General features: G+C 40.1%; 6 protein-coding genes across 11 annotated transcripts; 4 read left to right on the top strand and 2 right to left on the bottom strand.

Annotated features, from left to right (window-relative positions):
* Positions 1-2,557: 2,557 nt before the first annotated feature.
* On the top strand, positions 2,558-12,588 carry SCNN1G (sodium channel epithelial 1 subunit gamma). Of its 2 annotated transcripts, none has more exons than XM_053472302.1 (13): positions 2,558-2,714; positions 4,455-4,804; positions 7,045-7,345; positions 7,518-7,711; positions 8,629-8,732; positions 9,186-9,349; positions 9,712-9,810; positions 10,134-10,251; positions 10,692-10,770; positions 10,949-11,006; positions 11,356-11,417; positions 11,732-11,807; positions 12,076-12,588. In XM_053472302.1, exons 2-13 carry the CDS (start codon positions 4,476-4,478, stop codon positions 12,472-12,474), a joined length of 1,983 nt encoding a protein of 660 aa, XP_053328277.1. In that variant the 5' UTR covers positions 2,558-2,714; positions 4,455-4,475; the 3' UTR covers positions 12,475-12,588. The 2 variants fall into 2 exon arrangements, with proteins under 2 accessions (XP_053328277.1, XP_053328278.1); XM_053472303.1 differs by lacking the exon at positions 2,558-2,714 and adding an exon at positions 3,288-3,404.
* Positions 12,589-33,843: 21,255 nt separating this feature from the next.
* SCNN1B (sodium channel epithelial 1 subunit beta) lies at positions 33,844-58,611 on the top strand. 3 transcript variants are annotated; one of them, XM_053472304.1, is made up of 13 exons: positions 33,844-34,116; positions 41,210-41,529; positions 42,742-43,060; positions 46,229-46,419; positions 47,180-47,286; positions 48,914-49,077; positions 49,864-49,971; positions 53,895-54,012; positions 54,536-54,611; positions 55,202-55,259; positions 55,895-55,956; positions 56,882-56,957; positions 57,857-58,611. In XM_053472304.1, exons 2-13 carry the CDS (start codon positions 41,216-41,218, stop codon positions 58,205-58,207), a joined length of 1,944 nt encoding a protein of 647 aa, XP_053328279.1. In that variant the 5' UTR covers positions 33,844-34,116; positions 41,210-41,215; the 3' UTR covers positions 58,208-58,611. The 3 variants fall into 3 exon arrangements, with proteins under 3 accessions (XP_053328279.1, XP_053328281.1, XP_053328280.1); XM_053472306.1 differs by lacking the exon at positions 33,844-34,116 and adding an exon at positions 34,303-34,374; XM_053472305.1 differs by lacking the exon at positions 33,844-34,116 and adding an exon at positions 34,763-34,894.
* Positions 58,612-60,256: 1,645 nt separating this feature from the next.
* COG7 (component of oligomeric golgi complex 7) lies at positions 60,257-78,533 on the bottom strand. The gene is made up of 18 exons (XM_053472301.1): positions 78,483-78,533; positions 77,593-77,780; positions 77,361-77,509; positions 77,061-77,177; positions 76,444-76,612; positions 75,415-75,497; positions 72,686-72,808; positions 69,833-70,031; positions 67,680-67,807; positions 67,443-67,597; positions 66,758-66,874; positions 65,875-65,940; positions 65,486-65,669; positions 62,721-62,861; positions 62,507-62,587; positions 62,309-62,423; positions 61,419-61,562; positions 60,257-61,015 (listed from the first exon to the last, which is right to left on the bottom strand). Exons 2-18 carry the CDS (start codon positions 77,756-77,758, stop codon positions 60,849-60,851), a joined length of 2,304 nt encoding a protein of 767 aa, XP_053328276.1. The 5' UTR covers positions 77,759-77,780; positions 78,483-78,533; the 3' UTR covers positions 60,257-60,848.
* Positions 78,534-79,610: 1,077 nt separating this feature from the next.
* EARS2 (glutamyl-tRNA synthetase 2, mitochondrial) lies at positions 79,611-85,259 on the bottom strand. The gene is made up of 9 exons (XM_053472307.1): positions 84,777-85,259; positions 83,897-84,052; positions 83,614-83,803; positions 82,716-83,188; positions 81,551-81,659; positions 81,140-81,278; positions 80,625-80,755; positions 80,266-80,401; positions 79,611-79,861 (listed from the first exon to the last, which is right to left on the bottom strand). The coding sequence occupies exons 1-9, from the start codon at positions 84,904-84,906 to the stop codon at positions 79,778-79,780; spliced, it is 1,548 nt and encodes a 515-aa protein (XP_053328282.1). The 5' UTR covers positions 84,907-85,259; the 3' UTR covers positions 79,611-79,777.
* A 96-nt stretch (positions 85,260-85,355) lies between these two features.
* Positions 85,356-91,800, top strand: UBFD1 (ubiquitin family domain containing 1). The gene is made up of 7 exons (XM_053472308.1): positions 85,356-85,685; positions 87,816-88,076; positions 88,278-88,486; positions 88,830-88,895; positions 89,243-89,348; positions 90,775-90,857; positions 91,616-91,800. The coding sequence occupies exons 1-7, from the start codon at positions 85,670-85,672 to the stop codon at positions 91,724-91,726; spliced, it is 852 nt and encodes a 283-aa protein (XP_053328283.1). The 5' UTR covers positions 85,356-85,669; the 3' UTR covers positions 91,727-91,800.
* Positions 91,801-94,263: 2,463 nt separating this feature from the next.
* Positions 94,264-103,216, top strand: RAB40C (RAB40C, member RAS oncogene family). Of its 3 annotated transcripts, none has more exons than XM_053471335.1 (7): positions 94,264-94,532; positions 97,648-98,009; positions 100,814-100,874; positions 101,305-101,365; positions 101,674-101,751; positions 101,946-102,168; positions 102,302-103,216. In XM_053471335.1, the coding sequence occupies exons 2-7, from the start codon at positions 97,868-97,870 to the stop codon at positions 102,595-102,597; spliced, it is 861 nt and encodes a 286-aa protein (XP_053327310.1). In that variant the 5' UTR covers positions 94,264-94,532; positions 97,648-97,867; the 3' UTR covers positions 102,598-103,216. The 3 variants fall into 3 exon arrangements, with proteins under 3 accessions (XP_053327310.1, XP_053327312.1, XP_053327311.1); XM_053471337.1 differs by having other exon boundaries at positions 94,264-94,407; XM_053471336.1 differs by lacking the exon at positions 94,264-94,532 and adding an exon at positions 97,306-97,384.
* The last annotated feature ends 3,521 nt before the right edge of the window (positions 103,217-106,737 follow it).

Genomic DNA, 106,737 nt, shown 5'->3' on the forward strand with positions numbered 1-106,737 from the left:
GGGGAAAGTCTGTAGGCTTGCCTGGAGGATGTGAGTTAGTGTTTGGCAATGCTTCAGTAGAAGTGAAGTGGCCTTTCTTGTCCGCTCCATAACATGTTTTGAGTGTAAAATGTTACTGGTGTGAATTGTAGTCATGTAGGGCCACAGAGAATACGTGGTCCTAATTTTATTGTTTTGGGGACAATCTTTTGGGTAAGGTCAAGTGAGTACCTGTGAGAGAGAGGTAAGACTTGGTCCTCTGGCCTTAAGGCTGAGAAGCTACACCATTAGTTCTCACTTGGTTTGGTCTGATTTGTGCACTCACTGTGTACTTCTCTGGTGATGTTGACAAGAGTGCCTTCTGCAGTTTTTATGTCTCATCCCAATCTTAAAAAGACTTGGTGTTTTGGCTGATGGTGATGGGTAGCTACTCTTCATTTATAGCTGTGACCTGGGCCAGCATATGATGTTTGCACTGTTCACCTAATGGCCATGGTTTTGATAACGTGAATTTCAGTCCAAATTAATGGGCACTCGTGCAAAAGTGAGTGATTAATAAGTAAGTAAGGGCCAGCCGTTACTGGCCTGGCCAGTTTCAAAAAAATTTGGCTCAACCCCTAGCCCATAAGGCTCAGGGGGAAAGCGCACAAATCAGTAAAGGAAAGAAAAACTTCAGTGAGATTGTGCACTCATGATTCACAGTGGCACACAAGACCAAAGGATTAAGTATTTTTCCCTTTTCCCATAGGGTACTACACTCAATCTTTGCCAAAAAGGCCAACAAACCAAGCCCACTAAAATCTAACTTGCATTCAGCTGAACATAGGGTGTTTATGTGAGCAAGGATGGCCACATTTGAACTCACTGCTACACTTGGGGTGACCCCCAAGAGCCTTTTTTCAAAGCAATAAATTGCATGCAAAGAAGTAGGAGATGAACGTAAATGAGAACAGGCAGTGGTTTATTACACTGTCCTCCTGTGCACCACTGCTCAGAAATGGTTTCGGTTTTTGTTCATTTGTGTCCTTCTCAAGAATAATTTTTTTTATTAACATATCAGCCTAATCCCACCCATAAGGGCTGGCCAAAAATGAAAATGAGATGCAAAGTTCCTATGTACAAGGGAACCAACAAAAATGTCTTTTGGCTTTCATGGGCCCCATAAGAAGGTTTCCAGTTGGTCACCATCTAGAAACAAGTGATCAAGGAGGTCTATGTCTGGACTCTCTGTTACATGTGGTATTGGTCTCTTTCTTTTGTATTTCTCCCTCTGGTATCTCATGGGTTCACCCCAAGTGTAAAAGTAGGTCCAGTCATGGACCATCTGCACATGTTGCTAAGATACGTGTGATATATTGAGTTGTGGTGAAGGTTCTGAGACCCTGCTTCTGCAACTTGGTTCATCCAGCGATCTCTGGGCATACCTGGAGAGTTCCAAGGTATGGTTATATACAAACAGAAAGCCAATAGCCTTTTTAAGGTCTCTCTTAAGTCATAATGCACCTTATTTATAAAGATGTGACTCTGTGTACCTGATATGCTTTATACCCCCTAGAAATGCCACCTCCAGACTCGCTGGTGTCTAGCAGGGCTGATCAGTGGATGTCTGTGCAATGCGCACAGGCGACCTCCGCTGCCGGTATTTCTATTACGGCAAAGCACCAGAGGTCGTCTGCGCGATACGCGTAGACAACCTCTGCTACCGGCACTTCCGTGCGTGCACACACACACCAAAAGGTATGGTGGGTAAAGGTGATGGAAAACCCTTCCACTTAAAATGATTAAGGGGGTAGTAGAAACATTGCTAAACACTAACATACAAACATCAGACAAGCCAGGGGGCTTGTTTTTTCCTTCAGAAATCTCATGGTGCTGCCGCAACCACAAGGGATTCTGGTTAGGTGCATGCAAATAAGGTCGATGATGAGCACCATGGGTTTTCTGGGGAGAAAACAAGCCTTCTGGCTTGTCTGGTATGTAGATGAGTGTTTAATAATGCTTCTACCACCCCTTAAAATTAGTAGGAAGGGGTTTCCATTACCTTTACCCACCATCACTATTGTTATTGGTATATTAATATTGTTATTGAATTTTTTTCTCCAACTTTGGTGTTTTATCCGCACTTTTATTAAAAATACATTTTGTTTTGGTTTGGTTTTTTTTAAAGGGGGGTTCATTTTCGCTTTCGGTTTCGGCCAAGTGAATGCTGAATTTTCGGTTTCGGGCCAGAATTTTCATTTTGGTGCAATATACAATTACACACTGGCTCTGACACTATAGTGCACACACACTCACATACACTACTAAAGCATTCAAATGTTCATCTAAAGTTTCCCACCTATTCTGTTCCGCCTTATGATACATATCGTACACCGTGTTAAAAATACATGTATCATTATTATTGGTCTGCATTCTGACTCGTGTCCACCAGGTGGCGCTGCAGTACTTAACATAATGAGAGCAGACTTACTTTGCCTGGGGCAAAGAGAGGCAGTCAAGAGGCAGAGTTGGTAGGCAGTACTATCAGCTATTGCAGCCAACAAAGTATCCCTGTGATGCAGGGACTCACAATGATCAGATGGAATTTTCCCAGCACAGACCTACACAGTTCAAGGATTAAAACCACCAAAGCAGCCTTTCTTTTTGATTAGGTGTCTCTGGAGCTACCTGCATGCACATCTTTCAACCACACTCACTTTGCACAACCATAAACCTTGTGAATTGAGACTACACAGGTGAGGCACAAAACAAATTCAATATCCAACAATTGTATTCCTATTATTATACATTTTATTTTCCAAGAATAAACACTTGACTTTAGATTTGGCGTTGCATGTTTTTGGTCCTAGAATATTCATTCAATTTTTTTTTGTATTGGTAGTGCAGGATAACCCTATGCCACCAGCTGCTTAGGACTACAATCCCCACAATGCTCAATAAGACAAAGCAAATTGCACCAGAGAGAGACAATATTTTTGGTCTCTCTAAGCATCCACAAGGACAAATTTGAAATGATTTCAGGACTTCCTCAAAGCCATGTGGGCATGTTGGGAATTATAGTTCTTAGCAGGCGAGTGCCAGATACAGAGTGTGCGGCAAATACATGGAATCTATAAACCATCTTGTTATCTCAGGATCTCTTAATATTTATTGTATTCACTTCCCTGGAGTGATAAACTAAGACCAATATTGGCAGTATTGCCAGTGTTGCCTCCCTCTCTAATGGGCGCATCTAGTTTAATAGCAGAATAAAAAAATTGCTAGACCTGATCTACCTGTCAAGGTATATTCACTAGTTTGGGACGGTTCTGTCTGCTCAAGACCAGACCGAACAGGTGTATAATGAACAGATTCCTTGCATATTTCGCAATCTAAGTGAATGATCACAATCCAGCTTGGATAGTGCAGTAACATCTCTACAACAGGTGAGACCTCTACTTTTTGTTAGAGATTAATAAATAAATAGATAGGCAAAGACCACCCTACCGCCACCAACCTATCAAATGCCGATAATCAATATTTTTATTTTTTTAATTGTTTATAAAACATCATATGATTTTTTTTAAAAATGTTGTACTATTGTTATATTTAATATCCAGAATGTAATTATTTCCAAAAGCCCAACTTTTTTGTCTAAAGTTGCATTATTTTTTATGATTTTATAAACATTGCTTTTTCTGACTTACAAACTTTGTTTTGGGGTTGTTTAATAATTTCCATCAATAAATATTTATTACATTCATTCACCTTTTTCTATTGTAAATTCTCATATTGTTTTTTTTTTAATTTAGACAATTTAATGTCACTTACTTTTTTTTACTTAATCCTGTATTTGCAATAAGGGGGATCTCTTGGCAAACCACTATTTATTTAATGTTTGTTTTTTTTTAGGCTTTTTATGATTCTAGGTATGATATATTTCAATTTAGGTTTATTTACTCAAGTTGTTGGATCACACCATACATTTGCTTATCATCTAGATTTAAGATGTGTTATTAAAGGAAATGAAACAAACATTTCTTAACAAAATGAAGAAAAAGGTCCAGGGCGGAATTATTAGTTTTTTATTTTTATTATCTTTAATAAAAAAAAAATAAAAAAAATGACATAATAAAAAATCACTATTGTTTTCCACTTACAAGTTTTATCAATTTACTGAATTAAACTATGCTTTTTTTAATTGTTATATAACATAATTTTAATATTTACTTTGATACCTAGCTCTAGATACCAATGTATCAAAGTACAGACATTAGGATAAATAATTCATTGATAACTAACTGATAAATACCTATAGGGTTTAGCTGATTAATAATGCATGAATTATAATCCTATTTATTTGATGAATGCATTCCTGAATATTGACCAATTTCATGTGACTTCACAGATTGCCCGTGCACAATCTATGATTGTGGTTAATAAATATCCTTAGTTTGTCTATGAAATGACCCAATTTTTCTTGTTTTTATTGATAGACCTACATCTGTCTAGTCACCATGTCTAGTCACCACGGTGGGACAAAGAAACTTACTCAGAAATTGAAGAAGACCCTTCCAGTGACAGGTCCTCAAGCACCCACTCTTTATGAGTTGATGCAATGGTACTGCCTGACCACCAACACCCATGGTTGTCGTAGGATTGTGGTATCCAAGGGTCGCCTGCGCAAATGGATCTGGATAATATTGACCCTGATTGCAGTGGCTCTTATCTTCTGGCAGTGTGCTCTGCTGCTAATGTCCTACTACGGTGTCAGCGTGTCCATCACGGTCACCTACCAGAAGCTGGTGTTCCCTGCAGTGACCATCTGTAACATGAACCCTTACAGGTAAGAGTCCTAGATTTGTATCGGGGTTATTCTTTTAGCTCTTTGTTGACTTAGCCCAATGAGAACATCTCACAGTACCTTCTAGGAAATAACTATTGGACTGGGGTGGGGGGGTTGCGAAATGTACCTCTAAATGTCCATCTGTGGTGGGCTACAATTTCCATGAACTTTGATCATGAGGCCACCTATGAAATTTCAAGTGAGCTAATGACAAAAATATATTGGGGTAATGTACCTCTTCAAAATCTGATTCCTGAAGAACATATTTGAGTGTTAAAACAGCATCCTGGAGGTAGATATAATTGTTTGTGATATTAAGAAGATTAAATTGTAGCGTGCAAAATGTTATGGGGAACAACGGGAAACACAAGGACCCAAAATCTTCTCAATACATTACAGTGATTGTGCCAACAGAGCATTTGAGTATCTACTACTAGTTATCTACTACTAGTTATCTACTACTAGTTATCTACTACTAGTTATCTACTACTATTCAAACCAAGGTCTAGAAAAGGAAATGATTCCTTTTAATTATGTACATTTCACAGGTATAACCACTTTTTTGGCAGACCAAGTTCAGCACTAAGGTGATATAACACGAGCGAATATCATCAGGGAGGGAATACTTTTATTTGTTCGTTTCAAAGCTGGTATATTTTTCATTTATCATGTTTTATTTCATATGATGGTTTTTATGGCTTTAATGGAAAGGGTGTGATTTCAAAATTAAATGCAATTATCAGATTACTGCATCAAGCTTTAAAATGGCACCGTAGTCATTTCATTTTTATAATACCGGTGTAATCGCTTTATAGTGCAATGCTTTAAAAGGTAGCCCAGTAAGTTCAACTGATGCAACGGAATCTCTTTTATTAAACGTAAGCCACATTACTTCCTATTCAACTTAAGAGGGGATAAGAGGAGGTTTCCCATTGCAAATAATATCTTGCGTCTGCCCCTTGGAAATGGGGACACGTGGTCACCCCACCCAATGTCCCAGGTCCATTTATGATTAAGAACCCTAAAGGCAAGGGCTAGAAGCTGAACACGTTTTCTTTGTTCACGATTTCTATGTCCTGGAGACAAAATACTTGTAGAATAATTCATTGTCTAGTTTATGTGACCTAAAAACACAGTTCCAGGGAGATTTATAGATAACAAATATAAAACTTGTTTATATAGTGCGTTAAATAGGGCATTGGAAGAATTAAGGTTCAATTGAGTTTGCTTCATACCCTCTCCTTTTGACCATCTCATGCATATTTCAAGGCACACAATTATTGTACCCTGTGTTTCTGTTTAAACTGACGCTCGTTACGTAATATTAAGAAACAGTCCCTTACGGATTGCCCAATGTACTATTTATTATTGCAGCGAGGTTATAAAATATTACGCTCATAACATTAAATCAGAGTATTTTTTTTATTTCGTTGCACCTTTTATTTGATTATTTGTGATGTCATTGTGTACAAAAATGGGGACATTTTTAATAAGTCATATTTTATGTCATAATATTGACAGTTTGGCCTATAGTTCCGAATTAGATTTAACATTACATTTGTGGCGTTACAATTTAATGAGAATTTCAGTTATAGCCAGAAAATTATTTATTATAATGTTTTTAAGCCCTGTATGTCCTGCCGTAATCATTTCTTTATATACCTGTGTAAAATTAAGATATAATATTGCCCCTTCCATCACCAAAACAATGCCCACAAAAACCACACCCACATCCATTAATTAATTAATAAATTGACTCTCTCATGCTCTCACGCAATGTCTTCCTACATTCTCCCCCGACTACTTCTGTTTCCCTGTCTCAGCAGCCCCACTTCTTCTCTTGCCTCTTCCTGTTCCTCTGTCTTCTTTCTTCCTCCTCTTCTCCCTGTGCCTTCTTTCTTCTTCCACTTCTCCTGGTGCACTTCCGCAAAAAAGGCAGAGCCTCCAGGCACACCCTCTCCCTGATTGGAGGAACGAGGAAGAGGCTGTCTCCGTGGCTCCGCCCTTTAGCGGAAGCGCACCGAGAGACCAGAATACAGAAGATTTGCGGAGAGCAGTACAGAAACGCTACTCTTTCTCCACAGATCTATCCCGAAAGAACATGCTTTGTAAAAGTGACGCCCGGGTGCCATGTAAGGGCCGCCTCGGCCTGTATGAGTAACACAGTAGTCTTTAACACTAAGACCAATTTGAATTGGTCAAAGTGTTCCAATAAAACCCTGGCAATTCTTTTTCTTCAGATACAGTTCAATGAAAAAATACTTGGGCACTCTTGAAGCTGAGACTGTCGAGGCGTTGGAGGACATTTACGGTTACAACAAGATTTTAAACCGCAGGAGGCGGGACACCGACACGCCTTTAAAAGGACCGGACGAAAAGATATTTTTAAAAAAAATACCTCTGCTTAGAATGGAGAGTATCATTGACAACGAGTTGATCGTAACGGAGATCCCAAGCCGGAAGAGGAGTATAATGAAATCAAGAGTCATGCACAGCGGTACCGACAAAAAAGGAGTTGGAAATATGGTGGGATACAAGCTGGTAAGGGACTTTATCCGTTCATCGTACATACACCAGAGCTAAGTTGTTTTGTAGCCATAGTTACGCAGGAAATTTCCTACCAGAGTCCTACTGACCCACTAGGGCTGACAGATCGGTCTTAAAATCTAGGTTCTCACTCTTCTCCTCCGTGTGTCCAATTTCTTCCACACAGTGCGACCCCAAAAATTCAACAGACTGCACAGTTTTCACCTTCAGCTCAGGCGTCAACGCAATCCAGGAGTGGTATCGCCTCCACTACATGAACATCCTGGCGGAGATTCCAATGGAAGAGAAGGTCGCTATGGGATATTCTGCGGATGAACTGCTGGTCACCTGCTTTTTCGATGGCCGATCGTGTGACTCAAGGTTAGAGAACTCAGTATTCTCATTCCTACTTTATTACTTCTATGGATCACTTTAATTAGAGTCAAGGGTACAATGGCTTTATTAATCAATGAACACCTTGCAAATAACAGTTCTACCAACTGGGGTACTAACTTTGAGGTTTACTCTTTGAAGAGTGGGTCAACGAACAGGGTCCAGTTGGCAAACAACATTCAGACATACCCTATACCCTAAGAGAAATGGGTGGTGTGTCCCGTGAACCAAACTTTCCCACCTATCTAACATGGCATCTCTGTAGGCCGGGTTTGTTTATTTTTTTAATTTGTCATAAACACCCAACAAGGAAGAAAAAGCCAGGCCAATCCCGAGTCTAGAAGCACATGAGATACGATGACGCAACTGCAAAAATGATCAAATCATCTTCAAAACTGCCCGGATTTATGAAAGGTTACATTTCCTTTCCTTTGGATCAACTTATTATCGAATAGTTATTTTATGGGGCATAATTCACAAATATCACCATTATACCCATCACATTATTGGATGGCCCAGAGAAATTTACCTCCATGATCTTGACTCTTCTGAAACATTGACATCGTTCGTTCTAAATTATAATTGAAGGTTAAATATGCTCCTTAAGGAAGGGAATGATTTTCGCAGTTTCAGAGGAAGTAATTATTGGTGCTTTTTCCCCAATTAAATTAAAAAAAGAAAAGCTTCAACCCGTTTATTATGATTGGCAGCAGGAATCAAATTTGAAAATGACTCATTAAGAAAAGGAATTAATTATTTTGGGGCCGTGTATAATCTATGAACACAATTATCAGCTCTGAATTACTCCTGTATGACCATATTTCCTTAATTCGTAGGAAAAGTAGGAGACATAGACGTAAAGCATGGAAGCCTACGTGACTCACACTGTTTTTTCCCCCCCATAGAAACTTCTCCCTCTTCCATCATCCCCTGTATGGAAATTGTTATACATTTAATGGAGCCAATAGGGAAGAGTTATTGGTATCGTCAATGGGTGGCATGGAATACGGTAAGAGATATTTCTTTCTTTATAGACGACCTGATTTTACTTTCTTACATTCTTTTTGACATTTCATCCTGTTCCCCGCAGCATGTATAGATTCTGTATAGTTATGTACAGACAGTAGGGATGTGGTGGAAGCGCCTTCTTCCTCCGCCTGATGGTTGAATTATTTCTATGAAGATTCTCTTCTTCTACTTTGTCTTTGTTCTTTTTCAAATGCGCAACCAGAAGTTTATGTTTGGAAACTGAATTATGCTTGCAGGCACTGAAAAATACATAAAGCACATATTGTATTCTATGTCCGTCCCAACCAGGACTTCCACATTCATACCTATCTGATTAAGCAATGACTGTGCCTTTCATTGCTTGAGGGAGAGTTCTTATGTCTCTTATGTACTAACATACACTTAAAAAAACACAACGTTCTTCTACGATGACCTAGAATCTCTCTGCTTCCAGGACTAAAGGTTGTCCTGTATATCGATGAAGATGAATACAATCCTTACCTTGTGACAGCAGCGGGAGCCAAGATAATGGTCCATGACCAAAATGCTTACCCTTTCATTGAAGACTCGGGGACCGAACTCCAGACCGGTGTGGAAACCTCAATTGGGATGCAGCTGGTGAGTTACTAAATGAAAATGTAATGTCTTGATTGGATATAAGAGAAGAAGGAGAGCTTAAAAATCCTGGTGGCTAGCCATTGTATGAAGAAAACTACAGAAAATGGCTGAAATGTATCTTTAAATAAAAAGTGTCCTCCATACCATGTCTGGACCTAATATGGCCAGGCCAACCCCACACGCTTGCTTTGCTACCACGTGAGCAGTGAATATGGAAAAGGAAAAAGGGTAAAAATAGGTGAAAAGGGTGGTCTTGTCTACTGTGTAATTTGCCCTATGAGAAATCCAAGGATAAAGTCGTGGGGTAATCTGATGGGGAAAATATTTGAATTTATTCTAAGATTATTTCATTCTGCTTTCAGACAGAGTCTACAAAGCTAAACGAACCGTATAGTGACTGCACTCTGGATGGGACGGATGTCGGTGTCCAAAATCTATTTAACAAGAAATATACGTACCAGGTACTTGAGTGCTGTTACCCTTATTCCGCCAACAAAGAATAGCACGAACATCGCACGTACACCTTAACCGAGGGCCGTATTTTTCTCTCCTTTTTGTACCCTATAAAAGTGTTTTATTTTAAATCCAGGTAGACATTTATTTATTATGATAAATTGTATTGTATTTAATTTTTTTTTTTAAAGCCACCAACCCTATTTTTCATTCAGGGACCAGTGGCGAGCGAAGTGGTGACCGACCACAAATGTGGGGTTACGTGCAAACATTTAAATATAGGAAATGTGTTTATTTTCCCTATTAACATTGGATTTCTTTTACCCGCTAGATCTGCTTGCACTCCTGCTTTCAGCTGGAGATGGTGCGTACTTGCGGCTGCGCACATTATGACCGACCTCTACCGGAAGGAGCCAAGTACTGTAACTACAAAGAATTCCCCAGCTGGAGTACGTTTATTCGTGTTTACTGTTTTGTTATTGCATAATGCGTTTATGAATACCTTAATTTGTTCATCCAACGGCTGACTGCAGGAATATGTTTTTACGCCTAACGCACCGCCAGGAGTGCAGTAATTATAGGGGTGGCAACTAAGTCTGGGTAAAACACCTAGGGGTCTGCACTCCTTGCAAGTCCATTATTGGCCAAATGGGGGTATAAATCCAGCCTTGCCACCGTCCCCATATGGAAAAAGTGAAATTGTTAGCCAGATACCAATCTTGTTGTTTGTTGAATTCATAATTTTACATACATTACCTAGTGAGTACTTATTGGGATGATGGGAAATGCAGTCCAATGCAGCCGGATTGCCAAATGTTGCCTTTCAAGTAAAACCTCTGCATTCACAATGCGCCTAATAAATCTCTTTCTGTTGTCTTCTCTGTTACAGTTTATTGTTACTTCAAGCTACATCAGAAATTTATTCAGGAGGAGCTGGGATGTCAGAACACATGTCGTGAATCCTGCGAGTAAGAATATTTTCAGGCATTTATTTCTATCTTGCCCATAGAAATAAAAAAAATATATATATATATCGATAATGTGCCATTGTGTAATTTAAAGGGATGTTCATTCATCCGCATAGTTACAGGGTTTTCATTCTTAGTTCCAAAACTTGCGTCCTAAACCAACCTTTTTTTATTTCAGTTTTAAAGAATGGACGTTAACAAGAAGCGTGGCAAAGTGGCCGTCAGTAAACTCTGAGGTATGATCCATACGACACCCCTCACGTATACTGATATTAACCCCTTAATGACAAATCCCGTACATGTAAGGGCTCAAAATGCATTGTTTTAAATGGGTTTAGGGACTGCCCATTGTCCTTAAGGGGTTAAGAAACCGTTGTGATTGTGATACAAAGTTTGGAACATATTCTTAGCACCATAGTATTGACTGGGCCATTCCACTGATTGCTACAGACTTTCCAAATTTTGCAGCAAAAGCAATCGTATAAATGACACCGATGTTACAGAACAGTCCCTCTTCCTTCTTAATATGTACAGAAAAATACGTTTCACCCATTTAATCTAATTTTCTGTGTTTTTGTCCCTAAGGAGTGGATACTTCGAGTCCTTTCCTGGGAAATGGGAAAAAAATTAGAGAAAAATCTTACGAAGTAAGTACCTGACCTCGTAGAATTTCCCACCAGTCAATCGTGAAACCCAACTCTTTTGTAAATGTATGCGCTATTGGTTAATGTCAAGTTGTTTCATCATCAGCCGGATAACGTATCAAAATGTTTGCAATTTGTTTCACTTGGTGCCTTACTCTACGCAAAAGCTGAACCAACCAGTTTGGTGGCCATTTTTAGGATTCCTGTAATTAACGCCTCATCAATCATTTGAGGCTTAGAGGCATGCACTGTATAGCTTGATTATTTAATTATGTTTGCAAGATGTTTACATTATCATGTATATGCTTTCTTTACAGATATGACCTGGCGAACCTAGATATATTCTACCATGACCTGAATTTAAGATCTATATCTGAAAGTCCAGCTACTAGCGTAAGTCATACCGTTCATCCGTCCTACCAACGATCTTGTGTCTTACGGACAGTAATAGACCCAGTCTTCTGATCCGCAGTAGATTTTCTAGTATGGGTTGAAAACATAGTAACTACGTTGTTTGAACAGAAGCAGGGTGATGTGATTTAAATCAAGACATTGTAACCAATTATTTAATTTCTCAAGAACCCCAAAAATGTATATTAACTGTACTTGCTCGCCAGATATGCGGTGTCCATTTAAACCTTAATTATCTTTCTTTCCGCAGATTGTTACACTGCTGTCAAACTTTGGGGGGCAGCTCGGTTTGTGGATGAGTTGCTCTATGGTCTGCGTGCTTGAGATCATAGAAATATTCCTGATCGACTCCTTCTGGGTCGTCCTTCGTCAGCGCTGGCACAAGCTTTGCAAGTGGTGGAAAAAGCGAAAAGAAGATCAGCCTGAGCAAACTACCGACGTTCCTGTACCATCCATGACCGGGCACGACAACCCCGTCTGTATAGATGAAGAAGATCCACCGACATTCAATACTGCTCTTCAACTGCCTCAAGCTCACAACTGTGAGGTCCCAAGGACACCACCCCCGAGATACAACACCCTGCGGATTAGGCCTCCTTTAAGTGAGGAACAAATAGATATGGAATACGATATAGTAGAACGTCTCTAATCTTTCATTTCAAGAGGTTGGTTTTTTGGGGGGATTTTCCAAAGAGAGCTTGAGTTCAAATATTACTCCCTCTACAGGAACAAATACTGTTGTCTAGACTCTAATAATAAAAGAATGGTGCTGAGAATTACAAAAAGTGCTTGAATTTGACGCGCTCACGAAAGCCAGATCGACTTGTTCATAGGCCTATATCTGTTTAGACTGAAAAGGGTCTTTGGCTAATTGTGGTCAGAGGGGCATTAGCCATTAGACACCTACAGGTCTTGGCAATGGGAAATGAGAGTAGAGCTGTGTGGTTGTATAGGGCTGTGCGTACTCACTGCAGACGTTGCTACTGTGAATTGATTGCATGCGTAGGCATGGGGAATAACGGAAGCTAATTTGTTACACTGCCTAGGTCCCCGTGGACGTTTAATGTAATTTGTAGCTATTGTAGCAAGGTCATCTGGCCACTTGCTCATATACTCTATGTAAATTATAACGCACTGCTCTCGAGAGCCGTGTACCGTCTTCCCTGGACCGTATAAACGTTTGCAAACTCTGTGGCTAGCCAAAAAGCTTCCAAATTTTGCACTTGAGTTCGTCCGTACCTCCGTGTTTTTGCACAAACCTTCACTTGATGCTGCTACAGTGAATTACTGAACAATGTAATATTTTCAAGAAGGGGTCAGTGTCAATACCTTGTCTGTTTTCCGATCGCGGCGCTTGGAATTATTTGAATTCCTGATCCCCCGCAATCCACTTATTTTTGGGGAGCAGAATTGCCGGTTTACGGCCAACGTAAAGCTAATGCTACAAAACCCAGGGGTTTTCTTGTAAAGACCGTGTTGGGCGTTGATCAGTCACCGGAAGCATTATATTGGTTGCCATGGTTTTTGCTCTACTTTGAGTCCCGGAATTGAAACCAGTGGTGCATTCAGCTTTTCAGCTTAACTGCACTTTAATTTTATTAAAAAAAAAGCCAAATGGAGCCCTCCTGTGATCAGTACATGAAAAGCTGAAATGGTGTGTTTTTTTATGCTAGTCACACTACTTATCTTTTTAATTATCCTTTAAAAAAATGTACATAACTTTGATTGTATATAAAAATCATTAAAATATGTATTTATACATCGAGAGAAAGAGCAAAGTATTTGTACGCTTGTATGTGTAGATAATTTGTTATGTTATAACCATGAGATATTTAAAATTGTTAACGTGAATAAACTCTTTTTGTAACAAAATATTCAAAGAGCCATGTTTTTATAATGATTTGGTTAAGGTGTAAGTGCACTCACTCATTCTAACACCATATGATTTGGTTAACGTGTAAACGCACTCACTCGTTCTAACACCATACGCTTACACACTGACTCTAACACCATGCACTTACCCATTCTTACACACACACACACTCACTCTAACACCATGCACTTAACCATTCATACACACACACTCGCTCTCTTCTCTCCCTGTCCTTCCTCCCCTCCCTCTTACATCATGCAGGGCGCTGTCTTCACTGCTTCTACCACCACCCTACTACTGCAGGGTCGTGTAAAGCATGTTATTTTACCCTGCTTTTTGTTGCCATGCTCTTCTGGCACCTGCATTAGCGTGGAAATGTGGAGATCCCCTACAAAGACTCAAAAAGACACATATTGGTGACCTCTGTCTAGGTTCTGGATTTCATGTCTATTGTTCTTGGATAATGAATGTTAAATGTCAAAAGATGAAGGTACATTAAACAGAACCTCTCTCTTCCTCTATCCCCTCCCCCTTCTCCATCTCTTCCTTTCTCATTCCTGATCTCTCTTTTTGCATATAGCTATGATCTCATAAGCCCGATTCCCCTGCCATAATCTACTCTACCACAGTCATCCTAACCCAGCCTCATCTCCTTTGGAAGATGGTTTGGAATGATGCCATCTAGAAACATTGTAGTCTATACAATTACCAAACTGGTGATTTAAAAACAATCAGCGATGTCCATAGGAGTTATGATGTAACTGTTCAGTGAATCTGGGACCTTCACCTCTAACACCCCTTAATTTAGTAGGTGGTGTTATAAATTCCACTCATTATATTCTATACTAGACTGGAATAAGCAAAACGTGGAATGAAAATAACTGGTTTCATCGCAACTCTGAACTGCGACCAAGTAGACAGATCCCATTATTACATGTTCCTCAAAAAACAAAGTAGTATTTAGACATAATTGGGGTGTGTTACATAACATACCTGTGTTGAGGACAATCCTCCATGTTTTTTTTTATATAATGTTATTTCAGGGTCCAGCTCCCTCCATAGCACATCTGTTTTTGCAAATGGAGATCCTTTTCAAAGACTGGTAACGTCTATGGTTCCAGGTTCCCATACCTACAGCTATATGTAATATGTAATATGTGTTTTCTATATAATGAATATAGAATATAGTATTTTTCTACTACTTTGGGACAAAAGAATAACAAAAGCAGAGTGCATGTAAATTCCTTATACTGAACTTTTAACGATGAAACATGAAATGAATGAAGAAGTTTATATTTTTTATGATATTTTGTTCCAATTGTCAACAAGGTTACATTCACATCAGGGCAGCTCAAGAGTAACTGTAACCATTTTCTTTGTCTGCCACCCCTGATATCGTAGGACTTTTCGATTGTAAATAAATGTTTATGTGGATCTCTTGCACAATTATCATGAATGTTCTTGCATGGGATGAATAAACAGTTCAAGTCTTACTTTGGAATGTTACCATCTTGAAATATTGACCTGCAAAATACGGTAATATTTATATACACAATTACCAAACTGGTGATTTAAATGCAATTAATGCAATGCCAATAGGCGCTATGATGTAAGTGTTCAGTGACTCTGGGACCTTCACATGTGACAACCCTTAATTTAGTAGGTGTTGATAACTCCTTTGTAACCATTATGGTAATATCAATTCTCCTCGTCATATATTCTCGTGGTCATAAATCAGCAAAAATGCGGAATGAAAATAACCAGGTTTGTCAGATCTCTGAACTGAGACCAAGCAGCAGGAACGCATTATTACATGGTCTGAGGATCATCCGAAACCGAAATTGTACTCAGACACTGCCGGGGTGTATGTTACACAACACACACAAAAGTTATAATCTATAGCATTATAATGTTCTGTACACAACTCATAGGACTTGACATTGGAATGGCGGTTTAGTTCATAAAATTGTACTTTTATTTTTAAAGTGTCTAAAAAATAGAATTGTAGTGGTGCACCTATAGATATATAGATATAGTTATATAAAAGCAATATATATATATATATATATATATATGGTGCACAAAGCTCCCACCTGTGCCCAACAGGTACACTAAATGTGCCATCTGGCCATCCAAATAGCATTTACATTTTACGATACATTACAAACTGGACGTGCATTTGAATTTGGGTTGCCCGGCTCATGATATAAAAAATTAGATATCATTGAGATATAAAAACATGAAAAAAGATACATCTGAGAGTGTAAGCTCTTTGAGCAGGGCCATCCTCACCTGTTGTCTCTGTAAGTCAAATTGTTATATTACATGCTACTTGTTATGTCCTGTCTACCCATTGTACAGCGCTATGGATATATATATATATATATATATATATATATATATATATATATAAAACAATAAATAATAATAATAATATTGGAAGAAAAGGGGGAGTGGTAACAATTGAGGACAATGTGCCGGCGGAATATTACTTGATTCACAAGCATTTGATTTAATGTATGAGTGTACACAAAATGAAGACTTAGCGCAAATGACACCAGACCTCATGTCTCTGCATGACGCACCACGTTTCTCTATAAAGCATGATGAAACAAATCTCATGTCACTCAACCCAATGGAGATAAAAGATAATCCTTCTCTTTTGTAGATCAACAGCCTCAGTCTAATGTAGACTCCATAAGGGATTTTTCTTAGTAAACGTAACATACCGTAATAGTTAAGGTGCCATTCACTGATATTTACATATTAGGACGCCACTGGGGGACCCATTTTACCTTTGCACAGTCCATTTCCTGTTGTTTTTAACAGCAACTTCCTCTTTAAGAAGTGCTCTCAAAGTATTTCAATCCTGGTAAACTTGATGTCAACTGAGAAATGGTGCTTTTGTTTGGAAATGAAATTCAGTACAAAATTCGTTTTCTCTCCCTCTCTACAGCAAGGGGAAGCCTGTTAAAACAGACAAATGAATAAACGCATTTCTAACGAAAATTGGAGGTTCCGCATTGGTTTTCGTTTATTTCATTGGGTGTCCCTCCTCATTAAAACTGTAGGAATCCAGTTAAATCTCATCTAAAGTGTCCCCTGTCTTTTTTTATAACCCAAAATCCTTTTACAACAAAAAAAACATTACGTCATAAACAATACATTTTATTAATGACAAAGCCCGTACATGTACGGGCTCAAATTGCATTGTTTTCAATGGGTTTAGGGACCGCCCACTGTCCTTAAGGGGTTAAATGTCCACACAAGGTGCAGCATTAATCAGTTGGGAAAGCCACTGTTTATTGTAAAGTACAAGATGAAACTTTAGATTAAAAAAACACAGTTTTGTCAGTTGATTGTTTTCATGAGAAAGATTCGTTGCGGATAACATTCCAGAATCTGAATAAGTCAAATAAGCGCACCGGCCACGTTTGCTTTAAAGATTGTAGATTCCGAAACACTCTTCGTTTCCTATAAGTGGGGGGGGGGTTGAGAAACGCCAGAAATATAATGGACTTTCATATAAACAGCAGAGGAATAGTTTAGCAGCACCTCTAGGATATAAAAAACTTATGGGATAATAAAAGTATCAAATATATAGAAAAATATATATTAGATAAAATCTTCTAATTTGTTTATGGACCCTTTGGGTGGCTGTTATTACTTCCTTCCAACAGTGGATCCAATGAAACAAAAGATAAAAAAAACAATTAAAAAGTAATATTTTTATATAATATTAAAAATTCTTACATAAAATCCTGAATTATCAGTCTCTTCCGCATCTAGAGGTGTCTCGATCCAATCAAATCCTCGAGTCACAATGGGTTTCACCCACATACCGCATAACAGAGCTGTTTTGGTTTGCCCTTGCACGGCGCGGACCCCCAGCTCCTGTTTTAAAAGATTGAAGGACAAGGAATGAGCCTATAGACCTTCCTATGTGTCAAAGACTCAAAGCAGGCCAAAGAGATAAATAACATACCTGGAGACATAGTCACTGACATCTTAACCCCTCGATGACAAAGTACGGGCTCAAAAGGCATTGTTTTCATGGGGACCGCCCATTGTCCTTAAGGGGTTAAAAAAAACTCAGTAAAACTTGACTCTCAAATCCAAGGGTTTACCTTCTTAAAAATACCTAAAATCACATTTTATGCTGTTTGGCAACACAGATCTTCCTATATGTGCACGGAATCCAAAATATAACTCAAAATTCTAAACAGGAGCTGGCACTCCATTCTATTGGTTTAATCATTGCCACATTCCCCGGGACATTATTTAGTACAACTCTATTGGAAAGCATTTCACAATAAGAATACCTACATACGTGTAAATTGATATCTCTCAAGGCGTATACCCTAACCATTTATAAAGTTGACCCAAGCAAGCTAGGGATTTTATTTTTAGAATAGGATATACCGTTTAAAACATCAGTCTGCTGTTAAAAAAAACGGATTTCTGCTAATGTTAGCACTTCTGCAACGTAATATTATGCGTCATAAAACTCTGTTTAAATTGTTTGGAGACGGGCAAACCTACCAATGTGATTTCAGTAAAAATGGAACCGAAGCTGGTGTCAGTCAATACATTTTGTGTGTCACCATTGGTAGGGAGCATGTGATGGCCACCAGTGCTTCTTGCCACTACGGTGTGTCACCAGGAAATAGTGGGAGGCCAATGTGTGTGATATATAATAGTCCTACCTATTTAAATAACGCCTGTCATCTATGTCTCTCCTAAAAGTTTTATCTCATATGTTAATTCTATGCTGGGAATTTCATGACCCAGAATAATATCTGCTACGTTGATTTTACATCCGTGGCAATGAGCAACGACCATGGAACGCCAAAAGGTCCACAATAGAGGTCGAGTGACTTCTTCTGTTGGCTATTCATGACTCTCGAAGAGTAATGTGTTACTACGATCAAGTTCTGGACAAAGAGTTGGTGGCACATTTGCCTTGAAATACCAAAAGCAGAAGTAGGGAAGCCATGAACCACCAGAACCAACTACCGGAACCCAATTCAGCAACTGCAGCAATGTGGTCTATCCTGTGGTCCAAGAACCTGCCCAAGCAGCAATATCAGCCATTGCATTCGTCCAAAGAAATATGACCATTTGCCTTTTACAGCCAAATCATATGATGATGCTTCTTGTCCATTTATCATGTTCCAACAGCATAAAACATTAACAGGGGGAGATCAGACATAAAAAGTAACTTTTTTCAGATATGTTATTTTAATCTTCCTCCATTTATTTAAACATACAGATATTTATTTTCACAGATTATAACGCTGCTATGTCAACCAACCATTTCAACCTATCAGCGTCTTCTATGAGCGTCTCAACACAAGCAGCCTCTGAAAAGATATGAATGAAAGAATAGTGAGTTATTTCTGAGCAGGGAATGAATATTTAATAATAAAAAGGCTTATTTTACAAGTATTATACTTATAAAAGCTGTGGCCAATCGTGGCTTACGATTACCATTAACAAAACACAAGATGGCGTGGACGTAATCTTTACTTTCCCTGCAGGGAATGAAGTATGGCTGTTTACAATGCAGGATTAAAAAAGGTGCTCATGCGTATGAATACTTTAAGACTAAACTCAGACATTTCCTTTCCTAATTCATACGTCAATATCTACAAAAGGGTACTTTACAATTCAAAGGATTAGAATTGTTTCGCCATTTGAACAGATGACTTAGACAGTGTTTACCTTTTATGCAATTAGAAGACAAGTCCAGTACATCTGATTATATTATATTGCCTAATAAACAATTTAATAATTACGTAGGAATGAATGCTAGGCTGGATTCCATTTAAGCCTAAAATACTCCCCGGTTAGCAACTTTTGTTTGCTGATTGCATAGGAATGAAAATCCTCCAATCCCAATAGAATAATTTTCTGGAACCCGTCACAAAATCATCCATCAAAGGCTTGGCGTTGGCACGCCCGGTCTATATATGTCTGTATGCAACCCAACCAGAAGAATTGTACCCCGATATCTGCCTTCTATAATATGTTTAGACCCAGTAATATGTTTATAAAAAGAGTGGATGTTTTGAGACTGCCTTATGTCCAATATATTATTTTATTAATATCAATGACTTAAGACCAGTAAGGCACCTACAAGGTCATTACAAGACCACAGGAAGGATCTGCAAGACCAGATCATAATCTGAAACATGCAGGTTGGCCCTCTGGAGTGGAAAAAACCAACTTACTCAATATAACTTAAAGAAAGATTCCAGACAGCCTCCTAAACAAACAAAGAATGCATATTAAAGTACTTTAGGTCTCATAAGACCCACGCTGGAATGCTCCCCCCTGTAAGTACTACATGTCAAGTGTCTGGAAATCCCGCACAGCAAATAGCTGGGTGGCAGGACAGAGGGCAAATGCATATGGAGGGGGATTCTGCTGAATCCCCCATGCATTTGCAAGAGGGGAACACCACGAAAAGTCAAAGGGACCACGCAGCTATAATATGCATGAGCTTTAAAGGCCAGTGCTATGGCTGTCCTAACATGAAGAATAAACTCATCACAGAAAATAATACATATAGACTGTGTGTACAAATTCTTGGAAAGTGTCACTGCCTACATTTCCAAATGAAAAAATCATATATTTATGGCGTTCTTGCATAGAACTTGTTCAGGATCGCTTATCACGAGGGCTTGCCTGGGCTTGCAATGAAGCTAATGTAATTATTGAAATGAGAAATTATGAATTTCTAAATTTATTTTTGAGAAACGTTTTTTTTTCTCTTTCAGTAGCCTACTTAAATTATTTTATGATCTAAATATCAGTGTGAAAAAAATCCAAAAGAATAGCTGATATGTTTCACTATTGTACAATTTAGTTGTATTCTAAAAGTTGGATCAGAGCTAATAATCTCCATGCCTTGGGCTGTTATGTAATGACACGAGAGTATCGTTTTTTTGTTGGCTGGGTGACATCTCTGGAGATGTCAGGTGTGGCGTTTTCCACCCACAAGCCAGGAAAATGCTGATCTAATGTGGAGGTTTCACAAGGTCTGGATGAACAGAATGGATGATTAAAAAAGTTTTCTGCAAGTGTGCACATAATTTGTGTATTGACGTGGATATTCTAAAGAAATCCCTGCCTAATTCAGAACATTCATTGGCAGCTACTGCTCTTGGAAGGATCTCACCATAAACCTGGTCACGATGTGTGTCCATAGGCAGGTCAAGTTGGGATCATAGATGAGAGCCCTAATACTATGAACATAACCATGGTGCCTTTCCTGGTCATGGTGTGTGTCCATAGGCAGGTCCAGTTGGGATCACAATGCCAAAATGGCACCATGGTTGTTGTGATGCTGATGCTGTTTATTATTTGATGACATGGGAATATCCACTCATATCTCTCACCTATCACATAGCTAAGAATATGTCCAGGGTGCCAATCTGTCCCCCCAGATAACTAAGAGTTTGAGTACAGATTTATGTTTGCTGGAGTCCAAAGCAAGACCTCACCATACCAGTAGGCCTAGTAAAGTAGTGGTCTGGATGCATTAGTTGTTAATGAAATAAAAACAAGGAAAAGGCCCACATATGTCATTTTTTCCTGACACGTCTTGAGTAGGCGGTGGCTCCTCCACCCAACAGTAAATCCATCTGGGACCATAGCCACGAGGAAAGACTCGCTGAATCTAATGATGTCAACATTCCAAATATATCATGTTTGCGTCACCATGTACAGAGATAATGACACACTCCCTCTGATAAATATCCCACATATTCCCCGTCCATAACCTCCATGTTTTTTTTTTTTCAAACTGAGAAAGTGAGTAAGACTTCCACGCCAGACTTTTTCAGTCCCACATGAAATGTCGGAAGCCCAGAGTCTAATTATACACGGTAACGTGCAAATAAAAGAGTTAATGGTACGTCTATCTATTCACATCAGGTGATCTAAAGGAACATTCTTGTTATTTGAACTCCCAAGTGGTTTTGCCAAATTGACTCTTGACTCAAGTAATTGCAGAGAATGGGTTATTATTCCAGTTATTATAAAGTTTCATTTAACATCCACTCTTTGTAGTGTGGGAAACCATAGGATCTTAAGAGGATTGTTTACTAAAATGCCGTCTTATGTCCGGATGCAGTGTTTTAGTGAATAGCTTTCCTGACTCCTTCACATACTGCCTTGGGTTAAACAACAAAAAGGCTCAGTCTTAATCACCCAGTGTGGCACTCAGACTAATGAAAGTCTATGGAGGAACTGACTTCATTAGCATTATCATAAAGCATCAGTTCAGTGTGGCGTTTGAACGGAGAAAGTCACCCAAAATATCATGAGCGACACATCTCCGGCATGGAAAATACCTTGGGGTTGGGAAATGTAAAGGGGGATACCACAGAAATCGGGCTATTATATGCGTTAAAGGGCTTTTACGCTAGACGTATCAACACCATTTTGTTAAATGTAGGCATGGCAAAAAAGTTTCGGTGATATTCTAAAAATTTGAATTCTGTCATGTGCGTCATGCGCTTACATCATGCCACACCCCTCAAAACAGGAAGTAAACAGAATCTATGTGTCTTCGATGTCAATATTTACATTTTCAGAACAATTTTCCCAGGTGCCGGCCTTGCTCCAGGAAGTTTGGCATAAAGTCAAAATGGAATGTTATCCTGTCTCGGTAAAGTTATACATGACAGATACCTTTACATATTATTAATAGTAGGGTATTATTTAATATTATTAGCATAGGTGATTGCCACATATAGAAATATTCATATAGACTATTTACATTCCTAATAGGAAAACGACTACTTTCCATATGCACTCAACCGATGAAGTAAATCCCCTGCAGGCTTAAAGTAATAAAAAAAAAAAAAAAAATCCATCTGATAAAATCAAAAAACAATTATTTTTATGGCTTTTCTTGTAGTCGGAGGTTCAACCGCCTCCACCCAGGACTGTTATCAAGGCCAAGCCATCTTTCTCCCTTCAATGATAATGGAATTACAACTACTGATTATACCCACCAAGCCGAACCTGAATTCACATATCTTATTTAGTTACATATGATTAGTATATAATAATAGTATATACATAATATTAGTTACAATTGTAACATTACTAAGCCTACCGTAAATGACATTTTTACAGAAAAAAAAACCATTATAGCTCATATGACAGCTAAATTAATTTAGTGATATATTTTTTTTATAATACAGTTAAATCTACTTGCTATGAAACTAGTATTCCGCCCAAAAGATGTTTCATCTACCTCTCTATATACACTGTGCCCAATTCGCCCGCTAAGCACATACCGGTACCAGTACTTCCAATAAACCGGGCATTTTGCCGGGACATGTGATAAACCCAATTGTTGGTACAGCTCTAGAATATTCCGAAGCAACATTGATATTAAGGGAATGAGAGGGTAGAACTTAAAATGAAATGTGGATGACATCATCATGGCTCCCCCCATCAAAAGGGGGTCCACATTTTGTTTGGAAAACCCCAACAGTAGTGTATGTCATAATTGGTTTTAACTAATTAGTCAACCCATCACCCTCCTAATATGGCTAAAGCTTGTGTCCACCGGTTACCAACAGAAGTGGCCAAAAGCTTTTAGCCATTTTAAAAATGGAGGAAAAATAAAATTTTCCGCCTGCACAATATTCATGGGAAAAATAGCACTTCCACCCTGTGACATCACAACACGATGTTTATGTCACCGAGCAAGCAATGCCACATTAAGCAAACAGAGTATTCGCCTGCATTGTGATGTAAGTACGAATGCTCCCATAGGGCTATTTACCCCACTGACATTGGAGGAACCACTGAGCAGTCAACTTTATTAGGGCCACGTTAAAGTCTATAACTGAAACGAGAAACATGCGCAGGCAGAGCTGTATCTGGAAGTTTAACGCGTGGTTGAAGGGTTTTAGATGCCAATGATTAAAGTTGATGCATAATAATGATAAACTCTTCGGAGGTCAATCAAGTTTTTTTTTTTGAGCAATGCAAGAACAGCCCTAACGAGCGAGCAAGCGCAGCCAGTTTTTCTGCATTGAAGTCAGACCCTACGTCGGGTTACACACAACGTCACCTTTCCAAAAATCAGAGGGCCTTTCTGACCTCACGGTATACGGTGCGGGCGCCAGAAAAATGGTTTGCGTAGGAACCGGGTCCATTTGTGCCAGCTAAGCATTATGAAAGTCAACAAACCCAACCTATAAGTGCAATTAATCCAATGAACTAACAGTAAACATCTAAACTAGGGTGTAGCTACGTTACATTCATAAAAAAGGACAACTGCAGTAGATGTAACGTGTGGGAGATTTACCCTAGTGAGAGGGTGGTAGATAAGTGGAGCTGCCCTCCAGCAGAAGTGATAGAGGTCATTTCAACATGCATTGGATAGGCGTATGGCTCCTAAATCTAAGACGAGACCAACAACTGATTAAAGTTTAAGTCTTTACAGCAGGATAATGGGCAGACTAGTTGGGGGGGCTGAATGGGTCTAATTTGCCATCAAATTCTATGTTTCTGTAATTTTTAATTACAGTTGTAGCAGAAATTATCTCTAAAGGAAGCATTTCCCTCAAAAAATAATTAGAAAAAGTAGCAATTAAACTAATAAAGCAGGCCACGTCCTCCTCTTCTATGTGCATAATGCCGTGTTTTAATGACACAGCCAGTTTATGAACGGGCTGCGGCATACAAAGAGGCGTGTGAGCGTAATATAAAAGGACTTTAATAGTTCCTCGGTGAGAGATGGGATGTTTTATTCCAAGCCGTTAAAGAGATGAAACAGCACAAAACCAGTGTTTTTCCCAAACAAGAACAAAGGGAAAAATACTGTTAGGGTGGAGTATAAATAAGCCGTAGTTAATTATAATAAGCAGAGTTGAGTATTTATTTAATACCAGATAATTATTTTGTATCAAAGTAAGACAATCATCGTTTATTTGGATCTGGGCCCCAAAACATCAATTCAGGGGAAGCTCTTAAGGAATTATCTGGAGTTGTCCTGAAATATTCTGTGATATAGATTAGTCTAGAAATAATTATTTTTTTCTTTCTTAAGAAAAATGCAAGTTATTTTACTTCCTTTCCTTTCGGCGACCTATGAGGTGGTTCTAATTCCTACATTTTGGCACAGGAGGAGAAACAGGCCCTGGACTAAGCTTACAATGTATCGTGTAAATAAAATACACGAGTCTTCTTCTAAATGCCTTAATCGGTTACATAAACAACACCTGGGCTCCTCAAAACAGGGTTGTCACTTCTGTGGGGCAAGAGGGGCAGCTGCCCCAGGTGTGCAAGGTAAGGGGGGTCCCTGCCCCTCCGTGTCGTTCCCTTTTGCACCTGGAAGTAGATCTGTTGTTAGCGCTAGGCATGACCTCTGACCCTGCCCCAGGCACCAAGATCCCTAGTTATGGCTCTGCTTCAAACTACATTTTGAAACAAAATTCCTAGTTGGCAAGAGGGCCATTTTTAGAAGGCATGGGGCCAGTAATGGCACTTTGTATTTTGGCGTCTTTTCACTGATTTTATTTTTTCTAATATCAAAAAAAGTATACAATTAACGAATGGCATTTTCAAAAGTTCCCCACTTGTGAATGGGACCAAGAAAGTCTTGCCCTCCTGCTCACCTTTTGGCCGGGTAGGAAAAGGAAAGGGTCATTCTGTAGAATGCAAATGCAGAAGAAGCCTGGCGACTTGGTTATCTATTGTAACTCTTCGAGGAATATTCGGGGGCATTCCATCACACCTTCTTCACCGAAAGGACTGGACCTCATGATTTGAGTCATAAAAAACGAATTGGCAAAGTTCCTCCCTGGCCATGATGCTAACAACACCCCCAAAAACAAAAGTTTGGCCATTTAAAATGTGGGGAGGTGTGCAAATTGGCACTTCGGAGGGGGGGTCTTCAACGCATGATCCTTTATAATAACAGTGAGCTTTAATGTGTATTTCATAGCTTGTAAGCTCTCTCATGACATAAAAGCTGCATTTCTTGGCACATGCAGTGATGAGTTCGCACAGGAGCCATGGAAGTCTTCTAGATAGGCCATGAAAGGACGTCCCTAGAGGACCAGTAACGTACTTGGTAGGGTGACCTCATGTCCCGGATTGCCCAGGACAGTCGCACAATGGAGCCTCTCCTGATAGGCCGAGTCTTTCCTTTACACCGAGGTCAATGGAAGCTGCAAACAGCACCAGGTATGTGCGTGTGACTGTGTGTATGTGACGGTGTTTGTCTGTGTGTGACTGTGTGTATGTGACTGTGTTTGTCTGTTTGTGTGACTGTGCGTATGTGACTCTGTTTGTCTGTTTGTGTGACTGTGTGTATGTGACTGTGTTTGTCTGTTTGTGTGACTGTGCGTATGTGACTGTGTTTGTGTGACTGTGTGTATGTGACTGTGTTTGTGTGGGACTGTGTGTATGTGACTGTGTTTGTCTGTTTGTGTGACTGTGTGTGTGATATCAGGGAATAGAGGGGTTAATTCTCTGAATCTGCTCATGTCTGATAATAGAGATCTCCTTCTGGAGCAGTGGCCTCTTCACTTATGGTCTCTGTATGTGAGAGACAAGGTCTGTCAAAAATTCTGTTCCTTTATGGTAAACAAAACACCATCAGAGCAGAGATGCGAGACTCCCGAGGAGTCCTTTCCTGGAGATCTCACACCCAAATCTCACGCCCAGAGAAAAAATATGTTTGTTCGAGGAAAATAAAGCACTAACCTGCTTTACTTTATGTTACACAACATTTACACGCATATAGAAAACGGTTTTATTGTAATAATAGGGTCCCTTTAACTATACCTCGATTATTAAGCGTTCACCAGATTCCCCAGAATACACGCAGAATTCCGCAAATATTATTAATATTCAACTGATTATTACGCTTCTATTTTCCTGATGTCCGGGCATCCATGGATTAGCGTATGTTGTTTCACTCACCGCCTTCATTTCTGTGACCAAATACAATGACTAAATGACAATCTATTTTACTTTACATAGGCACGGTAATCATCTCTTGCCATGCCAGCTACAACCGGATCAATCAGAAGCTAATTGAGATTGTAACATGCGACATGTTAAGCAATGCTATATAACAATATACCATACAATTACAGTGACATCTATTATTGTGTTGCCAGATGTCTCCTTTAAGCGTAAATTATCCAAAAGCATCCATGGTAAAAGAAGATACATAACAATAATAATGTTATAAGGACTTTGCAAAATGGTCTAACGGGCCCCCTAAACCTTTGGGGCCCGAGCAGATCCTTCTTCTACATAGCACCACACCTGAAAATAGTAATTAACTTTTTTTATTATTATTATTTTTTTTTATTATTATTATTTTTTTTATTGTAAAAATGAAATGAATGAGAATGAATATGTTCTCGGTTTCTAAGCAGCAGTAATAAGCTCTACTCACCTGTGGTTATTTACCTGTCTCAGGTTGTATGCCACCTAGCCCTGCTCCTAGCTGTCCAGATCCTGCCATCGGAGACCAGTGACATTTCAATTTTTCAGAACTTCAAAGAATCATCTATTTTAAATCACTGCTTTCAGCAAACCCGTCACCTAAAACAGCTTTACATTTTTTTTCAACAGGAGTTGTTTATTTGGTGCGTTAGCATTTTTACAACCACTTACTAAGCTATTTATATTTAAGAAATTCCACCCCCCCCCCACCCCCTCGGAGCTCTTTATATAGCTTAACATTTTCCCCGTCCTACCATGTTAAACAGCATGCATACCTCCCAAGTGTACCTCCTAAAGTTGGCCAGTCCCTCTTTCAAATCCTTTTTTCCCTGTTGTGCCTCTAAAAAATAATAATAATAATAATTACTAAAATAATAAATAATGCATTACTTAATGCTGTTAATGTATATATTTAATATATAATATATAATAATAATATATAATAATATATAATATTATTATAATATTGCAACATATATATATATATTTACATTCTTATTGTGGTTCTCGGGGAGGTCTCGAATATATTGAGAAATTTCAATAATAACGTGTCTTTCAATGAGTTTCCAGAAATGAGAAAAGTAGAGGGTGTATTATTGCATTCCCCTGGAGCACTGGGGTGGGCAAAATTACACGTCTCCTCCCGTGGTTCATTAAATATAATAATTGACATTAACCAAGAAAAATATCTAGAAAATGACATCATTACTTATGAATAGATCACTGCAAAATCTAGATCTTATATTACTCTCTGCTGTCTTTAATAACCTATAGGAATCCTATATTGACATTTTATGAATACATTTTTAATGTACATTATTTGATGGAATGAAAAAAAAAATGTACCTATAATATAGGATAATTGTTCAGAAATAAACTAGTTTTGTTCAATATCAATGATATTTTTAAGGGTAGCAATTAATAATTTCAAAATATATTTAATAAAAATATAATAAAATAATAAATTCAAATATAAATAAATTAAATTGGGTGATGATAATATTTCAACTCATCAAATATATTTGATGGGATTTATAGATGGTGCCAGTAAAAAAAAGTTCCATAAAAATGATGTTTTTTTGGAGCTCCAACTTTGCCAATCATTTACAGCGGAGTTGTGTTTTAGCTCCTTAACTTTACATTATGAAGAGAAGATCATTTACATAGAAGAAAGGGAGCTCTGTAATTACCAGGTAGAATGTGTGCCTCTGTGATCCCTCAGGAATAAATTGTTCCAAAAAGAGATAATTATTATGTTGGAAGGAAATTAGGTCACAGTTTCACTGTTATGAAATAAAACATAAACTTGCAACAATAATTAGCCAGATTGTTACATCTCTGGCCCACGAGCGTTGCTTGTGATTATTCCTAATTCTTTAGTTTTTTTATAACTAGATTTACTGGTTTTGATACTGTAGCTTTCTGATACAAAGTGTTTTATTTTTTTTATAATACAACTGTATTGAAAAAATGCCAACCATTGAGAAAATAAAGAGTTAATATTAAGAACCCATTTAACCCCAACTTGTCACACTGCAGTCTATATATTCACCGAGCCAGTTCCCACAATGTTCAGTCATTTTACCAATATATTATTAGTATAATATTTTTTTCTTATTTTGTTGTAATTTGTTTTTTTTTTTGTAAATAAAAGTTTATTGTGTAGTTTTACAGAATTGGTGTTTGAAGAGTAACTGGCAAAAAAAAAAAAAAAAAGTAAAATAACTAAATATATCAATGAATCCGTAGGCCAACCCACCTTTAGAATGAGATTAGACCAGGTCCGAACTGGCCACCTGGCACACCAGGTACATATAACAATCAATAAACAATCAATAAATCCCAATATCATCTAGTTTGTTAAATGGGGGGGCCCTTGGGGAAAAAAATAAGAGGGGGGGTGCGGGTAAGTGAGATGGAAACTGGTTTGGGGAGGGAGGGAACAGAGGTGATAGAGAAGAAAATAATGCGGATAAGGAAAGGATAAAAGAGAAGAAGGAAGCAGCTCTTATGGAGCACCCAGCCTAATTTATTCAATATTATGTCATTAATGTGTCTTTACTTGTTGGTTTTCTCTTAATTGTTGCCTTGGTGACAGCTGTTGATAGTTTAGTGTTTTCTTCTGATTCTGTATCTTTATTTCACAGTTTACCTTTCTCCGTTACTGTACTTTCAGCTCCCCTGCTTTGTTTCTGTTGACTGCACTCCTGTTGATCGTCCTCATTTGTTCTCCGCTAAATCATTGGCGCTTGGCATCTCACACATGCGCGGTAGCCACAATTAATGCGTTTCTGTCTTCTTCTGACCTTCCTCACACGCTTGCCCAAAGTTCCACTCAACTGTATCATCTCATAGGTGACAAATCAACCATGGGAGAAGCCATTATCCTCAGTCGTTAAGATCATGGGTTACCTACCATCAAAAACGCATCTCATCGAACTCGTTTTCAGTTTCAATGCAAAGTAAAGACCTGGTTCACATGGCTTCGTTTCAGCCATTCTTTGGCACCTTGGTGTTTTACAAAACGTATGAACTCAGTTGGTTCACTTCAAAGGAGAAGAAGTAGACTGATAATATACCATACAACGTCAACAACTGGCAAGTTTTTAAACATCAATTGAGCTATACATTTCTTGGCCAAATTCCTAATAAATTGGAAGAATTCCATCAGCGTTCCTGTTCAGAAGATCGAGTTCTTAGGATTTGAGGTGGATTCAGTAAATACCGTCACCGTACCAAATTCCATATTGAAGGAAATTCACCTCTTTGAGAAAACTGGCATGTTTAGGAAGTTCTATACAAAACGTAGAACTGTGAAACCGATATTTGGCCAACCCCTATTTTTTCTATCAGAACCTCAGCGTTGTAACTACATGAGGGACGGCTATGGGTTGTCAAAATGGATTCTCATACATACCAGATTTCAATTAAAAATATATATATAAAGTCGAGCAAATTTTAACATGTACAGTGGCGGTTTGGCCAGCGATGTTCCTTTCGGCCGAGTGAAATGCCATGCGCAGATTAGTCACCCGGTAAACAGCTCTTTGTCACTGATGAAAGGGTAGATATTAACTGGAAACATTATGTACTTTATAGAGCCACAGATTCAGCTGATGACTTCTCACCTGGCGAGAGTGAGAATCCCGCACCTGATCCAACCCCAGCCGGTTTGAAGCGGATAAGAAGGCAAAGCTGAATGTTTAAATTTAGGTACAGGTCAGAATAAAAGGGAACATTGGATTGACTCCATTATTATGAATCAGAGACCTATAAAGCAGTAAAGAGACACTCAGTACAGACTGTCCTCTCTCTAACCTACTTTCACTATATGTTACATGTGGAGACTTCAGAAGGACGTTTTTGGTTTTCCAATGATATATTTCCAACCACGTAGATCACTGATGCCATCAAAAGCAGCATTGTCCAATTATTCATTTAGTGCTAAGCAATACAAGGGAACAGCAATGTCAATGGGACCCAACCAAAGGACTATAGTTACCCGTTGTCACTTATGGCTTTCGCCTTATAACTGAACTGGATCAGTTGACTGTTGCCATAAAGTTGGAAGAATACAATAGTCTAAAATGCCTTTGTATGCTGTAGAATTAACCCTTCACTGGAACTTTCAAGGTCCATAAAGACGTGGTTGGATGGGTTTGGGGTGGAGGAACTTGACCGGCCGCACACAGCCCTGACCTCAACCCCATCGAACACCTTTGGGATGAACTGGAACAGAGATTACCAGCCCATGGTTTTGGAATGGGATGGCCAACAAGCTCTTATAGGTGTGATGGTCAGGTTTCCACATACTTTTGGGTATATAATACATACTGTATATAATGTATCATACTTACAGCAATGGACCTTGTCACCCCCAGTTTTTAGGATGACAGGTCGCTTTAACTTAATTCAAGATTAAATATTTGTTTCCAAGTGGCATGGCCAGTATTATCAAATCCCATATCCACGTTTTCTGTTATCAAAGCCAGTCCTGTTCCAAGCTTGTCAGCTGTAATTCATCCTCAACAAAAGAAGGATCTGGACCAAACCTCATGACTCAGCTCAGCTCATAAAACGGACCATGTTTTAATTATGTGGGGACGACACTGGCAAGCGCTAATCTGGTATGCCTGGTATATGCATATACATCAACAATGTAATGCATGCACACGTTGACAGGCGATTTGCATCTGTCACTAAGTAATGACATCATGGAAAAAAACAGATTCTTTAAAGAATACATCAAAATGGTAATCTAAATCTCAATTATATGGATAATATAATTATAGTTCTATAGTTCATAATAAAAGCTATTCACTCCCAAAGTCGTAAGGACTCATATGGGAAGAGTAACAAACTACTTAAAAAGTAGACTGCCCATCGACAAAGGGAATGGATAAAATCAAAAACTTTTGCTTTCCCTCAGGTGACTGTTCACTTGTTGACAACAACCAAAGTTACAATTAAGGCTTCAAGATGAGCCCTAAATATTTTGGCATTCATATATTTTTTTAATGATAGTTATTATTATTATTATTATTATTATAATTATTATTATATAATTTGTTATATAATTTGATGACAGAAAAGACCTTATATGGCCCCTCTAGTCTGCCTTCTAGTGAAGACTCAAACCCTAATCAGACCTTGATTCAGCCATATGCCTATCCCATGCATGTGTAAATTCCAATATTGCATCGGCCACCTCTGCTGGGAAGCTGTTCGGCGTCTCCACTACCCTCTCAGTGAAGTAAAAGGACAATATAACTGGGAAGCTTTTTAAGGCTATAAATATTTTACTACTTATAGTATTTAAATTCTATAAGAGATGATGTCTCATTTAAATGTTCTATGACAGAATAAGCTGAGGGTCATTAGGTCAATAAAAAAGATGACCTCATCAGCAAAGCGTAAATACCAAATTGTCATTATGTATCACTAGATAAAATTAGCTATTTTTTTCTGTTTGTCAACTTTATTTAAAGAACAATATTAATTGATGCAACATGACAGCTATGGTTGCAGAAAGATAATAAACACAATGGGAATTTGATCAGCTGGCTATTAATTTGTTTTAAGCATTGCTCCCCCTAGTGTTCAATTTGTAAAGTAAAGTATGTGTTTGATTATTATTATTATTATTATTATTATTATTATTATATATCCCCAATAATGTATGCAATGCTTCTTGCAATATATTCATTGAAAGGGTATGATAAATTTACAGATAGACCAAGACAAACCCATCCATTAGTTAAAGGGTCTCCGCTGTACAATCAGAACAGTTTTTTGTGTATTATTCGGGAAGCCAGCATTTTGTAGAACTCATTTTGTATAATCAATTCTAATTTCCAATTTCTTCTTGAATTATTAGGGGTAGAACTTGTATTTTTATGCATTAATTAATATATTAATTGAGCCCTGAGTAAGTAAGCTAAATATGAAAAAAAAACTTTTTATCCAGCCAACTTTTCATCAACATCAAAGGATCAAAAGTGATCAAAAGTGATCAGATGGACTCCCTGTCATCTTAGCAGGAAAGATACAAGAACGTTTTTTTTTTTTTTTTACCAAGAACATTATTGCTTATGAGTGGTAAAAAAAAATAGCCCACAATTTAATAAAGCATAGTATTTTTTTCTTGTGTTAAAAACATGTGTACACCGCTGCATTGTGCAGAGACCATGATATTTATTTTCATGCCTTATCCAATGAGCCAAAATTATGCTTTTCATATACAGAACCATTTAAATATTAGACACACTATTTTTTTATCTCTAATTTGTTTTGTTTTATTTTTTAATGTATTTTGTTTTTTTTTTATGGTCAAAGCCTTTCTTTTTTTGCTGGTCACACAATAGAACATTTCCAAAAAGTACCTGCAACCATTTGGAATATCTGTCTATTTACACTGGAAATTAAATTAAAATAAATGTAAAAAGAATCAGATATAGTTTTTCCCCTTAGTAAACCATAACCTAGCTTTATAAGAGTTTAAAATATGCAAAAATCACCTTTTGAAAAAAGTGGAAACAAATCAGGCAGGTAAATTGGATATTTCTCTTCAAAACAGATTTTCTGAATTAATATGATAGAATGGTGGCAGGGAATGCAAAGTGATCGTTTTAAATTTGCTGTGGATAAGTATTGGAGGACAAAAAAGACATTTTATTGTTTTTTCAGAAAAAAAATGTGTAGTAAAAAGAACTTTTGGTCATTTCTGATTTTAATGCCCTGTTCAGGGTCCTATAAAAATCTAAATTGGGCTGCTAGGTTATGGACCTTTTATTATCAAAGTTCTTGAGTTATATCAGTAATAAAAATAATAATAATGTTACAATGAGGTTTGTTACAAAGAGTGAACTTGGTCTGCGCAGAATAAATGCCCTGCATGATGGAGAGGGGGGATTCCTTTTAAATCTCTGCATTTCTATTAAAGGAGAGGAGGGTCTTTTTTTGTTTTGTTTGCCTTTGGGGGTTACATGGAGAATTAGGGGGCATTTTGTGATTTGGATTCTGATGATGTGTGAGTGTGGGGGGGTACAGTGTGAGTCTGATAAATGGGATGTGGAGTAGTGGAAGAGTGTGAGTGAACATTCATATAGAGCAAAGAGCACTCCCCAGAGGGTCCAAGGGCTGAGTGGGGCAGAAGAGCATCCGTGGGATGCGGGGAGCAGATTAATAGATCGGGGAGAGAGCTGCTCAGGGAGATGGGCGGGACTGCATCCTGCACCTGCCGGCAGCCGGGGAGCAGAGACTGCCTGGGAACCGACTGCACCGGAGATCACAGCATCAAGATCACCGAGACCACTCAACACTCACTGGAATGCGATCACTGAGACCACTCCATACACTGGACAGAGATCACCGAGACCACCGCACGCACTGGACTGCGATCACTGAGACCACTGCACACACTGGGTGAGATCACTGAGACCACTGCACACACTGGGTGAGATCACTGAGACCACTGCACACACTGGGTGAGATCACTGAGACCACTGGATTGCGATCCCTGAGAACACTGCACACACTGGGTGAGACCACTAAACACACACTGTGTGAGATCACTGAGACCACTGCATACACGGGGCTGAGATCACCGCACACACTGGACTGCGATCACTGAGACCACTGCACACACTGGACTGCGATCACTGAGACCACTGCACACACTGGGTGAGATCACTGAGACCACTGCATACACTGGACTGCGATCACTGAGACCACTGCATACACTGGGTGAGATCACTGAGACCACTGGATTGCGATCCCTGAGAACACTGCACACACTGGGTGAGACCACTAAACACACACTGGGTGAGATCACTGAGACCACTGCATACACGGGGCTGAGATCACTGAGACCACTGCATACACTGGGTGAGACCACTGAACACTCACTGAACTGAGATACTGTACACTCACTGGATGAGATTACTGAGATCACAGCACACTCATTGGGTGAAATCACGGAGACCACTGAACATTCACGTGCTGAGACCACTGCACACTCACACCACTGCACACTCACGTGCTGAGACCACTGCACACTCACACCACTGCACACACTGCCGAGACCACTGCACACTCATTAAACTGAAACTCATGCCCATTTATTGGTCTAGAAGTCCCTACTCACTGCCAGTCATCAGAGATTTGCACCCCCACTGCCTGATCAGGAGTCCCCAGCCAGGAGGTGAGTGGATCCTACTGTGTGGGTTTTATTACATATGATCTGTATCCAGGATTACAAATGACATGATCTGAGTGAATTTACATGTATGTTGTCTAGCTTCTGTGTATGAACTCTTTAGTGTTTTAGTTGCATCTGCTCATATGTTTGCTCTGGGATGTATGTAAGGTGGGTGATATGTATGCATGATCGTCCCCAATGTACATGTCCCCTTAGTCTGTATTTACTGATGATGATTTGCAATACATATGTGTGCATGTGGGGACTTATTTTAAAATGTGCCCAAATGTACACTGTGAAAAATACTGAGGATGTGGCCAGTGACCTTTAGGATCATTTCTGGTCATCAGGTTATGGAGGGTCAGAGGTTTACATGCAATGTCAGGAAGTTTTACTTTACTGAGATGGTGGTAGAAAAAATGGAACAGCCTCCCAACATAAATGGTAGAGGCTAATACTGTAAGGGAATTTAAACATGCGTGGGATAGACATAGGGCTCCTGAAGACCAGACCGTGCAGAGGTTGGGAGAGACTGACCAAAGGCGCCAACTGTCAACCGGGGCTACCAACAATTTCTAGAGAGTTATCCAGTCCTCCATTATGACTTACATATGTTAATGGGAACAAAGTCCAAAAAACTTTGGCCTGTCCAACCAAGGCCTTTTACATATATGTGCATGTATCTCTACCATGATTAAAACCCAACTCTGTGTATCTACACAATAACGATCAAGAGGACAACAAGGCCAAAAAAATCATTGAAGTAGGCGCGTTTATGGCACAAGTTAGCAGAGCGGTCGGATGGAAATAGAGTCCTTGATGTTATCACGTTGTACTCAGCCTTAGCTAGTTCCACTCTGACCATTGAAGGTCCTTAGATAGTATCATGACTAATGGGAATTATCAAATAGTGCAATTTGGTGGACATCACCTTCCAGTTCTGGTCCTACTGGTTCCCACCAAATTAGGCTGTTGAGTCAAGTGTGTAGCGTAACAAAGATGAACATGGTGAAAGTCAAAGTTGTTTGTTGAATCATGCGTTTAACGAAAACATTAACCTGAGTAGCTTCTGGATGCGACTCCCTTCACATCTTAAGGGTCTAATCTACATTTTGTTTAAAAAAAAAAAGCTTTCAAACAGTAGAGAAGAACTGGTATTCTAGGAACAAAGCGTCTGGATTTCTTTATTCACGGGCAGCTTCAGCTTCTTATTCATAAAAGAACAGAAAGAACAGCTATAGGTGACCGTGCCCCTCACACCAAGTGAGTGTGGAAAATAATATAGATAATACCTACGGAGTATGGTGTCCAAAGAATCCAAATGGTATATCCGGCAAGAACATGTAAAGAAAGAACAATAAAACAGTGTAATATGTCAAACAAATGTATTCTAATGGAAGAAAAGAGTTGGAGCCTTATATTTGGTGGGGCTTTATCAAAAGCTCATAATCATCGCGTAGTTAAATGCGGGTAAGGGGGGTCTTTCGTCTCAAAAATGAGCCTCTCTTTTTGAACCCCAAACACGGATCCGGAGTCGGAGGTGGGAATTTCTTATTGGAGTAATCCTATTCTCACACCTAAAAAAATGTTTTATTTAAGAGTAGAAGGCATTCAACAATTACTGTTCTATCAAGATGTCTGAAACTGGCGGGTGGGAAGGATGGATATTTAGGTGGATTTAGATGTATGTACACAAACAACGTTAGAAGTAGGATATATTTGCATTGTATCAAGTACACTTTTGCGTAATATGCATAAACAGTACAGATCACAGACATGAGGGATAGATACATGATGTCCTATGCACTTTGATAACACGTGTTCTGAGATTTGAATTGTGGGACTTGTCCTTAAAGCAAAGACGTGTTTACGACAGCCCTGACCCAGCCGACCCTCCATGGCCGCCGTCCTCGCTGCGGAGCGCTGGGGTATGACCTCATATGCCCGCGCTCCATGACGCACAATCCTTTTGAACCCCTTAATGACAAAGCCCGTACATGTACGAGCTCAAAATGCATTGTCCTTAAGGGGTTAATGCAGTCCATAAGAGGGTGATCCACCCCTTGGTTTTTGGACCTGCCACCCTAGGCCTTGACTAGAATTGGTCACTGCCTAAAAGATCTACATAAACATTTCAACAGGGTAGGGCTGGTGGTTGCCCCCTGCTCTGCTCTAATTTTGAGCTGTGGCTTATAGCTGTATTGTGTGTTTTACATGCAGTTCCACGTACAGCCACTAGGGTGTCTAGCATAACAAGGGCTTTAGGAAGAATTTACTCATTGACTGAATCCTTTCTATGTTCCCTTTATGTAGTTTTATGCATGTCTTTTCTGTAACGTGTTTTGGAACAGGGTGGATAGTTTGCATTTGGCATGTAGTCTTCCAAATGTGCTCTATCCCTCGTAACCGGCCCGTTGTTGTGCGGCACACTGGTGGGAGGGCGATCTGCCCACCGGTTTAGCCTGGGCCTGGCCAGAGATACGTCACGGGGTGTAATAGCACTTGGATACACAGACTTCATCTGTTACTCTACCAAACTCCCACGATCCTCAGCCGGTAGTTATCTAGATACATCGTCATATCATCCAGCATAGTTTCTGGCCAAAGAGGGACATACCTAACCATACTCTTTAAAGGTGCTGTTCCACTTAGACAAAACATTAGTTTTATAATGTATCATTTCATTCTTTCCTCTGAAGGTTTAATCAGTTTCTATGGCAACAACCTATTAATGTCTGCTACTGTGTCACACGACAAATAAGTGTTCCCAGTACAATTATGAACAGTACTAGGAAAGGTAATTGTTGCAAATAAGAGGTTAATTTTTTTTGCGTGTGCGTTACCTTATGTATGTGCTGTACATTTTTATACCGTGTCGTATTCTTTGTCTTTACTAGACTTACAACGTATATAAAAGCTGACCCGCGTTTTATATCTTCCTTATTACCGAGATGTTGCTTTTTTTAAAAGGTTCACATTCTGTGTAAATGTTTTGACAACATATCGTTCGCTTTCGTGGCTTGTGAGAAACGTCCAAATAAATTGACACATAACACAGCACAAAACTTCTGTTTTTTACGGTTTATTGTTTAACAACAGAAAAAGGTGACAATCTTTCCTTAGCCTTGGGAGATAAGGGAAGGTGGTAAATTTGAAAGTTTCCCAAGAAGTCCCAACGATCCAGAAAGTCTGTTTGTGCGCAGAGTGGGAGTGCTGGGGGTCACAAGGTAAAATTCAATTTATTTACTAACAAGAAATACTAGAAATGCCTGCTTTCTCGGAATAAATTACTTTTCCTAATTGATTGATTTTAGACATCCAGTAGAACTTGCGCAGACCTCTTGATTCCTTTAAATGTTATCAGAAATGTCCATAGAGAACTCAATGGCAGCTTAAAGTAGAAGCCCCATGAAAAAAATATTCGCCTTTGGGCATAAAACAAAATGCCGTATCTAGTAGATTAAAACGGAGGAATGTCTGGGTTTTATCCCATTTTGCTCCAATAAACCCCCTTTATCTGCAGACCTGGAGGCCACCGTTGTTGTCAGCCATATGATAGTTTTGGTGACTTTCCCGGCTCAAACACCACACTGAGCTGATGCTTTACGGCAATGCTAATGAAGTCCGTTCCTCCATAGACTTTCATTAGTCAGAGTGTCAGGCTGGGTAACTAAGACCCAACCATTCTATGAGGAGTCAGTGTGCTTCTCAATAGATTGGGCTGTGAAATCTGTGCTAGAACACATTCAGGGCAGACCGTCTGTAGACATGGTATCCTGGAAAAATGCCACGTTTAAATAATAAAACAGCATAATTTATTTTTTTATTTGATACTAGTAATAAAAAAGATTGGGAAAAACACTGAGTAGGCGCTAAATAGCACTAGAAAAAAATGGGAAAAAAAGAAATGTTTGCATTTTTATTATAATTATTATAAATTTTTTATTAAGCGCTTATATTCTGCAAAAAAAAAAAAACATAACAAAGATACATTCACAATACAGATTCAAAAGGGGTTGAGGACCAGGAGCTTGCCCTCTAGCCTTAGGACGCTTTCAAACAAAATTCCTGGCGAGAACGTGAGGTCCCCGCTCTAAAAGAGTTCTCTCTGTCAGCTATTCCAGCCCATAGTTTATCGAGTTCATCTATAATGTTTACAAAATAACTTTGGCTTCTTTTATGGATCCGAGGTAGTTTTAAGAAGCTTTTGTAGTTTTAAGAAAAATACATTTTATTGCTCGACTGGTCTTGACTGCTTCCAATGTAAACAACAGCTTTTCATGGTGTTACGTTGTCATCCGTCTCATCGTGTCTATCTGAGAACGGTCCTGCTGCGGAGTCGCTGAGGAGCCGTTTAGAAATAAAACTTCAACTTTCCGCTGAGGAGCGGATGGAAAAGAATTGTGACATTGCCGAAATCCACAGCGGCTAGACTTAGTTTTGACACCAGGGGTGGGTAAGCAATATTGTGGGTGAAGGACATTTGACTAAATGCCCCATAAGCAACAATGACCTCCACAAGGCTTATCATGGAGACCTGTCCAGGAATGGACCCTTAGCCCACTCCTGGTTGACACATTGTAACTATTCAGAAGTCAAGTCACAAAGACAAGACTCAGGGCCCAAACATAGTTGGCAAGTACACCACAGCCCCCCAAAATATTATTCTTATTTATTAATTTTATTTAGCAAATTAATATTCCGCAGCTCCGTTCAATGGGATAGTGAGGCCTAGTTTGTGATCAGGGTCAGGGCAGCTTTGGCAGCAAAAGGGGGACATGCAAAATATTAGGCAGGTGGTCATAATGTTATGGCTGATCAGCGTGTGTGTGCATGTGTGTATATATATATATATATATAAATGGCCTATATGTTCACCCTACTCTGTTTCCTTCAGTGTTAAAACCCGAAAAGAACCCTCTTCTCTAAGACAAGACATTTTAGTTTTGCAAGGGGTGAAATGTAAAAATATAGTATTCAAAGAATTTGGAATGTTTTCGAACCTCTGCTTGTGAACCGTACTAAAAACGTAACATCTTCATCTTAAAACAGAGGAAACGTTTGTGGTCTGGAGGATCAGGATGTTTGTTGTCTGCGCTATAACTAATGGTTCCTGTTAAAATATAATATATATAATGACATATTTAAACGATATTTATTATACGGTATGTCTCTGTGTCTGTACTTATACTGCGTAGATAGATAATGACGGTTTAGAATTTGTTCTGCACGTGTGCTAGTAAATGACAAGTGATATAGGCAGGGATCGGTTCCCAATCCCTGTGCCGTATATATATTGTGGATTGTGAAAGTAAAAAGTGTTTGGAGAAATCTGAATGTTCCAGTTTGACTGGCCTGAGGAGTATAATGTGCCACGAGTTCTAGGAGGAGTACGGAGCCAATGTTTTTATGGTAATTAATTGTAATTTGGGTGGAGACTGATGAGCCTCTCAAACATTCTGTGCTGTTTTGATCTATACAAAGGCAGGACAACTAATAGCTGACCTGCTGATGTTGGTCCATTGCTTGTGTAGGATAATGGGGGCTTTATTCCAGTGGGTCTCTATCTATCTGAGAAGAAGTGTCCATCTCGTTTTCAAACAATGGATAATCAAAGAAACATTTGTGTAACATAGACACTAGTTAGTGACTTTCCTCTCCAACTCTCTGGCTTTACATTGGAGGCTTAGGGTATGGCAGGTAACTGCTGCTCCTCTAGGGCAGTCTTCTGATTTCTGGGCAGGGGCGGGGACTTAGCCCCTTACGCTGTTTCCACTCTCATGCAGCCCCTCCTCTTTCCTAACTTAGAATGTAATTAAACTGGATGGGCTGGATGCCAGGAATAGGATCTGCTCCATACCAGCTGCCATATATAGAGCGTTGGAAGAAGCTCCACGGGAGTCTCCTGGGAACATCCCATGTACATGCATAGACCATAACAGAAAATTAGTAGGTTGAGCAAGCTTATTTTAACTGCATTATTTATTTATGATCATTAAAAATATACAGATGTAAATGTACATTTCTATGTCCCAGAACCATTGGAGAGAGGGAAATAAGGAAGGAATTTGAAGTCAGATGTGAGAAAAATGGATATAGCTGTAATAGCCCAAGAGAAAATTGAGTCTTGAGTTGAAGTTGACACCTTTTATTGGGTTGACCTACATATATTACATAATTATGTAAAGTTGCATAATCTTTGGTGACCTCAGAGGTCCCTTCTTCAGAAGTAAGATTTTATCTAATAATATAGTGTAACATTGTTTCCATGATGTTATTGTTTGACTATGTAAAAATAACATTTTTGTGTTTCTGTAGGTAAAGATGAAGGGGTTGAATCGATATTTCACTAAGGCTCTGCATAGAATGCAGAAAGGGCCCGGTTATACCTACAAAGAGCTGCTTGTCTGGTTCTGTGATAATACCAACACCCATGGCCCCAAACGCATCATCAAAGAGGGACCAAAGAAGAGAGTCATGTGGTTCATCCTGACGATGGTCTTTGCTGCGCTTGTGTTTTGGCAATGGGGGCTCCTAATCCAAACCTACCTTTCCTATGGTGTAAGCGTGTCGCTCAATATAGGATTTAAAGCCATGGAATTCCCAGCTGTGACGGTGTGCAACGCCAATCCATTCAAGTGAGTCTTATCGGCAGAAGACAACATATTTAACACACATTTTCGTAGACTTTACTGTAAACAAGTAGACTGTAAACATAAAAACAGCCGAACCCACCAACGCAGGTTGGCCATATGAGTGAAACGCGTTGGATCGTCAAAAACAAGGGAATATTTTTATTTGTCTCTTTATATTTGAAAACAGTCATTTCGGATTATTTTTCTTTATTTTATAATAATACTTAAGGGTTTTTAACCCTTTAAATAATAAACCTACTTTAAATTAGGCAGGCAGCGCTTATAACCGCTGACAGCTGTGCTTTTCTGCTTATTCTGTTTTGTAATATCTATCTTTTTTTTTTTTATGTAGTCATCCTGCAGCTTACTAACGCTTAGTCAAAGATAAAAGAAGTGTTTGTAGAAAATAATTAGGAATGTAGAACGTAGGTTGAGTAACTCCAGGGCAATTGCATTTTTTGCCAATTTTTTATGAGTAACTTGTATAATGAAAAGAAAAAGGTGTGAGCTTCAAGTGAGACTCGACTTCGGGGAAACAGTATCCACAATGTACCTTAAGATAAGATAAGATAAGCACATGCGCAGTGGAGTGAACAGCATGTCTCCAGCTATTTCTAAAAAATATATGATTTAATGATTATGTAAAGATTTTTAGGTTAGTCACCGTTTCATTATACTGTGTATTAAATGGTTTATTTTATTGTTATTATATTTTGTAAATACAAATAAAATGTATAAATGTATATATATATATATATATATATATATATATATATATATATATGTATATATATTATTTATATATTATTTATTGTTTTATATATATATATATTATTTATATATTATTTATTGTTTTATATATATATATTACTTATATATTATTTATTGTTTTATATATATATATATATATATATATATTATTTATATATTACTTATTGTTTTATATATATATATATATATATATTTATATATTAGTGTTATGGGATCATAGAATGGGAGAAAACATCTGTATATTTATGGACACTACATAGTAATTATTAATTTATTATTATAAATATAATTTTTTCATTTAGATTATATCTAAATATTAAATTAATTGCTAGCTAATGAAACTTATATTGATTAATTTAATTCCCAATTATTACACTGAGTTATTGAATGTAATATCACTATAAAGGTTGCTCATCTAACTTAATCTCTTCTTTACCATGCTAGGTATTCACGGGTCAAACATCTCCTTAAGGATCTGGATGAATTGGTTGATACTGCATTGGATCGAATCCAGTTTTCTAGCCAAAGCGGCAATGGAATATTCATTCCATCCAGCAATATCAGTGGTAATGTGACCCTGGACCCCAACCTTTGGAATCACATGCCCCTGGTTGTCATAGATGAGAATGATCCAAACAACCCTATTATCCATAATATCTTTGACAGTAGTACGGATTTTTCAAACCCTAGTTCAATGGGAAACGCAAGCTCCTCGGGCAACCGAACATCATACGCTCAAAGATTCAAAATTGCTATAAAGCTGGTAAGTTTTCCTTTAAACTCATTTCCCTGCTGATAATATCCAACGTGACCGCGCGCTTCTAGTGAACCATTGTTACGTTACTAATAAATGAGCAGTTCATTTCCAATTAACAGAGTTTGGGTGCATCCCAATCGACCACAGATCGCCCTTTAATAGGGCCAGATCAGTCTGTTGGGACGTTGGCATCCCTAATGGGACAGTTGGGAAGATCAAAGATCCCCTGTTCATGCCCAAGAATCCCCCTTTTCATTCTGTCTCATCAATATATTTTTTCTACTTCAATCTCCTCTCTTTCTCCATCTACCCCCTTTCTATCTATCTTCTGTATCTTTTCCCCTCTCCCTCCTCCCTTCTCTCTCCTCCTTCCCCCCTTTTCTCTTGCGTTCCATTCTTTCCCCTCTCCCCTTTTCTCTCTCCCTTCTCTCCCCCCCCTCCCCCACATTCTCTGCCCCTCTCGGATTTTAAGGCCTTCTGAACCAGTCCCGGCTACAAAGGCAATAATGCAACATTTCTCAACTTTTGTGATGACGTAACATCCTGTCTAAAGACTTTTATTTAAGCAATAACAAATTTACACCGTTCTGGAAAGAAACAATAAAACATCGTGATGTTATAGAACTGTAGGCGAGGCTGATTGCTTTATCCGCATTTTATTTGCATGTTTTAGACTTGGGCTCTTAGTTATGATATCATAGCAATGCAGCTAGCAAAAATACACATCCATGAAGCAGTTTAGTAGCCCTTCTCTGAACTCTCTCCAAAGTATCCATATCCTTCTGGATCCAGTCCCCAGTACTGTACACAATGCTCCAATTGAGGTCTCAGCAGTACTCTGTACAACGGCATGAGCGCTTCCCTCTCCCTATACAGCCCAGCATTCTGCCAGCATTATCTACCTACCTTTAATACCCTGAAATATTTACCCCTCCGTCCCTTTCCTCAGATGTTGAGGTTAGGACAGTGTTAAATATTCTATACTCTGCTCTTGGGTTTTTATGCCCCAGATGCATTATCTTGCTCTTATCCACGTTAAACGTCAGTTGTCGCAGCTGAGACCATTTTTCCAGTTTACCCAAATAATTTGCCATTTGACTTACTCCTCCAGGAATATCAACCCTATTGCAAATATTTGTGCCATCAGCAAATAGACAACAACATTGGGATCTAAACTCAGAGATTGCAGTTTATTGTTAAGTCTTTTATGCGGGACAGTGTCAAAAGCCCTACTGAAATCTAGATATGCAATGTCTACTGCCTACCTCTACCTGCTGCCTCTGAGGGACACTTGGTTCGGCACAGACATCCATAATGTACCCGGGGAATAGAATAAAACAGTCAGAAGACCTCTTATGGAAACGCATGTGGCTCACCAACTCCCTGTAGGTCAATCCAAATGCATGACTTCCAAAGAGGTTATTCCATACACCAGGTCCACTCATACTCCAGTCAGTAGCATTACCAAACTTAACACCTCAGAACTGTGCCAACCCCCAGTGGAACTGAAGAAAAGTTCATATAACACCTTTCACCCATAGAAATTTGACATATTATTGCTCTATGCACAGAACAAGCAGGTAAAAGGTAGAGCCGGGAAGAGCTCACTTTTACCATTACTTTGTTCATACCATTCATCATTCAGCCAATTAAACAAAGCTCATATCAAGTGCTCAAAAAAAAAAAAAACATAAAAAATTCTGAAATTGGACTTATTTTCTCATTTAGTTGAAAATTCCATACAGTATAATGCACAACGCTGTCCACGGACTCATAACTCTGGAAGCGGCGATTCTTATTTTGTCTTGGGGAGCCATCTTTCTAGGCTGGTCCCTAGAGCCCACACAACTACTAGGTCATGGACACTAAGAAGGACTGTAGGCAGCTTTCAGTTCCATAAGGGAATCTTTACGTGGCTCGTTTAATTGGCCTTCGCTTTCTGTAAATGCGTTTTGGACAGGGATAGATAGTACTGCACGTTGACTGTGTTGCCTGCCAAATGTGCTTTTGGAGTCGCTTGGATGGACTTGCCTCCTGGGCTGAACGTTGCCAGCCCTCATCAGCTGTACACGAGATGTGAGTTCCTCAGCATGTCGTGGTAGACTCAGCATGACAAACGTTATATCCTTGTAAAATTCTGTCTGAGTACTAAAATAGAAGTTGGTAAACAGAAAAGTTGCGCACAATTCTTCTTATACCCAGTGTTACAATGTGTCTCCCTCACAAATCTCCAGCAGGTTCAAGCCGGAGTCCAAGGCTGTGATTTTTTTATAAGGTGTTATTGTGTAACAGGTTAAAAACAGATACATTTTCCTTCCAAGAGTAGGTGGGAGTCACATGGGCAGGCATGTGCATCGGTGAAATATAAATCGAGGGCTGTTTCACAATTTTACTCTTAAAATAACAGCCCTCGTGTGTAGATGTTTTGCGCGGTCTGAACATTTTAGCGGCTGATGTTCAATAGATTATCAGTCTGGTATGGAATTATATATGTACATATCATTTGTAAAAACTTAACACCACCACAGTCTACTGGCTTTGAGCCAGAGCCCTAATATTACATCATATTCCCTTGTTCCTTTGCTATATTAACCAATGGTAGAGCTGATAAGGTGGGCAGGCAGTTGCCCCCTGGGCTAAGTTGATCTGAAGATTTTTGGGCTACTGCTAAAAGTATGTTTTGTACTTGTAATTCCACTTGCAGCCACTGGGGTTTCCAGCCTTACAAGGGCTTTAGACAGAATTTACCCTCAGACTGGATCCTTACTGGCGTCTTTAAGTTTTTTCTATGAAATTCTCCTTGGAGAATGTGTGCTGCACAGACCCAGAGAGTGCACAATAACCAAACGAGTATTGGGCTACATTAGTATTGGGCCATTTAGAGGGACTTGCCCCCCAGACTGTTTATAGAAGGAGTGCAAAAGGAATCTGGTCAGGGGGAAAGTGGCTTAAGCTTACCCATGACACCCCATGTGGCCACATGTAGAACTGCAAGTAAAATAAAGGCGAATGAAATGGCAGAACAATTTATTAAAGGCAGACATAACAGAACACAAAAGCCAAATCTTATAAGACCGTTTTAAAAATGACCAGTATCAACCATTGCCTAAGCCCCAAAAGCCATAATAATTGCATATAATATAATTACTTATAATGCATTTTCTTTTGTTAAAGTGCAGAAACGATGGTACACAGTGTATGTACCGGAACTACACCAGTGGGATTCAAGCCTTAAATGAATGGTACCTCCTGCAGATCTCAAGTCTCTTTTCCAAAGTTCCAGAATCAGAGAGGATTCACATGGGTTTCAAAGCAGAGGAAATGATCCTCACTTGCTTATTTGGCGGTCAGGCCTGCAGCTACAGGTACGTAAACCCATATTAGAAGAGATGGAACAGGTCTTGGTGAGAATGAATGTCCTGAGATACTTTTAGAACGTATAGCGGGCTTTTTTTGCATCTATGGCCAACAATTGGTTGAAATCACAGAGGGTCTTGGTGCAGTCAGAGAAAAAGTACAATTGTGTCTACAAATTCTGAACGGAATACGGAAGAAATGATTGGTAAAGCAGGTAGTTTCAATGTCATAATACCTATTCCTTTTGCCTTAATGAATGAATCCTGCACAGGTAGGATTAAAAACGTTACACTATGGAAAGAGAGACTACCCTGGAAGAGTTAGGAAGAGTTGGGTAATAGTATTGTGGCATTTCCTGCAAAAGAGCCGTTTAAACCAATTTTTATTATCTTCTTATCAACGCATATTTTAAAAAGTAACATGACTTATTTACAGTGACTAGAGAGTACTTCCAACCTAACTCCTACACATTCCGCTGTCTTGGGCAAACCATATAAACTGTGGCTCACGTGTATTGCTTGTTTTTAGCAGGGTCACACCAGTTTGACAAGCCTGTTCTTTTTATGGACTACCAGTTCCTCTTAAGAACAGTCTTAGAAGGGTTGTGTTTGAAGTATATTAGTATCCCTCTCTGCCGCCCAATCCACGAAACAAACACCCACCCAGTAGAGTGACTCAGTCTTAATCACGCAGCAGGACACTCTGACTAGTTAAAGTCTAAGGAGGAACAAGTAGATTTGTATAACTGTTTTTTTTTTTCTGTTTCAGAAATTTTACACATATTTATGATCCTGATTATGGAAACTGTTATATTTTTAATTGGGGACAGGAAGGAGAAGAGCTTATGGTTTCGGCAAGTCCAGGAGCTGACTTTGGTAGGTGTGTAGAAACTAAGCTCCTTCGGTTAATGGAACTATTTAAGTACATAGAGCATCTCAGAAGAGTTATGCTTTATTACTTTCCACTGTAGACAAAGTTTTGGTATCTGATACTTGGACCTCATGGGTGTCCACTATGGATGGTTGTTGGCACAGTGGGTAAAGTGTGAGGGCAGTTGTCTAAAATCTTAAGTTATAAGTTATATGATATCTGGTTTGAATTAATTGCTCTTTAGAGAGTGCCTCTATACATAGAGCAAATATGAGCAGTGAAGAGGACAACCAAGTCTTGTGCCAATGTGCATTGTTATGTTAATTAGAAGGCTAACCATTTAATTTTCCAAATCCTTCCTTTCTGTACAAATAAACTACATACCCTGCAAACATGCTTAGTCCAAATGTTTCCAAGAAATATTAGCACATGCTTCTTATGTCAGACTGCACTGGTTATTTGTCTTATTCTATTAATAATCAAAGACGTATCTATATGAATACAGATACAAAAAAAACTGTAACATCAGCAGGTATTTAGACAGCAATGAACATCCTTTTTCTAAATATGGGTGTTGATTGCTCTAAATTTGGGAATGAATCACTATCAAAGCACAAGTAATTATTAGGTGTCAGTCCTGTAATACATGGCACCAAAGCCACAGCAGACAGCAAACAGGACTATTTTTTGCTTTCTTTTTCCTTTTCAAATCTTTATGCCAAAGGTTTTGTGCCATCTTGGCTTCGCTTGGTTCATTAAATTACTATTCCATACCTGGGATTCCGTGATAAAATACCTGCTCTGAATCGGATCCAAAAATAATTGTCTACAACACAAGGCGATTGTCTCTCTCCTGCACCTTTTGGTTCATTTACAAGTACACAGAATATGTAATTCATCGCTGTTTATTTCCACCAAACAAGGTTTCATCTGTCATTTGAAGACAAAAAGCACCTTATAATAATCCACATTTGCGATTACTGCAGTAAATAGGTTTGTTCCATGGATTATTACGGATCAGACCAAAATAATTAGAACAATTTATTTGAGAAAATACGTACAATAATAAAGAAAAATAGAGCATAGCTTCTTAAACTTCATCCAAGAATGCCTGCCGGCTAAAAAAACAATGATAAATTAAAGCAACTGTTGTGTGTCATAAAGGGCCAAAATTCTATGTGTTGAATGATAGACGGAAGACCATTATTCTTCTATTTTGGACAAAAAGTGTCCATTATCCATTTTTTTTAAAAAGAGCATGAAAATGTGTGCCCTGCTAACATCTAATCTTACGAAGAGTCGGACTGGACCTGGACCTGGACCACCTGGACCAGTGCCATCTCAATCCTACTCTGATCTATTAATCTTCACCAGACTCCTCCAAGTTCTTAATAAATAATCATTTGTCTTGATTGACAGATAGACCACTAGAAGTATCCGTGTCTAGATAGAGCTGGCATGTCCATTTGGCATTGGCCGGATCCCTAAAATCTCCCAGACCCAATTCATATATCAACTCAGTGGTAAACCACAACTCTTCTTTGGATTCTTCATATAGAATAATGCCGCACAACATCGACACGTGTGCCATTTTTATTGTTGGCATGGTTTAACCAATGTGTTGTTTCTCAGGATTAAGGTTGGTTCTGGACATAAATCAGGAGGAATACATTCCGTTCCTCCAGACGACAGCCGCAGCCAGACTTATTCTGCACCAACAGCGAAGTTTCCCATTCCTCAGAGACTTGGGGATTTATGCCATGGCTGGGTCCGAGACTTCAATTTCTGTCCTTGTGGTAGGTCTCTGAGAAAAGCCAACTTCAAACAAAGCTATCTGATGGGATGCAGGCCAGCATTTGGTTTGGTTGGAACTGGGTAAATCCAAAATGCCACAAGTCTTACAATGGCTTTCCAAGACTATTATTTTAACAGTATTCATTTCTTTAAAATAGATGTTATCTTCATGGCTTAATGTTTTATACGCTAACTTCACCGTGAAATTAGGAGAAGAAGGGCAGTTCACTTGACCTACACAGTTAAAGCATCTCCACTAACGGCATGGGTGCCATAAAAGCAAAAGTAATTGTAAAATTAAGTTATTAGTAGTAATTCCCACATGAAACATGTGAAAAAAGTAATCGTTTTGTTTTTCACTTATTTTCACTTAAAAAAATCATATCGGAAATTATTTAACTTTAACGGTTCTTCTGATAGACGTATTTTACACGAAATAATAATTTACATATGGGATATTATTTTTTAATAAATATGCAAACATTTTAAATCGCATTATATCTGCCGATTTACAGAATGTGTCACTTCCTTCCCGGTTCTTAAAATAGAATAATTACTTACCTTCCTAATTCCGCTGACGCGTACGTCGTAATTTAATCTAACAGAAATGTTTGAGATTAAACCTAGTTTTCTGAAATTAGCCGTGACACACGCAGCGGTCACTGAATTAATTCATGTTACATTATAATAATAATTGTTATATTTTATTTATAGTAGAGCTCAGAAGCATAGGTGCAAAATATATAAGTTAAGAATAAGTTCATGTTCTATGCATTATTTTTATATAGGATGGAATACAACATTTAGAGGCACCATACTCTACCTGCACAAATGATGGATCTGATGTTCCCGTGAAGAATTTGTATGCAGAGTATAACAGCTCCTATACAATCCAGGTATTCTATATATTTATGTATATATATATGGGAACTGCTGCCCAACAAAACTGCATATAACGTACTTAGAGGAAGCACAGAAATTATACATTTAGGCTACAAACATTCTTTTCAGACAAGAGACCATTTAGAGAATTGCATAAGCCCAAAGGGGGTAGCTCCCTCTCCCCTACTGAGATCCCCGAGATATGATGTCATATCTTGGATCCCAACAAAAGGCCGTCACAGACTGCAGAAGAAACGTTGGTGGAGGGGTCTGTACAGATGCCTATATACTCTTCCCTCACGTGGGCTGGGAGGACCATGGGGAGATAGCCCTGGGCCCCATTTTATTTAAGTTAAATTGCCCCTGCCAGCCTGCTTAAAAGAACATTACCACACCAACCCTCTCAGTGCCAGGGTTGCGCAAAGTGACTGCTGGGGTTTCCCAGGGCATAAGCTGGAAAAGCCATACTGTTAGGGCAAGAGGTAAGCAAAGGTGGTCCAATGTAGCCACAATGATGGCAACTGTATCAGTGTTGTATGTAGCTTTAATACTTATATATAATCCCAGCATTTTCTATATACAAAAAACCCAAATTGTTGAAACATTTTAGACTGCTTCTAGTTAAACAACCCTTTTTAATGGTTTTTCTTTTTTTGGCGATAAAATACCTACAAGTAGAAGAACATCTTATCATATTATGTAATCAGGAGTCAGCTAGACCAGTAGTATAACGTTACATGAGGACTGCATAAATTGTTCGGAACCCAGGACTAAGATTTGGCATTCACGGCTGACCGGCAAAAGACATGAGCGTGAAGTGGCAGCGAGCAGGTTTGAGCGAGAATGTCTTGGAAAGCTTTGAGAATCGTAAGGTTCAGCCAGTGGTTGCTGAAATGCGTTTTTGTTGTGTCTTAAAAACGTACATCGCATCTTACTTGTACCCGTTTCACAAATCCTCTTTAATCTCATGGATTACGGTGGGGATCGTGACCATTAGACAATCTTTGTTGGAATGGTGCTTAATGATTCCCAAACTCAACGGTCATTTGGTGTCTCTTCTAGACCCCCAGGAATCGAGTCTTCATTTTCCACTAACACACATTGAAAAAGTGCCATATTGTATGGTCTACATTTTATATTCATTCTTATGCAGAATGTTATACAGACATAAAGTCCAATTTGCAGGCAATAGGAACTCCCAGATCACCAAAAGCTTTGTAGGGACACACATGGCCATGGAGATCAGATGGTTTGGAGCTTTTAAATTACTTTTAGTAATCATGGCACAGTCAGCATTTTTAATTTGATATTTAACGGGCCTCTAAAATAGATTATGCCTACAATGGAAAACCAATCACAAATAGTTAGTAATGCAGATCCATCCAGAATGAAAGATTTTGCTTGGAAATATGGCTGCTATGTAAAGTTTGGAAGTTTAGCTAAAATTCAGTACTTTTGGACCACCACCAGATCGAATAAGAAATCCGTTCCCATACCGCTGGAGGAGATGCTTCATTGTTTCCGCATGTCACATGTTGGTTTATAGCAGACAGATCTACTCTGTCCTCCGATAATAGGACCTTCCGTTATTAGAACACTGTTCCCATAATTGCCAACCAACTACTTATTGCCTGGAGGAACTTTTTGGAAGATTATGGAGGTTACCGCTTATCTTCACTAACAGGCTCCTAATTCTGAGAACGGAATCCACCTGTTGGTGACGGCGCATAGTCCACTCCTTGAGAACCTTGCAAAAGCTCCTGCTGTGCTTCAAAAAATGTAATTAAAAAAAAAAAAATTACACAAAGGAACTTTCTGTCAAAGCCACGAGGGATATGCCTAAGAACAAAACGTACATAAATCCTAAAGCACGGGAACGGGAGCCAAAAACAAAAATTAAAACGATTGTTTAAGACTGGCACACAACATTCTCAAATTCCTTTGTCGTTCTGCGGATCATAACAACGCAATATACTCTTGTTCCAGCCAACTTATAACATTATTACAGCACTGATACCTATGTCAGTAACTGGATTAAGTTTAGGTAAATATTTAAAGTAAGGAACATCCACAGGCATCAAGGATATCAGAACCAGCGTCCTGTGCCAAAGCCATTAACCTTCTACGGGCCTCCGATAAGACAACGGATCATTTGCTTACTCATCTGGTTCAGAAAGGAGGGAACCTATTTCTGATTATCATATCAGGCTACCGGATAGGGTCCTGGGTTGGTATGAAGTCCTCCAGGAAGCATAAGGCTCCTTCATATGATGACGTCTGTATAAGGGGGTGTCTAGTTTGGTACCAGCAGCATCTGAATATGACTCTGCTCCTTGGACAGGTCCGGGGTAGTGGGTTCCAAAAATGTACGCCCTGTACTAACAAGAATTAGGATAATAGACACACAAATGTAGGGATAAAACAGCAGATTTAGTGGATTCTTGGCTAATTTGGGGTCCTATTTAGTTTTGTCCACCCACCAGAACCCCTGCATTATATACCAATATGTACAAAGTATATGTTAACCCATAGTAGACATCAGAACTTGCTTAGTCCAACCAGAGCGTTCTAGAGTCTGCTCATTAAGTCCTGCGTTGGTCCAAGGGTCTACATCGTCAACCAGCTCCAGCTCCAGCTCCAGTTGTGGGGCAACTTGACCCTTCCAAGGGTAAATACAAAGCATCGCCAGCTTTCCAATACTCACATCAAGGTAATCTCACAGCCTTCACTGGTCTAGAAAAACCCAACGTAAGATCCTGGGCCAAGTCAATGCTGAAAGCAGCAGCCACTCAACTCAGTGTACACTTAGGACGTTCCCAACGCTCCTCAAACAAAGGTCTAAGGAAGATAACTCGGCATAAAAATATTGTTAGTTATAAAGGAGCACATTAGGAACATAGAAACAGAATTTGACAGCAGATAAGAACCATTGGGCACGTCTAGTTGGCCCATTTCTTCTGATGTAAAGATCTTGACGTCCTTAAGTTACACTTTAAAGTCTTAATTGTTTTTTTTACTTCCTTACAAACCTGGGGTTAAAACATCAGTGGAAAAATACCAGGTCTTCAGCCTATTTTGTTTTGAAACGGAGTACTACTTAAAAGTGTTTTAAACTATTTAAAAAAAAAAAAAATGAAAGAAATGCACGCTGCTTCACCTTTACACTGCGCTATGAAGAAAAACAAAGTGTACAATCAGCAAAACATAACCATCAATCTTCAGGTCGGTCTCAACCAGACCAAGCCGGCGCTGTTCAGATCTTAGGCGTGTGTCCCAAAAATGTTGACACATCCTCTGCACAGCAAGAACACTAGATAATCCGGAAGAGCCAGACGGCACGGGTGAAGTGTCACCGGCATTCGGGGTAAATCCCACTGGTAGTTGGTAGTCTGAAATGTGCCATACTATGTATTTTTGGTGATTTATGCTTTTTGGGGGTCTGGAGGCAACGTTTCTGGGTTATTAAAGGCACAGTATCATCAAAAAAAAAAAAATCCTTTGGAAGTTTAACAGCTTTTTCCGTAATCAAACTGATTCATGTTACTTGTTTAGTTTTTGCCCCAAAACTTCTTAATAAGCAGAGCCATAAAATTAGATTTACCTATAAGTAGGAGACAAAAATAGTTACAGGGCGTATAAGAAAAGAGACCTCCAGAAATCATGAGAATAATATAAAAAAAAGTATTTTGGAAAATAGAATACCGTAAAAGACGCTATGTTATAACAAAAAAAAAAGTTTTCATAGCAGCGTCCCTTTACAACCCCATTACTAGAACGACAGGCGTTAGCAGCCATTGTAACAATATTAAAAAGAGTCTTTGAGAGGAACGTTGTTCTAAAGTTTCTATGATTTGTATTTTAGAAATATTTCCAGGATCGACACACATTATGTTTTCATTGTAAAAATAATATATAATTTTTATTTTTTTTTGTATAGTCTTGCCTTAGGTCTTGTTTTCAAGAACAAATGGTGGCTACGTGTCAGTGCGCCTATTACCTGTACCCGCTGCCGCAAGGATCAAAGTATTGTAATAATCAGGAGCATCCAGACTGGGGTAAGTAAAGAGCGAAGTGTCTGTGTTGTGTGCTCCATCGACAGGATATCTGCACCGACCCTATTGAGGCGGCCATTTTGTATTTGAAAGATATGCCTATTTGCCAATGGAAGTCTTCTATTTCCTGGCAACATTCAACCCAGAGGGCAAGTCCTACCAAGAGGTCCAATACTTAAGAAGCCCAAAGCACATAAAACCCTGTGAGACACACATTGTCTAGAAGAATTAAACATTTAGGAGCCAGGATGGACCTAGTTCTTTAGTTCTGTCTAAAAAAAAAAAAAAAAAAAAAACCCCTTTGTAACAATAGAAACCCCAATGGCTACAGGTAGAATTAAAGAAAAACACACGAAGAAGCTTCAGGCGGTGGCCCAAGGTCTCCAAATTAAAGCAGCCAAAAGGAAAATACTACCCAGCCCTGCCCTGCCACCCTTGGGTGATATGTCTCCTAAAAGACAAATAAGACCTATGTGCTCCTCAACTCATAAACCTCAATCGTGTGGATAACCTTTTTTTTTTTCAGTGCCGTGTTACTATGAGCTGAGAGACTCCGTAGCTAATAGAGAGAGCTGTATAAGTGTGTGCCAGCAGCCCTGCAAGTAAGTAGACGGATGAGCGTGGACACAGCTTCCCGGCCCGCCATGCAGTCCTCAAAATCATTCCAAACATATAGCGTACACCAGTGGTGTTGAACTGTATGCCTCGAGAGCCACAAACAGACCAGGATTTACTCCGTTACAACAATTCTGATTGAGCTGCTGGTGATCGTACTGGGATATCTCAAAAAGCTGGTTCTGCCCTTAAGCTCTGGCACTTGACAGCCCCGCTCTACAAGCTCCTTTAGCCTTTCTACATGGATGTGCCAGCAATACGTGTTTGATCCTCGGTTTGCATAGCTAGTCAGCTACCACAGACCAGACGCATGGTATTTGCCTAGAAAATCAGAACTGATGTCTAAGTCCCTCCGATAGAGAATGCAGACAGCTGTGCGACGCGTTTCGCTTAGAGCATTTTAACATGACATCAAGCTGTCAGTGTGACATCATACTTCTGCATTTTTTGCATCGCCAAGCTGTGTCTCTCGCTCCTTCATAGGTTCAGTGCTCTCCAGCATACGGTTTTTGCTTTTCTCAATATGTCGTTAATAAGACGTACTTCACATTCTAATTACCTCTCGTATTAATTACAGCGACACTCAGTATAAAATGACCATTTCTATGGCAGACTGGCCATCCGCGGGATCAGAGGTAAGAGTTCGAACACTAATAGAATGAGTGGGTTACAATAGGTATTCATGCAGAGGTTACAGGTGTTAACAGCACATGGAAGTTACTGTAACGGTAGAGTTAAAAGGTTATTCTTTAGTTTTCTTTTGAAGTTTTAGGTTGAGGAATGTCCAGCGATAGGGAGCTCCAGAGAGATGGACCAGCAACGTCTTTAGTTGAGATGCTTGTAGATGTAGAATGCTGTAGATGTATGGTGGGATACGGCAGATGAAAGATAGGATAGGGATGAATGATAAGCTATGGATAAGCTATGAGGTTGTAAAAGATAGTGATGAGTCCTGAGTTACCAGTTGGCAAGCTGCACCCTTCTGGCCATAGTGAAGGTGTGGATAGAGTTAATGTCATCTTCGTAGAGGTGGCAGTAGAAGCCAAAGCATTTGCCCCAAGGAAATTTGCACAAAGAGAAATAAAGGGAACCCAGGACAGAACTCTGGGATACCGAAAGTCCTATTCAGTTGATCAAAGCACCCTGTCTCAATAATTGCATGTACGTCTGCACGGTTTTGGGTCCAGTCTCGTTACCCAGGATTGAGTTCTGAAATGTAATCAAAATATGATTTTGAGTACATCTAATATACTGCACTATTTTACCGTAGGACTGGATTTATCATGTCCTGTCATATGAGAAAGACTCCAGCCATAACATCACAGTTAATCGGTAAGGTCACATTATATTCACTCACAAATCAAGCCATCTTTTTTACTCATGGTCTGATTTCATGACGCAGGGCCTGTCTGCTGATACTGCACACATCACTGCTTTGGAATATATATGTTTTATTTGAAACATGTGTAATTGTGACCCATTTACTATTTTAATCGATAGAAGTTACCCCCAAGAAAATCCCCTTAACAAAACTTGGATACATCCGCTATGTATATTACATAGGCACAAGTCCTAGTATTCTCCCGTAATCAGACATGGGAACATCCCGGTGGCTTTGTGAGTGGAAGGGCTAACACCAGCAAAGGTGGCGCAAGTGGGATGGTTACCCATTCAGGGCAGGGCAAGTTGGGCAGGGAGTGGGGTTTCTAAACACAGCTCCCCTGTTCTGGAGAAAGAGGAGAGAGAGGAGAGAGATTCTTCACCCAGAGATCCTTGGCCAAACCAGGAGAGTTCCCGAAACCGGCCATCAGGCAAACTGGGAAAATGCCAAGAGGGCAGGTTCTCTATGGTTCCTGTCACTTACCTTTATCATCGCTCGTGCTGCAGATCTGTGCTGCCTGCTGGATACACATGATGAGCGCGGTCACATGAATCCATGTCATATGTACGTCATCTTATCGGCCACTGACCAAGGGACGTATGGACAGGAAGTAGGCAAAGTGGGGTATATTCTAAAGAGAGTATAGTGTGGGGGGGTTAAACCATACCTACACCTTATACACTTCAGACAAGTACCTGCCATATATGAAACCTAGATCTGCATTTAATAGATGTGTTTTTTGGGATAAGATGAAGGGATCAGTTCTTCGCAAGACATGGTTTTCAGACCAAAACCTCCTATTCCTATGTAAGAAACTGAAACCTGTTTTGTTGTTATTTAGGGGGTTAATTCTTCCCCTTTTTTTTCCTCTTGCAGGAACGGCATCGTCAGGCTAAACATCTACTTTCAGGAATTTAACTACCGCAGCATCGGGGAGTCTGCAGCCACTAACGTGAGTGCCCTGGGGGTAGGAGGCTTCACGTGCACAGGGCCTGAAGCGGTATTTGGGGAAATCAGAGGTGTGGAGAGGGGGAATTACAGTAAACCGTGCAATACTTAAGCCAGCCAAATCGAAACATTGTGTAATTAACACATTGTTTCTGAAGCAAAAACTTTGCTTAGGTGTTAAGATAATATTTACCTTTTCATGCTCGATGTACAGGTATGATTGACGATTCATAGGAACCTATTACCTCTTATGACTTTCTTCCCGCGGTTCCATCGTAACAAAGTATGCGTCAGCATTTGGCCCATTTGGCCCATCTAGTCTGCTTCTTTTCTGAATACTTCTATGTTTTGTTATAATTGTTCCAACATCATAGGCGAGTTCATACAAGATCTTGAATCATCCGCCACACAAACCACATAATATCCCTTCCCGCTCTCAGAGAAAAAAATGCCCAACTCCTGAAATGGACAAAAAGTAACCTGGAAATCTTTAGCGGGAAAATCCTTGCTCTCGTTTATGATTTTCTGATAAAAAGCACTTGTAACGTCATCATATATGTGAAGTCTCGGGAAACACCTACATTCGATGCAAATACATCTGTCATTCTACAACCAAGCTTGTAAGCCGAGTCCTGTTTTGGGTTTTTAAATAAATTAAAATCATAGGAAAGCCAGTCTATTATAGCAGAGGGATAACGGATGCCCTGTTGTTTTGGCTAGTTATGTTAAAAACAATAATTCCTCCTCGAGGATATATATATATTCAAAACAGCCTTATTTATCATTGAAACATCCTTAGTTCAGCCTTGGCAAGCTGGTGAGGGCTCAAGACCAAAGCATGTAGCAGTTGTCTCCTTAAAATATTTGGACTCAATGCATGGTATGTCTTTTTTCATTCCGCAGGTGGTTTGGTTGCTTTCAAACCTGGGGGGGCAGTTTGGCTTCTGGATGGGTGGATCGGTCCTTTGCATCATTGAGTTTGGAGAGATTATAATAGACTGTTTCTGGATCACCATACTCAAACTCATCGCGTGGAAAAAAGACAGGAGGCAAAGGAGAAGGCAACCCGAGTATTCAGACGCCCCTCCAACCGTGTCTGAGCTGGTGGAAGCTCATACCAATCATGGCTTCCGTCATGAGGACCTCGACCGTATAAGCATGGCTATTCCAGGCACACCTCCTCCAAACTATGACTCTCTCCGGGTCCAGCCGGTCGATGCTATTGAACCTATGTCGAGCGATGAGGAAAATTAGAAGACAACTGGCAATCGCTGCTAACAATCAGAGATTATCATAGAATAAATATATATCTATTATTACCCAACACTGTATCAATCACATGGTTCTGTTATATATATTTTATATTTGATAAATACTAGCCATTGTCTCTGTTGACCATTTGGACTGGTGAAATCCAGGATAAAAATTCAATCTACTGTAATACTTGCTAATTATTGTAAATCATCATAGAAATTAGGATTAGATAACATTAGTAGCTTTCCATGATTATTCCCTGGATTTGGCCTGCCGGGAAAAAATGACTTAATTTCTTCTGCAGACAGTTACTGTTCACTTTTAGATATTTTTTTAAATGACTATTGGTAATCACAGATGTATTCAAGGTTCAAGAAAAATAAAAATTGACTTATTTTGATTATTAGACAGGTTGTGTTAGTTTCTTATTAATTGCGCGATACATGAAGATCAAATAAATGTTACATAGTAAGAAGTCCATAAAGTTTAAAATCACCGCTGACGGAGAAGACAGAAACACGGCAATGAAACAATTTCCAATTGTGGCTTAAAAAAGGGGGAAATCGTTGAATATAAAACATTGACTGTCTTTGTATATTTGAATGAGACCGCATATCCCCCTTTAAACAAAATCCTCCTGGTACATAATTTGTCATTTTCTAAAGGAATATGTTACCCGCTCGGCTCTTTGTCTAGTCTCTGCTTCCGTTCTGCGATAAGGTGTGAGCGATCTCCTGTTTGACTTTGGTTTCCAAAGCCAGTCCCTGATTTCTTGGAAACTCTAAGTTCCTTTTATATGAGGTCCAGCTCAGACCTCCTTGCAGGAGAAACTCAGTGATTGATCGTACATTATGCATAGTGAAATCGGCGGGCCAACAAGTTCACCACGCCTGTAAAAGAGTTTTTCCTCGAATCCTGTCTTTTCAACAATGAAATTGTTCTTGAATGAGTACAGCATTTAAGAACAATCCTGAAATTCCAGATATTATCACATTCTCAAAGTCATCTAGAGACGGCTGACCTTTCCCTGTCCAAGCTGATAAGCGGCAAGCACTTGACAGCTCAAACTGTTGGTTTTAATGGAACAGCTTGACAAGCTTGTAAAAGAGCGAAAGGGTCATAACGTGCCCTTTATAACTAAACCTTATGTTACAGTGTTTGTCTTCTTCAGTTCCCTCCAACACTGTAGAGAAAGCAGATGGTTAATGTTTAAACCCATAGCTGTAAAAATCCACTGATGTTCAAAAAGTTTCAAAAATAATATATGAGGTTATTGGCTACACTTTAAAGATCCACAGAGCTACCTGAAACTTGTCAAATTAGTAAACTTGCTAGGTTAATCTGCATTTATAAGTAGGCATACACTATGCTAATTCTCAGGAATCACAGGGTCACCTGCTACTATCGTCTCAGCCAAGGTCAATGCCAATATCATTAAAATTACCTCCATGTGGCTGAACAAGAGGGACACCAGCCTTCAGGTCAGGCTCCAGGTCTTCTAGCCTCATTAACATCAACGAAGAAGAGTTCTTGCACAAGGACGATTACTCAGCATATTGTGAATTTGCCAGGGAATTTCAACTTTGTAAGACCTAAGCACGCCTGTGATATTCTTCGGTTCTGCAAACCCTTCTGAAGTCTTAAAGGACCTAATATGGGGTTTAGTGAATAAGACCAAAAACTGACATGATACGATCCACATACTAAGATCCCATGTCAAGCATCCCTCAGCTGGGTTCTGGTTCATCTTGGTGAAAAAGCAAACAGTTTTTAAGCCAGCGCATAACATTTTTTGTGGTTTAAAAATGATATCCTTACCAGTTTGTTTGGTGGGGCGTCAGGGTGTTATTGCTATCGTGAATGCAATATTTTTCTTTGACTCCCATTATAAAGTATTTTATTTTAGATTGCACGTGTCACCTTACTTTTAAACCCAATACACTAATACAGTGTTAGAGAAACCATTTTGCCCAGTTTAGCTTGTGGGCCACCGCTAGCTACCCAACATTTTAGTTTTTTTGTTAATAATATATCAGATGTATCAGATCATATATATATGTCTTTATTTTAAAAATAGCCCTCATCATAAATCAAATGCTTTCCTAACATCCAACTGCATGAAAATCTCATTAAGAAAATGGAGAAACTAATCACATTGCTGAGACCTGGCTCACAGATTTGTTTTCCACCTAGCTCATTTCTTGCCGGGCATTATAGTATGTAGATTATATAGGCTAAATTATGCAGATTATTTAATAAATAAAGGAGGAGATCCCACTGGAACCATTATTATTAATTTTAATTCCACCCTGTGCTACAGACCCCCGAGCAGCACAAATCACCTGCTGCCCAGTGAAATAGGGAATCTATACGTGGCTAGCTATAACATTTGGGCACACATCCCACCGCATTAATTGACAAATGTATAGCAAGCTGTCGAAGTTGTAGAAGTCTCTTTCTTGACAAATTGAAGAGTAAACACAAGCAACAGCTCAGAGTAGGTCCATCTTGGTCAACATCTGCCACCCGTCTTTTGGTCAAAGGTTTGTGATGTGATGTATAAACGGTGGACACGTCTTCTGAAGTCGGGTGAACAAAATAGTGCTGTTTTTTGAGACATGAGGCTCCCAGGATCTAGGACTCAGTACTCCAGGTTTCTCATGGCAGCCACTGATGATGAAAGTTTCCGTGGCACAGCTTTGGCAACCTGTCTGTATTCTTCAGGCTTGGCCTTCACAAGAGTAACGATGTGTTGAAGAGTCCGGGTGGGTTGTAAACCCAAAGCATCCATCACATTGATCAGATAGTCTGTTAACACATAATCAGAGGGTGACACATTTAGTTAGGCCGTACATATTTTGTTGAGAGTAGAAGTTATACTTGGTGTTTATGGTACTTGTAATTCAAAAGCCTTTTGCATTATGCCCTTTGTTTTAGCCATTTAACTCAAGACTAAAAATTGGGGGACTACTTCATAGACATAAAATAGTTGAGTTTAATTACACAGCAGAAACCGCTAAATCTGGTTAAGTGATGGACTCATGAATTCTCGGCACTGTGTACAGATTGGTTAACCAAATAAAGGCAGCACTTAACCCGCCTGTGCTCCAAAACATTGTGTTGGGTGTTCTTATCACGATGAGTGTATTCATGTACAGAAGCGTATGAAAAAGCACGCAGAGAAAAGCCTGTCCATGGTTTGCAGTCTCACCTATATCGGTGGCCAGCTGTTTGCTGGAGTGAGGCGTGAGAGCTGGAATCTGTAAGATGACGTCACAGTACGTTTGCATGGTGGCTCTGGCTAAAGAACCCAACCAATAATCAGCCATGTTGTCCAGCTCTGGTGTTTCCTCTCCTGCAACACACACATTTGCATTATATCTTAGTTTCACAGCAAAGGACTGTAAACTCTACCAGCCTTAATTACTAATACAGTCTCCTTGTTCGAAGGATCCCTGTGATAGAAAACATTTAAATCCTGACTGGTTTACAAGCTGTCAGTAACCGGCCAGTTTTCAGTGTCCACGAGGCCACTATTACATCGCAGCCTAGAGTGATATTATGGACTTCAACAAACCTCCCATGGACCACCTGTGGGCCCAAATGGAGCTTTGGATCTTCCCTAAGAGCGCAATTCAAATAAAATACATGTGTGCCAATATGGACACGTCTAACACTGAGGCATAAACACAAAGGTAGGGTATGTTACTCTTTTACAGTATTAGACGGAGGCTTTTGTCACTTTTTTGCTCGCCATAACCATACAGAACAGTTTTCCTTACGAGACATCTCAATTTACCCAGTAGGGCAAAAGATTTTAAACAGAATGTTTTCACTTTTAATGATTTATATACCTCTAAAATGAATCTAGGCCAGTGTGCCTGAGAAGTGTTAATATTTAGTTAAGAACTGCATGTTTTCTGGGTGTATGTATCACAGAGGCCTGTATGTTTGTTTGGTGTAACTTACTATGGACACATTGGCACTTGGAAGATATTAATTAGAGAATAAGCCCTTGTGTGTTCGTTACCAATGAATCATCCGGCTGCATGTCTACGTGCCCAGTTACAAAATCCGACGCCGAGTCTGTTGTATACTCACCTTGTTCGGGTGGGTAGGGGAGCTTCCCAGCATGCAGCGCGAGTTCCAAGGTCGAGTCTTCAGGTGTGACAAACGGTTCCAGGTGGAGAGGAAGGGACATGAGGTACTGTCCTATCTGAAAATACAAAGCGAACAATAAATGTGGATACAGCGACCTCCATCAAGGCAAATGGGAAAAGGACTGAGATTCACACTTACGTTGCTGATATACTCAAAAGGCGTGAGGCTAAATGTGGGCAAGTCTTCGGTCAGCTCACCTGAGCCTTCATAGCTCCAGCTCTGCCAAAGGATGCAGAATAGTCAATAAAGTATACATATAGTATAAGTTCCCATAACCATCACCAATGAGAGGTCCTGGGATAACGTGTTAAAGAGTGATGGCTATGAGAAGCCGAGCATGGCTGCTAATTACCTCCATCTTTGGCACCAGTAAAAGCTGCTGTTTAATACGCAAGAAAACGGAATCGAAAGCCAACTGATGAGCCACCTGGTTCTGGCGTGTGAGAGCGGAACGAGAGGCTGCCAAAAGGCTGGTGCTAACCGCTCCTTTCTCCTGAAAAAAAAGAACAAAAAAGAAAAGATTATTTTTTACCAATTAAAAGCCCCTTCAACAGGATGGTTCCGAAGCGCGGCTAACCGGTCCGGATGCTGAACTCGGCTGGAATGGGAAAGGTGACAGCTTTTCAGTGGATCCCTCAACTTTCCAAATCTCACGTTACCGCAAACAGATTGTAGTTTTACTCAGATTCTAAAAACACCAGGATGCAAATCCGAACAGAACTTTTGTTTTTTTCTGGAAAAATTGAAACAAAATAGAGTGTGGAATATCTTCTTCTACAATGATTAATAATATGCTTAGGGCATGGCATTCAAACTATATTACATGAAGACCTTTATGAATGATGCGATGTGTCCACATCCTACTGCTACAAATAATGCCAGTTACTTAACCTTTTTTCATTTGCAATTGGTGCTAAGGGGCAAATCTGATTGGGCGATTGTGATCGCTCTCCCTGTCCAATCCATGTAGACGGATTGGAGGAGATCTTTTGTTTTTTTGATTGTTTCTTCATTTATTTTATATATATATATATTTATTTTTATATACCTGTTCTCATGTCTAGTTGAAATGTTCTTAATATACATATAGACCTTCTTGTTCCATTTGCAACAAAAAATGAAGTTTTGAAAAGCAAATTTAGTTTATTATTTACTGAATAAGCTGTACTTTTATATACACTACATTTCATGTCCCAAGTGTAATAATTTAAAATAATGTAAAACTATTCCACTCATTTTGTTTTTGTCAATTCTCCTGAAAATTTCATTTTTTTCCAGAAAAAAACCCTGTTTTTTTTCCATGCCTTCAAGATTTACAGAAATTTTACATCTCTAATACATCTCATAATACATCAAGGGCAAAATGGAGGTTACTGATCGCTGACAGACTCATTAGTTTGGAAAACAAGCATCAATATATATATATATATAGATATACATATATATATATATATATATATAGATATATATATAGATATATATATATATATATATATAGATATATATATAGATATATATAGATATATATATATATAGATATATATATAGATATATAAAGCCATGAAATGAAGTCATAACTTGTGTAATTCTATTGTGGCAAAAGAAAATCAAGAAAAATCAATATCTGAGCAATGCAGGGATGAAAGAATTGCAAAATCAACCACAACTTCAAGTTTTCAACAGTCAAAAACTGGTACGCAAATAGGCAGGAATACAAAACACAAACTTACACTAAAAAGAATCTGCCAGGCTGGGCATGGATCTTAAAACAAGTGCAGAACTTGTTCTACGCCAAGCACAGCCAACTAGCACAATAAAAAAAATACATTGTGCTACTTATGACCTTGTTAAAAAAAATACAAAATCACTTTTCAATAGGTTGTTGTCTTTCAAATACAGAACAAATTCTGGCCTATGTATATTATGCCCCGGGAAAAGACTGAATGACAGCCGCAATATGCCGGGAACTTCTTGTAGCAAGGCGTGAAGACAAACTCCAGGAAATCTGTCAGACAGGAGATGGGTGGAACGGTGGACTTATGTGGCTCAGCTATGAAAAAGAACACCGAGTCCTTAGGCAGAGATCCTGCGGCTGGCAAAAAAAAGTAGATATGTGTATATGGGCTTATATGCATTACTCCACTGTGTACACAACTAGGGGAGGGGGATTTGTAATACGATATTTGTTCACCGACATTATGTACACTTGAGCGTGTGGGGGAATACACTTTTGCAAGGATCTTTCATTTGTGTGACATTTAAAATTGTTTAGCAGTTGGAAACCAACTATGCAAGGTTATGCAATATAAGAAATGGTTATTTTGCCCCATTCATCCGTGTTTTATTCCGCAGAAATAGTGATGTCTATTGGCCAGTGTCGTATTCCCAGATCCGCACCCAGCATCCCGCTGCACGATGAGCCAGTTACAAGGGGGGTCTTCAGTCACCCTAACCGGCCGCTTTACACTATGGAGGCCGTACCAACACAGTACAGCTTCCATAGACTACATTAAGATACACCGCTCCGGGACATGGCGTCATATCCCAGCGCTCCTTTTCTTCACCGGTATTGGAAATGCCGACCAAGGAGTCCTCAAAGTTCAATACATTACTGATATTCACTGAATTATAAATATATATTTGGTACAGAAAATAGGGACTATCTCCTCTATTCTCCTTCCCTAAATTAAACACGCTACTCAAGATATACTTGTACAGAAGGGAAAGAGGCGCCAGCTCTTACAAGCTTTCAGCTTTAGCAGGTTAGCAGAAATTACCTTCCACGAAACTTACTTAGTGGTAAGTACTATCATGCAAAGGATTCCTCCTAATAGATGTATATATGGTAGGTTATTTTAATGGCGAGGCATTCCCCTAGTTTGTTAAGCATCCTGTGAAACACAAAGTTTGAGTAGGTCCACTGCACAAGGCTGCAGCTACACATTTATATAGCCGTAGTATGTTTTTGCAAGCAGGTCCCCTCTAAAGTCAATCAGCATGAAGCTAATGTTGTGTAAACAGACGAACAATGGTAGCCGCGAGCAGGTGATCTGTGAGACAATGCGCATTGATGACTTTCGGGCAGTTTCTGGCACTGGCAGGGGAGAGATGATGTACCTTTATCATGTACAAGGTCTCCATTAGGTTGGCATACTCCGCAGGGTCCCCCTTCTGCAGATAATTGTACTCCTGCCAAGGGTTGCGGCTACTCTTGCGCTCGGTGGCACCGGTCTCCTGAATTCCCGTCAAGCTACGTGGGCTGTAAGAGTCGGACAAGTACTTTCCAGCCGTGGACAGAATCCTGGGAAGGAGGCAGACACAGGAGATAAAACAGAAAACAACAGAACAAAAGCAATTAGGATGCTGCATTCACAAAAAGCACCTGTTATTTATACTAAAGCTTAGCTCAATGTTCAACCATACAGCATAGTCCACTCACCAATGCCTCAAACATAAAAAAGTGAAAGCAACACTGAAATTATTTGGCTTAGTCGTATCAGACTTACCGGCTCGCCAGTTGCTGTTCAAAGTCTCTGCACTGTCGTAACAGCTCTCCGCAAGTGGCGATAATCCTGGAACAGTAATTAATATAACCATGTCATTACGTGACAGATTTAACTATGCATTAGAAAAGCCCACGCCAGCCCTTCTTACAGGACAACCTTACGCGGGCAGGCTCTGATGAACGCATTATGAAGCCTGCAAGATGAGATGTTTCATCGTCCCGTGAACTCACTGTCTAAATGTAGATAATGGTCCATTCCCAGCTATGAACCTAAAGACTGTATCTGAGCTGCAGGACACACGGACACAAGAAACCAAACAATTCGGCAACATTACAAAAATAGGTTTAATAAAGAGGCTTTGGGTGAAAGTGTTGCTTGCCTACACTTTATGGTACGGTGCAGACAACACTGCTGCAGAGCTTTTGTGTTTCTACACTTAACTCACTGTTTAGTGAATGATCCTTAGTGGTGTTTCAATATCACAAGCAGTGTCTCTAGTGCCTCCTTCTCAATGATATTTTGCGTTTAATGTCAAATAGTCAAGCCTTGGCCCAGGGAAGGAAACAGCCTCCTTACCACATAACTGGAGGTAGATTGTCCTGTTGGATGTGCCACTGCTGAATGGGCCAGAAGAGGAGAGCATAGATCTCTTTTATAATCAACCCAGTTACACTATGGAGGTTAGTGCCCAGGTGGCCCAATTCCCACAATAACCCAGCGTCCATAAGAGGCATAGAAGATGGTGGCTGTGGCTAGGAATCTGCCATGGGGTCAGATCTTGGCCAGCGCTGAGCCAGAACACATCACTGCCAAGCAGCCCTATATCACTTTATTTTCATCGTGGAAGAACTATACCTACTGCCTCTGTCTCTCTGACATTTACCTGACTGAGTTCTGGAAGGCTGTCCAATCTTCAAGGAACAAGGAATCAGCAGGGATGCTGTCCAACTTGTATTTCTTTCTTATTGACTGTAACGTATTTGAAAAGTCCGAGACGTACCTAAAAGGAAAGAAAAAAAAATAAACTCAGCCAGAAAATGGTGTTGAAGCGGAACCGCGGCGTTGGCTCGCCAGCTATAACACACAGTCGTGTGTTGCGTGGTCCCCTTTTTTCCTGCCAATGCACAGCAAGTAAGCAAAGCTGGGCTTTGCCTTTGTTTGAGGACAGATCTATGCCAGTAAATGCTAATGGTACTCACAAAGAAAAAACTTTCTGCAGATAAATCAATGACATAGGAATTATTTTGGCGTGTAGCCTGCGCATGGTAAGAGCCAGCTCCTACACTGTGCAGTACATTGTGCTGGGACATTAAGGGTCTATATCCAACAATCCATACAGATTTTACCCCATTTTTGCTTAGCCGGACATCTGAATGTTTATGCTTTTTAGGTTGTGTGTGCCCCTTTCTATATATTATTTTAATGTGTATTTAAGCACAGCATAGGATTTCTGGTCTTAAAATTCCAAGTGGGGAAGGGGGTGCATGCTCATGTAGTCCTACCTAGTGGACAACCATACTTAATGGCAACACTTATTACATACCAAAGCAGTAAGCGAGGATACTAACTTTTTAAAGAGAGACTGGAGGGCTTTTAACAGGCCGCACACCCCCAAACCATCTGTTAACTGGATGCATCTCTCCACGGCTCCTGAGGATAGGTTGAAGATCCGGCTCACAGAGTGAGAGAGCTCTTGGACACAATCTAGGACCTCCTGATGTTCCTAAGAGACAAATGAACATTGGAATGATTACAGTTCTTCTATAACATATCAAAATACAAAATGATTTGGTGCTGTGTCTCACCAGAGGTATTGCGCTGATCTCTATTAATACGTGAGACTCTTCTAGGGCACCGTACTGCAGCTGGAAAGGTTTATATGGTCCAAACACAGATTCCACCAGTTCGGTCACCTTCACCAGATTATGATCCCCTGCAGAAGAATCAAATCAAGTTAATCAAACCCAAAGTTTGTTCAGCCCACCCTAGAGAAAATGGGACCAATGTTCAGAATTTTTAACCATTTATAGTCCTGGTAAATACTACTAGATGGTACCAAAGCTTAGTAAAGTTTTTAAACCTGCTTTTTAAAAATATCAAAGCCTCATGAAATACAAAGTCTTTTTTGTTACCATGATGTATCCCACACTGTGACTGATCTCTGCCTTCTGATTGGTTGAGGAGCTTTTTAAAAGAAAACTGCATACAGCATATCAAATATTTGTAAATAAATAAAAGACATATGATGCAATTAAAAAACGTTAGCATATCATATCGGCAGTTTCTCTTTTGATTAATGACAGATTTTGTCTCTTAACCACAAATTAAATCGGTTATTCCAATGATGTGTTTAAGTGTTCAATGACCTTAAAATATCCACATAATCAGTTTTGTTTTGACAACCTCCGACACCTATTCTCGGAAGGTCTTTTGTTTAATGTTTGTGGTTGATATCCACATTTGTTAAGCTTGATTCCCGAATCTCTCCTGCCTTACACTATGATGGTTGGCTTCATGTAGGAGTTGTTGAGCATCACCTATAGCACCCCCTGCAGTAAATGAGATATATAAACAAACGCATGGTGCGATCCCTCGTTGTGTGTGTGTGTGTGTGTGTGTGTGTGTGTGTGTGTGTGTGTGTGTGTGTGTGTGTGTGTGTGTGTGTGTGTGTGTGTGTGTGTGTGTGTGTGTGTGTGTGTGTGTGTGTGTGTGTGTGTGTGTGTGTGTGTGTGTGTGTGTGGTTAGTATGACACTGGTATATTGCTTACATGTAATGTATGTGTATTAAATCACTTTATATAAGTATTTTATACTAATATATATTTTGTTTGCATGTTTTTACTCACATTCTAACTTTTGTGATTGCAAAACCTGTACACGTAACCCTCATTGGTGGTTATGTATAAAAAGTCATTCTAACGCACACGTTGCATTGGCTTTATCACTAGTTCCTGCTGATGACTCCATTGGTTGCTCTGGTGATAAAAACTAGTTTTAAAAATGTTGGCCCTAAACTTACCTTTTTTACAGACGCATGTAGATAGTCACACAGTGAATATTACTAGTAAATCTCCTCTTGTGTTACACCCTGTCCTTAACCCATAATGGTAAGAGGCATAAGGAATTTGGCCACCACTGTTACATCAAACAACAGGTGTGCTGGGAACTCGAACGGTCTTTCAACAAAGCCTGGCCACTGTGTCTATAGAGAACTTAAGTATGAGAGAGTGCCTGGGGACACCAATAACAATGGTCATCTCTGCTTGGAAATGAAGATCAATCGCTGTCTGGTCACTCAATTTGCTTTTAAATGTAAATCAAGTTAGGGAAGTCAGGCCTTTAAGTTTTTATAATCTAAGACCGTATGTAATAAAAAAAAGGAAAAAAAGAAAAAGAAGAAGATGCAACAGAACAGGAAAAACAGATCAATCGTAGTCAGCATGCTTCTCTTAAAGAAGCAGTAACATAGTAATCCAAAAATAAAACAGACCTCTCTCATATATCATATATATATATATATATATATATATATATATTTTTTTTTAATGGGTCCAATTCTTCATATGTACCATGCACAAGCCCAATTGGTAGATAATAAATAGATTTTTTGGCAGTTGTACAGATGCGAGTTGGTGGCTCTCTATATTTCTTCCCGTAGGTTTATCGAAAGGGGCCTCTGATGGCCAGATCATGGAGACTATACCTTAGATTACCAGGGTAAAGCATCGGAATTTGCAAGCTTGTTTTAGAAATCCGGAGTACAGAAAAGACTGGGCATGCCATGAGCTCACAGTTAAAAACATATGGTCACAGCAATGGAAAAACCAATGTGATGGAGTCAATAGGATAATATCTGTGGAATCGCCAGTGACTGCTTCCTTAATGACCCAGGGACAGGAATAGGGGGGTAGAAAAAGACAGGTAACGTTATTCAGACACAACCATGCCACGGTCTTACCGATATTGGGCAGGATAGCTGCCTCCAGGGCCTTGGCAAAGTGTACGGTGGACTGATAGAGGTCTAGCAGCGTGCTCAGCTTACTCTCTGGACCAGCTCGTTCCATGGCGGTGCTAAGACACACAGGGATCGATGGGACCATTGCAGCAAGAGTCTGGATCAGCAGAACTGTCACCACTTCATGGGGCTTGTTAAATACCTATGAGTTACAATCATGCGAGTTACTCAGTGCAGGGAATTGCATAGGATAAATATCTACGTGTACCAATTTAAAATGTTAATGGGTTTTGCCGTATTAGTCCAGTTGACACGATGTAAAAAAAATATATATTTTTTTTATATATATAGATATATAAACACACACACACATACACACATATATACACACACACACCATCCCAAGGAAATATAAATGAGCCAAAAACACGATTGATATCATGAGTATGAGACTAGGAAATAAAAATAAGTTTGACTCATTTAGATGAGGTTTGTGATATCAATAATAATCAAATACAGCACAAACTGATAACTGACAACACCCGAAAACATTCCTAAGAACCAATACACGAGAATTCATTACGGTGTTCCCTGTCACAGTTATATTTCTTGTCATTCCAGGAAAGGTCCTGCCAAGTGACGAAGCATTTAATTCAATGCCAAGAGCACAGGGAACAGGTATTAAGGTCAGCCCCATTTGCTAGTTCCCTAGATGATGTGAGCATATTTGCATGTAGGGCAAAGAGGCAAAGGTATAGTGGATAACTTTATACTATTCTATATAAACTCATAACTAACAACTTCCAGTTATTGGACCAATTAAATATTTGAGAGAATGGGATCTACTCGGCCAAGATGTCAGGAGACTGACCCAGTGAAACGTGGGCAAAATCATTTTTATTTTCTGCTTTGTTTATCTCAGGACCGGACTAAGACATTGGCTGATGGAGGTAAGATTGCTTGCATGGTTCATCAATGCGCTGTGAATATATGTGGCAACAGAGGTAATCAAACAAAATTATTACCTATGCCTCAAGATCGTATTTTGTTCCAGTTATAGAAAAGGTCCTCCTCGTTGAGTATAACACAAGATCAGATCCTAATCCCTTAATAACATGAATATGGTATCACTTCACAATATTCATAAGTATGCCTGACAAGCAAGGAAGCATGGAGTGACCAACTAGGGCTTGAAGCTCCCAGGAAGCCTTGCTTGATCATTAGCCACACCAGAACTACAACTAGTCACACCCGATACTGTGACCTCTCAACATGCTCGGAGAGCCAGCAGTGGGATTTGTAGACCACAGCCGATGGATATTTATAATGGCGTGTGACTTCTATGCCCCCAAAAAAGCCTGAAACAAAGGAAGGGGACCTCATCTGACGTCAAAGTCGATATTCTTATTCCGGAGGCAGACAAGGGCCTACCGATAACACCAATTCAAAAAAACATTTCACGCTCAAGGCAAGAAGACAAAATTAACTTATCTCAGACAACAGATGAAATATTGACCTAATCTGGGCAGTTAAAGGAACCTGCTTTTATGAAAAGCTAAAAACAAGTTTCAGGCATTTTTAAGTGAAGGGAGATGTATTACAACCGTACATTCCTTGTAAGAAGATACAGATCTTTAAAGTTGACCTTAACAAGTAATTTACAATTCACTTTTTGCTGTCTTTAATGTACGAGAACCCATATGTACTTACAGCTGGAGGTGGGGAAGAGATTGTTTGCTTTTACTGCAAAGCTTTCATATATCAATAAAAAATTCTTATTTTAGAGCAGACGGAAAGTCCTGAATCAGGGTTTTAAAAAGGGCTTTTACACAAAAGATTTCATCTGGACGGTAATGAGATGCAACAATTAGCTCACGTGAACAGGTAAGCACATCAGATAAGGGGACTAAGGAACAATAAGAATAAAAAAAAAAAGCAGGTTCAAACCGCCGTTGGGAAGTACATTAAATCTTATCAGTCTTTTACATCAAAGAGTGATTTTCATTTGCTGAGCAGCGGTTGAATGTTGGAGCAAATCTTTCCATTGCTTCTATGAGGGATGTCAGTCAACCTTCATCGCCACCAGCAGCTTCTCAAGAATAGCAGTGGGTATCTCAACACAGGTTTTCTCGAATAAGAAAAAAAAGACTTTTCCGTGTTAGCCTAAGATAAAATTGACATGCAGCCTAACAAGAAGGCAAGAGGAGCCAGCAAATAAAGGGTACAACCTCGACGTGCAGAAATATTTATTTATTGCAGGTTTGTAAACTACCGCACAGCACAAGAATGTGATGATAGCCATGCCTATGAATGAGCGCTAAGTTAAGGGCAAAACTCGTTGGAAGTTCATGTTTCCCCTATGGGCGATATACCCCTGCTGTGTGTCATGCAGTGGACGACAAACCGGCCATAAATAAATATTTTTGCACATTGAGGAGTTTGTACCTTTGCTTGCTGGCTCCCGTAGAAGTTTCCTGCCATCCTGCTGTTGTTCTGCATGCCAACGTAGGCGAGATTTCATGGAGACAGCAGGACAGCGGTGGAGACCCGAATGCTGCAGTCCTTATTTTATTGTTTTAAGAGAAAATTGAGTATTTAACATAGAAAAATAAGTTGCATCCAAGGGTTCGGGACCTCAAAGTTCTCTTCTACATATGTTCCATCTGAAGAAGAGACCTCTGGGGTTCCAGAGAGCTCGTGTAACATATTTTTCCCATGCTGGCTCTATGTTGTTTTGGAACAAAAGCAAAAGTTCAATTCCAGCTCCTAAATAGTCAACTAAAATAAAATGACTTGTACAAAAATCACACCTTGGGTTTTACGCAGAAGGTGGCCCCTGCATCCCAATGCGCGTACCTGAGAGACCCACTGTAACTGGGTGTGCCATGCCCCCAACAAGGTATCATAGAACTCTGTCAGCTGGCGATCCAGAGGAATCTCAGACTGGCATAGCTCCTGCCAAACAGTCACCAATTGCACCTAGGAAGCAAAACAAGCAATGTAACAAGCAGTGTTTATTACAAGATGTTGTGCAACTTGCAAATGGAATGCCAAACATAAAAATTCCTATATTAAAGGGTGCCATTTTTTTTTTATTTTCGTACACAGAACATTGTATTCAACTAGACAATTATATGCTACGGACACTAATGATCACCTCTTAACTATTTGTAATCATGTAACGTACAATATATAGAAATTATATTGTGTTATATTCTAGAAAGAACATTATGCTCTCGTTTTTACATTCTTGTGACCCTGAATGTAGAAAATCGAAATGTCTGGAGGCTACTGGCAGCCCCTTGATCACAATTTGACAATCACCAATACAGAAGGCACACGGTTTTATTGCCTCCCCTCCTCCAAAAAATAAATGGTAAGATCAAATGTTTCAACCCCAGTGTTTTGTTCAAAAAGGGGGGAAAAAAATAGTTATTTTGTTTTTTCGATTTGTTAACAATTGGTATTTTTGATTCAGTATATTTAATGTAAGCAAACCATTTACAAATTCAGTTTAGGTTAAGTACGTGAAATAATATTTAATTTACATTTTCATTTCTACATAATTATATATTGAGCACTTACTCTTAGGCATAATGATAGGCAAAAAAATAAAAATAAGTAAAGTCTACACGTTAACAGTGAAGTGTTTGCAGAAATGTCTTTGCTTGTTAATGAGAAGGTTTTTCCGGGCTAATAAGAGTGGATCCCCCTGGACACGCCAAATGGATTAACAAACATTGTATTGAATACGTGCCAAAAAACAGAACAATCTTTGCTTTCATGTTCACTGCTGTCTCGTTTAGTATGTAGAAATATCAACTTTAATACTGAAGTTAATGTTTATTAAGTGTCTCGCTCGGTACACATTGCATCACTTAATATGGCAATTCTCAGACTAATGGCAAAAGTTATGAAACAACACAAAATTGGGAAGTAGTCATCGTGTGTGCGTCTAGAATTAAACATTCTGTAGCTGAGAATGCTGTAGAGTATATGGAAGCTACAACATCAGCTGTTTCAACAATCATGTTCTTAAACCAGTCTTTTTCCCCAAATATTCCATTTTGCAGTCAACACACAAAATGAAACTATGCAATCCTGTTAATCAAATAAAAAGGCAATATTTACGCCACAGATGCCCAACCTATCTGTATAAAACTAGGGGTAGCCATGTAAACTTTCAGCTTGGGGGGTGATATTTTTTCTTCCCCATTAAGATATTCTTCCCTTTTGTTAAGTTGATGTCCCTCTTTAAGAATAAGTTTGTTATATTCTATACTGTAGTACCCAGGGATTGCTGGATATGTGTTAAATATATTTTACTGCCTTAATAGAAGGAACCGTAACCTAGAAAGTTTCCCCAATATAAGTGGCCACACTGGGGGGGGGGCCTACAAATATGATATGCCATTGTATTATCCTAATAATACAAAATAAAGAGAAAGCCCTATTGCTCAAAGTTCTATGATCCGTTCCTTTAAGGAATGTATCCAGCAGATAAATTATTGTACAGAAACAAACCTTGTGAGACCTTCTGGCCATGAAGGGGTTAAAGGCACAGTAAACATTGGCACAGAGCAATTACACCACTGACCTTTCCGTCTGGTATGGTATGTATTGTATTTGATGTATTAGGCTAAGGTACACCTCCTGGGGACCAGGGTCTTCCCTCCTCGAGTATAAAGACATTGTGTTTTATCGTTTCTAAGTATCACTCAGAAAATCTAAAGTGGAATTGCCGGCCTTGCTCCCACACAATCTGTTGTATGTATTATGAAATCAGTAGACAGTATGTGTGTGTAACAATTCTCAAACACTGTCCTGTGGTCCCTGTTTACTTTTTCAGACAGGTTCGTGAACATCCTGTTTCAACTGGGATTGCAGCAATTTCCAGTTAAGTAGACTTAGTAAACAAGATCGGGTTAGGAGAAGGAATAGCGAGTTGTCAGGGATAAGGAAATGGAGAAGAGGCAGGACCGCAGGATGAGACATTGGAGACAAAGAAGGACAGAGTGGGAAGCCAGTGTAGATGAGGGAATGGAAATCAAAAGCAAGGGGTTAATATGGAGACGAGAGAAGGAATCAGGATAAACAGACGAAGGCAGGGAGTCCTACTGTGATGTGGTGTGGTGAGCAGGGAGAAAGGGACTGAAAAAATATAGAGAACAAAGGATAAGTGAGGAAGAGAAGGGCAGGGGAAAGGTGAAGGGAAAAGATCAATTGTAATTCAAAATGTTTTTGTTGTTATAATGGAGGCTCTCCTACTCAAACAAGGTCTTAAATCAGTGATTTCCTTTTTTTTCTTTGGTAACGCTTCAAGATTTCAACTAATCAGAGTTTAGTGAAAACTTTAAGCTGTTTCCTTGTTGTCAGCAAATGCAGCTGAGTCAATCAATCCTGGGATTCTGATATACATTTCTGGACTGGATACGTAAAATAAATATTTATTGATGATAAATACCATTTGTGTAGAGAACATATTGTTCAAACTGTTTTTTTATGTCTTAATGCAGTTCTATCCAGCTTGTTAAATGAGCCAGGTTAATAATTTACATGTGATCATTTTTATAAAGCTGTATTACCTTTTGACACTTGTAGTAATAAGCCAAAAGCTGAGGCATTCTGTCAATTTCACCGAACACTTTGACAAACATCTTGGCCTGATCTGTGTATGGCATAAAGATAAAAAAAAGGTTATTTATAAGAAAAAAAGTCATAGTTGCACGCGTAATTATATTATGGAACAAAAACAGAAGGTGCCAATTTTGCACAAGTATAAGTTAGTGATCATATTTAATATGTGTATGCCTGGTAATATATTTACATTTACAGTAGACATCATTAGTATCTTTAGTACCCATAGTACATCAAGAAGCCCTCGCAGAGAGCAGTAAGACCTGGTACTTGGTATAGTTCTAAGGTACATGGGACTCCACTGCTGTGCACCTGATAAAAATTTACATTTATATACTGGTATGTGAAGAAAAGTTGTGTTTTTAATTAGACAACAAAATCTGGCAACATAAGCAATAATGTGCAATACTAATATATATATATATATATATATATATATATATATATATATATATATTAAAACATGGGGGGTACTTCATTTGTTTTGTTAAGTACAACAGCACCTCCTGGTGGTCAAAAGTAGATCAGACCAGACGATGAAAACATTCCTGTGAGCTAACGTATGTCACAATGTTTTAATGATGTTCCATGGGATCTCCTGAAATTAGCAAAGTAGGACACAATGTCCAAGAACAGGAGACACAGTTAAGCTTCTATTTCCACAGTGGAGCTCATCGTGATACTCACTCCCCACTTACAGAAAAGACACATTGAGTAAGCACTGGACCGTTCCAAACCACCTGTTATAATTACTCAAGATGTCCCATTATATTAAAGGAGGTTCTCACTGTCCTTGGGATCTTCTTGGGATTACAAGCAAAATTTTAAAATCAAGGCAGAGGAAGCGGAGTGCGGCTCCACCTCTCAGTATTTTTAATTGGTTGATCATGCATGGTTTGGAAGTAATCTTTTACATAGAATGTGTCAAACTAGATCATGGTTAATAGCTATTAAGAATAGGCATGTGGCATACTTACCGACAGACTGGCTGTTGAAAGCTCCTACAATCTGAGGGCTGCACATGGCCTCCAATCGGTTTTTCAAAGCTTCCAAGTAGACACACTTCTCTGAGTAGTCTGGCGTATCCACCAACATTGAGAGACTAACCTGCATGCTGGTCAGCTTCTCTGATATCACTGTGATGTTCTAACGTGAAAAAACGATTCATTATATTCAGGGCTGGTGTTTACTTTCCAGAATAAAGTCTGCTGACTCCTAGTGCTGCTTCTAATAAACTGGTACAAGCTCTCAAGCATAAAATATTGTAACGTCCAATGCCGCTTAGAGGCTCCTTCACGGAACAAGTCATAAAAAATAGTCAGATAACAAGGGAGATATTACTTTCTGGTTCTATAAATTGTAAAATGAATGTTGCTAGGGAAATACTGGAGATCATTTACAAGTACAGTAGTCATTTGGTTTGTTGAGGCTAGGGTTCTTAATTTTAAAATGCGAAGTTTAAATGTAACTAATTTCTACACAGATTTCCGCGAGATTCTAAGACGTGAATTCTTGAATCTTAAGAGGTCAATGTTTTACTTTGGTAGACTGTCATATTTTATGTAATGCTTGAATCTCTGTCAGGAAAGCCCACCTGGGTTTTAAAGGTCTCCTCTATGTCTGCACTCAGAGTACTCCATTTATCAGCTTCCTGCAGTGACTCTGCAGCCAACTGCATGCGTGACTTTACTTTATCCATCACCACAAGGACCTGGGGAAAGAACGTTATGTTAAGAAGGAGGGAGAGAGAGGGACAGGGAGGGAGAGAGCTCAATTTATTACGCAAAATAATAAATGCGGAGAAATCAGCAAGACAATTGTTTTATTTTATAACTTTGCACATTTTAATTTTATTAAATATGGCCTCTCCGTTTAAGTTTGTTGCTCTGCTCACCTGCATAGACTGAGCTGTATCTTGCTCAAATTTTTTGATGTCTTCTTTCACGAGGATCATTTGTTCTTTCAGGAAAGCAGCTTCCTGTTTCAGAGCTTCAACATCTCGTAGTACACGGGGCATATTCTGTAAGGCCTGATGACTACTCTCTGTGGAAAACGCGTTCAATCGTTAATTTTCCGACCAGACGCCGCACGTGGCCTTAAGAAAGGACATACTAAATGCACAGTACCTTCCACCGAATTGTTCACTTCCTGGATGAACAGCTGAAGCTTCATTACCAACGTCGCAGCATGAGAATCTACCTTCCCCGGAGCATCTTTTTGGACGGATTTAAAAGCTGCATTAACCCACTCAGTGACCTCAAAGTCTTCTGCTAGGAACCGTGAGAAATCCATTGTACAGGAACCTGACAATGACCTGTTAGATAGGAAGAAAAACATTAGTACATTTGCAAAGCACTAAAATATGACATCAGATATACCCTGAGGGTTGCAGTCTGTTTTAGAATGGTCGAGGAGGTTCAAGCTAGTGCTGACTGGAAGTAAGCATATCACACGCAGAAATGCTGAATACATATAGGGATGCTGCAGAATGCATTTGTAAAACAGATACCACGAAAATCTAATAAGGGGCCACGCAGTTATCATATGCATTAAAGTGCCTATTGTGGCTGGAACGTCCCTTTAAGGCTCTGTATAGAGTGGCTGTTAACTTGTTTAAAGCTGACTTTAGTCAGCGACTATGCTTTGGAGTTAGTGTGAGCTGACAGCAAACTCGACAGAAGTTGATGGAATTTTATGAGATTACTACCCCCTAAATATGTGATGATTAGTTTAAAAACAAAAGAGCTTTTATCGGAGGTGATTTTTATTTTTTTAATTATATGTATATATACATATATATATATATATATATATACACACACACACATGTATATATACATATATATATATATACATACACACTGTATAAAGGAACTTACAGTTAACAATATCCTTAAGGAAGCAACACCTTGGCCAATATGTAACCCCCCCCATCAATAGGAACCCCAAAAGAAATGTAATTTAAAAAGTCACCTTTATTTTGGTTCTAAAATTCAAATTTAATAATGAAACCAACCTGTGGGTAACTAGGGATACGGTGTGTATCCAGCTCTGATTAGATAGATAGATAGATAGATAGATAGATAGATAGATAGATAGATAGATAGATAGATAGATAGATAGATAATGGAGTGGCATACAGGGTGTGCTATATGCTAGCATGCAGATTATGATTTGGTTGTCAGTAATACAGGCCTTCAGTAAGAGGCAGCTCCACTTTATTAACAAGCACTAAGAGCCCGGTTGTCACACCAGTCGCTCCTCCGGTCTCCCCAGGGCCCCGGTGTTACTGCTGATTACTGCCACAACTCCACTTCCGGGTTGTCCACGGGAGCCATGGTGACGCGCCATGAGAAGTCATTTCATGTACGTTCCGTATACCTTCCCGCCGGAAACAAAGCGTGCGCGTATTCCGTTCCGTTTTTGTTTTTATTCCACCGAGGCCGCAAGACACAGAGGAGTTTCTTATCTGCCTCACAGCTGCTAGAATATGCGCGGAGAGAGGCTGCTGAGTGCAGCATATGGATTATGGGGCGTGTTTGGAGACACAACGGTTAAATGAAGTGTAAGCTCATTTGTGATGTAAAACTGGGGCAAATGATAACAATTTTCGTTCTTCAAATAAAAATAAAAACACAAACAACTCTCTAATGCATGTTTCAAACTAATACACTAATTTCACATGTGCAAATAAATCAGGTGGCTGTGTTGTTACAGTGGAGTCTATATTTTTAATATAAATCAACATAAGTACAGAAATAATAACTATCCATAGCACCTAGCTGTCTGGTATAGATCCAATGTATAATCGGAGTTAATCAATCATTACCTACCCTGTGTGTTCCTCTATATAGAAGTGTTTAAAGTTATGAATAAGTTCAAGGAAAAAAGATTGCCAAACTTTTTTGGGGGGGGGGGTGGTTAAAATACCAAATAAATCAGGTAGTACTGGGGCCACCACACCAAGAAGGGGATTCTCCCCAAAACACTTGTAAGATTGTAAGAGCTTGCGTCATTCTTCAAATAAATGACACTTACTTGTGCTTCAAAATAAGTGATAAATTCAAATAGTTCAGCCCAATATAGCATACCTCTAAAAAACTAAATTTTAATAACCGAAAAAATAAAGGAGCTGACTGCTCGATATACAAAGCTGTAATGGAGGCAAAATTATTTGAATTATTTAATGATTTATTTAGAAAGAGAATCTTAATCAGCACACTGAGGCTTATTGGCATTAAAAAAAAAGGATAATTTATTGGTAAAGGTCACTGAGCAAATCACTACAGTCCAAGGTGTATAATCCAACGTTCAGCAGCTGAGAGCATTCTGAAGTCGTATGATGGATTCTTGGGGTCCCAATGACATCAGCATCTCCGCTACACTTGGCCCATGCTAGTTGAAAACAGATAAAATAATTGAATCATACAAAAAACTGATCATTAAATAAACAAACTGAAAATCCTTCAGTCCCCCTGTCAACAATTTGCAAAACTACCATGGATGTTTGATTGCAAATATAAATCGCATGCATTAAAAATAATATAGAAACTGTTTAAAAGGAAATAGTACTTAATTGCCATTTCTTCAGAAAGTCTTGGAGGTTGGTATTTTGGTTTACTTTGCATTCTCCCCAATTTCCCATCATGCATCCCTCAGCACCTAACGTACCAGGTATTTTAAGACTTAACTTGCTGTGGAGGACGTTTTAAGAAATCTGTCGCCTTTTTAAGTTATGGTTCTAACATTGCCCTGTGTAAAGGAATAGTTTAGCCATCATCTTAAGCCCAAGCTCCCACCTCTTGGCCGCTCAGAGACTTTCTAAGTAGTTTCATAGCACTGCTGTACTTTGTGGCTTTCAGTTGCTGTAAATGGCTCCTCAGTTCGTTATTCAGATTTTCCAAAGTAAAATCATTGCACGTTTCCTTTAGGACTCTACAAATAAAAACGAGAACCGGTAACTCACTGACCACATAAATACCTGAACATGCCGCTTGCGATACAGAACGTGGACGTGTGAACAGCTCAAGACCACCTAATACACAGAGAATCCGAAAGACAGACTCGTATAGCTCACAATCTTCGAATACCTCTTTGTAAAGGCAGTGACGGTTCTAACAATTTTTAAATGTAAGTTCTTGGGAGTCATAATACACACCGTACAACCAGCGCTCCAATCTCAGCAGCCTCGCGCGAGAGGCTCTGCAGTTCTTGTTTAGAAATAGAAGGCCGGATCCAGAGGTACGAATATTCAGGCGATAAGAGGTCTGTCATCCGGCACAAATGTCCCTGAAAGAAAAGCCAGGTTTGCTAGATATCATAAAAATAAATAGCCTAGCAAATCAGAATTCATCATTTGTAAGTAGAATTATCTGCCTTGATTTGCCATATTGATCTACACAACTTGTAGGCAGAGGTCTAGTAATATACAGATTGCTAGGGAAAAGTATTCCTTAATTTTACTGCCATCCCATGTGCTGGAGGGAGGCTAGCTGCACGCTGAGAAACAAACCGTATAAAAACACACGTGAGAAACGCTAAAAGTGCAGACATATTTTAAATGTAGAAACCGGTCACGCGTGTTTCATGCTCTGTTGATAGGGCAAGTGAACTTTTGCATGCTACAAAGCAACACACTAGCTAGTCAGAACATGTGGGTTGTAGAGTTCTCACCTTCCTAAGCAACAGTATGCGCTCTATGTGCCCCTCATCAAGTTCCAGACCCTTATATGTGTCTTGCAACATTGCCTGGAGCTGAACAACCAGCTTTGCCCGGGTCTCGGGACCGTCTATCGATCTTGCAAGGTGTAACCTGCAGGAACATTTATTGAGAGAAATAAATACACGCAAAAATAAAATGTAACACTATAGTTCCTTTACAAAATGCGGAATGCCTACCTAATATTTAGGTGGCACCCTATTAAATTCATAACCTTTTAATTTTGTTACATTTTTTAGCCGATAACAGCTATTTGAGTGCGACGTTCTAAATGTGGAGCAATCAAAATGCAATGTTCCCGCTGAGTTGCTCATTAAAAGTCTACTGTGATGCCCCCATGATGAAGTCTCATCTCACACACTAACCTGTTAAACTCGGGAAGTTTCTCCAGATCCAGCAGAGCAGAGTGGGTGCTTGTTTTCCCCAAATCATACTGGTTTACGAGTGTGTCCAATGTACGGCCCATTTGGTTTTCTATACAGGACAAAAATCATAAATAAACCATAACGAAGCCAATGATCACAGCAGACCTGCTCATATGATTGCCTGGGCACTGACAATGTCCAATAACCATTTGCATCTTCTGGGTATTGTATACTCTGGTTCTCCATGCTCTCTAACAGTTCAGGTTTTCAGTATCTCCTCTTACCAGAATATCAGGTTCAATAAGTCACAAAATCTTTGGCTTCTGTGCTAGTTTAAAGGAGCCTGGGCATTTCTACGGGTATCCTGAAAACCTGCACTATTGGAGGTCTTGAGAAACAGAGTTTGTTGCATCAGAAGCTAAAATTTGCCATTCAATCAACGGGGTTAATGATCGAGTTGGTTTGGGCCAATATGGGAGTTAAATGGATGAAGGTGAACAATTCATCAAAAGTGAACTGCAACTCATCTGTTCGCAAAGATTCAGAACTCCATTAAACTCAATTCAATTGCTAACCACACACTGATCCACACAACAGACTTGGCTGACACACAATGGAAACTCAGCCTGGAAACTGGCATTGTCTAACGGGACAGCAAATGTTTGTTTTTTTCTTTTGAAGTTTCTCCAGAGTCACGTCAAGAGGATTCCAATGAACTTCTGTAACTCATCAGTAAGCCTGATTTTGTGTTTTAAAATCAAATAGTACACATATTCATTTAGACCACCCCACAAATAAACATGTATGAAAACAATGCGTATTCAGGTCTAGTCTGTTGCGTCTGTAAGTTCCAAAAGTTGAATTGGTTAAACTTTCTTTTCTGGTGCTAATTATCATATCCAGATGTTAAATTTGTCACTGGCATGTCAATATTGATACACCTCATCTGTCCCACAGATATAAATTCTATTGGCAAAAATGAAAGTGGTGCCAACAACATCCTCACTAATCTTTGTATATGGTGGGCCACCCCAAATAAAGAAAATACATACAAATCCTTTTTAAAAAGCACCATTTCCCTCAATAATTATAGGCCCACTGCAAAGCACCACCATTCCCCCCCCTGTTGTTCTTCTAAAGGGCACCTCTTTCTTTCCACCGTTACCAGGAAATCCAGATCCACAGTTGGTGATGAGATCCAGCAGAGCATCAGCTAAGCATCCACTCTGAGCATAGTGTTCAATAAAGATGTCTCCTTGTCGCTTGGAGAGTTTGGTTCCATCTTTGTTTAGTAGGAGGGGTAGGTGGGCATATAAGGGAGGTTGCCAGTCCAAAGCTTGGTAAATCAGCAGATGCTTGGATGTAGATATGAGCCACTCTGCTCCCCGCAGCACATGGCTCACACCCATATGGTGATCGTCTACCACATTGGCCAAATGATATGTGGGAAAGCCATCTCCTTTTATAATAACGGGGTCACCTTCCACACTTGCCACGTCATGGTGAGTCCAGCCATAGACCAGGTCCTGAAAAGGCTGTGCTCCTTCTTGCAAGTGGAACCGGATCACATAGGGGGAACCTTTAGACAGCTTCTCTGACACTTGTTTTGCAGTTAGATGCCGGCACCGGTTATCATAGCTTCAAAAAAGTGAAACGTTGATTATAAAACTAAGAGAGCGGAAGACTGAAACACATCAATGCTCTTGTTTCTGGATCAACGAGAGGAGAACATTTAAACTACATAAGCAGTCATATCACTAAGACCTTGTCTCCCTTTGTACAGTTCACGGTATATGTTTAATTACTACCTTATTTTAATGTTTCAAGCTTAGCAGATAGAAGCAGACTGCTCATACACCTACAATTGTGACTTTAGCAAAACTAAGCCAGCCAAAGTAAGTAGCTTTTGTGAATAGGTCCTTGGTTAATAAACCCCTTTGTGCTTTCTTTTAGTATAACATGACATATTCTATTGCTATTTAAATATTGGTGATATAGTCTACATTTGACAACAATGCCTTTAAAATCAGTTATACAACATAAACAAATATTGTGTGTCGTACCGAGGAGTCTGTCTGTTTCTCAGAGCTTCCCTCTTGAGAAGTTCTAGTCTCTGTGGAGTGCAAAAGCAACGATAAGCAGCTCCGCTTTCCAGCAGCTTGTCAGCAGTAACCTGATACAGATCCAGACGCTTAGACTGCTCATATGGTCCATAAGGTCCACCTTGCCTTGGGCTCTCATCTGGTGGGATGCCTGTAGGACCGAGTAACCTTTATGTTACACAGACTGGAGCATATATATTAGGACCATACAGCACATATTAGATGTATCGCATACAACACATACCTGCCCACTCCAGCATGTTCTCTATGCCTTCAGCTGCTCCAGCCACCAGCCGGCTCCTGTCTGTGTCTTCAAGCCGTAGAATAAAAGAACCGCCATGTTTTTTGGCAAACAGGTAATTGTACAGCGCCGTACGCAAACCTCCCAAGTGCAGAAAACCTGAATAAAAACACATACAACAATATTGTTTAAAAGACCCCAAAATAACACAATGAAACAGACACTCATCATCCATTTTCCAACTAAATCGGTTTGTCTCATTCATTAGAAATTGCAAGACAGGAAAAAGTGAGAAAAGCCACCTTCAATTTGAGTGAATGAGCAATACAAAAATAATATATAATAATCTGTATATTAGGCAACGGAGAACACAGCTCAAATGTATGTATGAGGAATACAGAAAAAGTCCAAATAGACCTTTTTTTTGCGTTAAAAAGTGCTTTTAATTTTCATCTATGTATATCACATGATCGTACCTGAGAAGAGATGATCATGAGACCCTTTAAACATTAACCATTTAATGTCCTGCAGATTCTGTGTGGCAGCTCATTTAATTAGTTATCTAAATGACTAATACCGGTCTGCATGGAAACCTTAATTTAATTAGGAGATTTTTTTATATCAATAGGTCCATCCAGAGTATGAAGGTGTCGGTTCCGGGTTGCGTGACCCTGAGATTGGAGCAAAATCACTGATATTCAGGGTCAAACCCTGAAAGTTCCCTGGTATGCACATGATGAACTAGTGATTTATGATTGAATATGATTTGAAACAAGGAAAAACCGAAAAGGCAAAGTGATCAGACAGATGATCAGTTATAAATACTATCGGGTGATTGTGGGCTTTAGGGTCCAGCATCTTTATAACAAAACACCGATCTTACCAGTAGGACTAGGAGCGAATCGGACTCGAACCTCCTTCCCAGAAGGCACTGAGGAGCAGCACCTCTTCGGAAGGGTTACCAATTCCACGACACGAAGCACATCCTTGACCCTAACCAGTACAGGCCTCATGTCCTCGGACTAGACTGCACGCCCTTGGCGGGGGCAGATGATCCTCAGAAGGAACACACGTGCAGGAAGAGCCCGCTAGTGAACAGAATGACAGCCAGCCAATCAGCGACCGCTAAGCCCCGCCTATTAAATAAATACTCTCCTTAAATGAAACTAAACCAGGCAGTGAGTGGAATTTGCTGAACTACAACTCCCATGATGCTCATGGCATTTTCAGCTCAATCACCCACGAAAAGGAGCGTTATGTAAGCCGAATACATTATTCCCTAGTGTTTGGCTTCGTTATGTATATTACAGCACTAAATATAAATATATGGCACATAGTATGACACTATAATAACACCGTATAAAATGAGGGGGCAAATCTGGAGCTCCCCCGGTATTGTTGAGCTATAACGCCAACAACCCACATGTAATTTATTAACAGTTATAGGGCCAGAGACTATCCTAAAATAAAAGTAATAACCAGGCCTTAACCAAATATAACCAACTCTGGGCACTGTCCTCAAACCACTTAGAGGCGCAAAAAAATATTAGTCACTGCAATGCAGAAGTGAAATGAACAAGTTGCACAATTCTGAGGCAAAGTACTCGCATTTCCGGATCCCCTCTAGCCTTTGCTTCACGTCTTTATGGTACCGGGTCCTCCACTGTTCATTGTCTTCCGGTCCTGGTGCCAGGGCTACAGCCGCCCGCTGGGTCCAAAACGGCTGTTTGTGTGTTTCCCGACAGCCCCCGCGCTGGAGACTTGTACACAATCATCATGGCGTCCCAGGACGGTGGGTACCGGGTCCCCGGAGGGCAGGCCTGCATGTCATCCTTTATGAGGCCGCTTGTCGCATTGATTTACACGTCGTCTTTTCATATAACCTGCCCATCTGTGCTTCCCGATCTACCACCTGTCCCAGTCGCCCTCTGTTGCCTTCCCCTCGTGTTTACTGCCCACTTCACGGAGCTTTATGCCCTGTCACTTAACCCACTGATTCTATATGTATTTTCTGTTTCAGTGCACTGGTCGCTTTGCTGCTGTTTCTGTGCCATCTGCCCCATTTGTTATCAATTTACCTCAGAGTCAGAACTTCCTTCCTGCCATCTGCTCCACTTAATAGCCTTTTATATACCTCGCTGGCTACACCAGTGGACCCCTTAGCCATGCTTTTCAGCCTTTGCTGGGTTATCAGCCCCTGGGGCCAGCTTTTGCCATCAGGCTCTCCTGACAGTCTTTGACATCGGCTTTTGCTGTGTCATCGGGCCCTGCATACCTTCTTCTCTGTGCCATAGATCCAATGGCAGCCTCCTCTGTGTCCTTGGCACCATTTGGCAGCCTCCTCAGTGTCCTTGGCATCGTTTGGCAGCCTACACTGTTGCTCAAACATAATGTGGCTATCCTTCTGGTGGCCGTAATGCCCCATGCCTGCCTGTGTCTGCCAGTCTCTGCTTGGCGGCTTTCCCGTGTGTCATCGGGCCCCTGTACCAGTCTCTGCATGTCATGGATACTTTTTGGCAGCCTCCTCTGTGTCTTTGTGCCCCAGGTTTATTCAGACATCATCTGCCTTCCATGGTGCTGGTTGCCTGCCTGCCGCCCGCCACCAACCCTTCTTGATCGCCTGGCATCACTGCGTGGTTGTGCTCGCTGACACAAGTTTACTATGTTGTCATTGGCCTCTAGCAGACGTTTGGTGGTGGCCCTCTTCACGGTGCCCCATCAGGGAGTAGGGTCTTTACTTCATCATAGTACTCTTTGTGTACCCCTCGGCTTGAAGAAGACACCACGGTATCCCATTGCAGTGCTGTGGTGGGATATGTGCTTTTTTTCATATTTTAGTGAATACCTGTCTGTTATCTTTCCACCGATGCCCATCCTATGTGCCGTTAAGATGCGGGCAGCGAGCATGTTGTATGGGGAACTTCTAGACTGATAACAGACAAGTACCCTTTTACTTGCTATGCCATATAGTCCAATGTCAATTTTTGTTTTAACCATTTCTCTTAAAAAAAAAAAAAAGTGCTTGTACCTGCTGACAACTATGTTAACCATTCGTAGCTGACAGGTCCACGGTGCTGAACAATAATCTAAAGAACTAGGTCATATAGCCGTAGGGTGTATTACTATCCATCTCAATTACTCTTATTAGATTAAAATTATTGTAATTATAAAGTATATGTTTGTTACAGGAAGCAATCATTTAATTTTTTTAATTCACAACTTTGGATCTTATATTTTCACTGAATAACCTGTTAAATTATTCACATAAAACCTTGTGTCCGTTAACCAGAATAATCTGATTAAATTTAAAATATTGCTATTAAGTAGTATTATATGTTTTTATTATATTGTATTAGGATATGCAGAGGATAAATATGTGTAACATATTGTTTTCAATAGGAAAATAAGCTGATTCTATGGAGATGTTGATTGAGCACATGCATTTACACAATTAATTTTTTTGTGAATGAATGAACAAAGCAAACTCTTTGAAAAAAGAATAATTAAGAGGCTACAATTGTATGATGCCTACATCTAGAGTTATATGAACCACCACGTTCTGGCGTGTTAATTTATGGTCAGAAAAGAACTAAATAATAAAGCATAGAGAAGAAGAAAAGTAATTGTCTGAAGATATCGTTCTGTGACTCATGGCTGGTCAGTTCATGTCTTTTATATGTTGTTTTTTTGAGTTCATCTATTTGATATGTATGGGGCATGGGCGTGTTTTAGATATTATACATTGAGCTGTGTAAAGAATTCATCGTGGGTTGAACCGTGTCCTGATAGGGCTTAACTGCAACTGCTTTCAATTTCACTCTGTGGTTGAAATAAGAGCCCCGTCCCTAGTTTCTGCTGACACATTTCCAGCTTTTGTAGAATTATCTGCTGACCTAAACTACACATTTTATTTTCCCTCTAGAAGTGGAAGAGTTGGGGATGGAGGCAGACGAGCAGAAGACTCAGCTGGCCAGCGCAGAAGGTGGGGACAGCAGCTCTCAGGCTTCAGAAAGTGTTTCAGCACCGGCAGATGCAGACAGTTCTGTGAGCAATGGAGGGGACTCTGAGACAGACAAAGAGCTTGTAGAAGTTAAAATTATTTGGAACAAGAACAAGTACGACTTGAAACTCCCGCTGGACAGTACCGGAGCAAGCCTTAAGCAGAAGATTCATTCTCTCACAGGTATCTGCTTGTGTTGTCACTTGGATGCGACATGACCCTAATTAAATCCCGAGTATGGATCCAGAGAGATCATTATCTCTCGTAGATATCATTATCTCTCGTAGATATAATTATCTCTCGTAGATATCATTTGCTGATGAGATGTATGCAGTAAAACCTTTATGATCCATGTTTAGCAATTACCATTCTGTCTTCTTGCAGGTCTTCCACCAGCCATGCAGAAAGTCATGTTTAAGGGGCTAGTCCCTGAGGACAAAACACTAAGGGAAATTAAAATCTCCAACGGTGCAAAGGTCATGGTTGTAGGATCCACAATCAATGACGTGTTGGCCGTGACAACCCCCAAAGAGACTATTCAGCAAGAGGTGAAAGAAGAGGAAAGCAAGAAGGAGCCTTTGTGCAGACAGAAGGTAAGGCCATGCGTGCTACCTTATGTATTTTTGTGCAGGTACCCATGAGAAAAAGAATTAGGGCTGACAAGTTATCTAGAGCTGGAAGTTCTAGATAACTTGTTGTAAGCCCGCAAGAGCAGGGCCCTCTTCTCCTTTGCACCAGTTTGTTTATGTGTTTATAAATTGTTCTAATGAATGTAAAAGCGCTGCGGAATAGGCCGGCGCTTTATAAATAAATATAATGTAATGTAGAGCTAACCGAGTAACTGTTAAACAAGGGCACATATATAATTTTATGTAGATGCCACTCTCTGACGATCAGATCTTTATATTAATGGAATACTTTTTGTGCATTTTACAGCAACACCGAAAGGTGCTGGACAAGGGCAAACCTGATGACGTGATGCCATCGCTGAAAGGTGTCCAGGTAAAGTACATTTTCAGGATATAATTTAAATGTAGGTACTTCCTCCTGCCCTCTTCTTGAAGCTTGAGATGACGTAGAATGTAAGAAATCCTCAGGAAACTAGAACTTCAGCTGCTATAAATAGACGATCCTCAAACAGCTGTCTGTACGTCATTCGAATTTAATGCACAGTTTGTATGCAGGCATTTTATTTTACTTAGCCTGATGACATCATGGTCAACTCATCAGCCATAGGATCCAGGGAAACTTTTCCTTTTTTTTATTATTTTTCTGTTTTATAACATGTTTGTCAGCAGTCGTAGTATTTACATGATAATGATCGCCAATACCTGTCTTGTTTGTTACAGGAGCGTCTTCCAACCACACCGATATCCGGCATGTACAATAAGTCTGGGGGGAAAGTTAGGCTGACGTTCAAACTGGAGCAAGATCAGTTGTGGATTGGTACGAAAGGTAAGAGTTCTCTCCTATCAGTGTCCTTTCCTTGTGTCACATGAGTTCAGGCTAAAGTGAATTTAAACAAACATGCAAAATTTGCTGTAGCTATAAAAAGGGTCAAAATTTGGCAAAATAGCATGGGTGTGTTTCTTGATGCAAATGAGAAAATAAATAGTTAATATTTTGCTTTTGTTTATTGTTCTATGTCAGGGGTGTCGAACTCCAGGCCTTGAAAGCCGCTAACAGACCAGGAGTTATGGATATCCCTGCTTAAATGCAGGTAAGTTTATCTGTTTCAATCATTTTGATTGAGCCGCCTGTGCTCAAGCAGGGATATCCAGAAATCCTGGTGTGTTTGCGGCCTTCGTGGCCTGGAGTTCGACACCCCTGTTCTATGTTCTGTCCTTTTTATGTTGACTTTAAGCTCCCCAGTGTAGGTCGCCATGCATGTAGGGCTCTGCTGTCTCACCAATACTGTTATTTTTCAATAGTTCTTCTCCTTCCTCCCTTTGCCTTTGAACTTCGATTGACCATCAGTTGCATATAGACTGAAGACAAAGCAAAATGACACTGTCCGATCTTGAATAATCAAGTTACTTTAAGAGATACTGTTTAGTATATTAACTAGACATACAATACTGGAGTTTAAAGGGGAAGTCCCATGGAAAAACAAGGTTTGATCATTAAATACAGTGTTATATACACTAATGTGCTTTATCATGGACAAAAAGTGTTTATTTCATCTTGTTCCAGTAAGCTACTGATAACAGGAGGCAGAACATAAAAATTGCTAATATGCAACGATCTGAAAACATATTATGCAAGGACTATAAAACATACCTTTTTGGAAACTACCGTAAATTTTAACGTGATACCAGTAATACTTTCTTTTTTTGGTGGGAGTTCCCCATTAAAGTGGACTTGTCATCCACAAAATATGCGGTTGACCTGCTCTGCTACAGGTAATTTATAAAAATCCATCTGGATGTTGTGCTAGCAAAAATCAGTAGCACATACAGATACATGTTATAGGGTCACCTAACCTATAGTATAGTTATAGGTAAGCATAATATCTTTGGTATAGAGGCACAAAGGTAAGATCTCTTTGGAGAGAGAGAGAGAGAAAGAAATGTCGCCCGTTCTCATGTGATGTGTACTAAAACCAGTCTGACATGAAGAAAACGATGTGTCGAATGCTCTGCTTTGTAGATGCATCTAGTGTTTGAACCTGAAAGAGTGTCCTCAACGTCACTCACAAAGGGAGTCTGTGCTGCATCTCTTCCTCTATTGATAACAGCCTTAAGTTAAAGGTTTAAGTTACTGGACCAACATAGAAAAAGACAAATAAGGTTTCTGGTCGTCAGAGGTCTCTTCTTCAGAATGATTTTCTGTATTGATGGCAGTGATTGTGAAATTATAAACTTTTTTTTCTCTGATGCAGAGAGGACAGAAAAAATCCCCATGGGTTCTATTAAGAATGTGATTACAGAGCCGATTGAAGACCACGATGACTATCACATGATGGTAAGGGAGTACCCTGAGAGAATTTTTCTTCTCAACTTTTTATGCTAAACGTTACCATCTAGAAGCAATACTTAGTATTGTGGTTTTCCAATTTATTAACAAAATACAAGCTTGAAGAAGCATCACAGGACCCAAGTTAGAAAATAAAAGGGTCTGGTGGAGCATGAGCACCTGGTCAGGTCAAAAGTCATGCAATTAGGGGTTAAGAGACTGGTTTGAGCTTTTACATTGGTTCCAGTTGTGAAAGGATCCCAAGTTAAATTAACACCCTAGCTGCCCTAGTTAAGCTTAAGGAAAGTTTAGTACATACTCCCATCTCAAGGTTTATTAAACGAACCTCTCAAAGAGAGTTTGTGTAGAATTTAAATATTTATTTTTGAGGAGTAATTCATTGGAATCAGTAACTGCAATCTTTTCATGATATGCGTAACAAGGAATGAGGATAGTCGACAACAAGGGAGTGATTCCAAAAGGTTTCCCACAAGCCAATTTCTAAATTATTAGAAAAGTTACCCTGGGGGGGGGATAATCAAAGATAGGCTTTAATCATATGATGCTTAAAGGGATCACTCCAGTTAATGCATATGATAGCGGTGTGGTCTCTACATTTCCGTGAGTTACATTATGTGTTTTGCTTTTATATGTGTTTTACTTTAATATGCGTTCTTCTATGGTAGGGGTGTGTTGGGGGCATTAGACTGTCCCTTTAAAGCTGTTTAGGGACAGTTTAAGCCATTCCACATTTCTCTCTGTTACAGGCATTTCAGCTGGGTCCTACTGAAGCATCTTACTACTGGGTATACTGGGTCCCCGCACAATATGTGGATGCCATCAAGGACACGGTATTAGGCAAATGGCAGTATTTTTGAAGATACGTTCACCTCTGGCACGAGACACAAACCGCTGGAAGGAGCCACAAACCACCACCATCTTTCCCAATTCCCACCCCTCAAACAATACCCCACTCCCCTCAGTACTCGACAGACACAGGCCTGGAACTTTTCAAATCATTTCAACGCATCTTGTGGAGCAAGAAGAGGCTTTTTTTTTTTTTTTTTTTTATTATAGTTGCCAGAGGTGAACACGGAAAGCTAGTTTACATTTTTAACTTTTGCAAGTTGCCGTTTCCTCAACGGCAACTTCCTCAGCCATATATCCAAATGAAGCAAAAATCCTTTTTTTTCCCCATTTTAAATCCTATAATTGCTTTTGCCGATCGAGCCACGTCCACGGATATCCTCCGTTGTTTTGATGCTGACAAGGCTGCGGTTCAGAACACAGAATTGCAGATTCCTCAATAAAATATTCACTATTTGCAGCCATTTCACATGCTGAAAATCACCATTTTTTTTGTTTTGCTGTGTGTGACTTTTAAAAGTTATTCGTGATGCCCCAAGTCTTCTCTCCACTTTTTCTGAGGGATGTTGATCTGCTTTCATTTGGTTTTGATTTCTTAATTCATACTGAGAAATAATTAAATTGGTGTAAAAAATCATACGCCATGTCATTTTCTTTACTGCTCCCCATGTGTTGGTGTTAATATATGTGGATGTAGAATTAGTGGGGGGTATTGGAGGACAGGTCGGGTTGCCTATCCACACATTTCAAATAACTTTATTGAATCATAGATAAAGAAGTGAATTGCCATACCAGGGGGTGGGGGGGGGGTAATCCAGATTTCTCACCCATATACTTGAAGATCATTGACTTTGACCAGCGGTCCAGCCTTTTGTATGAAAAACAGGGCTGACGGGAAACACATGGATCACCCAGAGCTTTTATTCCGCTTGGAGATTCAAACACTGCCTGGAGACGCTCCAGGATCTTCTTCCAGGTCCTAAGCATGCTATACTTAGAGATACTTAAAATATACCCTTTTCTGCTTCCATACGGAGGAACAGCCTTGTGAGTCTAATTAAAAAGAGTATTACTATTTTTTTCAGGATGGTCCTCCCGCAGAATGTATCCGTCTCTCAAGTTAGTAGTGTCTAGAAGTAAAAATACGGTAATTTTATTTTTCCATCCCATAATCCTGCTTCCTTTTAAACGTTACCTGTGTTTCTGGCGCCTGCCGTTTTACACGGAATTCTATGCTTTTCCTGGTGTGTCCTTGAAATCCGGTTGTCTGTGTCTTGATATTTGTAATTCTTACAAGGATATCTGCCTATAAATAAAACTTTCTATAGTCTTATATTGGTTCTGCACAGCAATGATTTTTGAAGTCGCTAATTAGCCTGATGGCAAACACAATGAATCTATAGAGCTCTACCTAATGAGTTTCTAAAGAGGAAAGGTATCGAAGGAGCCGATGGTAAGGGTACCTGCGAGGCTCAAACTTGTACAAATTACTTTCATGTAATCAGTCTTCCATCTTTTAAAGGGACGCTCCAGCCATCATATGCACTTTAATACGTATGATAGCTCTGCGGTCCCTCTAAATTTGAAGACCCTTGGGTGCTACTTTAGCGTGTAGTCTACATTTACTTTATCATAAAAAAACAATGATATTGTCCATGCCTGTATCCCACGCCATGCTGGACAGAAGCAGTTTAACGGAAGACCGCGGATTACCGGTAGGCTGCACGCTAACGTGGCACAGACCCTCGCTTGCGTCCATTGATTGGGATGCTAGATCTTTCCTACCCCTGATCGGCTGCTTAGAGCAGTGGCAAGAATCATCGGACCACGGAAGAGGGCGGCTGCGGTTTCTTCGTGTTAGCTCTAGAGGTTAGTAGATAAATGGAGCAGACTCCCTGCAGAGACAGCTTTGCAATTACATTGTTTTTACTTTGCCAAGAGGGTGGGTGATAAGTGGAACTGCCTCCCAATATGGGTGGTAGAAGCTAATACGGTAAGGAAATAAGAGGGCTTTGAGTACCAAAAAGGGACTGGCCAAACTAAACATGGACACTTGGGAAGTATGCATGTGAGTTGGTGACAAACAGCTGCATCCAATTAATCTATATGAGAGCTTCTTAAAAATAAAAACCATAATGCGGAAACGGAACCTGAAATCTATCGTCGTCGTCTTTATTTGTATTATTTAAGACACGGGGGCACCCGAATATGACGCCATAACCCAGCGCACAGCGTCTAAAGGATGCACAGCGTATCCTAACGCAGCTGAGCCAATGCCCAAGAGGGGAACCTATGCCGGACCCATTACTACATGAACTTTCAAACTTGGCTCAACACTCTTTATATAGGAATCGCTTTGCCACCGGTCAGCCAATCAGAATACGGGGCGTGTCATAGGTGTGATCTGAGGTATCTGAACCCTAGTGACATCTCACTTTGCCAATGGGCGTATAACATGGGCATGGTCCGTCCAATAGCATGCGTTCTCTTTGGTTCATCAATAGTGGGCGGAATGCCCTGTTTCCTCCCATTTGATTGGGTACTCAGAGGGGGGAAGAGGTATGAGGTTTTGTGTTGAGTGACGTGACTGCGACGAATGCGAACTTGGGCTTCCTGGGATCCGGGACACCTCAGTAGTGGATTATCGAGTGGTTAGGAGAGACCTGAAAGAGACCGACGGAGCTCCTACCGGGTCTATTTACATTTACAGCGACTATTGTGCGAACGCATCCTGAGTGGGCCGGAGCCTGGGACTCGCGTAACTCCGGTGCCCGGTGTGAGGCCCGTTGTGTGGGCATGAAGTGCTGCGCCTCGTTGGTGAGTCCCTCCTTTTACCTGCATCTTCCCTCGCATACCAGGTATCTGACTAGAGGTGGGGTAATGGCGGAGTATAAATACCGTCTACAGTGTTACCCCAGGGTCCTTTTAATTGTACCATTACTGCTACTTGTCTGCTCTGTTACGGGCCGGTATAGACGTTCCAGCCTCAGAATGATTTCCTGCCAGAGTTGGTGCATTTTTCCTTATATGGTCATATAATTATATTTAGTAGCCCCGCATTTAGTGTAATTATCATTGATTTGAGGTGTATACAGGTTGACCCGTACAGTGGCAGGTTACCTGCTAGGCATGCGCCTTGGGGCCCCTGAACTCTAATAGGTAATTTGGTGATGCAATCAGCCGTCCCTGCGTGATGTTGGGTGTTCAGTGGGGTCACGCTATGGGGCCACATAGGACAAATGTGGCGGCTCTCACTTTGTGGGATCAGAAGGGTAGCCACAAGGTAAAGAGGTGTATGTGTGTGTGAACTAGCCTAGGGGCCCCGGAGGGCCTTAATACGTTGCTGGTACCATAAGACGGGTTATACTATGTTGCAAAGCAGATAGAAAGTGTGGTCCACGAAACAAAGTGGTCATAATTAAACAGGTAGAGATTTAGAGGTAAGCTTTACTTTACTGATAGGGTGGTTAACCGCCTCCCAGCAGAAGTGGTAGAGGCTGAAACAGTGAGGGGACTTAAACATTTGATGAGGGGCGAGCCAAACGACTGATTAACGTTTGAGTCTTTACAGTGGGAGAAACAGATGACTAAACGGGCCGATCTGCAGACAAATGCTATGTTTCTATGACTTTGTTGACAGTTGCTCCTGGATGGCTCTAAAAGCCTTTCCATGTTCTTGCAGTTCCACATACAGCCACCAGGGTATCTAGGACTTTAGGCAGCGTCTACTTGGTGCCTGGGTCCCTTCTGTGCTCCCTTTCTGTAAACGTGTTATGGAGAGGGCTTTATGTTCTCTGGCAGACTTGATGGGACCTGCGCCTTGGGCTGTTTGTTGTCGGTCCCCCCCTGACAGTTGGAGCGTCTGTCTACCTGTTTTGCCTGCACCTTTTACTGAAAGCCACTCGGTTCTTGCAGCGCGTGTTGGGAGTGTTTGAATATTTTGCCGTTCCGATCCCCCCCCAGGGTACATTTAATTTGATGACCCCCCCCCATATACCTGTTTGAAGGCTCTCATGCTTCTACGCACCTGACCTGCAGCCCCGGGACAGCACTCGTGCTGCTGCCTTCAGCTTCATGGGTATGATGGTGACTTTTCTTTTTTGTTTCTCAATCTCCCCCTCACTGATAGTAAACGGCTGCCAGATTTTCTGAAAGAAAAATAATTTATACAGCGCCAGCAATGTACGCAGCGCTTCTTCCAATACGTATATTTAAGGGGTCTCACAAGACGAGAACTGACTGACTAAGACAAACAATACATGAGATGCAGATGGCCCTGCTCACAAGAGCTTACAATCTTGAGGGAATGGGCTGAGGGATAGAGAAAGGTGAGATCTGAATTGACCTAAATGATATATAATCTGGAATAAAATGGTACATGTGCTGTTTACAGGCCCGGATTCGCCAGCCCTCAGCTGCCGTTATCCGGTTATCTCACCGATGACAACAAATACAACATGTTTACGCACCGTAACGGGGAGGGCGACTTTCATGGAATTTAGAAATGATAAATAAAATGTATCTAAAATGTACTCAAAAGTCATATAGGGCTCACCACCCCATCCTTCTCTTTATGTATCACGGCGCGTGAAGCCGCTCTCTGGGCACCTGCGAGAAGACGAGTCTCAGCAGGTTACGCTGTTCGGTTTCTGTCCCGAGTTGGAGTCGGCTTTTTGGCTTTTGGAGTGTTTTTGGAACCTGTTCTGCGTCCTGGGTGTGTGCGCGTAAACGTGCTGCCTATTTCTGATAGTACAAGACGAGACAACTGTTTGGTGTATTCTGTTGGTTTGTAACTGTTTGATATGCAGTGTATGAACCGGAACAATTGATGAGATGTTTAAATGCAAGTTATTGTAGCACCGTAGTAAAACTGCTTGCTTGGTGGTGGTGTTGAGGGTATATGTATAAATATATCTGTGTGTATTAACATCATTGTAGTGGACACATGATTTTACATCCATCCCCTGACACCTTCCATTTTTTTTATTGTTAAATCTACATTTTTGTTTTATTGCTAGAATTTTACAGCAGTCGATGTGTCTGATCAGGCATTTAAAGTTCTCCAGTTAATAGGCATCGGCAGACGTGTCAGCGTGACCCCCGCCATACACAGATGTTTTCTTATTAATGCTTTGGCTCTTTTGTCTTGCTTATCCCTGGCAGGTTTGGCTGCTTTGTTCCTCCTGGAAGAGGGGGCTCGCAGCACGTCAGGTACCTCCGGCCCTTCACTCTTCGGCAGGGCTCTGAAATAACAGTATCTGTTGACTTTGAGCGTTTGGATTTTCACATTATTAGGCTGCCGTGTAGCGCGGCGGATAAAGTGGTTTTTGAAATGTATACGGCGCATCTCCATCCCCGTTATGCGCGAGTTCAGTTTCTGTGCGCTCTCTCTCCAGAGCTGAAAGGGTTAAGGAAACGGGCCATCTGCTGGTGTTTTGCTGCTTATGCAAATGTGTTGTAGTCCTTTCTCCTTCCAAGGAGTGGCGGAGGGTGCAGATGGCATCCGTCACGGCTCTCCATTGGAGCAGCTGAGCAGATTGCCTCTCCCCTTCCTCATTATGCTAACCGTGGGACGGGAAGAATAGGTTTTTGTGCTTATTGTATCCGTACCCCAGAGCTTGGAAGAGACGATCGTATAGATCACGCCTGGATGTCATTGGCTTTAAAAGGTTTTATAGAATGAGCAATGTTTTATATGGCTGAAAAATATATATGTAGAGAGTGTGTATGTATGTTTGTGTGTATATATAATATATATAATGTGTGTGTGTTAATTTTTCTGTTATGCTTTAATGCTTTTTTGTGCGCGTTTAAGCAGTTGTTTAATAGGGTTGTGAATGTATATATGTGTGTGTATGTGTATATATGTATGTATGTATATATGTTATGTAATGCTTTTTGAAACATTATCCTATTTGGTTTCCTTAAACAGGATTCACTCCACGCCAGGTCCCACTGGGATAGTTCATGCCACAGGAGAGGACAGATTGGAAAACCCAGAAAATAAGCGCTCCTCGGCATCTTCTGCGGACGCCGTTCCCAGATCGGAGCTTCAGAGAGAAATCCCTTTCCTGCGCAGCGCTCCTGTCACAGGGGGGGGATCTTAGGGCGCCTGACATGCCGATTGCCTGCGTAGCCTCCTGAGAAGGAGAATGGGGACTCAGGGTAGCCCGGTGAAGAGCTACGACTACCTTCTGAAATTCCTGCTGGTTGGTGACAGTGATGTGGGGAAGGGAGAAATCCTGGAAAGCCTGCAGGATGGAGCCTCGGAGTCTCCTTACTCCTATAGTAATGGTAAGAAGGACACATGAATTGTGGCTGTGTATGTGTATGTATAGAGCTTTATTCTAGATATTACAGCTTCGCCATGCTATGTAATTGAATTACGTTGGATATATGATTAAACTTTTTAGTTTTGGAGACTATGGAATGGAAACCATTTTTAGACATGTCTTCTTATATGAAGCAACCTTTTACGATACCTAAACATCCATATAGGTAACTACATGAACTGATAGTTTTTTATAATGTAACTTTAACTGCCCCTTTACAGTGGTGCAGCGAGGAAGTCGTCAGAACTTCCTGGGGAAGTGTTTCCTGGCCTCACTTCCTGTCTCCACTGATTCCTCTTCCGTTATAAGTGCGCATGCATTCTGCCTCACTCATTCCTTTCAGAGACCACTGGCAACCGCTGCACACTAAATCTAAATGCAAACACTTCATGATATCGTGCGGATACCATTGTCCCCGACCTTCCGTGTGGCCACCGGGACCACATCTGTCCTGAACTCCTGGCTATATCGCATCACAAGTCCTCAGTCCTGTTTTATTAGTAAGCTGAACATATAAATCAAAGCATGCCGTAAAACTCATTAAACTAGGAAACTTCTGCCCACCCCTTTTTTTCTTTTAACTTAAATAATGTCACGTGGATTATGAGTCAACTTTTTGTCTAATTCATGTTCACATCCAGAATCTCGCCCAGTGGTCCGATCTCCAATATTACCTGTTTATCTGACCCAGGCTGTTTATTAAAACACATAGAATGGCAATTAGATCACTAAACAACATACATAAGCATTATTTTACTAATTATGTTCAGTGTCAGGTGTGAGATAGGTGTGAGCTATATGACGTGCTGGATAATTGGCCTTTAGTTTGGTAAAATGCTACTGTTGGCTGGGCTCAGCGGAGTACCTGATCTTCTGGGTACCTGTGAGCTCCAAACTCAGCCTAAAGAATTTGGTGGTAAACTTTTAACACCCCTGACCATTTGTTAAATGCAGTGATGGATGGATGGATGGATATGTGTGCGCACACATCCACTGGTCTATCATTCCAAGCTGTTTTGTCATTATTTTTCTCTCATTATATACGGTACAATGGGTAAAGAGGACTTAACAAGTAGTGCATCACCTAACAATTTTGATGTGAAGAAAGGAAAGGTAAAAAAAAAATCACAATCTAGGAGCAGTTAGGAGTATTTTATACGAGGTAGGGGGAGGAAGGGAGGTAACCTGTCAGTGTTTGTTTTTTTTTGGGGGGGGGGGGTTTAAGGACTGAAGTTAATAGGCATGTCATCATAAAGCTGAGGAAGGGGGTCCCGGAGGGTGCGGGGCAGCCTTAGGGAAGTCTTGTAAGCTTGAATGATATGTTTGTGTAGCTAATGGTGCCTTGTTGGTAATGCCCCTGCTTCACCACACCTGATTGAATGCAGGACGAATGCAGTCCATATGGGCCACAAGCATGTCAGGGATCCGATGTATCTTTGCCTGGAAGCAAGTAGGTAAATGGGCTTTAATGGCGCTGACTGTGCTCAAGCTGGGATAGCCAAAATGGGTGGCCTGTTTGGCACACTTGACTGTATTGTGTAGCCTGCTTTAAGAGGTTAATTTCTCTTGCGTCTGCTGTGCTATTCGGGGGGCTTTTACAGCACACAAGGGGTTTGAAGGAAAGGCTGTCTGCTTCATTGGAAATGCACGCCTGCCCCTTTTTAATGGCTTCTGTGAAATGGCTCAGAGAACAAACAGCTACTTTGCTGAATTATTTCATCGCATTAGAGTATTACGAGTGGTGTTGGGGACAACATAATAGAGGCCGAGATCTCTTTGTCTGCATAATGTTATCTGCAAAGACCAGAGCAAACTTTCTGGCACATGGATCCCCTTTTCAGATGGGCTTATCCAGGAAAATAAACCAAATTCCTTCCCGCCGCTCCCGGATCCTGCTAATCCCCGAGCGCTTACTGCCCTTCCCTGGACGCAGATTCACTGCTTTACCGGTTTGTCATTATGTCGCGTCCAGGAATATGCATATTTTGGGTATAATTGGAATTGTAAAATCATTGCTATATAAACAAACAAATGTTAACCCTGTTTAACCTGCTTCTGTAACCTATTGATGGTAATATTGTAATGCAACAAGGGGTTAAATTAACTTTGAGCCAGTTTGTCAAGTAAACATTTGCAAAGCCTTTCCATTAAGGTTCATATCTCAAAACACGCTGTGTCCATGGCCTTCATATCCATACTAGTGAAAATGTTAATGCGCAGGCGCTCCGCGCTGCCCTCCGGGGTGTTTGGAGTTTGTAAATAATTAATGCGTGTTATAATGTGAGAGCGTGCCGGCACTTACCGCCTACTGGAAAAGCTTTGTGCTTAAAGGATAAGTCCCATGGAAAAACAAATATATTCTATTAGGATTAAATACTCTGCTGAATACCGTACATTAGCATTGAGGAAAACTTGGCTGGTATCTCCTTTCATTCCATTAACCTTCCTTTATCTGCAGACCTGGAGGATGCCGTTTGTTGTCAGTCCTGATATTTTTGATGGCTTTACACTGAGCTTTATAGCAATGCTAATGAAGTCCGTTCCTCCATAGACTCTCATTTGTCAGTGTGTCTGACTGAGTGATTAAGACTGTGTCATTCTATTGTGTCCAACAGGCAGTATAAGGAGGAATGATGTTCGTCTAGTAGATTGGGGCTCAGATAAAGAGTGAGTGAGAACTCATTCAAATGGCTGATATGCACCTGCCTGAAAACATTATATTGTGGGGCAAAATTAGAATTGTTAGAATTGTTTTTTTTCTTTCAGGTATTGACTACAAAACCACTACCATCCTGCTAGATGGCAGACGGGTCAAACTAGAGCTATGGTGAGTCCCAGCCTCCAAAGGCCATGTACTGAAATAAATAAATGCATGCTTTACTTCAGCCACAATTCCCAGCTACCTGATGAATAGTAGGGGGTATAAGTCCATTAACGGATATCAAAATACTGTTGTCCAGAGCGTGCTTGTCTCCTACAGCCATTTAGTGCTAAAAGGACAGATTCAGTTGTGACCCAGAGTGTTAAAGGCATCATTCTTACTTTGTATGAAGTTTGGTTGGTAGTCTGTACCTCTTTTTTATACACCGTGGACACAATGGCTACTGGTCACTTTGAACTTGTTTTCATAAACCCATTCAACTACATTTAAACTGATTTTAATTATTATTTGGAAGACCTTGTCTTCACACGGGGGGCTGCTTGTACCGTTACTGCCATTAGAACCTTCCTGAGCTGCTACTTTCTTTTCTCTACAGGGACACATCTGGCCAAGGCAGGTTCTGCACAATATTCCGCTCTTATTCCAGAGGTGCCCAGGTAAAACCTTACTGAATCTTGATTTATATGTAAGCTTAAAAGCTTTGTGGTGTTTATACGTCTGTGGTTTTCTCTATTATGGAAGCTGGTGCCCACAGTAGTACAAGGTCCGAGACGGGAAGCTGCCTTCATGTGAATTTCAACTGGCACAATTCCAGTATAGCCTGAAATAAGACAGGATACTTACTGTGAATGTCTATACTACATTTTACTTTTTGCTGATGGGCCCAGTTCAGCTGGGGTGGTTTGGCAAAGGCTCACAGTGTGAAGAAACTGACTGCTTGTTTCTGTGTCTCTTTTTTTTACAGGGCATTCTCTTAGTTTACGATATCACAAACCGATGGTCCTTCGATGGAATAGACCGTTGGATCAAAGAGATTGATGAGGTACTATGCTCTATTAATATAGGGTTTAGAGGTGATTGTTTAAGCCGGTTATGGTGGGCATGGCCAAAAAGGCTTGATTCACCAAACATGAGTAAGTCAGCATCTCAGTGCAGTTTGCTGAGTAATGGGCACTTAGTAATTTTGAAGTTTATACTCCTGTCATGTCTAACACTGCTTTCTCCTATTGCTTACAGCATGCCCCAGGGGTGCCACGCATCCTTGTGGGAAATCGACTGCACTTGGCTTTTAAACGACAAGTCCCCACTGAACAGGCTCGGGCTTACGCTGAGAAAAATGGAATGACGTTTTTCGAAGTTAGCCCCCTCTGCAACTTCAATGTAACCGAATCCTTTACGGAGCTGTCTCGCATTGTCCTGATGAGACATGGGATGGAAAAAATCTGGAGGCCGAACAGAGGTGAGTCTCTAATAAAAAAAAAAAAAAAAAAAGTATACAATGGGTTGAAGAAAGTATCTGGTAAAGTTTGGTGATCATTCTTTGTGTGTAAACTTTTTTTTTTTTTTTTTTTTCTCATTTGGTTTTCCTACAGTATTCAGCCTACAAGACCTCTGTTGCCGTGCCATTGTCTCCTGCACCCCTGTACATCTTATTGACAAACTGCCCCTTCCGGTGGCAATCAAAAGCCACCTAAAGTCTTTCTCCATGGCCAACGGAATGAATGCAGTGATGATGCATGGACGTTCGTACTCTGTGGCTGGTGGCAGCGGTGGAGCTGCAGGAAGCGGTGGAGGAAGCAAAGGCAATAGCCTTAAACGTTCAAAATCCATCCGGCCACCGCAAAGCCCCCCTCAGAACTGCTCCAGAAGCAACTGTAAGATATCTTAGTGTGAGAATCCGGATTGCTTGATGCTTCCTACAAACCACCGTGGTAAAACTGCAGCTTGATGCCAGGGATGTTTGGAAAGTCCAATTAGAGAGCTTACCAACCCATGGTGACTTTTGCATGGACCCTAAAAACCATTCCTCTTCTGTGTGGTATCTGCTTCCAAGCAAGGAGCATTTGGAGCGATAAGGATATCAACACCCTATTTGTCCGCTTCAAAGGGCAGCCCTGCCAATCCCAAATCCTTCCAAAGGTTCCATATTGCATGATCCTGCATTACCTTTCCTTACACAAAGGATGCAGCAAGCACACAGCACCAAGTGCTAAAAGCGTTTCCCCTTCCTTATATTTATAGCTAAATATATATATTATGGGGGAAACAACGCCTAACCATACACAGTAACACTTCTGCATCACCTTGTAATTACTTTTCACCTGACTTAATGGAGGGTAAAGCAAACACTCTTAACATATCCTAGTACTGATAAGTAATGTTGATCTGCACATCTCTTATGTGACCGACTGAGATGCAGACCTTTTGGTCCGTCTCTTCTCACTTGTGTATTCAACGGTTGATCGTGAGGGCTGAGTAACTGCGCCCATTTAGTTTTGTTGGCCTACAACCCCCAATGTCCTCAGTCGGGCAGAAAGTGTCCAGTATTTATGGTCAGCGTCCGCAGGAGAAGTTACTCTGCCAGTGATTGCCCACTTTGTTCCTACAAAAAGTGCGTTGAAATTAGGACCTAGCAAAAACTTTTCTACCTCAATGTTTTGAGTTATGCTTCCTGCAGAATCTCTCGCCATACCGTTTTATTATGTGTGAACAGACACGTTTCATTTTGTTATATACACCTTTCAGCAAGTGTTTAATCACCCAACAGTGAGCTTCTCCAAGAGACTGACCTGGCCTCGCATAATGCTCAAGAAATCTCAATATCTTATCTGATAGAACTGTGTATTTTGCTGGTCCAGCTCAGCCTTCCGCTCTGCCCGGTTTATCCCATCGTAATGGATTGTGAGTTTAGGGTTGGGTGCAAATTAGTAAATAAACCCCATAGTTGAAGCTCTTGCTGAAAGCGTGTATGTAGCTGCTTCTGCAGGGGGAGGCCGATGGGGGTCCTCATTGTGCTCCCCCACTCTGCTCACTCGGGATGCTGCAGCCTGTCTATGAAGCGAGTTGCTGAGACTTTTCTACTGCAGCTGCGGAGAAATCGGGCTTCGCAGAACCCCTTACATTCCGCTTTCAATGTTTTGTCCGTGGATCATATCTACAGACAAAACAACAATGTCGAAATTTAACTGTAAACCGCATCATCACCCCCACTAATCTAACCCATCTACCGATTTGAGCAAAATATTTTTCTGGCTTGCGAAAGTCCCATCCTGATACATCCATTTGCATCATACTTTCTTCCCAAAAGCAGAAGAAAATCATTGTATATAATCTGCCAGGCAGGTTTTATATAAATTTGTGTATATTGCAGATACAATTGACGGTGATTTAAATATTTATTTAAAAAAGCAAAATGTGGTTTGACTGTTTCCCGCATCTATGTGTCTTCTAAATTGAGAGCAAACTAATTATCAGGTAACATTAGAATAACTCAGGACCCGTGCTAACTTTTAAGTTATTGTGACCAATTAAAGCCATAGAGCAGAATTGTGGCAGCTTCTGTGACTCCATCTGTACTTAGACCAAGTTCTTCTCATCCACAGCCAACTCTGTCTTGATTAAAGACCAGTTTAGGCCAATAAGCTGCTCAACCCTGCTGTTCATGTCCCGTTTCATTCTTTATATTTGTGTTATGAGACCAGGAATACATGGGGGGGGCTCACTATTAAACACTAATGAGTACATGGCTTCATACATCAGACGGTAGGCTGGTTTCTGGCAACCGAGGCATTTGAAATGGTTTGTAGTTCAGCATAGTCTATCCAGAGTGTCCCGAGCCGCCTCAGAGCAACGTGCTGAGCCGCCTCTATTGGTGCCAACGCGTTTCATTGAGTAGGTGTCATATGATCAGCTATTTTGGTGGTAGTTTGAATGCGATATAATATTTCTGGGCAGATGGGAGATTGTAGGTCTGAAATGGTTAATTGTAATAAGTAATATTTGAATAACGCATCTGTTTTTTTGCTGCTCTGAACAGTTATAGCATTCCTACCCCGACCATCAGAAGTTATAGGGGTTTAACTCTCCAACTGTGAAGCTTAATGGATACCTTTTGTTATAAATGTCCTTTTTCTAAATAAATGAAAATCCCTACACTTTTTATGTCCACCTTTTAACTGTGTGTCTATTTTTATGTTCAAGAATAAAAAAAAATCAAATATAGTTAATCTTGAATTACACAACCATTTGGTCACATCATGGATATACTGGTTCGAATATCAGCCCAATATTATCCCAAATCCAAAACGATGTAAATAAGATTTGTATTCCCCAGTTAGAGGTCTGTAACCGCTAGCATTCTGTGTTCTGGTCAGTAATTGTAGGGAACGTTTGGTGGAAGGTTTGTTACCGTGTAGCTTGACATACAATGGCCCTCTTTAGTCTGCATAGTGACTTAGTGCCATCTAGTGTGTCGTGTGATTATATCTGCAAACCCAAAGTAACTCACTGGGAAGGATCTGAAGAACTCAAATACAAGTTTATTTTGCTTAATACTGATACTAAAGCATTTTTCAATAATAAAAAAATAGCATATTTCATACTTTATTGATTAAGTTGCTGATGTGCATTTTAAGATGACAGATCACTTCGCACACACACACTCTAAATATTTATATAATATATATACCATATATATATATATATATACCGTATATATTAGAATAACAGAGAGGGATTATCTACATTGTATGAGTATCACAGATGTATGACTCAAAAATCAGCCCTCCTTTTATTATTTTTGTTTTGTTTTTGTTAAAAGGGTTTATTTTTCTGTCCCCAGTGATCTCGATTCTCATGATAAACATATGTGCTGTCTTGACTTCTTGCCACATGTATGCGGTGTATGAGACATCCAGCAGAACATGATCCGGCCTCCCCCATCCGATCGCTCTCTGAACGCTCACACAATGGCCCAGCTGCCAATAGAGAGATAAAAACCTCCAACATTAATGGGCCGGAGCAGGAACGTTTTTAATGTCCATTCATCACCCTGCGCGGGACAGGCTTCTTGGAAAGCAAAGGCCCTGGTGACATGAACAGATGGAGCACTTTATGTATCCAAAAACTGGATAGGATATAAATCCTCTTTCTCTGCCGCTCTGCGAGGAGGCGCATGAAATAAGATACGCGGCTATTTAATATGAACTCTGCTGAAAGAGAGACACAGAATTAAAATCTTTAAAGCCCAGAAGATTGAGTCGCCGATCAATTGTTAAAAAAAAAGCAATCGGTGCAGCTTTAGTTTGAAATCCTGTTACTTGCATGACCGTCCCTCCAAAGTCTCTAAATGAATGCACCGTCTCCCTTTGAGACCCAAATCCATCGCTGTTGTCCCTCTTTTCTAGGAGCTCCGAGTGTTTTCTGGGTATGAGGGTATCGCAGGGTTCTACAGCCCTAAAAGCCCCGATAGTGTGTATACATGGCAGGCTCTGTAGATAAATACATTATTTTACTTCTCAATGCCTTGCTCCAACATGCCTGGGACCTTCCAGGCTCCAGCTACCCGGAGCACTCCCTCTTTGGAGGGGGGGGTGGCATTATGAGGGTTGGGGTTAGATGCCTTAGGGGCACATTCATGCTCACTCGCACACATCCATCCTTACGCATTTACTTATATACATTTATGCTTACACACGCATCCTTCCATGCATACTCCCTCACACAGGTCAACCATAGCTTTCCCTCCGGCTGCGAGCAGCTTCTTGTTTAATAGTAGGGCCACGTGACCTTACATTACGTGACCCTGCAACGTTCCTGCCTCCTTGATTCCCCCTCCCCGCGGTACGTTATTGTTCCAAAAAGCAGAGCTCCCGGGCACGACCTCTCCCCCGATTGGAGGAAGCAGGGAGAGTCCCCGTAGCTCCAGCTTCTTGCGGAAGTGCGCCAGAGCCCAGATAGATCGATTCAAAGAGAGGTGCAGGAATTTATCTGTAAAGAACGTTTATTTGAGTTTATTTGTCAAAGGGTC

The sequence above is a fragment of the Spea bombifrons genome, chromosome 7 (genome assembly GCF_027358695.1).
Source record: "Spea bombifrons isolate aSpeBom1 chromosome 7, aSpeBom1.2.pri, whole genome shotgun sequence".
Lineage (NCBI taxonomy): Eukaryota > Metazoa > Chordata > Amphibia > Anura > Pelobatidae > Spea > Spea bombifrons.

Excerpts from the sequence above, each read along its gene's own strand:
- SCNN1G (XM_053472302.1), top strand. The coding sequence starts at position 4,476 with ATGTCTAGTCACCACGGTGGGACAAAGAAACTTACTCAGAAATTGAAG. Across the intron at positions 9,811-10,133 it reads ACAAGAAATATACGTACCAG|ATCTGCTTGCACTCCTGCTT; the intron begins GTACTTGAGTGC and ends TTTACCCGCTAG. Across the intron at positions 11,007-11,355 it reads GGCCGTCAGTAAACTCTGAG|GAGTGGATACTTCGAGTCCT; the intron begins GTATGATCCATA and ends TTTGTCCCTAAG.
- SCNN1B (XM_053472304.1), top strand. The coding sequence starts at position 41,216 with ATGAAGGGGTTGAATCGATATTTCACTAAGGCTCTGCATAGAATGCAG. Across the intron at positions 54,013-54,535 it reads TCAGGAGCATCCAGACTGGG|TGCCGTGTTACTATGAGCTG; the intron begins GTAAGTAAAGAG and ends TTTTTTTTTCAG. Across the intron at positions 56,958-57,856 it reads GGGAGTCTGCAGCCACTAAC|GTGGTTTGGTTGCTTTCAAA; the intron begins GTGAGTGCCCTG and ends TTCATTCCGCAG.
- COG7 (XM_053472301.1), bottom strand. The coding sequence starts at position 77,758 with ATGGATTTCTCACGGTTCCTAGCAGAAGACTTTGAGGTCACTGAGTGG. Across the intron at positions 77,510-77,592 it reads AGTGAACAATTCGGTGGAAG|AGAGTAGTCATCAGGCCTTA; the intron begins GTACTGTGCATT and ends CGTTTTCCACAG. Across the intron at positions 65,941-66,757 it reads GCCTTCCAGAACTCAGTCAG|GATTATCGCCACTTGCGGAG; the intron begins GTAAATGTCAGA and ends TTACTGTTCCAG.
- EARS2 (XM_053472307.1), bottom strand. The coding sequence starts at position 84,906 with ATGAGGCCTGTACTGGTTAGGGTCAAGGATGTGCTTCGTGTCGTGGAA. Across the intron at positions 81,660-82,715 it reads CTGTGGATCTGGATTTCCTG|AAAACCAAATGGGCCGTACA; the intron begins GTAACGGTGGAA and ends TGTCCTGTATAG. Across the intron at positions 79,862-80,265 it reads AGTCTCTGAGCGGCCAAGAG|CATGGGCCAAGTGTAGCGGA; the intron begins GTGGGAGCTTGG and ends GTTTTCAACTAG.
- UBFD1 (XM_053472308.1), top strand. Across the intron at positions 88,077-88,277 it reads GAAGATTCATTCTCTCACAG|GTCTTCCACCAGCCATGCAG; the intron begins GTATCTGCTTGT and ends GTCTTCTTGCAG. Across the intron at positions 90,858-91,615 it reads ACGATGACTATCACATGATG|GCATTTCAGCTGGGTCCTAC; the intron begins GTAAGGGAGTAC and ends TCTCTGTTACAG.
- RAB40C (XM_053471335.1), top strand. The coding sequence starts at position 97,868 with ATGGGGACTCAGGGTAGCCCGGTGAAGAGCTACGACTACCTTCTGAAA. Across the intron at positions 98,010-100,813 it reads TCCTTACTCCTATAGTAATG|GTATTGACTACAAAACCACT; the intron begins GTAAGAAGGACA and ends TTTTTCTTTCAG. Across the intron at positions 102,169-102,301 it reads AATCTGGAGGCCGAACAGAG|TATTCAGCCTACAAGACCTC; the intron begins GTGAGTCTCTAA and ends GTTTTCCTACAG.